The following is a 121,896-nucleotide window of genomic DNA, read 5'->3' as shown; positions in this document are numbered from 1 at the left end:
TTTTATGATAACTTTTCTCTCAGTAAGTCGAATTATTTACGCTTTGGACAAGTGTATTTATTGCTTTACTTTAATCTGTCACAGATTTGAGAAGAAATTTGACTTGGTGGTAATGGAAATGTACCTACAGTTTTGTTACTATGGCCTTGTGCATAAACTGGGGTCTCCACCGGTTGTTGGTATTTGGTCAGCAGTATGATGGGCAATCTAGTTCATCCTGCGTATATGCCAGAGCTTGAGACAACCTACACGGACCACATGACATTCTGGGAAAGACTTGACAATACTTATCAAATACTAGACGCGTTTTGGCTTGCTAGAAGATATACAGCGGCTCAAAATGAAGTAATGTGGGAACATTTCGGAAACGATGTTCCCAGCATCTTTGAATCGCAGTACAATATTAGTCTCTTGCTCGCAACAACTCACTTCTCCTCCTCTTATCCAAAGCCGATGCAACCCACTGTGGTCAAAATGACTGGACTCCACATTAAAGGAAAGCCTAAGCCGCTACCGCAGGTAAGTCTCTTTCTAGCAAACGTTAGTTTGGCGAAACATTCTTTACGATACATTGTGATACAATAAACTGACTGCCGTTGTAGGAGATACAGTCCTTCCTGAGTGGTGCGAAATATGGAGCCATATACTTCAGCCTTGGCTCGAATGTTAAGAGCAGAAATCTGCCAGAGTCTATACGACAAGCACTGATGGACGCCTTTTCTGAACTTCCGCAGAAGGTCCTTTGGAAGTTTGAGGATGACTCTCTACCAGGGAAGCCAAGCAACGTCATGATCGCCAAGTGGTTGCCACAAGAGGATGTTTTGTGTAATCAATCCATTTATTTAATTATTTATGTACGATCAAAAAAGCCCACACGTTGAGAGTAACTGGCATAAGAATACCAGAAGTGCCAAAACATGTACTATTTTTATAAATGTTTGTTTGTTTTTGATACAATCACTTTTATGACACAGTCGTAACCGATTTCGCGCCCCCCCTCCCCCCACCCCCACCCCACCGCCACCATCGGCCATCTTCAGATTCTTTAGTAGGAAAACATAATAAGCTTACATTAAGCCCTCAAAACAAGTAAAACTAGACTCCTGGAAATGGAAAAAAGAACACATTGACACCGGTGTGTCAGACCCACCATACTTGCTCCTGACACTGCGAGAGGGCTGTACAAGCAATGATCAAACGCACGGCACAGCGGATACACCAGGAACCGCGGTGTTGGCCGTCGAATGGCGCTAGCTGCGCAGCATTTGTGCACCGCCGCCGTCAGTGTCAGCCAGTTTGCCGTGGCATACGGAGCTCCATCGCAGTCTTTAACACTGGTAGCATGCCGCGACAGCGTGGACGTGAACCGTATGTGCAGTTGACGGACTTTGAGCGAGGGCGTATAGTGGGCATGCGGGAGGCCGGGTGGACGTACCGCCGAATTGCTCAACACGTGGGGCGTGAGGTCTCCACAGTACATCGATGTTGTCGCCAGTGGTCGGCGGAAGGTGCACGTGCCCGTCGACCTGGGACCGGACCGCAGCGACGCACGGATGCACGCCAAGACCGTAGGATCCTACGCAGTGCCGTAGGGGACCGCACCGCCACTTCCCAGCAAATTAGGGACACTGTTGCTCCTGGGGTATCGGCGAGGACCATTCGCAACCGTCTCCATGAAGCTGGGCTACGGTCCCGCACACCGTTAGGCCGTCTTCCGCTCACGCCCCAACATCGTGCAGCCCGCCCCTAGTGGTGTCGCGTCAGGCGTGAATGGAGGGACGAATGGAGACGTGTCGTCTTCAGCGATGAGAGTCGCTTCTGCCTTGGTGCCAATGATGGTCGTATGCGTGTTTGGCGCCGTGCAGGTGAGCGCCACAATCAGGACTGCATACGACCGAGGCACACAGGGCCAACACCCGGCATCATGGTGTGGGGAGCGATCTCCTACACTGTCCGTACACCACTGGTGATCGTCGAGGGGACACTGAATAGTGCACGGTACATCCAAACCGTCATCGAACCCATCGTTCTACCATTCCTAGACCGGCAAGGGAACTTGCTGTTCCAACAGGACAATGCACGTCCGCATGTATCCCGTGCCACCCAACGTGCTCTAGAAGGTGTAAGTCAACTATCCTGGCCAGCAAGATCTCCGGATCTGTCCCCCATTGAGCATGTTTGGGACTGGATGAAGCGTCGTCTCACGCGGTCTGCACGTCCAGCACGAACGCTGGTCCAACTGAGGCGCCAGGTGGAAATGGCATGGCAAGCCGTTCCACAGGACTACATCCAGCATCTCTACGATCGTCTCCATGGGAGAATAGCAGCCTGCATTGCTGCGAAACGTGGATATACACTGTACTAGTGCCGACATTGTGCATGCTCTGTTGCCTGTGTCTATGTGCCTGTGGTTCTGTCAGTGTGATCATGTGATGTATCTGACCCCAGGAATGTGTCAATAAAGTTTCCCCTTCCTGGGACAATGAATTCACGGTGTTCTTATTTCAATTTCCAGGAGTGTATTTCTAGTAGGTGTACTTGTGAACTAAGTAATGTGCTATTAAAGTACATGTGGGGTCACACCTAGGGGCGGATTTTGGTGAACCAACGTTCATGTGTTTCAAACCAAATATAATACCAAAAATCAGGGACTTACATTGAAACAACTAAGGATACTTCTCTTGCATTACTCTTTGCGCTAGATGCGCGTGTCCCCCGAGACAGTCGTTAGTTGTGAAAGCCATAAAATGTATCACATTCACAATAATGGTTCAATCATTTACTCATAAAATATAAAAACAGAATACAGGTCCTCAAAGCAATGAAGTGAGTTTTGAAGCAGAAAAAGATTTTTACGATAAATAGAAGAAAGGAGCAATTATTATGGTAAATATATCCGAAGACCGGTGCTTCTGTACTTTGGACAGCTGGATGTTTACGCCATTGCCCATCTGTTCAGATGAGACGACACGGACCAGACGGCAAGGGCGACAATCTGCTGCAACTCGTTGGTACAAAGATTGGGCCAAGAAAAGTACACTTAGTTATATCTTATATTACCATAAGATTTGGTATTACGTTTTATTTAACAGCGCATGAAATTTGTTCACCAAATGTAGCCCCTGGTATGATCCACATTCATTTCATTAGCACCTTAGTTACTTAGTTACACAGTTCACGGATCATTTTGCGCGATAAATCGCAATTATGTTAGAAAAAGAAGAAAGATATACAGGTATGAGTAACTCCTACTCACTACATTTTACACTGTACGGTAACAGAAATGCTGCTACGGAACGGAACGAGTTGTCCAGAAGAAACTTTCTTAGTTTGTTTTCAAATTTTACTTTGTTGTCTGTCAGATATTTCATATTACTGGGTAAGTGATCAAACAATTTTGTAGCAGCATTGTGCACCCCCATTTTGTACTAAAGACAACCATAGTGTGGAGTAATGAATGTCATTTTTCCTTGTGAATCGTAGAGAATTATTTAAAACAAACTTCGTGAGGGAATACACTTACAGAAACTCCCCCATGTACCCTTTTTAAGCTAATTGAGATTATGTGATCATATGATGGTTTGTGTATAGACGCATAGATTTATGTGGAAACCCCTCATGTCAACGTTAAACATTGGCTCCAGTAGCTGGCGGAAGTTTTCATGTGATGTAGGAATACATCATGTCCAGGAGAGGAGGGATTTTTATTCAAAACGTAAAGTTGGCAATATCACTCGTTATTCTATTGTTTCTGGTTTCTTCCCGCATTTTTACTCGATGTAAATTTCAGGCTTTGTACATCAGTTGCAAGTGAAATGGCGTCTGGTAGAGATGAAATCAATCTGAATAAAAGGAAGAAAGTCGAGAAAAGCGTTATATAGTAACGAGATCGAATAGAAGAAAGTAGAGTTAAAAACATTGAATAAGTGAACTATAAAGGTGAAACAGTTAAGCCTAAAGAACAAGGTTGTGATTGCAATTAAGTCGTTCACCAGTGAAACTACTATTATTGTTTGGTTAATCTGTTCCTATTATTCCTCTTACGAATGCACTGTCTGTTATTGCAGATGCAAGTGGAAATTCATGACTACTACAATTAGCTCAGACGTCAAGATGGAATTATATTCCAGTTCTTAAGATTCGACACTAAAAATGAGAAAGGTGGTTTCTTACAGAGCCTAATAATGGTATGTGTCATTGCAAGGAAACGTCCAAAATTGGTAGGTGACAACAGCTTACCTGTCAAAAACAAACCCAAAAGTCGTACGTACAAATACTGACTGGTGTGTTCAAGTCTGTAAGCGTGCATTTTTATCCGTGTACAGTGTTTCTGATAACAAATTGCAGAGAAGACGGGATCTACCAATCTCTGGCAAGTTCCCCAAGATACATGGGGACAACAGCGGTATGCAAATGTATATCCAACTGGCGTAACATTGTTGGTTGAGAACCACATAAACAGTTTTCCAGTTCACGAATCACACGACACAAATAGAGACTAAAAATACTTGGCTTTAAAGCTTAATGTGAAAGAAATGTGGACTGTTATCAGTCACAATACCCTGAAGTGAAAGTAACTTATTGGCATTACTGGAACATCTTTAATGTAAATATCAATTTGAAATTTGGTCAACCACAAGTTGATACATGTTGTGTCTGCGAAGAATTACGTGTGAAAATAAGAAGTCGTATCGTAATTAATAATGCAAAGCGTGTGGCCGCAGCCGAACTATTAATTCATAAATGGAGAGCTGAAAAGTTCCACAAGACAGATGATCGTATGCAGAACACGTGCAGAGATTCTCAGGATTTCGCAAGAATTTGCGTTGATTACATGCAAAATCTGATGCTTCCATTTATCCTCATTGAAGACACCATCTATTTGCATCAGCTTACTTACACTGTCTTCAACATACATGAATTAAAATTTGGGAAGGTCGTATTCTACACATAATATGAAACAACAACTAGAAAGAGCCTCAGTGCTCTTTATCTTATGTCGTATAAACGAATATGTCTGCCAAAAATGTCCGACATTCCCACATTTCCTCTGAAGGCTGCGTTGCCCAAAATAAAAATCATTGTATATGAAGATGGTATCTGTTCTTTCGGACATGTACGAAAGAAAGTTGGGAATGTGGGTCTCACGGGAGGGGCGCCAGAGATAAGTCCCTGCAGTAGCACCATCCTCTGTGTCCTCGGTGGCTCAGATGGATAGAGCGTCTGCCATGTTAGCAGGAGATCTCGGGTTCGAGTCCCGGTCGGGGCACACATTTTCAACTGTCCCCATTGACTTATATCAACGCCTGTATGCAGCAAGGGGTATTTACTTCATTGTAAAAATCATTGTGTAATCCGACGCATGTTGACACTGATAGCCAAAGGAAGATTTGATTCATTCCATTAATATTTCCCGCTCAGAGGGCACAGCTGCCTGCGTTGTGACAGGGACTCCAGTGTTGCGAAGAGAAACGTAGAAAAGACTGATAGAGTGTACCTGGCAGTTGGAGTATGCAGAATTAATCACCTCTTCTAGCTCTAAGAGAGCTTTCATGGTGGCCAGCACATTACAAGAAGAATGTGTTGTCTGTGGAATCACAAGGAAGAAAAATTTCCTTGAGAAAGAAAGCAACGTTTTTCAGTTTCAGACTTTATGGCGTTTTCCTACAGCAATCTTACTCCAGGAATTATGAAGATCCGAACGTTCATTGGTGGATTGCAGGAACATACCTCCAGACTTGCAGATGGAGAGCAAATTCCGGATTTTCCATCACAACCAACTTTCCCATCTGAAGTGCCAATGATTAGTAACACAAAGTGACAGATTAATAAAAATCAAACCTTACCTACCTCATTCCGAAGAAACCCAGCGATTCTACAATAATTTATACTCCCAAACCGCCTATATGGATAAAGAAAAGTGACTGATGTAATACTGTGGCGAAATATGTATTGTGAGTAATGGTTTTTACATGAAATTATTTAATTCAATTAAATTTATTTACATTTGTTTCAGAAACCCTTTGGGTCCGACAAATTTAACAATGTATGTCTCCATAGTGAACATTAAATGAAGATTCAAAACTTTTGGAAAATATCTACATCCTATGTAGTTAACATAGATTAAAACTAGCTCACATTGTGAGAATGATCTAGTTTTTTCTTTCCCCATAACAAATCACTCGTTTCGGCCCAAGGGGTTTTTCCAGTAAACGATTCACTGTGAAACAGTAATCAGAATGCCCAACTCTTTAAACAGACGTCTGCAAGGTAATCGGAGGTGAGCACCACATAGTATTCTTATAGCACTTTTTTGAACAGTTACCCCAGAACATTATTTAATATGACATTACTGAATAAAAGTATGCAAATTATGTCAACTTACTGATTTGCCTCTCCCCAAGAATTGCAATGATTCTAAAGTTAATTGTGTTCCAAAACGTGATTTTTCCCATTTAAATCTCATCAATATGAACACCTAAATTTGAAGTTTCCGCCCTATATACTGTTTCTTCACCATGTGTTACACTTATCATTGGTGTAGTACCGCTAGAAGCGCAGAACTGAATATGTTGTGTCTTTTTAAAACTGAGAGTGAGTCCATTCACAGAAAACCAGTCAACGATACTTTTAAGAAATTTGATTACAATTTCTTTTCTTTATGTATGTATGCTTGGATTGATTACAATACTAGTCTCATCTGCAAAACGAACTAATTCTTCTTGTTGTAGATTGGACAGGAGACCACTTACATATATGGGGAACAATAGTGGACCTAAGATTGAGTCTTGGGGAATCCTGTATGTGATTTCTTCCCAGTCAGAATTATGTCCCTGGACTGTAGTGGTTGAATGACTAAGTAGAACTTTCTGCATTTTCCACTGGTTAACTATACCTTCAATTTAATAAACTTTAGCCGGCTGGGGTGGCCGAGCGGTTCTAGGAGCTACAGTCTGGAACCGCGCGACCGCAGGACCGCTACGGTCGCAGGTTCGAATCCAGCCTCGGGCATGGATGTGTGTGATGTCCTTAGGTTTGTTAGGTTTAAGTAGTTCTAAGTTCTAGGGGACTGATGATCCCAGAAGTTAAGTCCCATAGTGCTCAGGGCCATTTTTTTAATAAACTTTAGACAAAGTTTAAGGGGAACACTACTGGCTAAAATGGTTTCGATAACATCTGATTTCTTCACTTAATTCAGAAGTAGAGCTAGCAACAGTATTTTTACTTATTTGATGGTCGTAATACAAACTTTTTACTCTGTACTACTGTAGCGTCTGAAGATCGACATTGTGGGTCGAAAATGGTTACGATTGTGTCCTAAATGTGCTTGTTTCAAAAATAAACAAAACTTCATAATAAGCCAATCACCGATTTACCTAAACGGAACGTCGTTTACATATTGTGCTGTGATTGCCAAAGGTCTTTGGATACTCATTGCAGTTCGTTCTAAAGACGGAAGACCCTGTAAAAATCATTTTAAAGTGTTTACATAGTTTAATCTTCAAGGAATGCTTTTCACTATGTGATGATAAAAAAATGATTTTTCCATTTCATCAGAACCAAAGTTCTTCATTTTCCGACTCAGTCGATACGCTAGTATATCTCATAGAAGTTCGATGTGGCTCACATCGAGGTTTCCGAGAAATATGTCCAGCAGAATGCACCAGAAATTCTGTGCGCTATTAGTAAATGGTCACCACTCTGCGAATAGTAGTATTATTAGACCAATACCAGAAAAGAACCGATTAAAAACTTTACATAAAATCTAAGGAATACGCTACTGGCTAAAATGGTTTCATTAACATCCGATTTCTTTACATCAACGGCCACAAGCAACAGCCCAAAGTCCAAAAGTGGAAAAAAAATCCAGAGACCGTCAGGCCATCAAAGAAGGATACTGTCACCTCAACGTACAGGGTAGGAATGCTTTGCTAGCTATTCGTCAGTTATACACACATGCTAACTGTCACACATCATTCTATAACATCTCCATCAATTGCTCCCATAGTCTCAGACTGTAAAACTTGGATCAGTCAAAGCAACACGTTCATGTCGTAGAGTCCATGGAGAGGCAACATGGCTACCATAGCGAAGCAAAATTGACAACCCTCCGTCATCTTTTGCGCAGACAAAAGAGAGGGATTGTAGTACATGATAGTACGTAAGGAAATTACGAAGTAACTTCCGCTAGTAGCGTTTAGCAGTTATAGCCAGAAACAATATTACACCGGAATATAGCGCACTAGCACTTTATATACATCGTCTCTACGCTGCAGAATGCCTGCACGAGACATTGCGATTAATACGTGGGGCGTTCGGTAAGTAATGCAACATATTCGGAATTAGTTGTGGGACATAGTGGAACATTTCCGATTAAGTCCCCATAGTTTATGAAGTTCCAATAGGTTGCGGCGCTGTACGTCTGTACGTCTGTAAAGGAGGTGCGCTCCAAGCATAGAGGTGTCATTAAGTTTCTTTTGGCGGAAAATCAGAGCACCGGAGATTTTTATAGGTAGTTGCGAAGTGTCTATGGAGACATATCAGTAAATAAATATACGGTGAGTTGTTTGGTGAGGTGACTATCATCACCGCAACAAGGTTGCGCAAACCTGTTCGGTCTCCCACGTGCAGGCCTCCACACATGGCTGTGAATCCTGCATCTACATCTACATCTACATTTATACTCCGCAAGCCACCCAACGGTGTGTGACGGAGGGCACTTTGCGTGCCACTGTCATTACCTCCCTTTCCTGTTCCAGTCGCGTATGGTTCGCGGGAAGAACGACTGTCCGAAAGCCTCCGTGCGCGCTCTAATCTCTCTAATTTTACATTCGTGATCTCCTCGGGAGGTATACGTAGGGGGAAGCAATATATTCGATACCTCATCCAGAAACGCACCCTCTCGAAACCTGGCGAGCAAGCTACACCGCGATGCAGAGCGCCTCTCTTGCAGAGTCTGCCACTTGAGTTTGTTAAGCATCTCCGTAACGCTATCACGGTTACCAAATAACCCTGTGACGAAACGCGCCGCACTTCTTTGGATCTTCTCTATCTCCTCCGTCAACCCGATCTGGTACGGATCCCACACTGATGAGCAATACTCAAGTACGGGTCGAACGAGTGTTTTGTAAGCCACCTCCTTTGTTGATGGACTGCATTTTCTAAGGACTCTCCCAATGAATCTCAACCTGGTACCCGCCTTACCAACAATTAATTTTATATGATCATTCCACTTCAAATCGTTCCGCACCCATACTCCCAGATATTTTACAGAAGTAACTGCTACCAGTGTTTGTTCCGCTATCATATAATCATACAATAAAGGATCCTTCTTTCTATGTATTCGCAATACATTACATTTGTCTATGTTAACGGTCAGTTGCCACTCCCTGTACCAAGTGCCTATCCACTGCAGATCTTCCTGCATTTCGCTACAATTTTCTAATGCTGCAACTTCTCTGTATACTACAGCATCATCCGCGAAAAGCCGCATGGGACTTCCGACACTATCTACTAGGTCATATACATATACATATATATATATATATATATATATATATATATATATATATATATATATATATACACTCCTGGAAATTGAAATAAGAACACCGTGAATTCATTGTCCCAGGAAGGGGAAACTTTATTGGCACATTCCTGGGGTCAGATGCATCACATGATCACACTGACAGAACCACAGGCACATAGACACAGGCAACAGAGCATGCACAATGTCGGCACTAGTACAGTGTATATCCACCTTTCGCAGCAATGCAGGCTGCTATTCTCCCATGGAGACGATCGTAGAGATGCTGGATGTAGTCCTGTGGAACGGCTTGCCATGCCATTTCCACCTGGCGCCTCAGTTGGACCAGCGTTCGTGCTGGACGTGCAGACCGCGTGAGACGACGCTTCATCCAGTCCCAAACATGCTCAATGGGGGAAAGATCCGGAGATCTTGCTGGCCAGGGTAGTTGACTTACACCTTCTAGAGCACGTTGGGTGGCACGGGATACATGCGGACGTGCATTGTCCTGTTGGAACAGCAAGTTCCCTTGCCGGTCTAGGAATGGTAGATCGATGGGTTCGATGACGGTTTGGATGTACCGTGCACTATTCAGTGTCCCCTCGACGATCACCAGTGGTGTACGGCCAGTGTAGGAGATCGCTCCCCACACCATGATGCCGGGTGTTGGCCCTGTGTGCCTCGGTCGTATGCAGTCCTGATTGTGGCGCTCACCTGCACGGCGCCAAACACGCATACGACCATCATTGGCACCAAGGCAGAAGCGACTCTCATCGCTGAAGACGACACGTCTCCATTCGTCCCTCCATTCACGCCTGTCGCGAGACCACTGGAGGCGGGCTGCACGATGTTGGGGCGTGAGCGGAAGACGGCCTAACGGTGTGCGGGACCGTAGCCCAGCTTCATGGAGACGGTTGCGAATGGTCCTCGCCGATACCCCAGGAGCAACAGTGTCCCTAATTTGCTGGGAAGTGGCGGTGCGGTCCCCTACGGCACTGCGTAGGATCCTACGGTCTTGGCGTGCATCCGTGCGTCGCTGCGGTCCGGTCCCAGGTCGACGGGCACGTGCACCTTCCGCCGACCACTGGCGACAACATCGATGTACTGTGGAGACCTCACGCCCCACGTGTTGAGCAGTTCGGCGGTACGTCCACCCGGCCTCCCGCATGCCCACTATACGCCCTCGCTTAAAGTCCGTCAACTGCACATACGGTTCACGTCCACGCTGTCGCGGCATGCTACCAGTGTTAAAGACTGCGATGGAGCTCCGTATGCCACGGCAAACTGGCTGACACTGACGGCGGCGGTGCACAAATGCTGCGCAGCTAGCGCCATTCGACGGCCAACACCGCGGTTCCTGGTGTGTCCGCTGTGCCGTGCGTGTGATCATTGCTTGTACAGCCCTCTCGCAGTGTCCGGAGCAAGCATGGTGGGTCTGACACACCGGTGTCAATGTGTTCTTTTTTCCATTTCCAGGAGTGTATATATTGTGAAAAGCAATGGTCCCATAACACTCCCCTGTGGCACGCCAGAGGTTACTTTAACGTCTGTAGACGTCTCTCCATTGATAATAACATGCTGTGTTCTGTTTGCTAAAAACTCTTCAATCCAGCCACACAGCTGGTCTGATATTCCGTAGGCTCTTACTTTGTTTATCAGGCGACAGTGCGGAACTGTATCGAACGCCTTCCGGAAGTCAAGAAAAATAGCATCTACCTGGGAGCCTGTATCTAATATTTTCTGGGTCTCACGAACAAATAAAGCGAGTTGGGTCTCACACGATCGCTGTTTCGGGAATCCATGTTGATTCCTACATAGTAGGTTCTGGGTTTCCAAAAACGACATGATACTCGAGCAAAAAACATGTTCTAAAATTCTACGACAGATCGACGTCAGAGATATAGGTCTATAGATTTGCGCATCTGCTCGACGACCCTTCTTGAAGACTGGGACTACCTGTGCTTTTTTCCAATCATTTGGAACCTTCCGTTCCTCTAGAGACTTGCGGCTGTTAGAAGGGGGGCAAGTTCTTTCGCGTACTCTGTGTAGAATCGAATTGGGATCCCGTCAGGTCCAGTGGACTTTCCTCTGTTGAGTGATTCCAGTTGCTTTTCTATTCCTTGGACACTTATTTCGATATCAGCCATTTTTTCGTTTGTGCGAGGATTTAGAGAAGGAACTGCAGTGCGGTCTTCCTCTGTGAAACAGCTTTGGAAAAAGGTGTTTAGTATTTCAGCTTTACGCGTGTCATCCTCTGTTTCAATGCCATCATCATCCCGGAGTGTCTGGATATGCTGTTTCGACCCACTTACTGATTTAACGTAAGACTAGAACTTCCTAGGATTTTCTGTCAAGTCGGTACATAGAATTTTACTTTCGAATTCACTGAACGCTTCACGCATAGCCCTCCTTACGCTAACCTTGACATCGTTTAGCTTCTGTTTGTCTGAGAGGTTTTGGCTGCGTTTAAACTTGGAGTGAAGATCTCTTTGCTTTCGCAGTAGTTTCCTAACTTTGTTGTTGTACCACGGTGGGTTTTTCCCGTCCCTTGCAGTTTTACTCGGCACGTACCTGTCTAAAACGCATTTTACGATTGCCTTGAACTTTTTCCATAAACACTCAACATTGTCAGTGTCGGAACAGAAATTTTCGTTTTGATCTGTTAGGTAGTCTGAAATCTGCCTTCTATTACTCTTGCTAAATAGATAAACCTTCCCCCCTTTTTTTATATTCCTACTAACTTCCATATTCAGGGATGCTGCAAGGGCCTTATGATCACTGATTCCCTGTTCTGTACGTACGGAGTCGAAAAGTTCGGGTCTGTTTGTTATCAGTAGGTCCAAGATGTTATCTCGACGAGTCGGTTCTCTGTTTAATTGCTCGAGGTAATTCTCGGATAGTGCACTCTGTATAATGTCACTCGATGCTCTGTCCCTACCACCCGTCCTAAACATCTGAGTGTCCCAGTCTATATCTGGTAAATTGAAATCTCCACCTAAGACTATAACATGCTGAGAAAATTTGTGTGAAATGTATTCCAAATTTTCTCTCAGTTGTTCTGCCACTAATGCTGCTGAGTCGGGAGGTCGGTAAAAGGAGCCAATTATTAACCTAGCTCGGTTGTTGAGTGTAACCTCCACCCATAATAATTCACAGGAACTATCCACTTCTACTTCACTACAGGATAAGCCACTACTAACAGCGACGAACACTCCACCACCGGTTGCATGCAATCTATCCTTTCTAAACACCGTCTGTACCTTTGTAATAATTTCGGTAGAATTTATCTCTGGCTTCAGCCAGCTTTCTGTACCTATAACGATTTCAGCTTCGGTGCTTTCTATCAGCGCTTGAAGTTCCGGTACTTCACCAACGCAGCTTCGACAGTTTACAATTACAATACCAATTGCTGCTTGGTCCCCGCATGTCCTGACTTTGCCCTGCACCCGTTGAGGCTGTTGCCCTTTCTGACTTGCCCAAGGCCATCTAACCTAAAAAACCGCCCAGCCCACGCCACACAACCCCTGCTACCCGTGTAGCCGCTTGTTGCGTGTAGTGGACTCTTGACCTATCCAGCGGAACCCGAAACCCCACCACCCCATGGCGCAAGTGGAATCTGCAGCCCACATGGTCGCAGAACCGTCTCAGCCTGTGATTCAGACCCTCCACTCGGCTCTGTACCAAAGGTCCGCCGTCAGTCCTGTCGACGATGCTGCAGATGGTGAGCTCTGCTTTCATCCTGCTAGCGAGACTGGCAGTCTTCACCAAATCAGATAGCCGCCAGAAGCCAGAGAGGATTTCGTCGGATCCATAGCGACACACATCATTGGTGCCAACATGAGCAACCACCTGCAGATGGGTGCACCCTGTACCCTTCATGGCATCTGGAAGTACCCTTTCCACATCTGGAATGACTCACCCCGGTATGCACACGGAGTGCACATTGGTTTTCTTCGCCTCTCTTGCTGCCATATCCCTAAGGGACCCCATTACGCACCTGACGTTGGAGCTCCCAACTACCAGTAAGCCCACCCTCTGCGACCGCCTGGATCTTGCAGACTGAGGGGCAACCTCTGGAACAGGACAAGCAGCCATGTCAGGCCGAAGATCAGTATCAGCCTGAGACAGAGCCTGAAACCGGTTCGTCAGACAAACTGGAGAGGCCTTCCGTTCAGCCCTCCGGAATGTCTTTCGCCCCCTGCCACACCCTGAGACGACCTCCCACTGTACCACAGGTGAGGGATCAGCCTCAATGCGGGCAGTATCCCGGGCAACCACAGTCGTAGTCCGATCGGGGGATGCGTGGGACGAGCTGGCCGTCCCCGACAAACCCCCATCCGGAACCCCACAGTGATGCCCATTGGCAACAGCCTGAAGCTGTGTGACCGAAGCCAACACTGCCTGAAGCTGGGAGCGAAGGGATGCCAACTCAGCCTGCATCCGAACACAGCAGTTGCAGTCCCTATCCATGCCAAAAACTGTTGTGCAAAGAACGTCTGAACTAATCTACAGAGAGCGCAAACAAATCGACACAAAATTTAAACGGTTATTAAAATACAAGGTTGCCTAGTAAATGCAGTAATGCTGCTACTTGCGCACTGCTGACGCACTGCTCGGCGGCGGAAGGAGACTACGCGATTTTACACTATTCAGGTACTAAAACGCGATGCTACAACTCTCAAATACTATAATACGCCCGAAATTTATGAATTAATCAATGCAAGTACAAAAAACACGCAAAGAAATTAAGAATTAAACTATGTAACAAATGAGTGAGCTAGGAGTATACGACTTGCTGCTGCAGCTGCTTATCCAACGGCGGCAGGGAGCACACTGACTGTGACCAACCGACACTGGCCGTTCAAAACAAAAACAGAAGACAAACCACTACGCGAATTTACACTATTCAGGTACTAAAACGCGATGCTACAACTCTCAAATACTATAATACGCCCGAAATTTATGAATTAGACAATGCAAGTACCAAAAACACGCAAAGAAATTAAGAATTAAACTATGTAACAAATGAGTGTGCTAGGAGTATGTGACTTGCTGCTGCAGCTGCTTATCCAACAGCGGCAGGGAGCACACTGATGTTGGAGCGTGCAGATACTTTCATTCGATGTGATCGACGGGTCAAAATCAAACACCTCGCTGCTACTGGACATTTCTGTGGTAGTGCTGACGCACTAGTCCACCAGTTGGAGTACTGTACTCAAAGGTGTGTGCCCACTACTGCCCTCGCTGCCTAACGAAAACCATAAAGAGCAATGGAGGACCATGTGTGCCGAATTGGTTGCAGGTTTAAAAGCTAATTGTGAAAAATCTTTGTCACAGGTGATGAAACATGGGTTCATCACTTCGAATCGGAAACAAAGTGGCAATCCTTAGAGTGGTGCCACGCCGCCTCTCCTCTGAAAGAAAAGTTCAAAGCCGCATTATTAGCAGATAAAATCGTGGCGACCGTCTTCTGGCAGTCTGAAGGGGTCGTGTTGTAACCGCGACCGTAACAGTCGTGGGGTTTCCGAGAATGAAAGCGCAGTGGGACCAAACGGGAGCTGCCTGCGAACAAACAAAACGAATGGGAAAGGATGGACAAGAACAATGACGGACGACTGAGCAAGACCTTACGAACAACAACATGCAAGAAGCAATGGGGTTACGAGCGAGAACCTCACGACTCCACAATGTCGACTCGTACATAGAAACAAAGAAAGGTAAACACACTGTCTGTAGTCGAGATATCGATAGACTCACGCGAATCTCAGACTGCCTCGCTGAGCGAGAGGTAGGCGCTTAAATACATGATAGGGTACGTCGCTATTGGCCGCTGAGACCACGTGTTCCACCGTGGCGCCTAGGGTATGTCGCTATTGGCCGCTGGGATCACGTGTTCCACTGTGGCGCCGTCACATTATATGCGCGCAGTCATGGATTTTGGCGCGCTGGCTTCAGAAACCTCTAGTGGTAATCAAGGTTCATGCTGTCTGGCGCAGATTCGAGACTCGCGGCGCTCTGTACCAGAGGTTATTGTGTTTTATGTCCTCCCTCATGATGCAACATTCAAATTTGAGGTGTATTGCGCTACCCTCTGGAAACTGAAGAAACGACTTCAACGTGTTCGTCGCCACAGAAGTCTCCGCAACCGAGAGGAGCTCACAGAACTTAATTGCACTGTTCTTCCTCATCGATCCCACGGCCCGAAACTCGCATTTTCTATTTCCATCTTTTTGGTACAATGGAGAATGAACTTTGCGGCAAACAGTAAGTAGGTGATGGGGAGGCTATTGATGCAGTAAGACGGTGGCTCCGACGTCGACCAGCAGAGTGGTACCATGCGGGCATACAGGCATACAGACCCTCCCACTATTGAACAGAGATTATGCTGAAAAACAGAATTTCGTAGCCAAACGAATGGTGAATAGTATAGTGTATTATAATCCTGATAAAACGAATCTGTTTTCAGAAAAAAATATTGAATTACTTATTGAAAGCACCTTGTAGAACAACGTGGCACCGCAGGGAACGCTAAATATCGTGCCACAGCCTCTCTGTGCACATATTGCGCCTTTTTTATGTAGTCAGTTTCTTCTGACTAGGAGCACAACCAAGACACTACCTTTGTGGATTAGTATCAGTACTCTAAACGTAACGGATGCCATCTGCAGCACATGAATAGGGTTTTCAGTAACTGAATTGTGTAGCAATCTTTGGAGTTATGAGTGCGCACCAGCTAATTTCTTAGATCTATCAGAGGGCTTATTGGCTTTGAAGCTCCTCTGACCTATCCCTTTCACAGTACAATCAGTAGCAGTGGACCTCGAAACCTGCAAATTCTCTGACAGAATATTCTAGCTTTTGAGCTCTTAGAATTATAAATCGTTCTGCTTAATTTATTTCTCCCTCTTCACACATTCTGACAGAAAACTTCGATATGATTATTTTTTCCAGTTGTGAAACCATATTGTTATTTAGAAAAATCTTGGTTATGTTGAAAAATGGCAACACTCCCATGCAGTCTCAGACACATAGAATTATTAAAAACTCTTCTGGTATTCTGTTACGTAGTACAGCCAACGTTTCTCGAATGATAGTCTAAATGCTATTCTCACTTGAGATATAACCTCGAAATTAAGATTAGCTACTCTCATAATTAGAAATTTTATCATGAATATTTTGAAGTGTTTCTGTGGCCAATAAAGGTAGTGTAATCATTATGTTCTATTGCCTTTGTCTTGCTACACTGAAAAATACTCTCTTAAAAGAAATGAAATGTCTGTCTTTGCTTCACACTCTTTGCTTTTAGATAAGCTAACTTTACACAACCATTATACACCTATTATGATCTTTATGCAACGCTTGTATTTCGAGTGTGCCTCATTCCTACACGTGCTCAATTTTGTCTCTTGCTTTCTTTCCTTCTTTTTGAATTTCTACGATGTGTAGTTTATCGAACGTCATGTAATCCAGTGATTGCATTTTCTTTTCTAGCTCACCCAAATATTCGACTGTTCATCACTCAGGGCGGTCTTCAGAGTTTCAACGAGGCATCCTATTACAGTGTGCCACTAGTCGGAATACCTTTCTTTGGTGATCAAGCATACAATGTGGCAAAAATGGTCAGCGCTGGAATTGGAGTCAAGCTGGACTTTCGAACCATCACCAAACAGTCTGTCCTCCAAGCCGTGCGGACCGTTCTGGAGGATCCCAGGTAGAGTATATTGATTTCGAAATAACCGTAGCAGGATACATAATTATAAAATGCTGCGAATCAGGAACTGTGTAAATCTGAAGAGGCTGAAAATATCAGCCAACCAGTTGAAAAACTAAGATTTATTAGCCTTTGACCTAGGTTTCGACATATCTAAGGCCCACTCTTTCTGAAGAAGGTATTTTTTAGAAATATCGAAATCTAGGTCAAGGGCTAATAAACCTTTGTTTTGTAACTGGTTGGCTGATATTTTCAACCTCTTCATATATAACTATATTCATTTCATCTACGTTTCTTGCTAGATTTGCGATCTGTGGCAGTATGCCCATGATATAAGTAAGAATAATCTGTTCTTCTATTTAGCTCTGTTATGAAATCAGAAGACCTAGAAAACTGATGGAATCAAGTAAGAAATTAGAAAAGCAAAATGTTCTCATCAGTTCCTATGTATAAGAATTAAAAGCTTATGACGTACGAAGCCTCTCCCCACTACCAAGATGCCTGTAATGCTTTTCTTTTGAAACGTTAGCAATGCAAGGAATAGGGAACGGTAAGGTGCTAGGGTACACAACTTTTATTTGATTCTCCAACGCATAAATAAAGGAAATACGGCACAGTTTGAAAGACAATCTTCAGTGTGAGCTGAAAGGAACAAAAAGATCATTATTTTCCAATTACACATTTAGAGTTTTTTCTAAATTAACGAATATTAGGAAAATTTCAATTATTAACAAAGACTGACCTTTTTCGTGACAAGTGCGCCGATCCATTAAGTTGATACATCATTCGGAGCCGGTTTGTCAAACCTGATAGAACGACTTTCTAACTAGCAACCCAATTCACAACAACATAAGACAGCAGAATTACAACAAGCAATATAAACGATCACACAAAAGAGGATATACGGAACTGATTAGCAATGAAAATGAAAATTCGTGTCAAAAATGATTACAGCCTAAACAGGGCTCGACGCGCAATTGGAAAAGTAAACTTTTATTAATAATAAATAAAGGGTAAGTGTCCTCAAAGATTCACGTAATATCAAAGTAAGATTTTCCACATAAACATTAGAAAAAGACCTATAAGCCTCTGCAGAAGTATATCTTCAGGCAGTTTATCTAAAATAACAAGACTGTCCTCACTACATAAAAATACCAGTGTAAAAATGTGTTGGAGGTGTCTAGAGCCGTTAGTTTTATTTTACTTGCCCAAAGCCCAGCCATGAGCATTGCAGGACAATGGGTCTGTAGCGAATCACTCAAAACTGGTTAAAGCTTAACGAAGGTCAAGCTCACCAGGTTCCATAAAATCGAGGTTTGTTGGTGAAATTCATACAATTTCTTCGATGAAAATAAATGTCCTTTACCATCAGCACGCAGCATGTCGATTTTGACATGTACGCCTCCAAAACTCGTGGCAGGGGTTTGATGCCCGCTCGGCTACAGACATCCGTACATCACACACGGGGAACAATTACAACTAATTGCCATTCTACGTCAACGTAGCCATCACCACATCTCACGTGGTGCATATTAGAGCTGTAAAACTACCGTAGACGATCATAAGCAAGCTTGGGCTATGATAGTTTCTCCAGTAGTTTTTGTCAGTTAAGGTCGTACCCTCTTCAATTGTATCTTAGGTGTGTTGCATACTTGTTGGTTGCTACCTCATAACTATTGCTTTCTTTACCTAGGCGATCAGTGTCTTACTACATTCCCCTAAAAACCGGAAGCAGTGAACTGTCGAGAAACTGAGGATATTTAAAAAGGCCGATTAACCTACGAAACATTTTTGTTGTATACAGTTATTCCCCTGTCTATTAATTAAAAGTAAACAGCATTTGTAGCAAAATTGGAATTGTCCGTTTTTAATTCAGATTTTATTAAAAAATTGTTGATCTGTAATGTGAAACAGAGGGATGTTGTAGAAAGAAATAAAGAAAATAATAAGATTTATCATGTAGCACTAGGAAACGCAATTTCCGCACCAAAAAGGTAAAATAAATTTAAAAAACGCAAAACAATATTTATTAAACATCGCTGCAGTAGTTCTTCAAACGTGTATAAAATATGTTTCTTTTATTCATCAACAACTTCGAATACATCAGTAACAACAGGAATCTCTTGCCTTTGATCATGATGAAGAACGTTCTGTTGAGTGCAAAATAACAATAATAATGACAAATATTTTTTATGTTTGTGCATGTAAACTGTATTGGCATAAAAAGTAATTGCTTTAGTTTTATTAAAGTAACTCGATCAAATAACTTTCGTCACTTATAAAATGCAATTATATACTATAAGGATATACACTGAGCTAACAAAAGTCATGGGATCCTCCTAATATTGTGTCGGGCGTCCTTATTTCCGGCATAGTGTAGCAGCTCGACTTGAGATGGACTCAACAAGTCGTTGGAAGTCGCATGCAGAAATATTGAGCTATGTTAGCCATCCATAATTGCGTAAATGTTACCAGTGCAGAATTTTGTGGTCGAACGGACCTCTCCATCATGTCCCGTTAATGTTCGATGGAATTCATTTCTGACGATCTGGGTGGACAAATCATTCGCTCGTATTGTCAAGAATGTTCTTCAAACCAATCGCGAACATTTGTGACCGGCGTCATGGCGCACTGTCATCCATAAAAAATCCATTGTTATTTGGGAATATGAAGTTAATGGATGGCTGAAAATTGACTCCAAGTAGTCGAACATAACCGTTTCCTGTCAATGGTCGGTTCTATTGGACCAAAGGACCCAGTCTATTCCATGTAAACGATGTCCTCACCATTATTGAGCTTGCACAGTGCGTTGTTGACAGCTTGAGTCAATGGCTTACTGGGGTCTTCGCCAAAGTCGAACCCTGCATTCAGTCCTTACCAACTGAAATCGTGATTCATCTGACCAGACCACGGTTCTTGAGTCGTCCAGGGTGCAGCGGGTATGGTAACGAGCCCGGGAGAGGCGCTGCAGGCGATGTGCTGTTAGCAAAGGCACTCGTGTTGGTCGCCTACTGCGATAGCCCTTCAAGGCCAAATTTCGCCGCTTTGTCCTAACGGTTATGTTCGTCGTACGTTCCACATTGATTTCTGCGATTATTTCAGGTAGTGTTGCTTGTCTGTTAGCACTAACAACTCCGCCAAACGCCTCTGACGTCGGTCGTCAAGTGAAGGCTGTTGGCCTCTGCGTTGCTAGCAATGACAGGTTCTGCCTGAAATTTGGTATTTTCGTCACACTCCTGACACTGTGGATCTCAAAATATTGATTTCCCCAACGATTTCCGAAACGGAATGTCTCATGCATCTAGCTACAACTATCACTGCTAAAATTACGCGGCATATGTAGTCTGTGTCGATGCTGCTGCACATGCGGTTGCTCGACAACTGATGCCGTCTTACTAGATGCGTCACTTATTTAGCTGCCAGTTATCATACCGCAACTTCCGGCGGCCAGTAACGAGCCGAGTACCTTATCTACTTCCGCTCCGGCATCAATAGAGCGCGCGACACTAAGTAAAACTAGTAGCGTCGTGCTGGAACGCCCAGTGCGCAGTGCAAAGTACCTTGAACACCGCACATAGTACATCAGCATATCGAAGATATATATCGTAGCAACTAGGAGCAAATGAATGTTTATATACATATAATCAAAGATGGGAGCACAGCTCCCCCCATTGCCATGGTTCCCCCTCTGAGATGTAAGTGTCTATTGGTGAACCAGTATCTGGATGACTTGGGATGGGTCATTTACCATGACCCAATAGGTTTCTTTTTTGCTGTCGTGTAATATCTATTATTATTTTTTTCTCAAGGAGAGGACAAGTAGTTTATTTCAGTTTCTATAGTAATGGATGGCTGCAAATTGACTCCAAGTAGTCGAACATAACCGTTTCGAGTCAATGGTCGGTTCTATTGGACCAAAGGGCCCAGTGTATTTCATGTAAACGATGCCCTCACCATTATTGAGGTTGCAGAGTGCGTTGTTGACAGCTTGAGTCAATGGCACATCACAAACAACTTTAATCTTGGCACAATTCAGTGCACCTGAGGAGGAGAAGGTGTTCGCGCTTTACAGTGTATAAAGCTGTTGATAATATATCTGTTACTACGAAGAGCGGAGTAGGTGCGCAAGTTATTCGCATGGTCCTTCAGTGTTTTGTGGATGCGTACTGAATTTTACATTTACTAATCCTGATGCTAGTGCACATGTTAATGGTTGGGTTACAGTGGCTCTAGTTCGTGGTGGTAAGGTGGAGACAGTATCAGGGCTGGAGACTTCTAACAACCGAGAAGTTATTGCTTATAGTACATTTCAGATATGTGAAGTGTATAACAGATATCGTGGTTCATCTCACTATATGTCTACAATGCCATTGGTTCTTAGGACAAGGAATCGTCGTAAAGTAAATGAATCAGAGTCTGTGTCCGTGTGGATTAAAAGTGCACTGAATAGTGCCAAGATTAAAGTTGTCGGTGATGTGACACATTACTATTGAAACTGAAATAAAGTACCTGTCCCGTCATATGGCCATGATCACGTCGGAAACCTTTTCAAGCGGATCACTGAGTACAAATGACAGCTTGGCCAATACACTGCCCTTTTATACCTTGTGTACGCGACACTTTCGCCATCTGGATATGTGAATATGTCTACGCCATGACTTTCATCACCTCAGTGTGAAATACGCAATGGAATAACGCTAAATGACTTGCGGTTCTAAGTATGTGCAAAACAAAGAACCAAACAAACAGAAAAGCACAGAGAAGTCGTCGCTTCCCAGTTTCTCTTTTACATATTCCATTACGTTTCTTTACCTACCAGTGATACCAATACTACCTGTAATCTTGTCATGTACTACGCCAGTTATGTAGTCTACCAAAACTGCCGAACCGTCATTTGGGTAGAGTGCTGTTGCATTCCCGCCGAGCTAAACGTACTGCCTCAGAACCGAGAGCCAGCAAACACTACCGAGCGTAAGGGCCAAGGCAGATTCACGCAGTCGCGTTCAGCGTTACGTTCACCTCTCCGCCTCTTCGCGTGGTGCCTATCGGGACGCGCAAAATCTGTCACCAAGTGCCGGAACAGCAAAATCTCTGGCGCACTCGTAGCTCATCTATAGGACCTACAAGCCGGTGCTCGTCTCACTTTACTAGGCGTTTTTTGCTGATAGGTAAACTTATTTTGAGTCAGTCAACTGTACATTGATTTCGACTGTCCGTTGCTTGCTTGCCATCCTGAGATTACTTGTGTTAACGTTTTTTGTATAAACTGCTGTACTTACTCTTCATCCTTGTACACAACAGGCACATCCCACATGATAGGTTTCATTCATTTATGAAATTTGAAGATTATCATTACTGTATTACAGATTATCACAAAACATTATCAAGGAGCACTTTACCAAATTCGTTAATAAACTGTATTGTTCGCAAAAGTTTCGTTATCGAGCATATTACTTAGCGAAGCCCTGTAAAAGGTACAACCAAGCGGCTGCCGACCTCTCAACGAGCCGCCGTGGTGTGGAATGCACATTCACCCACATCCAGAAGCTCTGACGTGTACGCAGTTCGACAATGCTACAAACCTGCTGGTTCCAGCCTGGTACGTTCCAAGTCACAGGAAAGAAATATGGCTGCTGTTGATTCTACGGGATAAAACAGCAGAAATCGAGGTGTGAGCTCTGAAAACGCTTCGTAACTCAAAGACGTTGGGAAAGCAATATACTGCGGCACCTTTCTCTTCAGCGTCTGGTCTATGTCGAAGTCAATAGAGACAGACCACCAGATGAAGTGGGGAAGAGGCGCCAGTCTACCTGAGGAACCACTGTGGTGCTCATCTCAGCTGATTCACGGAAACCACACAAAACCAAAAATCTAGAGGCTGAACAGGGATCTGAACCGCGAGGTTTGTGAATGCAAGACGGCTGGCTTCACCATTTCTTCACACCGTTCTTGAAATATGTAACTACAGGAATAGTGAATTGTCAATGATCACATTGGGATGCATGTTGCATTTTCTTATCGGTAACCTAGGGAATTAACAAGTATGTTAAACTTAATTTTTAGTGTTTGGGTGCAAAAATTGCTGCCTTATTATGAAAGAGAAGAGACGATAGCAATGGGTTACTTTTGATTCACCTCATTTTGATGTCGATGCAGATGGGCCAACACGTTGTCGTATAGTTTTTTTCATGCATCTGCATATACACCTTAGCCGCTCCAATGACGCCAATAGTTGTTAATGTTAGGGATTAGAGATAAATCTGAGAGAGCCAATTCAGGGTGTGGGAAAGAATCTGAAACCTCATTCATGCTGTTTGCCCACGACCAAAACCATTTATCAGCTATGTTGCTTTGATAACATCACTCAGTTCTTTCTATAGAGAAGCATACAATTTGCTTATAATGACTTCGCTGAAGAACTTATCAGCAGAACACCTTTCAAAACTTACAACATGAGCTTGATATGAGCTGAGGTGATCTTTGCCTTACCTATGCCAGAAACTGACGTTTGTAATGAGGTGGGTAATGAATACAAAACGTCTGGTATTGAACAAAGTGTGTTAGATTATGCTGCCAGTTGCGAACTTGTTGAAATTTCTGAAGGGGCGATAGTAGTTTGTATAATCACCATGAAAATTTATATGTGTAGGATTTAAAATCATAGAAGACCGAAAAAAATTTGGTTCATGGTTTCAGCTACACACGACCCACATTGCGACCTAAGTCATAAAATTGCACATTAGAATACAGCAATGTACAGCAGCTTGTAGGAATCAAAATTACAGATTCGAAATACAACCTACGCATGAAATTATAACATAGTTAAAAAGTATATAAGAAGAATTAATTATAGGATACGTAGCATAAGAATAGGCATAAAGACTCAAAACGTTAATTTTTTTTTATGGAAGCATCCATACAGAACGTATAGGCAAAATAACGTTACATCTGTTACATCTTCCATAGCCAATCGAGGAAAAGAAAGTTCATAAAACTGAAAAAGGTACATAAAACTTTCAATCCTTAATACAAAAATTACGATGGATCGTTTGTCTCCAACGCTAACAGTGTCAACAAACACGACCATTAAAATCCTTACTCGTATCCAGAAAATGATTCCGCTACGTCAGCAGTACGGAGAAGAGTAAGCACTGATGACCGAACAACGACAGAAAACATCAAAGAACAGTATAACGATATCGAAGTTGGTGGCAAGGAGTAAAAGATGAATTCTGCGAGGCACAGTATTTCTGCAGAGAATGCAAAGAGGAGATGTGCCAACATATTGTATCTGCTCCCTGATGTAGCTACGACGAGCTAGACCAGGCTCATACAAGAATTGCGCCCCGCGGCCGCAAGGCAGTGTAGTTCAGCGCCCCATCCGCGACCGTGTGTCGCTAGTGTCGACATAGGAGCGAGTGAGAGAGAGAGAGAGAGAGAGAGCTGCAGAGCCAGTGAGACCGCACAGCACTGCTATGCGCTGGACTGTCCCGCGTCAGATCTAACGTAAACAAAATATTATATTTTAGAATTAATTTTATGTAAGAGATATAGAGTCTCATTCTTACTATTAGTAGTTACAAGTAAGTATTTTTTGTTATACTTCGTGCTACAATTTTCTGTATCCCTTTTCAGAGTTTAGGAAACGGATCCTTAGCTTGCTGTTTTGTGCGTAATAATTTTAACTGACGAAGTTTGAAACTTATTAAAATCGAATTAAGGTCTTACAGTCAACATTGTTAAAGAAGACATTTAACATTTTACACGTTTTTCTTTTTCGAGGAAACAATTTTGTCTAGGCTTGGTACAATATTCCGTGAGACTGTTAACCTCAAAGAATTGGCCAAATTTTTATCGCCAAGGAATGAACGGTTCTTAGTTTTAACAAGTTACACCTAAGAAAGCGGTCCTTCAGGCGGATATGGCACTGTAGGTCAACCAGCTCTAGTTGAGTCACTTGTGAGACGTCCTCTGCCCGAAGGGAAAACGGGCGAACAAATACACTCCTGGAAATGGAAAAAAGAACACATTGACACCGGTGTGTCAGACCCACCATACTTGCTCCGGACACTGCGAGATGGCTGTACAAGCAATGATCACACGCACGGCACAGCGGACACACCAGGAACCGCGGTGTTGGCCGTCGAATGGCGCTAGCTGCGCAGCATGTGTGCACCGCCGCCGTCAGTGTCAGCCAGTTTGCCGTGGCATACGGAGCTCCATCGCAGTCTTTAACACTGGTAGCATGCCGCGACAGCGTGGACGTGAACCGTATGTGCAGTTGACGGACTTTGAGCGAGGGCGTATAGTGGGCATGCGGGAGGCCGGGTGGACGTACCGCCGAATTGCTCAACACGTGGGGCGTGAGGTCTCCACAGTACATCGATGTTGTCGCCAGTGGTCGGCGGAAGGTGCACGTGTCCGTCGACCTGGGACCAGACCGCAGCGACGCACGGATGCACGCCAAGACCGTAGGATCCTACGCAGTGCCGTAGGGGACCGCACCGCCACTTCCCAGCAAATTAGGGACACTGTTGCTCCTGGGGTATCGGCGAGGACTATTCGCAACCGTCTCCATGAAGCTGGGCTACGGTCCCGCACACCGTTAGGCCGTCTTCCGCTCACGCCCCAACATCGTGCAGCCCGCCTCCAGTGGTGTCACGACAGGCGTGAATGGAGGGACGAATGGAGACGTGTCGTCTTCAGCGATGAGAGTCGCTTCTGCCTTGGTGCCAGTGATGGTCGTATGCGTGTTTGGCGCCGTGCAGGTGAGCGCCACAATCAGGACTGCATACGACCGAGGCACACAGGGCCAACACCCGGCATCATGGTGTGGGGAGCGATCTCCTACACTGGCCGTACACCACTGGTGATCGTCGAGGGGACACTGAATAGTGCACGGTACATCCAAACCGTCATCGAACCCATCGTTCTACCATTCCTAGACCGGCAAGGGAACTTGCTGTTCCAACAGGACGATGCACGTCCGCATGTATCCCGTGCCACCCAACGTGCTCTAGAAGGTGTAAGTCAACTACCCTGGCCAGCAAGATCTCCGGATCTGTCCCCCAATGAGCATGTTTGGGACTGGATGAAGCGTCGTCTCACGCGGTCTGCACGTCCAGCACGAACGCTGGTCCAACTGAGGCGCCAGGTGGAAATGGCATGGCAAGCCGTTCCACAGGACTACATCCAGCATCTCTACGATCGTCTCCATGGGAGAATAGCAGCCTGCATTGCTGCGACAGGTGGATATACACTGTACTAGTGCCAACATTGTGCATGCTCTGTTGCCTGTGTCTATGTGCCTGTGGTTCTGTCAGTGTGATCATGTGATGTATCTGACCCCAGGAATGTGTCAATAAAGTTTCCCCTTCCTGGGACAATGAATTCACGGTGTTCTTATTTCAATTTCCAGGAGTGTATATCCGTCGGCTGGCGTACGGCCGGTCCGCACGGCCAGCTAAGCGGCACGGCTCGGCCACTGCAGCAACATACGAATTCGCCCGGGCGCTGGCCGCGGGCGGTCGCGGGCGCTGGCGCCCCAGGGGCAGAGTTTGGACGAGCCTGAGCTAGACTAATTGAACAGAACAATAAGACAAATCTTCAGAATGTCAGTGTGCTGTCGCTACGGACAGACCAAGAAAGGAGCGAGTCAATAGACAAGAGATGCCCCACTATTGACTAGCAAGGGGATCGCGGAAGTTACAATGCAGTTCCTGGATCCAACAAAACACTGCTTGCTGGGAGCAAATACAGCCAGCCGCGCTAAGTGGAGCAGTGGTTACTCCAATATCTCATCGTTCTAACGATGTGGAGACAGAATCGGACTTACTGACAAAAAAAGTGAAGCACCCAGAATGCGAGGAAGTAAAGGAATGAAACTTCACTAATCGAGAGGGTATGTGATTGCAGAATCGAATCATAAATGTAAGGAATTTGGCAGCGTGCGCCCACTTGTCAGTGTGATGTTCCACACCCTCGTGCTCCGATGAGTGCACTGATTGGGTTGATTAAAATGTCATAAAGCCGTTGTACCCTCTTCCGAGGCAGACTGGTCCACAACTGTTGTAAGTGGTAGTTGGCATCCGAGATACTGGCACTGGAACGAAGCTGACGTCCGGGCTGGTCACAAGTTCTATAGGGGACAGATCTGGGATCTAGGTGGTTACAGAAGTAACTCAGCATCACGAGGACGGTTCATGGAGATACGTGTCATGTCTGAAAAGGCACTGTCCAGTTGTAAATCGGCACCACGGTACTGTCAAATGCGAGCTAATATGCGAGGACACAGGATGTCCGCAGCATATAGTGCTGTCAGGGTTCCGTCAAACACTACCAGCCATGATCTGAAGTCATAACCAGTTATTCCCCACTCCATGACGCGACGAATAACTCCACTCCGTCTCTCTCTTCCCAGCTCGCCGCCATAATCAACGATGATAATATGGGATAGAGTTGAACCAGAATTCATCGCTGAACACAATGTGACACCAATCATCAGAGGTCAATGCTTCCAGATCACGAATCCACTCCATGTGCAGCCGTTTGTATTTCGGTTTTAGTGGCAGCCTGCTTATGGGACGGTAATTCCCTAGTCCAGTTACTGCTAGTCTCCAACCAATGGTGCATGGTGACTCAGAATGTTGCAGGAAGTCCATTAGTTTTTCTTGAAGACAGGCACAGATGTGCTTGGTTGACATTAAGGCGAACCTTCCTTGTGATGGTCAGGCGTGGTCGACCAGAAGCTTGGGGACGACTATGCCTGCCTTCACTTTCTCAAGAAGTCCAACATCGGACCACTGTCACATCCAATGCCACGTAGGTCACCAACAAACTTTACATATTCACATACTCCTTTACCTTTAACCCAATTGAATACAGACTCATTTACAGATATTTTTCTCTTGTTACGAGTATATAAAGACAATGCAGAAGAATGTTGTGGCGAACTCGATGTTCTCGATGGTTTTATAAACTGTCTGTTTAGAACGGCGACGAATTCTCCTGTAAGGCATCGTGGTGGCGTTCAATGCAGTTGCCTGTGCAGCAGCAGCAGCGCGAATGAGCCTCTGCGCGGCTCTCGCTCGCTTATATAGTATATGCAGTAGCTTGGACTTAGAATATTTTCACAGTGCCAGGGGTACGTTATCCCGGACGCGCACACTGGGTGTTCTAGATGTATTACAGGAGAATTCGTCGCCGTTCTAAACAGACAGTTTATAAAACCATCGAGAACATCGAGTTCGCCACAACATCTGGAGACAAGAAGAACCGCATACCAGTGAAGCGTGTTGCTGCTACTGCAGTTGTCGACGGACCTTGTGTTTTCTGTGGTTGTAGACTTAATTTTAGTATTGACGTTAATGATACCTTTGATCATGGTAATTGTTGGCTCACTGTAGCCATTGTACGTAGAGGTTCGGATGTTCCTAACGTACCTGGACTTGAAAGTTTTGTTGATAGAGACATTATAGCCTAACATACCTACCATATGGCAGAAATTGCTAATAAAGACTTCGGTAAATCTGCTTATATGTCTTCTTCTGCATTGTCTTTATATACTCGGCCGGTATGTAAATGATCAGAGTTGCAACTGTCTGACAGGTATAGCGGTGACAAAAGTTGTGTTGTTCGTGTTTATTGCTGTTACCGGGTCTGGTATGGTAAATAAGGGCCATGAAAAACGTCAGATATTGAGTGATCACTGTGAAGGACACGTGTATGCCACGTACTCATGTGACACAGCGTCATCAGCACCTAACATAGTTTGAAAGTGACCAATTTGTATGTCTCCATATGGCCGGATGGTCGAATCGAGCAGTATCGAGATTTACGAACAACCATGTCTACTGGGTGCTTAACTTTTTTTATCAAACAGTGTATTTATCTGGGTCGTAGTTCTGCCTTCGGCAGCCGCGACTTCATTTTTGAAGGAAAAAAAATAGAAAAATAAATAGAAACCGTCTCTCACTTGAGCATGGCCATTAGCCCTCTACAGAAAATACATACTCAGCACGGCGGGTGGAACCGCAGTTCGCTTCTCGTTCCTGAAGCCTCCGAATGCAGAGCGTCAAATGAAATGTCACTTCGCTTTCTGCACCTGGCCTTTGGCTCGCAACTGTTGCTCTTTCAGGCAGTTCTGGCTTTTTCCGTCAGTAGGGAATTGGGATCACGTTGCTTGCGGGCATAACTTTGGCCCCATACTGAGTTTTCGGTCAGCAGCTTAGTGTCTACCTTAGTTTCCCACGCTGCATAGTTCGCGGCAGAGACCTGCAAAGTTTGTGTCATCTACGACACAAATGTTAGAACAGTGAAATCGCAGACGACGGCAGTTCATAACTCAGAATTTAGTTTTTCGGTGATTTCTCTAAAACGCTGAAGGAGAATTCCGTCTGACAAACCGACTTGTATGAAGGTGTGCCAAGGTCGACACCATGAGCTGCACTTCAAGAGTATTTATTTGGTAAGCCAGTGTTCGGACATACAGCTCACTATCGGTTCAAATAGATACATTTGAAGTGCAGTTTACTGTGCACAATAAGATGTCCTGCATCAAATGCATACAAGCTGCGGGGCGCCCAACGTGCAAAATTTTAACTTTTGGTATAATTGTTGTAACTCATCTGTTTTACAATTCAGTCAGTTTGCATGTAACCTCATGTTGGTTTTTAATGTGATAAATGTCAGATGACTATTCCGTTTTGGCAAAGCAACTTTGGAAGATATATTCATCATTGGGGGTAGTGGCCGTTATTAAACATGAATAAGACATATTATTGTGACAGTGACGGCTAACTACCACCTACTACTGATTCAAAAGGAATATTGTAAATAACTTGTATTTATTGTAAATTATCTCACGATAGAAGTTAGGTCAAATTGAACAAATCATGAATGAAAACAAATTAAACAAATTGTACACAGTTCTTAGATATACTACACTGGTAAGATTGGCTCTCAGCTCTTAATGTTAAGTTAATGCGAAGTTAGATTTAATTATGCCCCTGGATAAGCAAATGGTAAATGCGATCTGACTGCATTCCTATAATCTCTTTTGTGTCTGAAATAATATGCACTTCGGACACCACCACCACGAAACAAACCAAACAACATGCAAAAAGACAAATAACCAATAACGAATCGTAAGCAAAACTGCATTGGTGCTCAGTGGATGGCAAGGAGACGATCCAGCAACTATTTCTGAACTTTACTGCCGCTGCTGCAAGTTTTACGATACCGTCTACCAGAGTGCTGGCTCCGTCGATACTGCTGGGGCGACGACTGCACCTGCGAATAAACTACTCAGAAACTGCTAATACCACAAGCCCTATATTTCCTCTAAGTGGTATACAACGCTTTCAAGACTGGCTCAGCAACCTTTAAGGTGCAGCCCAGTGTGTCTTGTACTAACGTGCAATACCAGTATGATATCTCTGTGCACTGGTTGCCTACGTTCAGTGGTGACTGCCAGCCTGCAAGGCGGAATCAACTGCAATTATACTAGTAGTCAATGCAATGCCTATCGTGGACGCTGATGTCCTACTGCGGCTGCAGACTCCAGATCACACACAGCACAGTCTTCAGAATCGAAGTCCCTATCTCAGAGCTACCGAACTTTGCGACTGTCCGCTTTCACGGCACAAGACGCTCTCCCACCTGTCGCTCTCTGCACGATGCTCTTGCGACAATCTTGCCGCCAAACTCTAATCAGCCAATCCCGACGCTGCAAAGGCCTCCCACACCTCCCTCGCGGAGTGATACAATTTCTCCACCTATCCAAAAATTTCTCTGTCCAAACAGCGGGCGTTGACCCTCAGCACTTTCTTATGAACTGCCCAACCAGAGCTCGGCCTATTTTCCGCTAAAACAGCGCGCGACCAGAAGGCGCCAGCGCGTACGTTGGAAGTTCTCTGTCTGCTCGACTTTTCCCTCTCTCTCTCACCTGGCACCCGGCGGCGTTCTTTTTGATGCTTGCAGGTCAGTGGCCGCATCCCCTGGGACCCCCGGCCCCTGCACAATGCTCTTCCTGCGCTCACCGGCCTTCGCCTCCCCGCCCCCACTGGCAAATCCACTTTGCTTACACCTACAGCATGCAACTAAATATTATCATTACCAAAGCCCGCATTATTTCAGACATGTGTCTAATCATCACGTATCTCTCTTTCTAATCCACCTAATAAGACTAGTTAACCATTATATGTGTTTATTTTCTCCAAATATGCAGAATAATCTGCGAAATGTATCTCACAAATGAAAGCCACCTTTCAACTTTGCCATACGGCTCACACATTGATTTGTTATATCAATGAAACAAGTGTGGGACAATTAGTGCACACAAATAGTGCCCTAGGCCCAGTATTCCTATTTATTTTACTACAAATCCATCACGTTATTCAGCTACCATAAGCACCTTCATTCAAAATTGCAGATGGCCTAATCGAGATGGTACGTATATCATGACCGACCAGAACGAAGTCCACTGAATCTGTCGTACAGGGGGTGGAGTAGGCTTACGTACACACCATCACCGGCCCGGTAGCTGAGTGGTCAGCGTGACAGACTGTCAATCCTAAGGGCCCGGGTTCGATTCCCGGCTGGGTCGGAGATTTTCTCCGCTCAGGGACTGGGTGTTGTGTTGTCCTAATCATTTCATCCCCATCGACGCGCACGTCACCGAAGTGGCGTCAAATCGAAAGACCTGCACCAGGCGAACGGTCTACCCGACGGGAGGCCCTAGCCACACGACATTTATCACCAAAGTGGCACATCACTCCCCAATTACTCCATCAAATGTAATTACTGAACACTCACCCTCTTCCCTCCCCCCCCCCGTACCCTAAAACAATGGAGACGTAGCCAGAACCTCTATTTGACGAACTTAGTTAAAAATTGATTACATGATCAGAAATAAAAAAAAAAATTAAAAAAGGGAAATAGCTAGATTGAAGTTAGAAATAGTAGGAATTAGTGAAGTTCGTTGGCAGGCGGAACAGGTGAATACAGGATTATAAATACAATATCAAATAGGGGTAATGCATGAGTAGATATAATAATGAATAAGAAAATAGGAAAGTGGGTAACCTACTATGAACAGCATAGTGAATGCATTACCGCAGCCAAGGTCTACAAAACCAACACCCACCACAGTAGAACAAGTATACAACTCAACTAGCAGATAAAATAAATCATTCAGATAGTTAAGGGAGATGAAAATTTAGTTGTGGTGGGCGTCTGGAATTCGATGATGGGAAGAGAAGGAAAAAAGCGTGGATGAATGTGGATTTCGGAGAAAAGAGAAGCAGGCATGTGAATATGGAGAGCTCCAATGTAAAACCAGTCGCCTGCAAAGAAAGGAAAGCTTGAAGGTGAAAGGATTATATAAAGGGTCTATAAATGGGAGATGAACTTGACGGCAATATTATAGAAACGTAAGAGAGCTGCAGACACCGGAAGGTTCCATATTGGTTATACAATGCTAAGACAGTGATTTAAGAACCAGATTTTAAATTGTAAGACATTTCCAGGTGCAGATATGGCTATAAACTGTAGATTAAAACGGAAGAAACTTCAAAACGGTAGTAAATTAAGGAGATGGGACCTGGGTAAGTTAAAAGAAACAGAGGTTGTTGAGAGTTTCAGAGGGAGCATTAGGTAACGGTTGACTAGAATAGGGGAAAGGATTACAGTAGAAGACGAATGGGTAGGCTTAAGAGATGAAATAGTGAAGGCAGCAGAGGATGAAATAGGTAAAAAGACAAGGCCTAGGAGAAATCCTTAGATAACACAGGAGATATTGAATCTAATTGATGAAAGGAAAAGATACAGAAATGAAATTATGTCTAACAAATATGACTGACCGGAAGTGCGAAATGGCTAAACAGGAGTTGCTAGACGACAAAAGTAAGGATTTAGGATGTGTAACTAAGGGAATTTTCTATAGGAAAATTAAAGAGGTCTCTGGAGAAAAGAGAAGCAGCCATATGAATATATGAATATGAAGACCTCAGATGGAAAACCAGTCCCCAGTCCCTAGCATAGAAGAGAAATCTGGAAGATGGGAGGATTATATAAAGGGTCTACACAAGTGAGATGAACTTGCAGGCGATATTATAGAAATGGAAGTGGACGTAGATGAAGGTGAGATGGTAGATACGATACTGCGAGAAGAATTTGACGTAACACTAAAAGACGTAAGTCGAAACAAGGCCCTGGGAATAGACGACATTCCGTCATAGCTGCTGATAGGCTTGGAGCAAAACTCTACCATCTGGTGTGCAAGAAGTTTGAGACAGACAAAATACCCTCGAACTTCAAGAAGAATGTAATAATTATGATTACAAAGAACTCACGTACTGACAAGTGTGAAAATTACCAAACTATCAGTTTAGTAAGTCATGGTTGCAAAATACGTACACGAATTCTGTACAGAAAAATAGGAAAGCTGTTAGAAGCTGACGTTGGGGAAGATCAGTCTGGATTTTGAAGAAATGTAAGAACTCACGAGGCAATACTGAGCTTACGACTTTCTTAGAAGATAGGTTAAGGAAAGCAAACCTACTTTTATAGCATTTGTAGACTTACAGAAAGCTTTTGACGATGTTGACTAGAATATTCTCTTTGAAATTGTGGAGGTAGAAGGGGTAAAATACAGGAAACGAAGGCTATTTACAACTTGTACAGAAACCAGACGGCAGTTATAAGAGACGAGGAGCATGAATGGGAAGCAGTGGTCGAGAAGAGAGTGATACACGGTTGTAATCTATCACCGATGTTATTCAATGTATGGGAGCAAGCCGAAAAGGAAACCAAAGGAAAATCTGTAGTAGGAGCTAAAATTCAGGGAGAAGAAACAAAAACTGAGGGTTGCCGACGACATTGTAATGCTGTCAGAGACAGCAATGGACTTGGAAGAGCAATGGAAAGGAATGGACAGTGTCTTGATTCGAGGATATAAGATGAGCATCAACAAAAGTAAAACGAGGATAATGGAATGCAGTCATATTAAATCAAATGATGTTGAGGGATTTAGATTAGGAAGCGAGACACTTAAGGCAATAGGTCAGTTTTGCTATTTGGGCAGTAAAGTAACTGATGATGGCCAAAGTAGAGAGTGTATAAAATGTAAATTGACAACAGGAAGAAAAGCGTTTCTGAAGAAGAGGGATTTGTTAACATGAAATATGGACTTAAGTGTTAGGAAGTCTTCCCTGAAGATATTTGTTAGGAGTGTAGCCATGTATGAAAGTGAAGCATGGTCGATAAAAAGTTTAGATATGGAGAGAATAAAAACAAACACCATCTGAACAGGACTTGAAGCCCCTATGATACTGACCGGCCGCCATGTTTTCCTCAGCCCTTAGGTGTCACCAGATGCAGATACGGAGGGGCATGTTGTTAGCACACCACTCTTCTGGCCGTTGCCAATTTTCATGACAGGTGCCGCCACTCCTCAATCAAGTAGCTCCTCAATTGGCCTCACAAGGATTGAGTGCACCCCACTTCCCCACAGCACTCGGCAGACCCGGACAGTGACTCAGACAAATGCGAGGTAAGCCTAACAGTGCTTAAGTTTGGAGATGTGATGGGAACTGGTGATACCACTGCAGCAAGCCATTGGCCCATCAGGAGAATACTGGCTTTTGAAATATGGTGCTGAAGAAGAGCACTGACAATTAGATTGGTAGATCTCGTAATTAACGAGGAGTATGGAATAGAATTGAAGAGATAAGAAATTTGTGGCACAACTTGACTAAAAGAAGGGACAGGACACATTCTGAGACATCAAGGCATCACAAGTTTAGTACTGGAAGGAAGTGTGGGGGGTAAAAGTCGTAGAGGGAGACCAAGAGATGACTACAATAAACAGATTCAGTAAGATGTGTGTTGGAATACTTATTTGGAGACGAAGCGGTTTGAACAGGTTATAGTAGCATGGAAATCTGCATCAAATCAGTCTTCAGGTTGAAGATTGTAATAACAAACAACATCAAAAATATAGTTATTTTAAAAAATCGTAGCTGTTTACTAGGTGTGTATTTTTTGTAACTTTTTTATTCTCGATTGGTCCTACTTCTGCATTATCTCTATCTGACTTTATGTTGGTGATCTTGTAATCACATATTCATACTTCATCTAACTTTAGCCTATTCATTCCCTTTTATAAATTATCTAATCCAGCTATCCAATTTAGGGATCTAACATTCCAGACTCATATCTGTAGAATGCCAGTTTTGTTTTTCCTGATGATGGTGGTGGTGATTAGTGTTTAACGTCCCGTCGACAACGAGGTCATTAGAGACGGAGCGCAAGCTCGGGTTAGGGAAGGATTGGGAAGGAAATCGGCCGTGCCCTTTCAAAGGAACCATCCCGGCATTTGCCTGAAACGATTTAGGGAAATCACGGAAAACCTAAATTAGGATGGCCGGAGACGGGATTGAACCGTCGTCCTCCCGAATGCGAGTCCAGTGTGCTAACCACTGCGCCACCTCGCTCGGTTTTTCCTGATGACTACATCCCCCTGAGTAGTTCTGGCCCGAAGATCCGAATCAGGAACTGTTTTACCTCTGGAATATTTCATCCAAGAGGATGCCATCATCATTAAGCCATGTTGTAGAGCTGTGTGCCATCTGGAAAGAAATTAAAGCTCTTGTTTTCATCTGTTTGGAGAACCAGTACAACAAGACCATGGTGACGAATGGTCACAAGGCCAGATCAGTCAGTCATCCAGACTATTGCCCCTGTAACTGCCGAAAAGGCGCTGCCCTCTGAGTGGATTGGGCTGGCATCTTCCTCGATACCATTCCTTTGTACTTGCACCTGCGGTATTGCTACTTCTATCACTGAAGCATGGAAGGAAGTTCCATGGTTCATGAAGAGGGTTAGTGTGGGTAATAAGCGGCTTGTAGCTGGGAAAATGTGAATCAAAAATCAGTGGAATAGCTAAATAATTTATTCAAACAAAATGATTTGTTTTTCGAATACTTGAAGATTTAACTTGCGCATGTTATGCTATTTGACTGGTGCAGATGACAGAGGGTAATTGGAAGATTTGAGAACGACAGTGTTCTGAGCACTCTCAAGAAAATACGTTACGTAGTGCCAGGATGTAACTTATATTCAAGTATAACGTATTGACCCTATGTCGCTGTTTGACCCCTTTTTCTGGTATTTAGATATCTAATACAAATAATTCACATATCATTTTACTGGACAGAATTAATGGTATGATAGCTGCTCTATGTGTAATTTACTTTCGCTGTTGCAGCTACCAGGAGAATATGAAGCGCTTTTCAGCCGTCTACCGGGAGCACCAGAGCACGTCCCTGGAGAGGGCGGTGTGATGGGTGGAGTACGTGATCCGCCACCAGGGGGCTCCACACCTGCGCAGCGCAGCCCTCGACCTGCACTGGTGGCAGCTGCTGCTGCTCGACGTCATAGCCTTCATACTGGCTGTGGCGGCCTTGGCGGCGTTTGTACTATATAAGTTGATTCGGTGCTTGTTGACTTTGCTCTCTCGACCCAGCAAACAAAAGGAACACCGAGACTGTTGTTGTAGCACATGTTAGTGGTCTTACATACACCAAGCTGTCTACAGATTGTCTAGCAGACTAAAACTGTACTGTGAAAAAAATAACGTATGTGAAACGGGAAAAACAGGTAAAGACGTTGGTTTAGTTAGAAATATGTGTGTAAGGCTCATATCCTAGTTTTTCGAACACAGATTTCTTAAAAACTTCCAGACATTGGTCTCTGGAAAGAAATCAAATGTTGAAAGTTTCATATCATCGCACACTCCGCTGCAGAGTGAAAATCTCATTCTGGAAATCAAATGTTGAATGTTATACTTCATGAAAAACTGCTTTGTTGATGAGGTTAACTTGTGAAAACCGAGATATACTTCTATAGTTCCTGTGAATGTATAGTACAATGTATCTGGTGTGTACATTATTTATTACACGATTTTTACCGTGTTTGAAGTTGATAGTGAATTGTTTATAACTCGAAAACGCGGCGTGCGAACTGGTGGTGGCTGCCATATCAGATGGTTTGGATATCGATATGTGTTATAGGGATTGTACAGTTACACCACCAACAGCGCGCAGATCACTGCGTTTACACAGTGAGGGGCGCTATAAGCCAGGCACACACCTCGACTAAAGATGCGGAGGCCCACATACCAAGAACTCCTCCACATCTGCCAAAGACAGGTCGCTACCGGACTACAACCACGTTGGTGGACAATTGTCAAGCCTATGACCAAGGATGCTTAACTTTTTCGACTACTTCAATCAAACCAGTCAGTCGCAGCAGACTCAGCAACAACAACAACCTCAACATAAACAGCTCCGTCCACAGCCACGACGTTTCTCCCAGACTCAATGATGGACTTTAGCGCAGATAGCGAGCCCTCAACCACAACCACAGCACCTTGAAAACGACTTTACAAACGACATGGGCCCCATCACACCTGCTCTTACAGATATTCGGAAACTGCAGACAAAGCTTCAGCAAAATCTTCAAAGTATACACACCCTTTTTGAATGTTTAATAAAAGCAGTCGTCTCGTTCTGAAATGGCCAGGAGACAACTCACCATTCACCTCTGTTTCTGCGTACGGAAAGCTGCACGAATGACGGAGCGTCAAGACTTCATTTCCAACTACAGAATAGATGTATTTGTTTCCGAGACGCATCTAACGGAAACCACGCCGTCGGGTGGGTAGAGCTGGCGGCAGCGGAGGAGGCACTACGGTATTTATCAAGATCACCTTCACACTCTCCATTGAATACTTACGGCCTATGAAACGATTGGAAGCGACAGATATCACAGTCCGCACGATCGTCGGGAAAATAACTCTTGTTATGACATACTTACCATCTAAAAAGGAACCCATTCTGGATAATCTCCGTCTACTGACTGCTGCACACATGTGAAAGAGTACTGCTTGGCGGAAATTTGAGCGTGATGAACATGGCATGGCATTCCCAAAGGCCGAATCCTGTACGATCTGTAACAAAGAGCTGACGGCATGCGGACCACAACGACCAATGAGGATAGCTCGTTTTTGCCATCACATGGCCGATGTTTTAGATATTCACAGTGTAAAAAAATCTCCGTCGTAACCTTTAGCTGAAGACCATTAATGATCTCTCCTGTCATCATCTGCCGGTTGTTGGAGTCATTGAACGTCGAGCATTTCCACACAAACTTCGCGTCATGAGAATAATCAACTGAGACCAGTTGAACAGTAACAAGGTTAGACCAGCCCAGAAAGTGTGACCAAGGAAGGTACTGACGACGCCATCCAACCACCCAGTAACAAAATCCGGTCAGCTGGCAAACAGGCATTCACTACTAGAGTGATGCTCGATCTGAACATTACACCATTTCCACCGTTGTTACAATAATTAAACATCCAAAGGAACTGGAAGCAATATAGGAATTTTGTTCACAGTCAGGAAATAAAGAACCTATCAAGAGAGCTCCGACAACGAGCTGTAGAATGGAGGCAGGAATGTTGGGATGATAAGACAGCACATGCCTCCTCAACACAAAAGAACAGTGACTGACTGTCGGACGCCTCTGATTATCCCTACCTGCCAAGCGTGCAATACAAGATCCGAGTGGACTTCCTTAAAACCACCAGCAAAAGCAGAGCTCTATGCAACTGTCTACGACCAGCAGAAGATGCCTCGCCCCCAACCGCCGGCCTGGCACGAACAACATCTCGGACAGGAAGGCGAACGACTAACGCAACTCCTCATTGAATGTAGATTACAACTGCTGCAAGACTGACTTACACTGGCGACCCCTCAGAAGGTCAAGAAAATTATCTGCGAAACCAACCTGACCGGGACTATATCGGCGATGTAGACCTAAGGTATTTGCCACTAAAGCTTACAAAGCTGCTTTCAAGGATGATTAATAGCTTTATTTTATTGGGATGCTTACCAGAGACCTGGAAGATAGATCAAGTCATCCCAGTCCCAAAGGCTGGGAAATATCTTTTAAAACGCGAAAATTATCGCCGGGTAATCTTACTATCAATGATAGGAAAGATTCATGGCAGAATTTTCCTCAATAGAATTACCGCCCGACTGGAGCGAAACAACCATATTCGCGCAGAACAGTTCAATTTCCAAGCAAAGTTGTCAAAGGAACTTCATCTTATCCGGATAACAGAATATCTCCAATCCAACTTCAATAGGTCCATCCATCACTGGGCGTCATTATAGACACTGAAAAGTCATGTGACAATGTATGATGCCTGAACCTCCAGGAGAAACTTTCAACAAACACTTCCATTCAAGAATGGAATTTTCACTCTGCTGCGGGGTGTGTGCTGGTAAGAAAGTTCTCGGGAAGGAATACGGAGGTGGAAGGAACAAGGACACTCATAGTGTACTATATCTTAGATAGCTGAGTATGCACTGTTGTTCTTAAATGTACACAGTTCTTTTCGTATGGCTGTAATGCTCCTTACATTAAGGAAACCACAGCTCAAGTGTGTCTACTACAGTAGGTGGTATCCACTCGTAACAAAACTTAATGCCCTATCTGTGTGAATACTGTCTCTAACTATAAATAAATGATATTCTGTATTTGTTAAGACGCAGAAATAAACTACGGAAGTCATATGCCATTAACAACAATTTTACAAAACTTGTAGTTTTTCTCTTCATTCAGAGAAATCCCTCTTTTAATACTTCATGCAGCTATTACGGAATGAGGGGAATATCAGACTGTATTTTGCTATAACTTCTAATGAAGTATGTAAAAAGGATGAGTCGATATGAAATAATGACACATTGCTGCAGAACCTAAAACAATAAACTTCCTTCAAACAGAAAAAGAGCTGAAGCACACAAATGCCAGAGCTCGTCGGAATAAGTGATCCATACATTTGTAACCCTTCTCATTTCGAGTATTCTGTCGTTGACCCCAATTTTCTTACAGCCTGTGCTTTCAGCATAATAAGTGGATACTAACAACATACAGAGTCCTCATTTATATGTACAGTATATAACATTCTGTATCAACTTTACAAGTTATTATCCTTACTGATACCTATAATACAGTTTCAAGTATTTATGGGTGCTATCGCTCAAATCCCATTCATTTCATTTTTAAATGTTTGTGATCCTTTCGGTATTTAATCTATTATTTCTTATATTTCATCATTTCATGGAACACCTATCCTTACTTTTTAACCTACATGTATGCCTCCACATATACCTATATAATCTGCTGTTCAGATTTCACACCATTCATAGTACATTTAAATATAGTATTGTGCGGCAGGCAGACACTTTCGTGAAAGTAAAAATTCCAGGTTCTGAATATGATAGAACAAAGATATTTCTTTTTTATGTTGTTATTACTTAAACAGTAGCTGTTCTGGCCACGGTTGGCAACTTTATTCATATTAACACGTGCAGTACTCTACAGAAGCTGACCATTCCTTACAAACATATACTGCAAATAAATGTATGTACAAATTCCGGCTTCAGTCATAAAAGTATCCGAATTTTAAATTGTGCACGATTACATTTCACAACATGTGGATCTATTTCTTGCATTTGTATCAACAAATACTTTGTCACATAAAGCACATGTAAAAATATTACGATAAAAATAGATTGTTACGAACAGAGTCGTAAGGACGCACATAAACTGACGCCAATGGCAGCAACTGTCCTCTTGTATGTTAGATAGAGGGGTAGTTAAATGTGCTGAAACCAGCTATAGCAACTAAAATACATAATCTAGATTGAGTTTTGTTCAGAAGACGCCATTGTGATGTTTTCCGTATCATTAACGCAGCCACAGACTAACTGCAGTACGAGAAGTACCAAAGCTCCATTCATTAACAGCATTATAAGAAGAGTATCATACTCATAAAACGATTCAAAGAGATACTCTCAATTGATTAATTTCTCTCTGTGTCTGTATTAAATTGTCTCTTTCATACAAATTCGATGAAAATCACAAGTTTGAAACAGAATAGTACAGACATTAAATCAAGCAGTGCTTTTATTTTCAATACAGATTTCGATACAGATTACAATTTTCATTCTTTTGGAAACAGCTAATCAGAAAACAGATAATCAGAAAAATAGCTGAATAGTATCCAAAAGTAAACAAATTAAATCTTAGTTAAACTTCTCATTCTTCCTCTTAGTTGCTTATGTGTAACTGCACTTATAGGGCTGCGTTAACGTTTTACAATTTATCAATTTCATCTTTTTTTAAGGGCAATATACGATTAGGTAAAACAATGAGAACGATCTTGTTTAATTCTGGCCACCAAAGCGACTAGATACGACCACTGTACTGTCGAGCAGCGTAGAAAATTTGTATTAAATTAGTTGACATTTTCAATGATGTCAGTCGTAATGGTTACGATGGTTTGTCCTTCCTCCCCCTCCCCAATCCCAAGGGTTCAACATTCGTTTGCTGGTTACGGGCTTGGTAACTCTGGGGTTCTTGAGCTGGGGACCGGTAAGCGTCGCCAGTCCTCTGTCACTGTAAGCACTGGGCATGCTTCGGCGACCATTGCGTGTCGCAGCTGTGGAACGTTGTGTACCACAGGGAATGGGGATTGAGACGCCCTGCTAAACCGGCAGTGCAGGACAGGTAGTTTAAGTTGTGGAAAGGGGCAAAAATAAGCAGCTGTCAGATACATTCGAACATACAACTTTATTTATTCGACCAAACATTACAAGAGCCAAGGAAATTTCTAAAAAAAAACACAACATTAATTTTTGGAACTTGCTAACCGGCTGAACGCGCCGTAGCAATCTCGTAGCAAGACCAATTTAATTTAAAAAGGCTGAAAGCCAATAACTTAAAGCTCAACCAAAATCAGAAATTTAAAAGGCAAAGTCTTATCTTAAAACAGTTCCTTAACTAGGGTGAAGGCCCAAAGAATCTGACACTTTTAGAGCAAACAACTTAAATTCAAATTTGGCTGTAGGCCCAACACTTACGACACAAAAACATAATTTTAAAAATGCCAAAGGCTTTACGTAAAACAGTTCTTAAATTAGGCTGAAGACCCAAACCATCTAACACCTTAAGAGCTGAACAACTTTATTCTAAAAATTGGCTAGAAGCCATACAAGTACGAACAACAAGAACAGACAAGAAAAGGCAGTACATCGAAGGGCGCTCAGAAGTTACGAGGGTCGGTCTGGAATTCAAACACTAAATGTTCTCTTAGGTGAGACAGGCAGTTGACCCAACCATTGTCGATCCGACGACAACCCAACTGACAGACAGTCAACGGACCCATCGACAACATAACCTCCATTTCACCCGACCAGCACGCAACAGGGAGTTCAATGGAACAACGTAGAAGGTATTGGTGCCCATAACCAATTATACATTGAACTGTCAAACTACACACCGTGTTGGACAGCGACAACACGTTGAGGAAAATGCGCTGCCTGAATTTACGCCAACGGCCAGGGCAGGCAACCGGAACGTTAACGGCCACAAGGTAGAAGATACCGCTGGTGCATTTCAATTCAAATAACCAACTACAGTTAAACTCCACTGGAAGGTGGCTAAAATTTGCCAACTTGAAAACACACGTTGTTGCTCGTGGGAATACCATCGATCACTCCAGAGATGGTATTACAGTACACTTATCGATACGCGGTGCTGCTGCCGCTCACGGGCAAGTAAGGCAGGAAGTTAGTGACGCCAGTAAATGGAATAAGAAAACGAGGCTGCAGTACCGTAGTAGAAGACGACAAACAATAAATGTAATAAACGCGAACCATAAACGGTTCAGGGATCTTGGCTTGACCACCCGGATTGGGAGGATGGCAAAAATCTTTATAAAAATCGCTAAATCTCAAGTTGTGCTGCGAGCTGATGAGATGTATGGCTGTTGAGGTGGAACAGTCGTTAGTGGGCAACCTCTGCGGAACCTGTCGCGCCTCAGTTGCATAAGGCTTACCTAGGCAAGAGGGTCTGTGTCGACATGGACTTTTATTTCCATAGCTGCTCGTGGGACCAGGATGGATCCTTCGAAATGATCTGTTCCTGCTCCCATCAGAAAGCGTGGGCCGCTGGTAGATAACAACGCATATCAAGCGAGAAGGCTTGTGTCGTCAGTCCTCTAGACTTGAGGATTACACAGTCTTTCAGTCTCTAGTAACAGAAAACATGATGGTGGCCATAGTGTGTTTCTTATGGTTAAACGAAAAGAAGACAGCGTTGGGAAGTTTCATCTTTCTACACACGAAGAGGTTTAGACGGCACCAAAAAATGGCTCTGAGCACTATGGGACTTAACATCTGTGGTCATCAGTCCCCTAGAACATACAACTACTTAAACCTAACTAACCTAAGTACATCACACACATCCATGCCCGAGGCAAGATTCGAACCTGCGACCGTTGCGGTCACGCGGTTCCAGACTGAATCGTCTAGAATCGCTTAGACGGCACCGCTAGTACGTTAAAATCCGTAAGCGCTTGCAAAACGGGACCCAGTTGGTAGAAACGAGTAATCCCCAACACGGGAAGAATATCCAGAAAGCTCAATGCCTCGGTAAGTACCCAGCTGAAAGTGGACAGCACAACACCTTAACTACAGCAAAGCTGTTGTGACTTGTAGGGGTCTGGTTGACATTTCCCGAGAAGAACTGAAAGCTGAGTGGTCCCAGGAAGGAATTGTGTAAAATATAATGAACAGGGTGGATGGCAATCTTGTGATATCAAACTAGTTTATACGGACTTTAAGCACCTCGAAACTTCTAGAATATGTTAAGGCAGGTTTCCTTCGCTCAGTGTATCGTCCTATTTCCGAAACACTAAGTGCTGTTTTAAGTGTGCTTTGGGCCCACCACCTTCAGATGTAAGGGAGAAGTCACCTGTGGCAAATGTGATAAAGCTGCCCATAAAGTAGTTGTTTGTTCATCTCCTCCTAAATGTGTATACTACTCTGGGGATCACTCTGTCTGGAGTAGGGACTGCAGTGTCTTCCTTGAAGAAAGGAAGATAAAGGAGATCGAAACAACTAAGTGTATTGTGAGGTCAAAAAGAGCTATAATGCCGTGCAACCATCGAAATTCGTTACTTCCTTTGAGTTCGTTCTTACACAGACAGTTTAGAAGACCAATGCTTCTACACAAGCGGAGGTTGCTAGTGTTAGCACTATGAAGTTATGCTGCTCCAGTTCTTTCAAAGCTTGTACCTCTTCACAGAACATCAGACAAGGCCGTAGTTGCCAAAGTTGAGGAGCCCTTCGTCCCCCACAGGTTCAACTGGTCCACCATCCTTCGCTACTACTATCACCTCTGCAGTTGTGACTACAAAACGTCCCCAGGCAAAAAAAAAAAAAAAAAAAACAACAAAAAAAAAAAAACCGAAGCCTAAGCAAAGAATCAGCTACCAATGTAGATGGGAAGCAAGCAGTCTGAAGATGTCGAGATCGCTAGCCATGACATCTCCCATGCCAAATACAGAGAGCTGATGGACCTTGATGTCGGCCTGGGGCACACATCTCGCCACAAAAATGAGCCTCCTCCCACTACAGCTCACCTACATCGCCGAAAGATAGGGTGAAATTACAACCCGAGTGATAGACCTCTCACGTATGACAGTGGAACATTAATGGATTCAGTTTCGGAAAACGTGTGGTAGAACGAAACCATTAGCACAGGGAAGCCCCATGCACTTGGCATCTGAGCCCCTGTGTTATGGGGCTATAAACTCTATCGCAAAGATGACCTCTCTGGGGAAAGAACCAATGGGGGGCTCACTTTGTTTGTCGATAATGTGCAACACTCCTTTGCTCTCCCCCCTAGCTACTGACCTGCAAGTGGTTGCAGCTGAGCTTCGTGTATGTCAGAATATCTCTGTAAGCTCACTATGTTTCCCTCTGCATGATGCAAATGACTCTGAGGCTCAAACAGATCTTGTAGAACAACTCCTCGACCATTCCTCCTAAATCAAGACTTCAATTCCTGTAGTCTATTACGGGGTTGAGTTATACTTTTCCTAGTGGTCAGGTCTTGGAGAGCCCCATGATGTCTCAGGAGCTCTGCATCCTGCATGTGGGCAGTCCCACTCACTTCTCTACTGCTGCTGGCTCGTCCTGAGCCACCGACATCTCTTTCTGCTCTCCCACTCTTGCAGGTAGTGGATCCACCTACTGGATGCAGGACTGGTTGAACAAAAGCCACCGAAATGCATGATGGGCAGGACTAACTGGATGCTGTTCAGCCAGTTGGCTGTGTTGGAACACCGTCACAGTGTCAAGGAATGGATGGACTGCACCATGCATGTGGTGCATCATGCTGCTGACTTACCATCCCAAGGTTTTCAGGTCATATTAGAGGGCAACCTGTCGCTGATGGACTGATGAGTGCCATTCATCAATCTAGGCGAGGTGTGCTGCTCTTCGACAGTTCAAATGCCGCCCAACAGCATAGCCTCACAGCTGTTAGTCACATGCCTTGACGTGTAATTAAGGAGAGACTCCATCAACCATATAGGGAGACATGCAGAGGATTTCAGGTAAACGCAGTCGTTTACCACTAGCAGCAGTGTTGAAACAGTAGTGTTTCCAAACAACGCCCAGAGACATCACTCAAATGATGACAAAGCATTTTGCAAAAACTACTGCCAATGTCGTCCAGAATCGGGCGTTCGACTGTAGAGAGGGGCAGTTCTGAGTTCTACAACTCCCCTTTCTCGACGTGGGAGGCTCATGACACTGCACCCAGTCATGTCCAAATCTGGTACTGCATGCTTCGCCATGTACCACCAGCACAAAAGAAAATCCTCCTAGAATGTTTTTATCTTATATGGCAGACAGGCAGCTTCCCCAACTCGTGGAGAGAAACAACTATGGTTCCTCTGCTCAAACCAGGTAGGAACTGTACATGTCACAGTAGTTAGTGGAGCATTACCGTAACGAGCTGTGTAGGAAAGACCCTGGCGCGCATGGTTAACCGTCGCCTGGTCTGGTTGTTAGAGACCAGGCAGCTCCTTAACCACTCTCAGTGGAGACTCCATCCACTGTGTATAATCTGACTCGACTAGAGGCAGCTATTTAGCAGGATTTCCTACGCAAACATCACTGTCTTGGTACGTTTTTCGATATCAGTAAGATGTACGACACTGCTTGGAGACATGATATTCTCGTGCAACCCCATCGAGATGGCCTTCGTGGCTACCCCTCCATTTTCATACAGTCCTCGTCTAAGCTCTTTTTTAGGTCTTGTGTTTGTGACATACTGGTAGATCATTTTGAACAGAAGAATGGTGCTCCTCAGGGCAGTGTTTTAAGTGTTACTCTCTTTTCCACAGGCATAAACAGTATAACATCTACACTAAGGAGTCCGTTACAGTGCTGCGTATTTGTGGGCGATTTTTCTGTTTTATGTTCCTCCTCCAGTTTTGCAATAGCAGCCCGTCAGTTGCATCTTACAGTGCGGAGGTTAGAGGAGTAGATTGCAAAGAAGAGTTTTCAGTTTTCTGCAGATAAGTGTGTGTATGTAAGGACATTTTAATCGCTCTTGTCGTACTTTTAATTTACCTGACTTGCATTATGAGGGACACCGTTCTACAGTTTAAAGACCCAATGAGGTTTCTGGCCTCATTTTTGAATCCAAATTACCATGGGTACCACACCTGAGAGACCTAAAAGCTAGAGTCCAGAAGCGCTGAATATCATAAAGTGCCTTAAACACGGGTCTTGGGGAGCAGACAGGGCATGTCTGATCCAGTTTTATAGGGTTTTTGTGCGTTCACGGCTAGCCTGTGGAGGCATAGTGTATGGGTCAGGCCTTCTTAACTGAAGATTACTGACGCTGTCTATCATGAGGGTATTCGACTGGCCACAGGTGCCTACAGGTCCAGCCCCATACCCAGTCTCTGTGCTGATACTGGGGAAACACCACTCGCCATCCGGTGGTAGCTCCTAATGCTGCGTCAGGCATGTAAATTTCTCGCAGCTCCGGCTTCACCTGCATACCATACTGTTGTAAGTTCGTCTCTGGAACGACTTTTGCCCAATTGTCCACTAGCCATAATGCCGTATGGGACCCGTGTGCAGAGTGTGCAGGAATCACTTGGTGTTTTCTTAGGGAGAAACTAAGTACGTTGTCGATTCAGCGCAACTAGTCTATGGAAGCGTTCTGGTATAGAATCCGTAAGCTAAATGGAAAGACATACAGTACGTACAAAAGCTAATATGGTGATGTTACCAGAGGCACAAAACAAAGCGGTGGATGTTTTTTACCTGGTATACTCGCTGAAATGTCACGGAGGGTACGGATAGAGAACGCAGAGAGAATGCGCTCAGGATCGCAACATTTATAGAGGCGTTAGATATGACCACAAAGCAGAGGATGGATCACCTGGTGTTCAAAACTGTTCAAATGTGTGTGAAATCTTATGGGACTTAACTGCTAAGATCATCAGTTCCTAAGCTTACACACTAGGTAACCTAAATCATCCTAAGGACAAACGCACACACCCATGCCAGAGGGTGGACTCGAACCTCGGCCGGGACCAGCCGCACAGTCCATGACTGCAGCGCCTCAGGCCGCTCGGGTAATTCCGCGCGGCTCACCTGGTGTTCGCTTCTGGAGTCAACTGTTGTTGTCGAGATGGGCACGCAAGGAAGCGGTGTAAGCAACCAGAGTGCTATCGTGTGACGTAGTGGACACAGAGTATTTGAATGTAGAGGTAGGAAGGGTGGAAAGTCCGGCAAGGGAAACAGCTGTTACACGCAAACGGGATCAACCGATGGAAGGCAGCCCCGATAGACTGTAACACAGCACAAAGTTAGTGCACAGACGAAATGTAGCTTGGTGGGCTTAGTGCGCGGCATGAAACAGATATTTTTGGTAGACATAGGAGAGAATGTGTCCGTTATCAGTCTGGACCTCATGGGAAAGAGGAGACTGGGGCCACCACGGTATCGGGTACGTGGTGTTGGCGATAATGGGATGGAATTATTGGGTACGGCAGTACTGGAGTTTTCAGTCGGGAAAACTAAGTTTAGCGAAGGCATGCAGGTGTCGCCATGCGTGGGCGAAGGTTATTCAGCAATTCTCGGGCTAGACTTTCTCGACAAACATCACGCTGATGTTCTGCAACACACAGTGGAATTCAGTGGGACTCTCTTTCTGCTGGGGCCGGCCGAAGTGGCCGTGCGGTTAAAGGCGCTGCAGTCTGGAACCGCAAGACCGCTACGGTCGCAGGTTCGAATCCTGCCTCGGGCATGGGTGTTTGTGATGTCCTTAGGTTAGTTAGGTTTAACTAATTCTAAGTTCTAGGGGACTAATGACCTCAGCAGTTGAGTCCCATAGTGCTCAGAGCCATTTGAACCATTTTTTTTCTTTCTGCTGGGGAAACAGTCGCAAATGAGACAATGGCTTAACGTTCACCGATCATGGAGGTGAGACCAACTAAACTGCGCAAATTTTCAGTAAAGATCGATCAGCAGGATAAAATATCAGCAGGTACGGGAAAGACAGTGTGGGTTTCAGTGGATACCGATTTGCCGAGGGAAACATTATATGTGGTTGAACCGCTCTTGTGCAAAGAAGAGTTGGATAGTTTGCGTCGTTTTATCCACAGGAGTTTAGCGCATGTGAGTGACAGTAATGGAGGACAGTTGAATCCGATTAGTGTGGATAACTTTGGCGGAGGGGAGGTGACTCTGTCAAAGGGTGCAATAATAGCCACTTTGGAAGTCTTGGAAGATGAGGACTTCGATAGGCCGAGCCTAGAGGAAAGCCACAATACACCGTCAATAAGGAAGTGTTACGAGGAAAAGTACATCATTTGAAAGGATCAAGTGGTTATGGAGAACTTATTTTTGAGGTGTAGGGATCTATTTTGTGCGAAAACAAGGTTGACAACAATCCCTCTGATGCAACATCACATAGCCACAGGGGATAATGCACCAATTTATAGGAAGCCGAACCGTATAGCAAAGCAGCTTCAGCCATCGGTAGAAGAATTCATTAAACAACAACTATGGGATGGGATCATAGAACCGAGTGATAGCCCCTGATCTGCAAATACTGTAATCGTGCCAAAAATGTTAGCGGACGGGACACGGAAAGACAGATTTTTCTGTGATTACAGATATCTAAACGCGCGAACCATTTCTGATGCTTATCCAGTTCCAAACACTACGGAAACTTAGGATAATCGGGATGAATGTCGGTTCTTTATAACTATGGACCTCAGGAGTAGATTCCATCAATTGGATGTGGTGCCTGAAGATAGGCCGAAAACAGCGTTTACCGTCCCAGCAGGATATTTTCATTAAAAACGCATGGCATCTGGACTAAAGACCGAACCGGCGACTTTTCAGCGGTCGTTAGATGGGTTACTGGGACGATTAAAACAAAAAACTTGTCTAGTCTATCTCTATGACATAATTATTTATTCAAAGGATTTACCGGCGCAGGTGAGACGTTAAGAGCATGTCTTTAGTAGAGTACAATCGGCACGTTTGACGTTAAGTGTGGGCAAGTGCCATTTTGCGCAAACTCAAGTAAACTGTCCGGGGCACGAGATTAATGACCGTCCTACAGATGCAGTTCAAAATTATCCGATACCGCAATCAACTAAGCAGGTACAGTCGCTTATTGGCCTCTGTAATTATTATAGACGGTTCGAGAAAGTCTTTGAGAAAATAGCCGGACCCTTGAACTAGGTACTGAAGAAGGGGACGAAATTCCGTTGGTCACAAGAATATATGGAGACATTTGAAAAATTGGAAGAAGCATTGGTTTCAGACCCAGTACATTGGTTTTTCCGGATTTCGAGAAAGACTTTATCCTTTCGTATGATACTTCAAATGAGGCAGTAGATTGTGTTTTGGGACGAATGGTAGATGACTACAGCTATAAGTCGATCCACACTGTCTTGCCAACGAACACAAGTAAGAAAGACAAGCAAGAAATAGACAAACTGCAGCCAACAGTGCGCTTACCTTATGTGAAAAATGTTACTGACCGAATACGCGGCCGGCCGGAGTGGCAGAACGGTTCTAGGCGCTGCAGTCTGGAACCGCGCGACCGCTACGGTCGCAGGTTCGAATCCTGCCTCGGGTATGGATGTGTGTGATGTCCTTAGCTTAGTTAAGTTTGAGTAGTTCTAAGTTCTAGGTGTCTGATGACCAAAGAAGTTAAGTCCCATAGTGCTCAGAGCCATTTGAACCATTTTTTGAACCGAATACGCAAACACGTTCGTAGGGTTGGGGTGCAGCCTGTCTTAGTAGTCGCAGGCTCCAGAACGTGCTAGGTTCCACTAAGGACAGGGTGGATGCATTACACACTGCAGGCATGTACAAGGTGTAATGCAATTGTGGAGAGGCATATGTAGGCGAGACTGGCAGGTCAATAGCAACGCGCATTCGGGAAGACGAGCGCTATATTCGTCTAGGACAACACAACAAATCTGCAGTGTCAGAACATCAGCAAGACTGCGGAAAAGAAATAAAATTTAGCGAAGCCTGTGTGTTAGCCAAGTAGCCGATCATGACGAAACGCAAAGTCAGAGAGGTCAAAAAAATGCAAATGGCTCTGAGCACTATGGGACTCAACTGCTGAGGTCATTAGTCCCCTAGAACTTAGAACTAGTTCTTGCGGTTCCAGGCTGCAGCGCCTTTAACCGCACGGCCACTTCGGCCGGCTCAGAGAGGTCATCGAAATACTTAAACAAACTAATAACATGAATAGGGAGGATGGACTCAGGCTTGCCGCATCTTGGCTGCCAGCAATCAGAGCCCAACAGATCGCGCTGTCGACTCGAAGCACGAACACCACCGGCAAGTAACTGCCGCCGCGCGGCCGCTGTCCAGTATTTAGTGAACAGCAGCCAACTTCTCTCTCATTCGACGGTGACAACCAATCATGGCACATAGCAAAAGAGCCAATAGATAACAGAGGCTACGTTCTCCCTTCACCGCAATAACCTATTAAAATAAGGTTCCCTCTCCTTCATCCTTAAGTGACCAATGAAACGAACTATCTTTTTAAAATTATGACGTAATGGCCTGCGCAGTGAACAGTAACAACAAAATATAAGGGACATTGCTTAGCTAGAACGCACCAGTAGACCCAGAAGAAGGCCTCTGCAACCGTGGCCGAAACGTTGGTTTTTCTCCAGCAGCAGTAGTTTTATACATTATGACGTGGTACCATACCCAGAAAACTTTTATGTCGACTGACTCTAGTCGCCGAAGCTTACGCAATTAAGTGGTAGATGGTCGGGAACATCCGGTAGCTTAAGCTTCAAGTTAGTTAAACAAGGCGGAGCGTAACTACTCAAGAACGGAGAAAGAAATGTTGGTATTACATATTTTCGGTTTTATCTGCATGATAGCAAGATCCTCACAGATCACGCCTCATTGAAATGGTTACTTGGTTTGAAAGATCCATCTAATAGATTAACTCGGTGGGCAGTTAAGCTCAGTGAATTCGAGTACGAGGTAATCGATAAGTCAGGGAGACCACACGAAAATGCAGATTCGTTAAGCCGCGGGGTAGCAACGTCATGTAGGCTAGGGAAGAACATTAACGAGTGGTAGCGGACACAGGAAACGGATAAGGAGTCGCGGGCATTTAAGTCACAGCCACATTTCATTATGCGCAAGGGTTTGTTGTGTAGAATGACGAGCTGTGGACCATGTGTGATGGTTCCAGACGGTATTCGGAAGGAAGTTTTGCAGAAAGCTCGCAATCATATGCTGTTAGGTCATGGTGGCCAACATGCGACAGATAGACCTGTAGTAGAGCAGTTTTTGTGGAGGAACAGGAAGTCTGACGTGGAGCTGTATGTTAGGGAATGTACGCCATGCATGCAGAGGTCCGACATTATGCATCAGAAAGTGCCGTTGCAAAGGTTAAAATGGTTCAAATGGCTCTGAGCGCTATGGGACTTTACATCTGAGGTCATCAGTCCCCTAGAACGTAGAACTACTTAAACCTAACTAACCTAAGGACATCACACACATCCATGCCCGAGGCTGGATTCGAACCTGCGACTGTAGCCATCGCGTGGTTCCAGACTGAAGCTCCTAGAACCGCTCTTCCACAGCGGCCGGCTGCAAAGGTTACCAGAGGCGTCCATTCTATTTCCCATATAGGGGTTGGGTGTACTCGGCCCATTTAATAAAACATCTGCAGGAAATAGGTACGTCCTCACAATCATCGATCGTTTATATCGATTTTTGGCAACGTTACCGATGCCAGGCCATCGGGCTATTACTGTAGCGCAGTTAGTAAAAAATTGGACATTAATGTTTAGGGTGCTTGAGGCCATAATTGCGGACCAAGATACGAATTTTGTCTCGTATTTAATGAAGAAGCTATGCCGAAGCAGCTATGCCGCGTGTTGCGTATAAGGAAGTTATGAACAAATCCGTTTCATCCGCAGATCAATGGGAGAGCGGAACGTGTGCACAAGACAATTGAAAACATGTTGAGCTATTACGTAGGTTCCAGGCACGACGATTGGGACACACATTTTCCATATGTACTGTGTGGCTGGTTCAAATGGCTCTGAGCACTATGGGATTTAACAGCTGTGGTCATCAGTCCCCTAGAACTTTGAACTACTTAAACCTAACTAACCTAAGGACATCACACACATCCATGCCTGAGGCAGGATTCGAGCCTGCGACCGTAGCAGTCGCGCGGTTCCGGACTGCGCGCCTAGAACCGCGAGACTACCGCGGACGGCTGCGGTACTTGTGGTGTAGAAGTAACTGAGCGCCACATTTCACTGGACTGTGTTTCAGTATCCGACCAGCGTGACACAGCGGACTTGCTCTCGGATTTGACCTCTATTTCAGGTAATGTTCAAATGAATTGGTTAGGGTTTTAAAGTTATGTGAATCGTCCAACATTTTTCCCAAAGTTTTTGGGCAGACTGCTTTTTTGTAAGTGGTCAGCCAGTGACATTTCTCTGTGACTTTTTTTAGCCGCTCTGTCGTCTTACTTGGTTTAATCTCCTGTATAGCTCCTTTTACTCTTTCTCCGTTGTCTTAAGGCGTGTGATAACATTTTAGTAATTTTATCCACATTCGTTTCTTTTAACGTGTGTAAGCGCGCTGATAACTTCACTGCTGAGCGCCCGTAAGCTCCAAACACATTCACACACTAAGGTTTGTTTCCAAATGTTGCCGTAAAGTGATCATAATCAAGTAGTTCTCGCAAGCATGCCACATCTGTCGGGTGGGTGCTTGTTACTAAGTAATAAATTATTAAAACTGTACTGTTTATACTGAATATAATCACTTGTGAAATGCTACTTACAAGGACTTCACTTCCAACATGGAAAAATAATAGCGATTATGAAGCAGAAAACACAGATATATGGGGGTACTAAACATGAAACTGTTTGTCTCCCATGCAGTGCTCTCAAAATTTATCAATCTGATCCTAAAAGTTTCTCTGTCTGCCCAGAAACCTCTAGCTAATCAAATCCTTTGTACAAAAGCAAATAATAATAACACTGGGGTGTTAGAACTGCATTATAACTTTTGCTCTCGAGCATATGTCTATTGTTTATCCGCTGTGGAAGAAGATATATTCAAAACTGATTCAAGATAATCGAGTTTGTCTCATACCGCAGAAACACTTTTCCTTCTAAAATTGTAATAATGTGAGTGAAATTAGACGGGTTTGTATACTTTTAATTAATTTTGTGTCTACCTTCAGTACTTGAATATTCTTTACCTCCAGATGCTTATTGAATTAGGGAAATGTAAAGTAAGTAAAAGCAGTTGAAGGAGTCGGTATGGGTATTAGGTGTTCCGTGTGTCAAGATTTCTAGGATCCAGTAAACACGCAAATTGCTTATTGAATAACTGATATAATCTCTAATTCTGAATATCATTTTTTTATGTTTTCCGTCGTTCCTTAATAGCTTCTGTATTCGTTAGAGATGTGATCAGATATGCAAGTAAATGAAAAGCTATGTGTAACAATAGTATCGAACCAGAACGCTGCAGCTCCGAGTGAAAATTAAAAAAAAAAAGGCTTTGTGCCACAACTATTTGCAGAAGAAAAACACTCACTACAACATCTGGAAAAACTAGAGATAGTAAATAGACGCAACCAACGCGCGTGTTCAGTTGAAAGTCTCAGAAAAAGCCGAAAGCTGGATGTCCTGGTATATGCAGACCAACTAAGTACAACCCCAGCACCGCATATATGGCTTAACAATATCACAGATCGTAAGTAGGCCAAATAGTAAAATAACCTGATAAAATTTGAGCTACGAAATGTTATTTCTCACCTCAGAACAGCAAAAGATCCGTAATGCAACAACATGTATGTAATTATTACATAACGCAGTTATTGTACTAAAAAAACATGTAAGCTTGACAAATAAAAAGAAGCGAAGCGCTTATGGCACAAAAAAAGCACCCTTTTATTTAGTTTCATAGACAGATCACATTTCCAAAAATACACTGACGGAAAAAAATCTCAGCCCCAAGAAGGAGCTGCGCGAAATAAACGAAAGTTGGCAGGCTTGTTTCTGCATCCGAAAAATTATGTCTTTTCAGACTTTCGCCGTAACAATCGGGAGCGTTTGCTATCTTTGAGGATAGACGTGATAAGTTGATGTTAGTCAAGAATGCCTTAAAGGCGACAAAGACGCCATCAATACATCACTGAGGCCATGTAATAGGCCTACGAGAAGCTAGACGTTCCTTCTGCGGTACTGCAGAAAGTATTGGCAGGAATGTAAGCACTATACATGTTTGACGGCACCGGCGGTCGCGGGAAAGTACGATTGTAAAAAAAAATATGATTCTGGTCCGCCAAAAAGTGAGGAACGTCGTGTTCCTCGTATCGCTCTTTTGTATCGTACTGCATCTGTAGCTGTAATTAGAGCAAGCAGTTGCAGCACAGTTACACAACGAACTGTTGCAAGTCGGTTGCTTCAAGGACAGCACCGAGACAGACGCCCTGCAGCGTGCATTCCACTGCCCCCAACCACTGCCGTTTGCAACTTCGTGGTATCAAGTAAGAGCTCACAGGAGGGCAGAATGGAGATTTGCCTGATGAAGGCTGGTTCTGCCTCGGTGCCAGTAATGGCCGCTGATTAGAAGCAGGCTAGTTAAGGGCCTGCAGTCAACCTCTTTGGTGGTAGACACAATTGGCCTGTACCTGGAGTTATGGTCTGGGGTGTGATTTTGGATGAGAGCAGGAGCACTCTTGTGGATATCTCACGGAATCTGACTGCCAATTTGTACGTCCGTGTGCTGATTCGACCTGTTGTGTTGAACAGCACTCCAGAGTGTCTTTTCCAACAGGATAACACTCGCCCACGTACTGCTGCTGTGGCTAATCCAACATGCTCTACAGAGTGTCGACATGTTACCTCGGGCCGATTGATCAACAGATCTCTCTCCAATCCAGCAAACATGGGACATCATCTGACGATAACTCCAGCGTCATCCACAAACAGCATTAACCGTTCCTGTATTGACCGACTTAGTGCAAGAGCCATGGAATTCCATCCCACAAGCTGACTTCCGTCACTTGTAAAAGACAATGCAAGCACGTTTTGCATGCTAGCATTCATCATTCTGACAGTTACGCCGGTTATCAATGAACCAGTATTTCACGTTGCCAATGGATTATCTCGCACTTACAATAACCTGTGATCTTGCAATGTTAATCACTTAAATATGTTACCTAGACAAATGTATTCCGGAAATTTCATTACTCCACATTAATTATGTTTTGGTGCTGTGATTTTCTTCCATCAGTGTACTATACCGCAATTGGTGAAAATAGATGATGATGAGAAGTTTACTTTCGATAAGTTCAGATGTAAGACATTCGTTTTCACGTGTAGTTTGAAAATTTTTTTTCAGACTTTTTCATGCTTTGAGGAATCCGAATACAAACTTCCTGTTTGTAGTGTTGTAAATTGAATGTTATCCATATTAAAAAGCATATAATTTAATAGCTTGAATAATAATACATCCATTTCTGTTACACATGAAACTAGTTTCAAGCTCAAGGAAGTGAAGTAAATAATATCAGAATGAAATTAGTATAGAACTATACAACAAACATTACAATTTTGGCTCCAGCGCAGAATGAAGAATGAATTTAATTTCAGTATTATATAATATATTTCACACTGCCCATGTCAAACTTTTCAGAAACGAACTTTCTGGAATTGAAAATGAGCACACTTTATTTTATAAAATCCATAGTGTGTCCTGGATTTTCTGAAAATCATTGCAAATTACTATATCACTCTTTTCATGTCTTCCTAAGTCATGGTAATCCATAAGACGACATGGCCTTTCCTTGTTTCATGCCAAATGGTATAGGACTACAATTACTATTACCCGTTTGCATCTGAGCTAAGAAAAGAACCCTGTCTTAATGAGAGGTGTGAATATCTACCTGAAGAGGAAAATACTAAAAACAGAAGGCAATTACAGAGAAAGAGCTCCATCTGTCATTAAATGGCGATTGCCTTCATTCATTTCTTTTGTCTGCAGTTGATCTGTATGAGGAACATTATCATACAGTGCTTGGTAAGCATTCCTTAATATGTTTGAAATACAGGAAATAATCACGCCTCTGCCAGTACTCTCATGTGCCACAAATACTGGCCAAACGACCTACCACAGTTCCAGGCACATGCTTTCCTGATGTCATGCCTGACTGCTTTCTTTACCAATCCTTTTCTAGCGCTCTCTAATGACTTCTTTACACACTGTGCGCTAAACCTCTCCTCATGCTGATGCTAGTTGGTGTTAAATTGGGTATTGTTTACTCAGTTTTTTAATCTTTAGGAACCTGCAGAACGTTGAGTATCAGTTCTTATCAACACAAAGAAATAATTTATAAATAAAAAAATAAAAAAAGTGGCAACAACGAAATCGACTTGCATTTTCGACGTAGTAGCTGTAGCCTGTCAGCTAGCAACTCGTCGTTTTAATCAAACGGCGTCTCAGAGGCACGACACGTGATATCCACTCAGTCCTTCTTTTGTTTGCTACGGCCCAGCGCTCGAGCACAGAACTGCACCACTTTGAAGAGAAGGAACGCCGCGACGGCCGCCACAGCCAGTATGAAGGCTATGACGTCGAGCAGCAGCAGCTGCCACCAGTGCAGGTCGAGGGCTGCGCTGCGCAGGTGGGGAGCCCCCTGGTGGCGGATCACGTACTCCACCCACCACACCGCCCTCTCCAGGGACGTGCTCTGGTGCTCGCGGTACACAGCAGACAAGCGCTTCATGTTCTCCTGGTAGCTGCAACACAAGGCCGTTTTCAACTGTAATGAGCGGGAATTGGGATCTGGAACTTCCTTTAATTATCTCATTATCGAAAGTAAGTTAAATACTAATGTTAGTTTCCTCTATGCTCCAGATTTACCTCACTCGGACTTTCATCTCGTCTCTGAAATCACTCTAAATTGCTGGTGCTTGTCTTCAGGCTACAACAGAGGGGTACTGTCTTTACGACGTTGAGCAACGTTAATACATCTATATCTACATTTATTCTCTCACTGCCTCGTTGTTATGCGTGGGAGATGGTATACTGTGTACCACTGCCATTAGCCCCTTTCCGCTAATGCTAACTGCTCCTCTCGCAAATGGTGGACAGGAAGAGATGTAGTTGGAAGGCCACCGTGTGAGCTCGCATGTGTTTGAATTTATCTTAATTATATTTTAGAGAGATACACATGTAGGTAAAGTGCTGTCTTGTAATGTTAATAGTAAACCACACGATGATACCCAAAACCCCTGCTGCTAGAGTCCGACGAGCGTCTCTTCTGCGCTAACCCAAATGAACCTTTGACGAAACGCGCTGCCATTCTTTGTGTATTCTCCATTTTCTTTGTAAGTCCTATCTGGAAGGGTACTAGAGTGAGCATTAATACTCAAGCAACGGTCGAAAAGTGCATTTTCTGATCTACCGCCTCCATGGGTCGACTACCTTCCCTGTGAAGTCTTCCAACGAAGCTCAGTCTGACATCTGACTTTCCTACTAATAATTTTCCGTGCTCGACCCACTTTAAACCGTTTCCTGCCTACAATATTTAATGAGCGTGACAGCTTACAGTTGTTGTTCAATAATCGTGTAATCACACAATAATTGCCCTTACTGCCTACTTATGTGTAATACGTTACATTTGTTTATGTTGAGGGTCAGCTGCCAGTTACGGAAGCAGGTGTCGTTTCTCTGCATGTCTTGTTGTATTTCGCTACAATTTTCAAGCGTTTCGACATCTCTATACAGTGCGTAACAAAAAGGTATGGCCGGACTTTCATTCCTAAAGGGTAAAGGAAGAAAATAAGTTACATGGACATGGATCTGGAAACGCATTATTTGCATGTTCTTCCCTAGGGGAAGAACATTTTGCCCGCAGAGACAATACAAAGTTGGCACCTCGCAACGAGACCACGGAAGAGTACAGTCGCTGCATGCCGCCACCACGGTTGAGAAACGCCGACGTAGGCACACCTCCTAGAACCCCTCCACGCCACCGCAACGGCTCGCCTGCTTACGGCTGACGGGAGTTACGCTCAGCGCAGTTCTCAGCATCGTCCTACACAGGCCACCAGTGTGTTAAACATCTTTAGGTAGAACTTTATGCGAACATTATGAGAGTCGATCTTCAAGTGAAGAGTCTTTTAAATTTGTCTGCAGCATGTTATACTTTAATAATCAGAGACAGTTGTAAATACTCAGAACATTTCTGTGACAATTGATTCTACAAAGTTAAATAAATCTTCATGTCTGCATAGTAATAAAGTGAACTAGTATTTTACATGTTATACGTCCACTCCACTTCCTTCTAGAGTAAATCAAAGAATCCTTCCTGTGCCCGCGAATGTACTTTCGCATGAACACCACACGTATCAGTACAGTACGAAAAACTTTCCTGAATGAAATGCTCAAAACGCCCTCCGTTATCAAGGATACATGCATCAGTCCGCCGTTGCACAGAATCCCTGATGCAATGATATATCCCTTGAAAACTGCGTATTGTTTTACAGCCTTCTACGATACCGGAACAAAATCTCTATACATTTTGTACCAGCGTACTGTAGACAAGGCTTCAAATACTCCCACAAATAAAAATGTAGTCGATCTAGGTGCCGGCCGGGGTGGCCGAGCGGTTCTAGGCGCTACATTCTGGAGCCGCGCGACGGCTACGGTCGCAGGTTCGAATACTGCCTCGGGCATGGATGTGTGTGATGTTCTTAGGTTAGTTAGGTTTAAGTAGATCTAAGTTCTAGGGGACTGATGACCTCAGAAGTTAAGTCCCATAGTGATCAGAGCCATTTGAACCATTTCTTTTCGATCTAGGTCCGAAGAGCATCGAGGTCAAGGAATTGGTCCACATCTATCCATCTGTCTCGGAATCTATTATATAGAAGTCTACGGACATTAACACTGAAATAAGGAGGAGCTCCATCAAGCATGAAGTACATCATTTGTCGCACTCGTAAAGGCACATGTTCCTGCAGATCAGGTAGAGTATTCTCTAAGGAAGCACGGTAAGTTTGTCCGTTGAGTCTGGGACGAAGAACACGAGGCCCTAAGAAACAGTCACCAACAACTTTACCCCAAACATTCACAGAAAATCTTTGTTTGTGACGTGATCGCACAATTTCTTGAGGATTCGCTACAGCCATTATGTGCTGATAGTGAAAATTTACAATCTGATCACGTAATGACGATGCCCCACCCATGAGCAGCACATTTGCACTTAAGTGAGAGTTGACACGTTATTGAATGAACCATTCGCAGAAGTGTATCTGCAAAGGAAGATCAGCCGCTAATAGTTACTGAACATAATGTAGAAGATACGGATACAGGAGGTTCTCATGTACCATTCTCCAGACAATCATGGACGCAGCTAATTCTCTTACTCGAGGGTTGTCGTCAACCGCACGAAGAAGTTTCTCATCCAGATGAGGTGTCCTTGTCCTTCAGGCCTTCCACAGTCACCAGCAGAAGGTTTAATCGTACTACGCTCTCTAAGACGACGATCAACTGTTTCAAACAACCTCCTGTCGTGACACCTAGAAATCTTTCCCGATACAAACAGTGAGCGTCATCCATTTGCTAATCTCTACAGCAAATGTGCGAACCTGACTAAAGTTCCTTTGCAGTGTACTGGAAATGAAGCCCGTAATGAACATTAAATGGTTGACGCTACGTGCTTGCACAGTACATGCTGAACACCGAAAAGCTGATGCTATGTGCTACGTGACTGATGTCAGTAGAGCAATGAAGTTAGTTTTATGTCAACACAAGCAATTACGTTAATCGGATGTTAACATAAGGAGTGAAGTTAGTCGCATGTCAGCATAAGCATTCGAAGTGAGTCACATGTCAATATTACCTTCTTTGAATTGGAACAACAAACACTGGCAGTGAACATAAGAATCGTAACTTTTACGCAAGAAAACATTTATGTAATGCTCGTACGTTGTGCTTCTATGTGTGTCCCGTGATTAATGTGATTATGAAGTAGAAGATGATCACTAACATGGAAACCAGGCGTCTCCGGGCCCATGTACTTGTAACACGTTTTATTCCTCAGCGTGTGATGACGGTTTCCTGTTTGGGCAGACCTTTTCGTTACAACATGTATACAACAGCACCATCAACGAACAACCACATGAAGCTTACGGCGCTATCCTCTAAATCTTTAGTAATATGTATTATGAACAGCAATGATCCTATAACACATCTTTTGAGTAAGCTTTAACGTCTGGAGATGTCTCTCCATTAAGAATGACATGGTATGTTTTGTTTGCTACGTACCCCGGCAATGCAACCACAAAGCTAGCTTAACATTAGATGCGCTCTCTTTTGTTTACTAAGCGGCGGCGAGGAAAGTGTCGCATGCCTTCTGGAAGTCAAGAAACACGGCATCAACCTGGGCGCCGACACCTTCTGCTTGGGTTTCAGATGATCGTTGTTTGCGGAATATATGATTATTCCTAAACAGGATATTTCTAGCTTTTGGAAGGGCATAATATGCGAACATATAACGCGTTTCAAAGTTCTACAACAGAATGAACTCGTTAATAAAGACCTGAGATGTTTCTGTCACATAATTTTTTCTTTTTCTTCCTCTCAGTTAACACAGTGATCGGACTTCTTTGAGGACAGGCTGCTGTTTGCAAGCCAGACTTACCTCGGATTTTCGATAATGTGCCGTATCGCTCGCAGTACAGAATCTGTGGTGAGTTCTCCAAACTCTATTTTCTCTCCTACACCTGCTGACGTCATCTTGGCGACGTTGTACCTCTGGTCACCAAACACTGGCATAGCGAGAAGTGGTACTCCGAAATACGCCGCTTCGCTGAAGCTCAGTAGTCCACCGTGTGTGAAGAAGAGCCTAATGTTGCGATGAGCTGCAACAGATTAAGATTTACCTCGTCAATGCTGCGACAACAGTACTGGCAACGGAAAACGTATTGCGTGTTGTTTCATACCGAGTATATCTCTCTGTGGCAGCCATTTGGATATCATGACGTTGTCAGGTTTCCCAGGGAGATTGTCCAGCTCGAATTTCCACAATACCCTTTGTGGGATTTGGGCGAAGGCCTTCATTAAATTATTCCTCATAGTCTCAGGAAGGTTACTGCTCTTGATGTTAGACCCTAAGCTGAAGAATATGAACCCCTCCTCCGCTCCGTCCAAGAATTGCTGAATGTCCTGCGGAGTGGAAATAGATATCAGAAATTTCTTTTCATGAAGAGCGTTTAAGCAAAGCGCAATGGCTAGAGTACTAGCTAAATATATCAAAACTGATACGGGTCTTTAGCATATTAGCCTGTAGGCCTACATCGCCCTTGTCTCCGTTCTTTGTCGTAGCGCTATCCCGTCATCTTGAGAATCTGTAACACAGTTCCCGTACATCACGTCAAGCAAATTAGAGGATGGTTCCTTAATGTTGGTCAAGTCCAAATCAGCATCTAAACCTTTGACGATAGCCTAGTTCTCTAATTTCACTAACATCATTGCCGCATTCACCTCTTACAGTCATTCCATTTGTAGACTGCAGCCATTATTCTCTCCTCAAGTAACTCATCAGATTTCCTCATGAGGCAGAGGCACATTATAAGAACACAGTTCCAGGTCGAAAAACTATCATCCGCTAATGTGTTAACGCGAACAGTTCCTTAGCTGTGCGAGCATTCTAGTTCCTCTGTCCACTGACATCGTACTGTCACTGAGTCACGGAGACAGATTTGACGTCGTAGAGTTGCATTAGATTGGCAACAAATGGGATACAGCTGAAATTTACAAACACAAGGATTTTTTGTTTTGTTTTGTTTTGTTTCTGCCGAACCAAGGTCACTAGAACTGACAGAAAGTGTCTGCCGAACAAAGGTCAATAGAACTGACAGAAGGTGTCTGCCGAACCTAGGTGAATAAAACTGACTGAAAGTGTCACGGCGCAACACGTGTCCTCGCTTTGGGCGTAGCTTGAAGCCAGTTCTTAGTTTCACTGGAGAAACAGACAGGTGTTTAGTAACTGTACTGCGAGAACTTGGCAACTCCATTTCCAGTAAAATTCACTTATTAAAAGAGTCTGAAGTATTTTGGAAGGGTGAACCGAACTCAACATGAAAAAAAAACTGGTGGATCGCAACAGATTAGTTGCATTTCGTTTGATTTCTTATTCCAGTTTACCTGTACTACACTGGAAATATCTGCAAAACATTGTAAATGTCGATAGCATGCGCCGTGAGTATTGTTTGGAAAGTAATTTGTCCCATTCACAGAATTACTGGCCTAGATTAGCCGATGTCCACCTGCTTACTGATTACAGTGGACGAGAGGCATAATGACGCTTCGCTGACCTGAAGAAATTTTTTCGAGTTTCATGTTAATCCATCTCCTTACTTCGAGAATATCCATAACAATACAAGCTCTTCACATCATTCTGATATGTCGTAGCATTTGACAGAATACGTCTAGGGAACATTCCACGAACACCTACGAAAATGGGGAAACACGTTCTCCATAACGTAATTTTAATATTTCTTACCACAGATACCTTAATCCGTGCACCGCATTTTACGGTTAACTTTAAACCGTCGTAGGATGTATGCTTTGAGCTAAGCGGTAATGAAGAAAACCTGACGGAAATTTAGTAACGAAAAGGAATTGAATCACTACTTTTAAGTACTAAGTTGGAGAACGGTCCTCTTGACAAACTACAGAAAAGTCACCCATCAGTCCTATGCCTCATCGCCGACATTAACGGTGAAAAAGCGGATTATGGAACGACACATGCACGTCCTGATGGAATGTTGCTTATGTTGGAATTTCTAGGGAGCTTGACGTTAGTTTCATACCTGAGATCTCACCCCGGCCAGTCTCCATGTCTGCAGCATTCCATGTCAAATTATCGGCTTCTATATTTTAAAAATCACTAATCTCTCCACTTTGAGACCCGGAGAGCGTCTCGTGTGAGGCAGGAGGAAGTGTCAATCTCTCAGTTGTTGCCAAAGGTCAACTGGATGATGTCGCTTGAAATTATCTACATGTTTTCGTGCTATATAGCTCTTGCAAATTTTTCAAAAATTGGAAATTTGTGGTGAGGTTTTATGGGACCAAACTGCTGAGATCATCGGTCCCAAAGCTTACACACTACTTAATCTAACTAACTTACGCTAAGGACGACACATTGTGGGGCGGAGGGTGGAAAAATTTCTACACCTGAAAGAGAATTTCACGAATCATAAACTTCCAGTTTTACGTAGATTGTTGTAGCCGCTTTGGCTGGCGTTCTACATTACGATTCACAAGGGAAGAGGGGGGAAGTTGCTATGGTGTGCGTACTTCACGTCCACTCTATACTACAATGCGGAAAGGGAGGGGTCACTGAGAGTTGTGTCCAAGTCACTCCACGCTTTAACGCAGCTACCAGGCTGCCATTATCTGGTTTGTCCTGTAGAACAAGCAAAAAAAAGTACCTCAGACTCTGTTCACTTAATAGCTAAGAGAGGGTGACAGTGAAATGGGGATATATACATTTTACCTTTCAACTATTTACTGAAACAAAGTTAACAGAACGGTTTTCTATTTCAATCTCATGGTTACTTTACTGTAATTAAATCGGTAAACAAATGGCTCAATACGCCATTAATCACGTTCTAAAGAAAAATTTCTGACCAGTCATGAAACCTTTACATCTCAAATTATTATTTCTGGGCCAGAACACTGAACCAATGCTTGGTACATTCCTGACACATTTGTATTTACTTACAGGCTGACTCATCGTCAACTATCTCATTCTTAGAGACGGTATGAGTATACTTAATTATTAGTTGTCATTCTTAGCTTCTCTGTACATTTGAGTAACTTGTGGTAATAGGGGTACAATTGCTGAGTGTTCAAAAAGCACAATGATTAGCAAGTGCTCCACCAACTGAGCTACCCAAACACGATACACGCCCCGTCACCACAGCATGACTTCTGCCAGTACCTCGTCTCCTACATTGCAAACATTACACGACCTCTCCCGCGAAACTTGCATAACTAGTACTCTTAAAAGAAAGGATATTGAGGGGACATGGCTTAGTCACAGCCTGGGGGATGTTCCCAGAATGAGATTTTTACTCTGCAGCGGAGTGTGCGCTGATATGGAACTTAATGCCGGATTAAAACTTTGTGTCAGACTGAGACTCGAATTCGGGAACTTTTCCTTTCGTGGGCAAGTGCTCTACCACCTGAGCAACCCAAGCGTGACTCACGTCCCGTCCTCACAGCTCTACTTCTGCCAGTGCTTCGTCTCCTATCTTCCAGACTTTACAGAAGCTCTCCTGCGAACCTTGCAGAACTAGCACTGCTGAAAGAAAGGATATTGCGGAGACATGTCTTCGCCACAGCCAGTGGGAAGTTTCCATAGTAAGTTTTTCACTCTGCAGCGGAGTGTGCGCTGATATGAAACTTCCTGGCAGATTAAAACTGTGTGCCGGACCGAGACTCGAACTCGGGACCATTGCCTTTCGTAGGGAAGTGCCCTACCAACTGCGCTACCCATCTGCGACTCACGCCGTGTACTCACAGCTCTTCTTCTGCCAAGGTTCTGCAAGGTTCGCAGGAGAGCTTCTGTAAAGTTTGGAAGGTAGGAAGCGAGATACTGACAGAAGCAGGGCTGTGAGGACTAAATACTGTGAGTGGTTTAATATTACTGCTGTATCATTGGATGCTACCGACTCATCATCCGAATGCTCGCTTTGAGTATTTTGATCTGTCTTGCCAATCGCTGTAATTACTGGCTTAGGAAAAGCAACCGCCTGGTGAGCGACAGTGTCCTCATACCTGGTTTTAGTGCCTCTGCCGACTAGTGTTTCCCTTAGTGCCATTATTGTAAACTGGAACAGCATTATTTTCAACACTGTTGTTTACCTGCACATTTTCGTTACGAACAAAATAACTATCATCAGGATGCCATTGTTGATTATGGTTTTTGTTCCTCCATTTCCTACCTTTCTTAGGATGGCGAACACCTACTGGTTCAACTGGCTCTGAGCACTATGGGACTTAACATCTGAGGTCATCAGTCCGCTAGAACTTAGAACTACTTAAACCTAAATAACCTAAGGACATCACAGACATCTATGCCCGAGGCAGGATTCGAACCTGCGACCGTAGCGGTTGCGCGGTTCCAGACTGAAGCGCCTAGAACCGTCGACCGCACCGGCCGGCGCGAACACCTATTGTTCGGATGTTTACATTGGCATTCTGCTCATTCTTAAAATTACAATTAGTGCTACTACTATTTCTATTATTACGAACCAGCTCCTCATTGGCAGCAACACGCTCTACACGTTCCAGATATTCAATGAAACTGTCAAGATTGTCTCTAGAGGCGGATGTGATTCTAGTTTGCCAATACCATGGCAATTTAGCTTCAAGGCCTAGTATTATGATTTCAGGTTTCAGCTTTTCCGTCAAATGTGACAGACGTGAAATCCAATGTCTGGCAAACTCTTTGATAGATTCCCTGTCTGCATTGAAGCGTTTCCCTCTCCAAAATTCTCTCAGTATTCATTAATGAAACCTGTCATAAATTCCACTAATATGCTACACTTCAACATGACACCAGATGACCAACACATGGCATCACCTGCCAAATGACTTCTAATAAATGAAATTTTCTCGCTTTCAGACCAAATCGATGGAAACACATCTTCAAAATCGTTCCAGAAGTCTAGCGGATGGATATTTTTGTCTGGATCGAACCGTAAGAATTGCCGACACCCGATAAAAGCGGCGTTTGCAGATACAACTTGTTGTGCACTACCATTACCAGAAGCTACTGAAGCTACTATAGTCTCTATTTTAGCAGTGTTAGTGCTAGTAGTTTCTACTTTCATTTCAACATTACCTACTCTTTGCACAACATGAGTAGTATCAGTCTTAACTGCTTCTCCCTCTGCTTGACATGTGTTCACTTTTACATTAACATCTTTAAATCTATATGAGCACAGTTTAGATCCCGCCTCTAACTTTACTACACTCCTGGAAATTGAAATAAGAACACCGTGAATTCATTGTCCCAGGAAGGGGAAACTTTATTGACACATTCCTGGGGTCAGATACATCACATGATCACACTGACAGAACCACAGGCACATAGACACAGGCAACAGAGCATGCACAATGTCGGCACTAGTACAGTGTATATCCACCTTTCGCAGCAATGCAGGCTGCTATTCTCCCATGGAGACGATCGTAGAGATGCTGGATTTAGTCCTGTGGAACGGCTTGCCATGCCATTTCCACCTGGCGCCTCAGTTGGACCAGCGTTCGTGCTGGACGTGCAGACCGCGTGAGACGACGCTTCATCCAGTCCCAAACATGCTCAATGGGGGACAGATCCGCAGATCTTGCTGGCCACGGTAGTTGACTTACACCTTCTAGAGCACGTTGGGTGGCACGGGATACATGCGGACGTGCATTGTCCTGTTGGAACAGCAAGTTCCCTTGCCGGTCTAGGAATGGTAGAACGATGGGTTCGATGACGGTTTGGATGTACCGTGCACTATTCAGTGTCCCCTCGACGATCACCAGTGGTGTACGGCCAGTGTAGGAGATCGCTCCCCACACCATGATGCCGGGTGTTGGCCCTGTGTGCCTCGGTCGTATGCAGTCCTGATTGTGGCGCTCACCTGCACGGCGCCAAACACGCATACGACCATCATTGGCACCAAGGCAGAAGCGACTCTCATCGCTGAAGACGACACGTCTCCATTCGTCCCTCCATTCACGCCTGTCGCGACACCACTGGATGCGGGCTGCACGATGTTGGGGCGTGAGCGGAAGACGGCCTAACGGTGTGCGGGACCGTAGCCCAGCTTCATGGAGACGGTTGCGAATGGTCCTCGCCGATACCCCAGGAGCAACAGTGTCCCTAATTTGCTGGGAAGTGGCGGTGCGGTCCCCTACGGCACTGCGTAGGATCCTACGGTCTTGGCGTGCATCCGTGCGTTGCTGCGGTCCGGTCCCAGGTCGACGGGCACGTGCACCTTCCGCCAACCACTGGCGACAACATCGATGTACTGTGGAGACCTCACGCCCCACGTGTTGAGCAATTCGGCGGTACGTCCACCCGGCCTCCCGCATGCCCACTATACGCCCTCGCTCAAAGTCCGTCAACTGCACATACGGTTCACGTCCACGCTGTCGCGGCATGCTACCAGTGTTAAAGACTGCGATGGAGCTCCGTATGCCACGGCAAACTGGCTGACACTGACTGCGGCGGTGCACAAATGCTGCGCAGCTAGCGCCATTCGACGGCCAACACCGCGGTTCCTGGTGTGTCCGCTGTGCCGTGCGTGTGATCATTGCTTGTACAGCCCTCTCGCAGTGTCCGGAGCAAGTATGGTGGGTCTGACACACCGGTGTCAATGTGTTCTTTTTTCCATTTCCAGGAGTGTATTAACTTCTGCTCCAGTTTCACATATTCCTTTTGGAAATCCTTGCGAATCTCGGCAACTTCGGACTTTACCGTTTTATGCAACTCAGCTAATTGCTGAACAACCTTTTCCTTAATGCCAGCATGGTTGGAATCAATCTCATAATTTAAACTGTTCAGATCTGCTTTGATCTCAGCTTTTAAATCCTCTTTCAACTTACTGCAGCCAGCCTTGAAGGAAGTTTCTAATTCTGCTTTAGTGGATTCTAATTTATTGTCCATTACCTCAAACCGTTTATTAGAATTAGTTTGGCTGGCCACAATCCTGTTATTTACCTGAGTTGGCTCTGAGCACTATGGGACTTAACTGCTGTGGTCATCAGTCCCCTAGAACTCAGAACTACTTAAACGTAACGAACCTAAGGACATCACACACATCCGTGCCCGAGGCAGGATTCGAACCGGCGACCGTAGCGATCGCGCGGTTCCGGACTGTAGCGCCTAGAACCGCTCGGCCACTCCGGCCGGCCATTTACCTGAGTTACATCAGATTTTAATTCACCTGTCATTTTAGCATTACTGACTGGTATTGCCCGCAATATTACATTTAAATCAATTACCCCAGTATCTTTGGGTTGCTCATTAGCTGGTTTCTTATCACACTCAGGAGACGGAAAACTAGGCTTAATACCAGATTAATCAAAACTAAATGAAACAGCTGATTGATCTGTTGTATCCAACTTCTCCTTTTTAAACACTACCACCTCTGATGACTATTTCATTTTTAAATCATCAGAGAAACTATCATCCAGCAAATTAACAATCTCTGATTTATGCTTTACTACGGGGGCTTCTATATTGAATCATTGCCTCTTTTCACATTATTGTCAGGAGACAACGGTTCGGATTTCACTTTAACATCACTATTTTCAAGCAGATTTACATTTGAACCGTTGTCTGGATTTGCACTTTCTTCATCGGACATTAGTTCTGATTTAATTTTTACCTCAGCTTCTTTTGGCGGTTCCATCGCCGACAGTCCTTTAGCGAAGGTTAGTTGAACATATTTTCACTTAACTTAGTTCCTTTTGCATGACGTATGACGATGCCGGCGCGGCACGTTGAGTAGCAGACGGCACCCCGACAGCTGCTGTGTGTGTGCATGGCTTGCAACAGCCATGGCTTGTGATGCTGGCGGCATGGCTAGATTCAGAGCCAGCTTCGTCAATCCAGATACGTTGTAATCCAAAGGCGTCATTAATGTGCACACGTAACACGGTTTATCACTGTTCTGTTGTTCAGCTGCGTGTCGCATTTCACTCCCGAATCCGGATAATTAAAATCACTTTCACTCAGTTTAACAGTATTTTTCCTGGCCGATGCACCATATGTGGGGCGGCGGGTGGAATAATTTCTGTTGTTGGTGTTCTCAACATAGGCTCTCTAACTGCAATGTTGGCAATCAGCAAGTGATTAGCAAAAATGTGATGCCTGTAATTAAAGTTCACTGTGCCCACTCTGAAGGAGAAATAAAGTTATTGATCATTGAAGTTCATTACGCTGAGGATTTAGGATGATATCTGGGAGTCACAGAAAATGCAGTTTACTATAACAATTTTCACTATATTCTGAAAACGATAAAGCGTAAAGTTCCAGACAAAAGTTCACCCAAGCAATGTTACTATCAGCTCTTCTACTATCAGAGCTGTTCAGAGTCTATTGCACGGATCCTATAATCCCTAGATAACGAAACTGTTCAACAATCGTTATCGATGTATATGTTCAAAGTGAATTCTCGCCAAAAATTTGAAGTTAATATTCATCAACCGCCACGCTAGTAATGATAGGAGGTCTGTCCTGCGGCGACGCATGAAAATACGACATACGCAAACTGAGAATAAAGCACTGAAGTCGTTTCGCAATTAACACTTTACCCCAATGCGAACTCATTGTTTCATGCATACCGAGTTACGTAATACGGGATCCAAGGCTGTTCCTTGCAACTGCACAGACGCGACGCGGCTTCCGACACGGAGTGCGCTGATACGAATCTAGAAGAGAACTGGGGCCTGAAGGCAGTTCGCAGCGCTCTTATTTATATGGCCGCGGTGCGGACCGCCGACAGCCGTCAAAATTTGCATTCCTGTCTATCCGCTGGGGCTAGTAGAGCACCACTTCAAGTTACTAAATAATTAATTGCTTCATTCGTTGAAGGCTGATGAAGCTCTCAATTTAATTGTGCAATCAGGATACGGGTAAGTATCTATAATAAAATTCTGATGTGGCTAGGTTAAACACTTTTGGCGAGAGAATTATTTTAGTTGGACTGCACGCAATAGATGAGCTCTGAACTTGCCCTTTGAAGAGACGCTACAGCTATAGTTTTATTACTACCTTTTGGAAACTTCTCACATCTTTGTTATTATAGCGTATCTCCATTCCACCTAAATCTAAACATCTTAGCTTTATCTAATCGCTTACTTAATCTAACCTGCTTCCGTACTTTTAGGACACAAAAGAAGAAAATCCTGAATTTCAACCAAAATATTACTTTGTAAGATCCAGCATGCTGTTTCCATTAGATTACAATGAAAAAGGAATCCGAATATAAATTTTGAAGTTTCTAGCTCCTTCCTGTTGCGCCGATGATTTTTACGTAAAACGTCCAAATTGCGAAAAACTGTTAAAGTTACTAAACTGAAACTTAACACATTATTATTTTAGCATCACTCCTGACATGCTATTAACTTTTCAGAATATTTACTGTACTTTTAAGGTATTGCGCAACACTCATAACGTCATAGCTAATTACAGCGGACTAGGCTGGCACACAGCTGAAAGCATATGAATTCTATATGGCATGAGTAGGCTGCTTCCCTAAAACACATCCATGCCCGAGGGAGGACTCTGACGGGGGAAGCCATGTGGAGCAAAGTTTACCTTTGGTAATGGTTTCCGCTCATTGGAGATGTGCAGGCCTGTTGTGTGCACGATACCGGGCACCATTGGCTGAGGATAGCCCAACACGAAGTCATTTCCCGTTATCATGAGACTCACGTTGCGCAGCATAACGCTCAGACTGGGCATATCCGCTCCGAAATGCTCCTGTATCAGCTGGTCTTGAAAAGGCACGATAACGTTATGGAAGGAGTGCAACAGCCTGAGAGTCAGTTGGGCATTGTCCATGCGCTGCCAGAAGTCCATGTGGTCTGTGTACGCCGAAGCTAGGACCGGCATGTAAGCCGGATTGATTGGATTGGCCAAGAAGCTACTCGTAGTCTCAGTCAGTCCGGCGGAGAGAAATCCCACTATCGGCGGTGAGCCCAGTTTGTGCACAAAACCGAAGTAACACCAGAGCATGAACGTTTCCAAGACCACCAAATCAAACTTCTCTTGCAACCTGAAAAACAGAGGAAAAATAAGTCAATAAAGAGAGGGCACAACAAAAGCAGACAGCCGCATCAAAAAAAAAAAATAAAATAAAATAAAATAAATAAATAAATAAATTACTCTCGTCTGCATTAGGGAAAAACATGCACTGTCATGCGAAACTGGAACGTAATTGAGGAATTTTCAGAAGCTGAAATCTGTGATCATATAATCGAGGAGTAAAAGAGGAAAGGTGAACTGAAAGCATAAAAATGTGATACAAAGGTATACTGAAACTCAAGCTGATGGATCTAGTACCAAACAGGGATGCAGGAAGAACAGACAAATAAAGAAGTCGTTAAAGGAAGGAACAGGCAAGAATGACATCTAGTGAGACATTGATGAATAGTTGCTTGCTACTGGAAGTGAAAGTTGTAAAAATAAAAACGAAAAAATTTAAAGCAGGTTATCGATTATACTGACTGTGGTAGATACACGAAGGCGGAAAGATTTCTAAGAGACACTAAGAGAGAAGGCGGAGAGAGAAGACTTAAAAATGAAGGCAGCAGTAAGAAAATGCAGAAGCAACAAACCAAGCCAATGGAACGAAGGTTTATGGCAGGGTTGTAGTTTATTAGAAAGAACTCCGCTGTTCCAAAACACGAGTCAAGGACCTTGTCGATCACATTAATTTCCAGTCAGAACAAGAACACTCCACTTTCAAAAGAAAACAATACAAAAAAGACAGAATAAACAGGCTCATTAAGGCGAATACGAGAAACGCATTCTGCAACAAAACAGATCTTCACGTGTGAAAGTGGTCCAAAACGGAATAAGTTATACTGATACTGTAAATTTTGATTATGGCTGTCAATGGTGCTTAATGTCAAATCTAAAAAGGAGCAACATGCTTCGTTTGAAAAATGATGTATTTTGAAATTTAAGTGAAAAGTGGTAAAAAGCATGAAATGCTCCAAAATTCATGCAAGATTTGAATTTTGCGCCACTTTTGAGGTAAAATGTTGCCAACGAAGGAAAAGAGAAAGTTTAGGATAATAAAAATCAGGAAACAACAATACATTTTTTAATTGAGTAACATTTTAAACTAATGAAGATTTGGCAGTTAGAAATCACAATTTTAGTACAAAATATGATTGGAATATTGATTTAACTTCATCAGTTGTGAAGAGATTAATTGAAAAATTTAGAGAGACTGAATCAATTATTGATCTTAAACACTCTGGCCGTCGTTCAACGAGTAGTTCGACACAAAACATCGAAGCAGTTTGAGAGAGTGCTGCTGCGAGTCCACAGACCTCAATATTGGGCATTTTATGAAACACTACATCGCATTCTCAGGAAAGATTTGCATCTTCATGCTTAAATTGTCTGCTTGACTCAAGAACTGAAGCCTGCTCACCACGCACAGCGATTAGAGTTCGCTGAATGGGTTATGGAACAACAAGTGGATAACGATTTTTCGAACAAAATCATCTTCAACGATGAGGCTCATTCTCAACTTGATGCCCTGCTTAGTAGACAAAATTTTCGCATTTAGGATTTATAAAATACACGAGTGATTTTTTAGAAGCAAATGTATCCAGAACGTGTCGCAGTTTGGTGTGTACTTTGGGCTGGAGACGTGATGGGACCATTCTTCTACGAAAATGCGGCTGGTCAAGTGAGAAGAGTTAATAGTGAACGCAATCGCGATGTGATAATTCAGTTTTATGCACCTAAATTGCTGGACATGAATGTGGGAGACATGCGGTTTCACAAAGGCGGTGCCACGTGCCGTACAGTCCGAGACACAATTCAATTACTGCTTGAGCCATTTTGTGGTTGTGTGATTGCCCGTTTTGATATAATCGTAATTGGCTGCCAAGATCATGCGATTTAACGCAGTTGGACTTTTCTGTTTCCAGTTTTTTGAAATAAGAAGTTTATTCCTACAAGCCCACGACCACCCACGCGTTGATGGAGAAAATTAGGGATATGTCAACGAAATTCAGTCAAATTAATGCAATACGATAGTGAAAAGTATCAACAAAAGTGTGCGTATGTGGCAGTAAAGCCGTCCATTCCATACACAGTTTTTATAATAAGACTATGTTTTCCATAAAAATTACTTCTTTCGTGGATTTAGGAACAATCTTAGAAGTGATGAAGGATGAACTCAGTGAAAAGGACACCTTTGATGAAAGGAAATGTTGACAGAAATGATTTACTATTGAAGCGGTACTGTCACTTCCGTTTCATGCAATCTGTCGTTTGGCATCTCCAGGCAATTCATGAATACATGGATGACATTAAGTCTCAATTTTTTATGGTTATGAAAAGCTAAGGGATTTCCGACGGACGAGCGGGATAATGAGTTTATTTACCTCCGATTAGCACCTTCTAATCCTCCTTCCGCACTGTATACCTTTCTCAATAAGTGACTGGATGACTCAGTCTGTTTTAAAAGTTCTCCGAGGGCCAGAGACTCAAAGTCCACCTGTAAGATCCAACCTTATAGCAGTTTGGTAGTCTGATGACTAATGAAGAACGCAGGGCGAGTAAGAGATGTTCCGTTGCTAGCAGGCACTCTGCCCAGTAGTTGCGTAGATAGGTAACGAGACAGGTTACTCCCTCCCCTGGCGAGAAAGGGTCCGCCGAAATCTGCGGACCCACCGACGCTTTTCTGGTGGTCGTTGTCCCGTAACTATTGAACGTTATGTTCTATGAGTCTATTGCTACGACGGTCGCTCCAAAAGAAATGCACACTATTTTTTTTAAATCCATCTCTTATTCTTCATGTTTGAAAGCTTTAGAGTGTGTAAATACTTCCTTTAGGAACAATATTTTCATTTCTTCACATAATTTCCATCCCTCTCAACTGCCTTACGCCATCTTGGAAGCAGTGCATGTATACCCGCACGGTAAAATTCTGGACCATCCTGTTGGAGCCACTGTTTGGAAGCGACCACAACGGAGTCATCATCTTCAAACCTTGTTCCACGAAGAGAGTCTTTCAGTTTGCCAAAGAGATGATAGTCACATGGAGCCAGGTCAGGACTGTAAGGCGGGTGTTTCACTGTTGTCCATTCGAGTTTTGTGATCGCTTACATGGTTTTTTGACCGACATGTGGCCGTGCATTGTCGTGCAACAGCAAAACATCGTGCTTTCGTCGATGTGGTCGAACACGACTCAGTCGAGCTTGAAGTTTCTTCAGTGTCGTTACATATGCATCAGAATTTATGGTGGTTCCATTTGGCATGATGTCCACAAGCAAGAGTCCTTCGAAATCGAAAAACACCGTAGCCATAACTTTTCCAGCAGAAGGTGTGGTTTTGAAATTTTTTTTCTTGGGTGAATTTGCATGATGCCACTCCATTGATTGCCTCTTTGTCTCTGGTGAAAAATGATGGAGCCATGTTTCATCACCTGTCACAATTCTTCCAAGAAATTCATCTCCACCATTCTCTTACTGTTCCAAAAGTTCGCTGCATACCGTTTTTCTTCTTTCTTTGTGAGCCACTGTCCAACATCCTGGGAACCCATCTGGCACAAACCTTGTTTAACGCCAACAATTTCAGTATTCTGTAGACACTTCCCTCCCCTATCCCAACGTAGCGTGACAATTCGTTCACTGTGATGCGTTTGTCAACACTCACCAATTCGTTAACTCTCTGCACACTGTCTGGAGTGTGTGCAGTCCTCAATATTGCCGTGCCTGCTTTCATCACGTAACCAGCTTGCTCACCGACTAACTGCACTGTGATCGACAGCAGCATCTCCATACACCTTTTTCAACCTCTTGTGGATGTTTCCCACTGTCTCGTTTTCACAGCACAGGAATTTTATGGCAGCACGTTGCTTCTGACGAACGTCAAGTATAGCAGCCACCTTGAAGGCATGCTGTGACGACGCCACTCGCGGTAACAGTGCGGAACGATTTGAAGTGGAATGATCATATAAAATTAATTGTTGGTAAGGCGGGTACCAGGTTGAGATTCATTGGGAGAGTGCTTAGAAAATGTAGTCCATCATCAAAGGAGGTGGCTTACAAAACACTCGTTCGACCTATACTTGAGTATTGCTCATCAGTGTGGGATCCGTACCAGATCGGTCTGACGGAGGAGATAGAGAAGATCCAAAGAAGAGCGGCGCGTTTCGTCACAGGGTTATTTGGTAACCGTGATAGCGTTACGGAGATGTTTAACAAACTCAAGTGGCAGACTCTGCAAGAGACGCGCTCTGCATCGCGGTGTAGCTTGCTCGCCAGGTTTAGAGAGGGTGCGTTTCTGGATGAGGTATCGAATATATTGCTTCCCCCTACTTATACCTCCCGAGGAGATCACGAATGTAAAATTAGAGAGATTAGAGCGCGCACGGAGGCTTTCAGACAGTCGTTCTTTCCGCGAACCATACGCGACTGGAACAGGAAAGGGAGGTAATCACAGTGGCACGTAAAGTGCCCTCCGCCACACACCGTTGGGTGGCTTGCGGAGTATAAATGTAGATGTAGAACTAAGTTTGAAAAAAGGCGGGAAGGATGTGTCTACACACTGTAAAACTTTCGCACATGCAGAATGAAAACTGTATTTTTACAAAAAATAGTGTGCATTTCTTTTGGGGTGACCCTCGTAAATGTTTAAAGCTAAACATCTAGTCGTTATCTCATCAAGCGTAACTTTCAGTCGGTTTTCACTTTAGTGTTACAGTTCAGTAGTTATTTATATGATTATATTTTCGACTGTATTTTATAAATTTTGGTCTGTAGGCCTATAAGTAGTCTTAGTGGGCTACCCTTTGTGTGTGAGGGAATGCTCTCAGGTATAGTTGAAGACCAGTGAGGTTAGCGCTTCAGGCTTTAGTTTATTTCTAAATTCAAATGCTTATTTGTTCAGGAAATTTGTGAAAACTTTTACATACAAATTCGTTTGATTTTAATGTAGTCATCGTGCCCTACCCTTGATCGTTTGTTGGTGAACACACAATATGGCGCAGTAGTCGCTCAAAGCTCATCCTGAGGTGTTTAAACGAATGTATCATTGCATTATGCAATTGCATTTAGTCATCAAATGGTTCAAATGGCTCTGAGCACTATGGGACTTAACTGCTGAGGTCATCAGTCCCCTAGAACTTTGAACTACTTAAACCTAACTAACCTAAGGACATCACACAACACCCAGTCATCACGAGGGAGAGAAAATCCCTGACCCCGCCGGGAATCGAACCCGGGAACCCGGGCGTGGTTTGCTCTGTCGATGAACGCGTTGTGTCCACATCATATTGGGATACAGTGCAGTGTAGCAAACAGTCTTATGAACGACAAAACATTCCACAGCAGTGTTATATTCACTGGCCATCTCGTTAAGTGATGCATAAGAAAGAAAGTATTGACACACATCCATGCCAGAGGCAGGATTCGAACCTGCGACCGTTGCGGGCGCACGGTTCGAGACTGAGGCACCTAGAAGCGCTCGGTCACACCGGCCGGCATTTAATCATCCCACAGCCGCCTTTCTGGGAATATTTTTCCCGAGCTAAGGGATTTCCATTTGATTCTACTACTAAATAAACGCTGAATCTGAGACGTGTCCTTTAGATGGCATCAAACAATCATTGCTATGCTTCGTATTGCAGTACATAAAATTACGAACCGAACGAGCATAGTCATGCGCAATGAATTTCTCCTCATTTGGCACTTGTAGAACTTATCATGTTTTTCAGCAGTTCCTTATCTGACCAGTGACTTAGCTGATCTCCCCCTACACGTACTCCAGTCAATTACATTGTAGTAACTGAGCACCTGTAGGTCATTAGTAGTTTTTATATGTATCATAGAATGAAAATTTCCGTGAGTTTTATTTGTTTCCGTTCTATCTACTGTGCATATAAGACGAGCTGCATCTGTGGTAGCATCCTGATATGGCTGAATGTGAATTAGCAATTATTTTAGGGGACCATGTAATCATTTCCCTTGTTGTTCATGTTACATTCGCTGAAGGCGTATTCACTGCCCTTTTTTTGTAAAGATCGATGTACATAGTATGTGTTTAAATACTCATTGTTTGTGTCAATGAACCGCGATGTTTCTTTAATCATATGCATAGATCCAAACCACTCCCCGCACCCGATGTAACGAATGCTAGAAAGGCAGATGCAATAAATTTTTTTGAGGTATATATGAAATTCCTCCACACACCATTTCGTTTTCTTGAGCTCGCGTGATACTGAAGGTTTCCCTTGCTCATAAAACTGATGTTAATGATATCAGTAGACAAATGAAACTCAGATGGATTCGAATCTTTTGCTTGTCCACTTGACTTACATAAGTGGATTGCTTCACAGATATTCTGGTGTAAATATAAATTAACTAGCGAAGACCACTGATATTACACTGCACACTTGGCAACTACCTTTTATTAAAAAGTCAGAGTTAACGCATTTTGTACACCCTGCTTCCACTACGTAATTAATCTGGAGACGAAATTTATTCGGAATTCGAATACGAAGAGACTGTAGCTTCACAGTTTATTAGCGACAAATGAAAATTTGTGGGGTAACCGAAACTCGAACCCTAATTTTGCGCTCTACGTGAGCGGTCACCTTAGCAACTTCTGATAACTGAGCACCCCTCCAGGACCGACCAAATCTCCGTATTTCACAGTGTGTCCACGTCCTGCACTCGCACAGTTGCTGTGATTCCTACAGAGTCGTGGCCTGTCTAGGCATGTCATGCCATTTGCAGTGTGTGAGTGTTTTTCGATGTCTATGCAATGTTTTTCAGACAGTGGCGCAGACACTGCAGATAGTAATCTGGAGAGGTATAAAAACTCTGAGAAGGTTGCCAGTATATGGTATGCAGAAATGATTTATACAAGACAGAAAGAAACAGCGAGAACCGAAAAAAATAGCAAACTGCAGCACCAAGCCAGGTTTTTAATTTCCACAAACTTCAGCTTTTTTTATTATGTTATGAAATTTACGAATAGTTAGAACTCTTATTTATTTACTCGCAGTCATTAAGGGGCACGCATTTCTGATCCCCAAAATTTTCAGACAAGGGTGAACATGTATGAGCATTAGCAATAACTTCTTCTTTCGCTTCTAAAAAGAAATCTAGAGACCTCATTCCCTAAGACGACGGATAATACAAAAACAAAAAGAAATTTTTCATTTGCTTTTAAAGTTTCCACCTATGTATAATTCTTTTAAAGGCTCGCGGTTTGCAGCTATCTCGGAATGTATCTAGTTTTTCTCGCACCGAATGGGAAAATCTCCTACATATAGAGCCACATATGCATTTTCTACAAAAATTATCCCTTAATGGCACTATTTGTATTGTGATAATAGTAAGAGGTTCTCCAGAAATCCGCGAGGAGAGGATTTTCTGGAAAATACTTCCATGAAGTAGGAACAGAACGACAGAACGTGTGTTAAGACATCAGGGAATAATTCACAACGTACGAGAGGGAGATACCAGTCTGCAGATATGACATAAGAGTATTTTTAACCTTTCAGTTAGTTTATAAAAATATCGACGCACCACGAAGAGGTTATGCAAAGTGGTCCCGAACTGATATGCGTACAGGCATCGAAGAAAATGCAGAATTGTAAACTTTGGCGGCCGATGGATGAAATTGTGACGCTGCGACGCAGTTTCATCGCGCAGATGGCAAGAATAACAAACAGGTGACATTGCATACCAGGACAGAGCCTTCGCGAATTTAATTCCGAATACTCAGACAGTAACTATGCCATGCAGATGGGTGCTCTAAGCACTATGGGACTTAAGATGTGAGGTCATCCATCCCTTAGACTCAGGACAACCTCAACCTAACTAACCTAAGGACATCACACACAACCTTGCCCGAGGGAGGATTCAAACCTGCGACCGTAGCAGCCGCTCGCAGTTCCGGACTGAAGCGCCTAGAACCACATGAGTTCCAAAAGAAATCCGTTGGAATTCTATTACTCGGTAAATAGTACAGTTCTCAAGGCTGTCAATTCAACTAAGTACCTGGGTGTTAAAATTACGAACAACTTCAGTTGGAAAGACCACACAGATAATACAGGGTTCTTACAAATGATTGAAGCGATTTCACAGCTCTACAATAACTTTATTATTTGAGATATTTTCACAATGCATTGCACACACATACAAAAACTCAAGAAGTTTTTTTAGGCACTCACAGATGTTCGATATGTGCCCCTTTAGTGATTCGGCAGACATCAAGCCGATAATCAAGTTCCTCCCACACTCGGCGCAGCATGTCCCCAACAATGAGTTCGAAAGCATCGTTGATGCGAGCTCGCAGTTCTGGCACGTTTCTTGGTAGAGGAGGTTTAAACACTGAATCTTTCACATAACCCCACAGAAAGAAATCGCATGGGGTTAAGTCGGGAGAGCGTGGAGGCCATGACATGAATTGCTGATCATGATCTCCACCACGACCGATCCATCGGTTTTCCAATCTCCTGTTTAAGAAATGCCGAACATCATGATGGAAGTGCGGTGGAGCACCATCCTGTTGAAAGATGAAGTCGGCGCTGTCGGTCTCCAGTTGTGGCATGAGCCAATTCTCCACCATGTCCAGATACACGTGTCCTGTACGTTTTTTTCGCAGAAGAAAAAGGGGCCGTAAACTTTAAACCGTGAGATTGCACAAAACACGTTAACTTTTGGTGAATTGCGAATTTGCTGCACGAATGCGTGAGGATTCTCTACCGCCCAGATTCGCACATTGTGTCTGTTCACTTCACCATTAAGAAAAAATGTTGCTTCATCACTGAAAACAAGTTTTGCACTGAACGCATCCTCTTCAATGAGCTGTTGCAACCGCGCCGAAAATTCAAAGCGTTTGACTTTGTCATCGGGTGTCAGGGCTTGTAGCAATTGTAAACGGTAAGGCTTCTGCTTTAGCCTTTTCCGTAAGATTTTCCAAACCGTCGGCTGTGGTACGTTTAGTTCCCTGTTTGCTTTATTCGTCGACTTCCGCGGGCTACGCGTGAAACTTTCCCGCACGCGTTCAAACGTTTCTTCGCTCACTGCAGGCCGACCCGTTGATTTTCCCTTACAGAGGCATCCAGAAGCTTTAAACTGCGCATACCATCGCCGAATGGAGTTAGCAGTTGGTGGATCTTGGTTGAACTTCGTCCTGAAGTGTCGTTGCACTGTTATGACTGACTGATGTGAGTGCATTTCAAGCACGACATACGCTTCCTCGGCTCCTGTCGCCATTTTGTCTCACTGCGCTCTCGAGCACTCTGGCGGCAGAAACCTGAAGTGCGGCTTCAGCCGAACAAAACTTTATGAGTTTTTCTACGTATCTGTAGTGTGTCGTGACCATATGTCAATGAATGGAGCTACAGTGAATTTATGAAATCGCTTCAATCATTTGTAATAGCCCCGTATTGTGGGGAAGGCGAGCCAAAGGTTGTGTTTCATTGGCAGGACACCCAGAAGATGCAACAAGTCCACTAAAGAAACAGCTTACACTACACTCGTTCGTCCTCTGTTAGAATATTGCTGTGCGGTGTGGGATCCTTACCAGGTGGGATTGACAGAGGACATCGAAAGGGTGCAAAAAAGCGCAGCTCGTTTTGTATTATCACGTAATAGGGGAGAGAGTGTGGCAGATATGATACGCGAGTTGGGATGGAAGTCATTAAAGCAAAGACGTTTTTCGTCGCGGCGAGATCTATTTACGAAATTTCAGTCACCAACTTTCTCTTCCGAATGCGAAAATATTTTGTTGAACCCAACCTACATAGGTAGGAATGATCATCAAAATAAAATAAGAGAAATCAGAGCTCGAACAGAAAGGTTTAGGTGTTCGTTTCTCCCGCGCGCTGTTCGGGAGTGGAATCGTAGAGAGATAGTATGATTGTGGCTCGATGAACCCTCTGCCAAGCACTTAAATGTGAATTGCAGAGCAGTAGTGTAGATGTAGATGTAGATATAGAACCGCTCGGCCACAGGGGCCGGCCACCGCAGACGGGTGCTTCAACAACATGCGTATATGTCAGCCTTTGAGAAAGGACGTGTAGTTGGGCTCATAGCGGCCGGTTGGAGTAACCAGCGACTCGCTCGACGTTTGAACAGGAGCGATGCCACTATTCGACGACGCTGGCAGGAATGGGTGAACCATGGCTGAACAAAGCGTCAAGAAGGAGGCAGTCAACCTATAGAGATGACACAACAGGAGGACCAAGAAATCGTCAGGGAGGCACTCAGGGGCCCAAATTCATCACTATCATCGATTCGACGTGTGGCTGGTCCTTCAGTGACCGTAAGGACCGTTAATAGGTGGTTTAAGAAAGGGGACTGAACTAACGGCGCCCCTTATTTTGGTTACCATTGATCTCAGAATACCAACAGACTTGTTTGCAGTGCTATCGGGCACATTTGGCCTGGCATCTCATTGCCTGGAGTCGAAATGTCGTCAGTGATGAGCCCCGCTTCGAATTTACTCCAATGAATAGCGAAGATGCGTCAGAAGTCGCCCCAGACAGCAATGAGATACCAACTAACTGTCGCTCGCCGTACGGCCGGACACCAGGAGTGATTGTCTGGGGTGTTATTTCTTTTCATAGGACGACTTCTTTGGTTGTCACCCTCGACACCCTTACAGCACAGAGGTGCGTCGACGATATTCTATGCGACGTTTCGTTGCCCTTCATGCAAGCCATCCTAGACTTACATTTCAGCAACATAACGCCCTCCCGCACAAGGCGAGAGTTTCTACTGCTAGTCTTCGTGTTTCTCAAACCCTACCTTGGCCACAAAGCTCGCCGGATCTCTTGCCAATTGAGAACATTTGGAACATTGTAAGCAAGGCCCTCCGACCATCTCGGGATTTTGAGGTGTGATGTTTCTCTACTTATTTTAATGGACTAACTTCATCATTTGCTATTTTTTGACTATTTTTAAAGCTTTGTGTGCAGAGTTATTTAAATGTTATTCTAACGTTAACTGTCTCCTGTGTGCTTTAAAATTTAATGTTGTGGAATTATTTTAAAAAATCCATGTAATTGAAAATTTTATGTTATCAGTTTGGAAGGTGCCCGTTTTCTTAATGGGCCCCTGGACATTGTGCTAATCACTTGTCTAAACATATTCAGGCATTCTAGTAATTGCTTGAAATTGACTGAATGTTGGGCAATTGACAGTTCTAATAAATTTTGAATTGATTCAAGAAGCTGTGATGTCTTTGAAGTGCACGTTATGAAAGTTTTGGTTCATTATATTTCATTGACATTTTGAACAAGCTACCACAAAATTTTCATGTTTATGCCTTGTGTGAAGTTGTCTTTTGGTTTTTGTAAATAAAGTTTGTTAAATTATATCAAGATGTTAGTGGCCCAGCACCTTATCACTCTCCCCACCCGCTCTCTATCGCGGTAAATTCCTAATTAAAAACATCTCAAGTTGTTTCTCTGCCAGGGTTATGCACATAAATGTTTGTCACGAGCTCTTCGTTTCGCAAACTGCTGAGAACAATGTAAAGTATGATCAATGGGAGTTTCTTCTTCTGACACTCACAGTTGACCTCATCTCTCAATCTCTCACGTTGGATTAATTTTTGACCATGTTCTACGTTGGGACGTATACCAGTAAGACGTTCTTAGTTGAACGAATACTGTTTACTTTTGGTTTCTCTTTCTTTTGATGGACAGCTTTAGAAAAGGTTTCCCTAACTTTTTCGTTGCCTTCCCCTTACTTTCGGTTTGATAAATACTTTCATACCTTCCTTACCCGTTTGATTTTTTGTACTTTTCTCCAGAGGATGAGGTCATAAGGTCATTGTTGTTGTCACTGATGCACATGATTTTTGAGTATTTTCCACATTCTCAACCCTGCTAACAAGCTTCAGCTGTGCCATAGCCCACACTAATAGGCGTTCCTTAAGAGCTATCATTTTAGCTGTCATTATCTTCTGATTGCCAACATATTCCTCGTCCAGCAGGCGGGATTATACCTGATACCTCGCCTCAATACTCATCTGACCCAGAGGCATGTGAATAGCTTCCCAGCTTCATTCTCAATGTCCCTGTGTATAGGGACAAGGCTTAAACTTCCTGGCAGATTAAAACTGTATGCCTGACCGAGACTCGAACTCGGGACCTTTGCCTTTCGCGGGCAAGTGCTCTACCATCTGAGCTACCCAAGCACGACTCACGCCCCGTCCTCACAGCTTTACTTCCGCAAGTACCTCGTCTCCTACCTTCCAAGCTTTACAGATGCTCTCATTCAGGGGCAAGGCTGGTTCGAGAACATTTTTCCGCAAGCGACTTATCATGTGGCGCCCCTCTTCACACCCCTTTTCCCTCTTACACTGTTAGTAATCACTAACTGTGGTACGCACTGTACACAAGTTTTGCTCTAACCGACCCTGGCGTTCCTCTCAGGTTGGTGCCCCAAGCTGCCGCTTCTAACTGTGATTGTCCTGTACAGAAACCTACAGCTGTGGCGGCTCCGGCACGCCTCTCAGTACGGCGCCCCAAACAGCGGCTTCTGTCACTTTGGCCTTAAACCAGCTCTGTGCCGAAGCCGCGCTCGGAGTTGCTTACCAGCTGCTTGACTGCGCCGACACCGACTGGAGCAGATGTTGCGGCATGATGCCCAGTGACATGCTGCTTCACACAGGTGCTGTCACCATACCCGTGGTGCGTCTTGCACTGCCGGCTGTTTCTGTCGACTGTGGACCACCGCATCGATTCACTGCAGTTCCTATAGAGTGAGTAATTGGTGAACCAGCTGGCGCTCTCGCGATTCCCAGGCCGTCAGCTCGCCTCAGGAGAAAACACGTAGACTTCGTATCGAATCAAACACTACAAGACTATGTAATACGTGAAATGTATTAGCATTTTCGAATATGGACAACCGTCAGACGTACTGGATGGTCCATTGGTCGTGACCGGGCCAAATATCTCACGAAATAAGCGTCAAACGAAAAAACTACAAGCAATGAAACTTGTCTAGCTTGAAGGGGGAAACCAGATGGCGCTATGGTTGACCCGCTAGATGGCGCTGCCACAGGTCAAACGGATATCAACTGCGTTATTTAAAATAGGAACCCCCATTTTTATTACATATTCGTCTATTTCGTAAAGAAATATGAATGTTTTAGTTGGACCACTCTTTTCGCTTTGTGGTAGATGGTGCTGTAGTAGTCACAAATGTATAAGTACGTGGTATCACGTAACATTCCGCCAGTGCGGACGGTATTTGGTTCATGATACATTACCCGTGTTAAAATGGACCGTTTACCAATTGCGGAAAAGGTCGATATCGTGTTGATGTATGGCTATTGTAATCAAAATGCCCAACGGGCTTGTGCTACGTATGTTTCTCGGTATCCTGGACGACATCATCCAAGTGTCCGGACCGTTCGCCGGATAGTTACGTTATTTAAAGAAACAGGAAGTGTTCAGCCACATGTGAAACGTCAACCACGACCTGAAACAAATGATGATGCTCAAGTAGGTGTTTTAGCTGCTGTCGCGGCTAATCCGCACATCAGTAGCAGACAAATTGCGCGAGAATCGGGAATCTCAAAAACGTCGGTGTTGATAATGCTACATCAACATCGACTGCACCCGCACCATATTTCTGTGCACCAGGAATTGCATGGCGACGACTTTGAACGTCGTGTACAGTTCTGCCACTGGGCACAAGAGAAATTACGGGACGATGACAGATTTTTTGCACGCGTTCTATTTAGCGACGAAGCATCATTCACCAACAGCGGTAACGTAAACCGGCATAATATGCACTATTGGGCAACGGAAAATCCACGATGGCTGCGACAAGTGGAACATCAGCGACCTTAGCGGGTTAATGTATGGTGCGGCATTATGTGAGGAAGAATAATTGGCCCCCATTTTATCGATGGCAATCTAAATGGCGCAATGTATGCTGATTTCTTTCGTAATGTTCTATCGATGTTACTACAAGATGTTTCAATGCATGACAGAATGGCGATGTACTTCCGACATGATGGATGCCCGGCACATAGCTCACGTGCGGTTGAAGCGGTATAGAATAGCATATTTCATGGCAGGTGGACTGGTCGTCGAAGGACCATACCATGGCCCGCACGTTGACTGGATCTGACGCCCCCGGATTTCTTTCTGTGGGGAGAGTTGAAGGATAGTTGCCATCGTGATCCACCGACAGCGCCTGACAACATGCGTCAGCGCATTGTCAATGCATGTGCGAACCTGACGGAAGGCGAACTACTCGCTGGTGAGAGGAATGTCGTTACACGTATTGCCAAACGCATTGAGGTTGACGGACATCATTTTGAGCATTTATTGCATTAATGTGGTATTTACAGGTAATCACGCTGTAACAGCATGCGTTCTCAGAAATGATAAGTTCACAAAGGTACATGTATCACATTGGAACAACCGAAATAAATTGTTCAAACGTACCTACGTTCTGTATCTTAATTTAGAAAACCTACCTGTTACCAACTGTTCGTGTAAAATTGTGAGCCATATGTTTGTGACTATTACAGCGCCATTTATCACAAAGCGAAAAAAGTGGTCCAACTAAAACATTCATATTTCTTTACGTACTGCACGAATATGTAATAAAAAATGGGGGTTCCTGTTTAGAAAAAACGCAGTTGATATCCGTTTGACCTATGGCAGCGCCATCTAGCGGGCCAACCATAGCGCCATCTGGTTTCCCACTTCAAGCTAGACAAGTTTCGTTCTTTGTAGTTTTTTTCGTTTGACGCTTATTTAGTGAGATATTTGGCCCGGCCACGATCAATGGACCACCCTGTATAATGGAATGTCGACATCACGCATGTCCGAAGCAACTTTGCATCGTAATTCGGGATAACACAGGCACTGCAATATGGTATCAAGACTATGTAGTTGTTACTAGCTACAGAGACTGGCGCTTCGATAACAATACGAAGTAGTATTTTAGTAGTAGGAGCCGAGCGGCCGTCTTGATTCCACACTTCATCACTATCAGTCGCTGTATGCTGACCACGTAACATTGTCGCCTGCTGGGCGAGACAACGCAACTTGCTGACCATCTCAGGTGGCCGTCCTCTTATCTAGGAACACTTCAAAGACGAAGACCGGCCAGCATCTGGGGGATCCTAATCGCCGCCTGGCAACACTGCAGCTGTAGTATCTGTAGTCCAGAATAAATATATTTATGAAACTAGTGATCCTATGACTGAACGCGAGACGTATACCTGCTTCGCATCCACTACCTTCCTGCAGTCATGCCTATGTTGGAGAGCTGAATGCCGTCTTGAGTTCTAGAAGAACGGCTCTTTCACTCGCCATCCACAGATACCAAATCACGCCACATACATACAACTAGAGAGATGTAATGGATGTTACTGACTTTATGGTACACCTTTCTTGAATTGCTTTTTCATCTGTGGCTTGGATGCAGTTCTGTTTCATGGTATTCCGTACACTGACGCTCCATTTTTGACACTTTAACACAACAAAAGAAACAGAAAATCATGCGTTCTCACGAGATGCTTAATGTTGCCACTTAGATCAACGACTCACTTGAGGCTATGTCACTCGTTGTACAAAGATTGAACAATAAGCCCTTAGGTTTTTAGAAGAGTTACAGTAATGCTTTAGTGCACCAAGCACCATTGTAGGAGTCAAGAATATAATGCATCCTGTTCTATACTATAAAAATATAATCGATTCTGTTCACATGTTAACGTACTAAAACAAAAATCGAGCCTTCGAGGCTCACAAAAAACGTTTACAGCTTGTATTTACATAATAAGTTACTGAATAAGAACAAAATCTAGTTGCAATGATCCACAATACAAAATGTAAAAACAACAAAGATAAATGAAATGACCATGCGCTATTTTAGGACGAAAAGAAGGCGTTTTGACGAGATCTTTTTGGGCTGCATCACTTAAACCTTTACCTACCATAGAGAATTATAAAAATTTACCTATGTCTTCTCTGTTAGAATGTTGCTGCACGTTTCCTCTGCCTGCGAGGTCCTTACGGTTAGAAGCAATTTTTCAGCACCCAGATGTCTGACTGTGCAGCGTCTGTTACACCATTTGCCATTGGGGATTCACGCTGTTCTTCTTTCAGTGCTCAACAGACCTCCTTGTGATAACCACATGTTTACTTTGGTGCATTATTTTATAACATTTGTCTGCTCTACAAACTGATAATGTTACGGAGAAGAAGACTATCAGATAAGGAGGTAAGGAGCAGTCTTCTGATTCTGAAAACCCACCTAGTGAATGGAAATCTTGAGTGATGATGATAATGAGGGAGGCTTCGCCGAAAATCAGAATTACGCGAAGGTGATGGTCATCAATAATCCTTCACGAAGATAGAGAAGAACAATTTCATGCAAATTCTTTTCAGTGTGACCAATTGTTTTCTGTTAATGTGAAAGAAACATAGGCTACAGCTCCACAAATTGGAATTTCTGGTAGGCGGAGCAGAAAGGACGTATCGAAAGAAGACCAGGGACCTACGAGTTATTCCATTAGGAACTGTGATAATGTTCTATGTTGTTCTTTCGTGTATCACTCATTGACAAAGTGTGTATGTGAACCAACACGGATGATCGAAAATTTTACGGGGAAGAAGTTTCTTGGTGCTCTAATACTGACTGGCCTTTAAAAGTCAAGAAATGAGACTATCAGTCAGTTTTGGAGTGTTGAGAACAGCCGACCACTCTTAAGGAAGTTACGCCTCGCAACCGCTTCCATGCTATTCTGTGGTTGTTGCGCATTTACAGTGCAGCAACCCGACGTGAACTTAGGTCAGGTGACAAATTGGAACCAGTCACAGAAGTTTTTGAGATGTGGAAGATTACCCTTGGAGATGCCTAAATTCCAGGATGGTGCGTGACCGCGGATGATTAGTTGCCCATATTTCTAGGTCGCTGCCCATTTCGACAATAAACCACATCAAAACCTTATAGATAGCGAATGAAGTTGTGGGAAATGTGATAGTGACAGTGCAACAAGCTACTGCTGGAAGATGAAAGTGTATTTGGGGAAGGAGGAAAAAACCAGAGCCGCGTGACTTGGAGAGAATGTTATGAAAAGCCTGGTGATTGAACTTGAAAAGTCTGGACGTAATACCACCTGAGATAATTTTTACATCTGTACATTTAGCTCATTATTTACTGTCAAAAGATCTGACACTGGTCAGTATTATCCAAAAAAACAAAAGTGAACTGCCTAGTGATTTTACTACACCTAAAGGACGTGAAGCATACCGTACATTATTTGGTTTTCAACGAGATGTGATGATAGCCCCTTATGTTCCTAAGAAAAACAGAGTTGTTACCGTCCTTAGCTCTCTTCATAACCAACCAACGGTGTCATCATCACAAGCAAAGAAGCCTAAACTTATAGTGTCATAGAATGCTATAAACGGGTGGAACTGACACTATGGACCAGGAAACGCATTGAAGAGAAAAACAAGGCTCCTGACCACTGGTAGTTTTCTTCAACATGATCGATGTAAGTGTAATGAATGCATTTTTGATAATGCTCGCTACCATTAAAAAATAGACGTCCGACTTTCATCAATTTGGGAAAGCAACTAGCAGGGGCAAAGAAGTCAATGAATTCATTAATAGCACCGGATTCAGGAAGTGACATGAAACCACTAGCTAAGAAAAGGAGAAATGTGCATATCGAATAGGGAAGAAAGATAGAAAGAGTCATATTACATCTTATAAGTGCATCAAACCTGTATGCTCGGAACACTCTGCTATTGACAGTAGACCCTGAGCAAATTTTCAGTAAGAATACAAGCTAACAGTAGGAATATATAAATTGCGTTTTTTTAAAATGTACACTTTAAATAAATAAAATTATTTGAAAGTATTAGTAACTCAAAAGTCGTTTCACCTCGTAACCATGCAAACAGTGTCAGTTTATGTCAATTTAAACAACATGGGCTTGAGAGGGCCACTGGTTAGACAATACTACACAGATTTTCTGGTAAGCAGACGGTTAAACCATATATTTTCGTAATATCCAAATAAAAATTCATAATGATTAGAATAAGAGACGTAAATATTACCAAAGATTCTACACAATAATATGATCTTTCCACAACGAAATTCAATATTTGGCATAAAATAAAATAATTTCTGAAAATACGTAAGATTTAGAGCACAAACACACATGGCATTACCGTTGTAACTTAAATGTTCTATGAGATAAAAAACAGACATTTCTCATATCTTGGCATTACTGATAAAAACTTTCAGGTTGAGTAGGAGTTGTCGATGACTAAAGTTCGACATCTATACCACACTTTTAAGGACACAATGGTCTCTCAAAATAATGTTTCCACATCTAAATTGTCTGTATTACTTATCACAACAAGTGTGATTCGCTTATTGGCACAACTGATATATCTTACACGTTAGTCGATGAGCTTAGTTTAATCTTTGTACGCTGCATTAAATTTATTGAACTACATTAAAATTTATTCTGTATCAGTTCAAAACACACACTGGCAGTATTGGTGATCAGTATTACAGCTTAAAGTGCTCTTATTATCGGCCAGAATAGTTTAATCCTTATAACAAAGTAAATGGTGTATCATAGTTCTGAATTTGGCAAAAACTCTTCTTAATTTAGCTAAAACTTGCATCAAAATCAGCCGAAAATTGTAGTGACCCCCATGGTAGGTTATTATCTTTATCCTGCAGGACAAATCGTCATCATTTTCTGCTGATAATGCTATTGATGCCGTCACACAGTGGAAACTACGTGACACATTGATGAAATAGGAGACTAAACAGTAATAATACACAGTCATATGGATAAGAAACGACGGTTTCTGTGTTTTCAGCTACTCACTTTCAAATTGAGCTAAACATTATAGTAAATCAGTGCCAGGGTATATGTTGTTTTACAAAACGTTTGTTATCTTCTGCTTTTGTACAGTGCAGACCATGCGACATATATCGCCATTTTATAGCAAAACTGTGACAGTTTATCTCATACACTGGGAAAAGATGGTCATCTGACAGGTTGACCGCCATTGTTATCCCCCCCTCACCCTACTTCCCCCCCCCCCCCCCCCCCCACAGACACTATTGTGGGACAGTGATGGCCGTCGGACAAGCAGACCAACTTCTGACAATCATCATGATTATCAGAACAGTTTGGAACTAGCTGGTCAGATTAGTTGACCTTTACCCGAAACACAAATGGGGCACTGACAGTTACTTGATACATGATGACTGACATTACCCCTGAATCAAACTAGGTGAATGATGGTCAGTTGACAAGGTGACTGCAATTGTTCCCAAAGACAATTGGGAAAATTATGCTCAGTTGATATGGTGGCTGTAATTATACCCAATGCAATTGTTGCACTTACACACAGTTAAAATGATGAATGTCTTTGCCCCGAACACCAACTGGGGCAATGATGGTCAGCTGACATACGGTGACAATCATACCCCAAACCCAGCTGGGGCAATGATAAGCAGTTGATATGTCCAAATGCAGTTGGTGCAGTGGTGATCAGTTGACAAAGTGTCTGGCTCACAGAGTGTGTCTGCCACGGGTGTCAGCCACTGGATCTTAAAATTTTAGCGTAACATCGAACGTTGACATTGTGTTTGTGTGGCAGTTGTTATTGTGGGGCAATGACGGCCAGTTTTCAGGGTGACTCACATTATGCAGTGTATTATAATCTCTTGTAACTTAATGATATGGTGATAATAGGCTTTTTGTCGTCAGCGAGGCACAATAGTACTTATATTCAGTTTGTGTCCTGGTTGACGACTTGCAGGTATCGGGGTGACATGAGATGGAATCGATTAGGAGGTATGTTTGATAGAAATTGGTAAAGAATTAATTCACAATCAGGTAAAATAATTTTTTATGTATCCCTTTCACAGGCAATGAGGTCTTGTTAATCTACTCGCAGGAGAGGTTCGTGTCTTGTAATTCTACTGTTAGTGAACGTATCTTACAAAGAATGAGCTAACTTCTCCTTACCACCGTCACTGAACGTAGTCGCTGGATTGCAGAACCATGTTCACTATTTTTACGTTTGCACCCAGATTTGAGAAGCATAGGGCCTTACATCCGGTGTACGTAAGTAAGAGCCGCGCGTGATTAGCCGAGCGGTCTAAGGCGCTGCAGTCATGGACTGTGCGGCTGATCCCTCGCAGAGGTTCGAGTCCTCCCTCGGGCATGGGTGTGTGTGTGTGTGTTTGTCCTCAGGATAATTTACGTTAAGTAGTGTGTAAGCTTAGCGACTAATGACCTTAGCAGTTAAGTCCCATAAGATTTCACACACACGTAAGTAAGAGACAGTAGCAGGAAGAAGCGTCATACATGAGTCATGAATCATATGACAGATGCGTTCAGATCAAGCAGCTAGCTGCAGGTAGTTTCGCCTGTGGTCGAAATGTCTTAGCATCTTATGGACTATGAAATTATCAAGCAGTTAAAACTGTATATTTGGGAAGCAAAACTGTATTTATTGCGACAGTCATTAATTGTTTCTAATTTGTTTAATTATTAGTGTGAATGAGAAATATTAAATGAGTATTATTATGTTAATTAACTTAGTAAATGTTAGTGTGAGAACTGTCTACTGAGAGAATGAATCATACCGAGGAGAAATTGGAAAGTACATCTAGCCAGTTTATAGGGACTGAGAAAACAAGATGCATTTTATGATACATTTGTTGTTTAAAGATAGAGTTATTTTGATATTTGTGGATTCTATAAATTTGTCCTTTTTATAAATTGTTTAAAATAGCTATTAAGTGGTAATTGGTCAAAAGTAAAAGACGTGATATTGCGCAGTTTAATACTAATATTGGATTGGTTACGATGAATATCAGCCTATCAGGGGACAATACGTCGACGTGTATTTTGTGAGGTTTGAGAATTGAGAATTGCTTTGTGAAGCCTAAGGGGATCGGATATCAGCCGTGATCTCAGCAGTGACCAAGTTCGGACACGTATAAAAGGTGCTCTGAGAAGATGTGAAAAGTTTACGGAATAATCGTTAAAATTTGAGCGTGAAGTGGTGCAAAGTGGACGCGAATGTGTGAAAAAGAAGAACCCGTCAAATTGTGATTTTAATACGTAGACTGTGACTTTTGACTAACCAAAAGCCGTGTGGCGTGCTATAGAAAGCATGACCACAAAATGAACATTCGAAGTGGTCAAATTGTGTAATATCTGAGCGAGCATTCTGACACAGACAATTCGTTTGTTAGTCATTTTGGTGACGGGTTTGGTTAGTTACCATAACATGGGTGTTACGAGTGAGTGTGATTGCATGTGAATGACGAAACTGTAACTTAAGATTAGTACGGGCTTGATGATGTTTCGTATGACATAAGTTACAATAAGTTATTACTTGCCAACTACCTTTCAATTAATCACTCAGCTAACCTGATACTGAAATTTGTTGCACCCGTTGATTCTACTACAGCTATTCCAGTAGAAGAACAGCATTCGATTTTAACTGGGAGGGCTTGTGGAATGGACTGCAGAAGAAGAAATTCGCCACGAGTAGAGTGGACACTTGGCCTAGGACGAAACAAAAAAACTACCGCGCCGTTTCTGAATTGGAATAAGTCAGTACAATTTTCCGTTTAGCCAGGCCTCCTACGATCTGGCTCCACTATCAGCACAAACAGGGGCGGCGTGAGAGAACCGCCACGACTCTTACAAGGTCTGAGCCATAGTCGAGGATCCCCTACAGTTGGGAAATAGTGGCCAAGCAGTGCCGAAGCCGGTTGAGGAGTATTATGTTCGGGATAAGCAGCTCATAACGAATGAAACTGGCGCTTTTTTTTTATTACTGTTTACTCACTTTAAATGTGCTATCGATGTAGCCCTTCATGGGACAACAGTAGAACTGGGGAGAGTTTAGTAGCGTGGCTAGATGCTCTGACAGTTTTTGAAGTAACTTCTCTAATCGGCCGATTAATTTTTGTATTTATGCATCAACTTCTCGAAGAGAGGACGGCAGCGGCCCTTGCGCACAGTTTTAGAAACGACGTGCCACGTCTCACCAGTGACTGGTCGTAGTGCCATACCGACCTTTCTGGACATGGTAACATGCTGGTCCCACGCAGTCTCATGTTCTTATTGCTGGTAAACCACTCAAGAAATCGTAAGCGCTTCGATTCGTTCCGGACATTCAATATCGGCGCTGCAGTTTTCATAAAAATTGGTGTAAGAAGTACTAGCAGCAATGTAAAATGCACAGACCGATATGGAAAGCCTTACATCATACACATTATGACCGAAAAATGCTACAAAAGCAATACTCCAGTGTATCCATTCTGTGCGATGTATTTATTAAAATTTTATCATTACGCTATCTTATGTTAAGTATTTTGAATACAGATAAAAGGTACGCCACAGATGTAGAATGGCATGAGTACATGATGCTTAATGAGTTTGTATAACGTTACTGAAATTCTCCAGGTGGAGATCGCAGTATAGCACAACGAGATGGTCGACCTAAATTTAAATAGAGAAAATAACCTTGTAATCAAGTGGTGAAATAATCTCGTTATGTTACGCTGAATGAACTTAAGTACGGTAGTTAAGACTGATTAATTCCACGTGTGGGACTGAGATGTAAGGAATCAAATTAAGTCAGCTGAAAAGCAATAAATTTACAGTCATATGCTCGCCCTGTAGCTTTACTCAAACATAGAAAAACCAGGATCAAGAAAATTAAATAAGTGCCATTCTCTGGCGTCTAATGTACACAATCTGATCAAAAGAGTTCGGACGAGTATAGCAAGAAATTTCTCAAACGAATTCTAAGGCTAATGATGAATATCAGTTCCGAAAGGAAGGCAAGTTTAATATTTTAATACTCTTTATGTGAGTAATATCTCTATAAAGATAAATGCGTGTCGGACTGGTGCTTCAGGTGTTCCAAATTCCATTTACGAAAGTGTAAATAAGACGACAAGTGAATCAATAGTTAAGCCTGTTAAAATGACTTCTATTACCTTTTCAAGAAATGAAAGTGACTCAGAGTCGGAAGATATCCGCTAGTAGTGCAGTAGAGAAAGTAATTAGTAAACGGAAAATGACAGTATATAAAACTCTGACGTTGTTGTAGCAGCAGAACTATTCTTTACTCGTAAATGTCACAGAGGAAGAAATGCTTAGTCTCACAATACTTACTCCAATAGTTTCTTTATTTGCGGTAACTCGAAATTGAGTTTACACAAAGTCTCAGTGACAGGCAGAAGTACTTCCATCCCTCCCATAGGTCCTGCTTGTCCAATTTCCATTACAAGTTTCGGTATATCTATGGTCGTCTTTGTGAAAGACAAATCAATCTGCGTGAAATTTTTCGGGGGGTCCTGAAAATGAAGGTACTGGTTATTGATTTCTAAGGTACAGGGAATTGTGAACTGCTGATACAGCCTGCATGTTTTATTTCAGAATATTTATCCACACACGTGGTTGCTCCAAACTGTAAACTAAAAGTTTTTTACCTCTATTAGAAAATATTCTCACGTCAGATCTTCTACGCCCCTACCACAAAACGCTTATATCCAAGTGTTAAGAAATCTTCGAGATCCACAGATCGACAATGCACTGGTGACACATAGTAGACTAAACATAAGGAGTCAACATTGAAACATGAAACGTGTGGCATGCTAGTAATACAACGCGAGGAAGCGTGCTGGCACAGTAAATACACTTTGATGACATTAAGTGATGCTCCCTTATATCTTCCCTTTACCTGTTCCCTTCTCCTCATATTTACCCCTTCCCGTACCTCGTCATATTCTTGCCGCACCCCTTCCCTCCTGATATTCCCATCCTCTCCATTCTCCCTAAACCGACCCCTCACCCTCCACCTCTCCCCTCCCCTTCCCTGTTACCCTCCTCTTCCTCTTCACTCACCTTCTTCACTACCTCTCTCATACTCTCTCTCCCTTCATACTCTTAGCACTTCTTTCTCCAAAACGGAAAAATTTTGATCGATGAAAAATGTTATCGTGCAAAAAGAATTTGCCACAAGAAGTACAGCACCTCCTAACGTATCATCGGCGATCTCTGCTAACTCATCTGTACAAGCACATTCTAAACATTCACCGTTACTTAGCACTTGAGCCCTCGTCTCTTGCTTCCCTTAAGCTGTTGATACTGATGAAGTTACTACAATGTATTCCCCTTGCATTACAATTTTCTCCATGAATATTAACCACTGGGTGCACATGTCCATTGCAGTGGATAGCTATTAAGTCGCTTCTTTGCCATTTTCAGTCAGTGCTAAGGTTGCACATGCAAACAGGGCACAGCACCAGTTCGAAGCTTCCACTGGAGTGAACTGCGTACATTTGAAGTCTCAGGACTGACTGAAAATGGTAACAGCTGTTCACTGCAGTGGACATACGTACCGTATGGTTAAGTTTACAATTTTACGTGAGCCAGAAAAATTGGAATTTGTGGTAAGGACTGTGGGACCAAACTGCTGAGGTCATCGGTCCCTAGGTTTACACACTACTTAATCTAACTTACACTAACTTACGCTAAGGACAACGCATACACCCATGCCCGAGGGAGAATTCGAACCTCCGAGGGGGCAGCCGTGCGAACCGTGACAAGTCGTCATGACCGCACGGCTACCCTGTGTGTAAGTGAGGCAATTATCCAAGAGCTTTTATTTTTAAAGTACGGGTGATCAGTTGTGAAAAGAACAGATTTGTGGCACGACTTACCTTCAGTGGATCTGTGGTGATGACAGTGACCTTGTGACCTCTCTCTGCAAGAGCTCTCATAATGGCGAGGAATGGTATCTGATGGCTGTGTGCTGGCGTCGGTACTATGCCCAGAATCCTTGCACAAAATGATCTCCCGGCGATCATTAAAAACAGACATAACGCCAACTCCTTTTTCATCTGAAAACGTAGTCACGATGAATTAAACACTCATCGAGAAGTGATACCCAGAATTTGAATACAATATGGACAGACCGACAGTAGAATTGGAACTAATGTAACCTGATTTATTAGCGACCCTTTAAATTTTACATCGAATTTTAGGGATGTCCTGCCCAAAGGAAGGGAATGACCCTAATCAGATAAGGTATAGAAGAAATAATAAACAACAGCAAATAGGAACTGCGACACAAAGACAGACCATATGGAAGGCACGTGGACGCAACAGAAAGATTTTTAAAACACCTGGCCGTTGCAGCCAAAGTCGGACTGCAGCGACGGCAAACTTCGATGTAGGTACAGATGAATATCGCAGCACATTGGATCAGCGCCCAAGAACGATTCTGCTCAGTCTGCTAACCTGCAGCCATATAGGGACTCACAAAACAGGCCCCACTCTCATTTCTTCTGCTGCTTATTCTTTTGCACATTTACCTCGAGTCCTTGATTGGGTAAAACATCGTTCCTCTGACGCATGGAGATGAACACGACATTGGTGTTTTGTATGCCACGTACCTGCACAATGTTGTGATTACGACCCGCCTTACTGCATGCAGTGTGATTAGATATTAGCATTATTCATAAATGTATTACTGGACTAGGCAAGATTCGAGCAATGCACTCAATGAAAAGAAAAAAAAAGCGACGCACGACGAAGAAATTATCCGAAATGAACGGAAATCGGTACTTTGTACAGACAAAGAAATGATAACAATTTTAAAATAATTGCGTGATTTTTCAAGAGAAAAAGCTTCACAAATTGAGCAAGTCGATAACGCTTTGGTCCAAGTTTGGTCCTTATGCACTAGGCACTGATTGGCAGAGTTCTCGGATGTTCTCCTGGGAGATATTGTGCCAGGTTCTGTCCAACTGACGCGTTAGATCGACAAAGTCACGAGCTGATCGGAGCGCCTGCCCGTAATACTCCAAACGTTCTGGATCGGGGTGATCTAGTGACCACGAAATTTGCGGGCGGGCATTTCCCTGCTGGTATGTAAACCCAGAATGGCTTGCCACGAAAGGCAACAAAACGGGGCATAGAGTATCGTGGACGTACGGCTGTACTGTATGGGTGCCACGGATGGGACAAAAGGACTGCTGTTATGAAAGGAAGTAGCACCCCAGACTAATACTTCTGGTTGTCAGGTCGTATGGCGGTCGATTATCGGGTTGGTATGCTGTCACTGTTTGGGGCGCTTCGATGGTCATTGGGCCTCATTTCGAAGCGAGACTCGTCGATGAAGACAATGCGACTCCAGTAAATGTTATCTGTACGTGTATGACACATCTACCGATTTCCGTCACATTCGGACAATTCTTTTCCTTTTTTTGTATTAGAGTATATTTGAAGATCATTAAATATTACTGAATCTTTATGTGGAATGATTAACAAACATCATCACGGTGCTGCTACGAGTACCTTCGATAGAACTGTCAATGTATAAGCTGGAAGGAATGAACCACCCCAGGAGACAACATTCAAAAATCTGTGGTTCAGCTGTACCCAACGAGCTCTAGAAAAACTAAGCGGCAGGGAGCGCTTACTCAGTCTGGAGCATTAACAACGACCCTGCTACTTTTCTTCTAAGAGTGACTTCCAAAGACACACACCGCGGAACACAACTGAGAAAGAACTTAAAGAAACGAGTGGTACTGAAGAACTGGACGCCAGTGATGTAATGTGTACCACGTGCTGCTTCGATGTAGATAGCAGTTTCTCAGTACTTATTTTGATGAATTCGGTAAACACACAGAGGTTTCGTAGTGGCTGCCTCTCCTAATATCAAATGGCTACCCAGTCTAATATGGTACAACCTTATACGCATATAGATGCAATTCTTCTTCTTCTTCTTCGTTTCACCCAACTTTGGGGTACGTTGAATCAATCACTTCTGTGTGTTATGTGCCTTTCTTTTCGCCCAGTACTGCTTCATTCTTTCTGATCTTGCTTTTCTTTCCTCATCAGAGATGACAATCGTTCTTTTCTTTCTATTTTGGAGCTGGAATCCCTCTTTTCTGTCTTTGCTTATCATTTTTGCGGTCCTGTCTGTGAGCATTTTTTCTGTGATGTGTAGTTCTCTTAAGTCTTTCTCTGTTTGGATAAACCAATTTGGTTTGGATTTTTTATTCCTGAAGTAGTCAAACATTCTTTTTGTAAGTCTATTTGGGTTCATTCTGAGAATGTGCCCATAAAACTCAATTCTTCTTTTCCTCATTGTATCCGAAAGTTTTTCTGTGGTTTTGTAGAGTGTTTCATTTTTGGTATGAATTAGTTTGTCGTTATGAAATTTGGGGCCTAAAATTTTTCTCAATATTTTTCTTTCTTTGATCTCTAGCCTTTCAATTGGGCCATGGTTAGTGATAGATAATGTCTCAGCTGCATATAGTGCTTCTGGTTTAATGACAGTGTTGTAATGTTTTATTTTTGAATTCCATGAGAGGGACTTTTTATTATAAGTATTTTTAGTAAGCTGAAAGGCTAGTTCAACTTTGTTTCTTCTTAATTCTATTGCTTTTTTCTCAAGGGCGTTCCAGCTAATCCATTCACCAAGATATTTGAATTCTTTAACAATTTCGATCTTTTGGTCTCTTACTTTAAGATATTTCATTGGCTTTTTTATATTTGTGATTATTTTGGTTTTTTCAAAAGAAATTTTAAGGGCTATTTTCTCTGCTTGTTTCTGTAATTCGAGGATCTGTTCTTTGGCTTCTTCCCATGTTTCAGCTAGTAGGGCCATATCATCTGCAAATGCTAGGCAATTAACCTTGATGCCTTTGTTTTTTGTTCCTAGTCGCTATTATTATTATTATTAATATATCAATTTTCTTGTAGATTGTGAGGATACAGCCCTATACAAGAAAGTGTTGGCAGCTCTGTCTCACTGATTGGTAGACACTGAGGCTATGAGACGTACTACGTATGCGGGAAGGAAGGAGGTGAACAGGTGATTTTGCATGATGGCTGGGAAATTCCGGCAGCGTGGTAACCGTTAGCACGAGGCATGGAAGGCGTGCCCGTCACGGCTGAACTGAGTGAAAAGTATAGGCGCTAAGTAAACCTAAACTCTGACTGAGCCTCGTTACAGAAAGCCCAGTACCATCGTTACAAAGAAAACAACAAGACGAGTGCGTGAGTGAAAACGCGCCCTAGAGCAAGCAAGCAGCTTTTAAGTTTTTCGATGTCAAAGGTTTTATCATCAAAATGAAATTTGAAATTAATATCACCACAACACCTTGTTCGATTTTCATAGACTAAGTGTCCATGGGTAGGACTCAAGGAGTTCTATCAAAATGAAATAACGGATTTTTTGTAAACATAATGTATTTTACATTACAAGTCAGAACAGGCAGTTCGTGCATAAAAACGTGAATTTTCATCATAACAATGAATACAACAATGAAAGTAACGGCAGCATACCAAGATGAGCTTACATACTATGTATGTGTATATGTATTTGGTTGTACTTGTTTTCATTTGTTAACAGCAAAATAGCTTCAAGTAGGATTTCACTAGCAAAATACCATATACTAGACAAACTAATTAACATAGCAGGAAGACAAGGACAGCAGTGAAAGGTCGAGAAAATTTGCACCGTAATTGATGTATCATACGTACGTATAGTGGAAAATTGGTAGTTTATAATTATGTACCGGAAGACGAAACAATATTGATTTGACCGACGAGAGTGCGAAAGCTTAAATAATCGGCTACCATTTTGAAATGAGTTATTCGTTATTTCGATAGTCATACGAGTCATATGGTTGTCATAGCAGTAACGTGAACACACGTGAATGAGCGGCTAATAGTTTGCGTGTCGGTAGCGTCCGCAAAACAATGTGGACGGTACAGAAATCTGAAACTTTTACGCATTTGTTAGCGAGCGATTTGAATTTACGGTTTTAATTAGTTCACCAAAATGCCATTTTAATTTAAAACATACGCTGAATGAACTTTGAACTACTTCGCAGCGCTTACTGGAATTTACACGTTAATCCATGTAAGATCCTGCTCTGGTTCTCTTTAAGCTAGCTAGTGGAAGTGAGCCTGAGAGGCCACAGACGGATGAAGAGATAGGCGACATTATGACGAGTGGTGTACTAAAAATGATGAGACAAATGAATGATAATATCAAAGGTTTTCTTAAAAAAAATTAGATCAAAAATTTGAAAGATGATAAAATGATTTGGGTAAGAAATTGGATAGTATCATCATTAAACTGGGCACTTTTAGAGACAAACTGATAATTGGCTTTAGAGATAAATCTGGGGGTATATATTTTATATTGGGTAACTTGACTTTCAGTCTAGACAAGGTAGAAGAGAAACTGTCATCAGAATAGATGGAGTTGGGACTGAATGAAAGGGGAGATAGACTCGAGTGTGATGCTTGTAATGTTGAGATGGGGAGAGGCTATGGTTAAAGTGAATGAAGAGATTATGGCTGGCAATGAGAATTACAATCTTTAGTAATGGATTAAGTGGTAAACTCAGCTGGCAATTTAAAGGAGTAGAAAAAAAGGTGTGGTTGTTACAAATAATATTGAAGTTAGCCAAACAGACAGCAGTATAAGTAAATTAGAACTAAGAAATACGTGTACAAGTGTGGGGTATCGTGTTATAAAAGCATCCAATGGTAAAACTTTCTTAAGTGAAAGCAAATACCATGCTGTTTGTGAAAGGGATGGATGACGTAGGTAAAAGCAATGCTTTTGGAAATGTAAGTTGAGCTCTAATGCAGGCACATAATGGATAAACTTCCACAGCTGTAATTAAATGCCATGCAATAAAGTTTCAGGGTGCATGAAAGAATTATATTGTGGAAAGTGTGAATGATGCGTCTAAAATTATGTTTGTGGAAAGATTGATGGTGGGTCCTGATCAGACCTGTGAAAGTCAAAGCTCAGATGAAATTGTTTATTACGCAGTGTTTGGGAAAATGTAAACAGCTAATGATAGTAGCTTAAACTAATCCAGTTCCATAATAAAATACTGAGTGTACTAGAACATAGGGGGCATCTAAAAAGGCAATGGAATTTTGAAATGTATAAAGGGGAACAACTGGGACGGAATTTGCAAAAGTGAAATTTTCCCTACTGGGATGTAATTTGGGGATGGACTCAAGAAACAAATAGAATCAAGAGACGAAATAATTGTAGGTAGGATGATGCTAGTGGGTATTTAATTAGGAGGATATTAAGCAATTAATCAAGGACTCGCAGAGAAGGAATTAATATATTTTCGGTTAGTTGATAAGGATAATAAGATCGAAATAAAACTTGTAGCGACAGTGTATTTGGCATCATTAATATGCAATAGTAGGTCAGGATCAGAATTCAGCTGTGGTGCTTGAGAGAATAAATGTATTAAATTTAATTTTAATAATCAACAGCCTCAGTTGCACCGTTTACCTAGATTTTACCTAGCTTTCAGTCGGGATAACAGTAACTACCGTTTGTCCATAGTGGACATCGTCAAGCTAAAACTACAAATCCATAAATTATGGTCAGGCTATAAAACTTACGTGGAACTGCCACGGCCCCACTTCGCGACCGCGATGCGGCAGCCACGAGTGCTGTACTGGAACTGACCGTAGCGCCATGAGGCCCACCTAGGCGGACACAATACCTTGGGCCTGCGTGTATACTGTGTGATAGCTACTTGTTAGGACAAGACGTGAACTTAGCTCCTGACCTTGAATTACTAGTAAAGTGAAATAGAAGGTATAGCTGAGGAAAAGGGCGTATATGTTAACCTGTGCAGAACGCACTTACATCTAATGTCTTAACATTTATGAAGTATTCATTGGTCATGATATGAGGAAGACGAGGGGGTAACGTCATCTTGTCACAATCTACTGGATACGAAGTTTTGGTTCGGACTAGCCGGATTAGTTTGAAGTGATCTTACTCAACGACGTTTAAAGGTGTCTTTGGAGCGTTTCTCTCCAAATCGCATTACAATTTAACCATTTCCCGTCATCCTCCCATAATTTAGACTAATTCTTTAAGTACATATTGACCTATGTCGGTCAATTATTTTACGTGTGTTGACCGGAGCGATGTTCTCTAAGTTTCACTTTAGCTTTGAGCATAATTTACCTATGTCGGTCAATAGCTTTTTAGTGTGTTGACTGGAGCGATGTTCGCCAAGTCACGCTTTAGTTTTGAGCATAATTGACCTATGTCGGTCAATAGTTTTTAAATGTGTTGACTGGAGCAATGTTCGCCAAGTCACACTTTAGATTTGAGCATATTTCCGCTGTCATTCCCTAAGTTTAATGGCAGTGGTCACCAGGCCAGAATTATGATGGCAGTGGTCCACACACAGTTTTTACAGTATGTGTGTGGATCACCTCTATGAAGTCAAATTGAGTACCCCATTGCCGCCACATTATCCCCTACTATAGTGTTTTCTGCAATTCAAAACCATAAATTCGTCAAGAAGCTCAATCAGGCACGTGCATTAGTTTTTAACTTGATTCTAGACCATTTCAGGTCAAATATACTAATCTTGAATAATGACCATCTATTTTATATGGCCCGTATTGCTGGATGTTACAGATTAGATCTAAACTTGTTCATAAGTTCAATCATGACCATTTGTGTGCTAAGTCAATAGGATGTTCATGCACTGTAACTATAGCTAAGTAAGTGCTTAACAATTACGTCTTAAAAATTTCTAGTCCTAGTCGTAATAATGACGATGTTGGCTTTATAATATCCTTTCCACCCCTAACTTCTTTTTAGGTGATTAAACTCCGCGCTTAAGCACAAAATTTTCCTAGATAGGCCATACCTTGTAAGCACATGATATCTTCCTCATATCATGACCAATAAATACTTCATAAATGTTAAGACAGTCGAACTAAGTACGTTCTGCGCAGGTTAACATATGCCCTTTTCCTCAGCTATACCTTCTATTTCACTTTACTAGTAATTCAAGGTCAGAAGTTAAGTTCGCGTCTTGTCCCAACAAGTAACTATCATACGGTTTATGTGCAGGCGCAAGTTATTGTGTCTTCCTAGGCGGGCCTCATTACGCTACTGTCAGTTCCAGTACAGCACTCGTGGCTGCCGCATCGTGGTCACGAAGTGGGGCCGAGGCAATTCCAGATAAGTTTTATAGCCTGACGATAATTTACGGATTTGTAGTTTTAGCTTGACGATGTCCACTATGGACAGACGGTAGTTACTGTTATTCTGAAGAAGGTTGGGTTATCCCGACTGAAACCTAGGTAGATTCTAGGTAAACGGTGCAATCGAGGCTGTTGATTATTAAAATTATAATTAATATTTATACAGTTGCTGACAGGGCCGCGAAATGTTAAAGATATTTAAGAATAAATGTATGTTGTGATGAGATGAATATTCGTGTGATAGCAATATTAAAAATCTGAATTAAGTGAAGTGGGTTCTAGACTAGTGAAGGTTAATGTTGTATGCATGCAGGTACAAACATGGTTGAATTGATTTTGTGGATAGAGGTGTACATAGAGGTATACGCTCTAGATATGGGGTTGATGTTATTTGGATGCAACTAGCAAGGACTGTGGACAACTTGTTTGTGGATGGAAATACAGGGACGTATATGTTCCAGTTATTGAGGTTACTTGTAGGGCTGTAGTTCATGTGATTGAAAGTAATTAAGAAGATGCAATAGTTTATATATCAGATGTTTTAAGTGATGGTGTTTCTGTTGTGTATATCATGTTTTAATGGTGGATGCAGTTGAAAGTACATTGAATGGTAATGATGTAAAACTGTATTGCTAACTATATGAATGAAAAGGCTGTGCAGGCACATTCATTTATTGATGATTATCAGTAGTTGACTTATGATAATGAAATAGTTGCTGGGAATAATGATTTTAAATTGTTGTGGATTAAAACAGTTGTGTATTATCATGAAACTTTTACAAGGTTAGTAAAGCAGATAATGCAAGTGAGATTGATGCTGTTGATAATAGTGCAATTGGTAATGATGAAAGTAATGTAAAAAATTTTCTAGTTAATTAATTATCAGTGAAAGAAAGTTGTAGACAGCAGTGACTTAAGCTATGATTGAATAAAAGTGATGAGTGGAGAGGTGCTAGAGAAGGAAGGTATAGGGTAAACTGATCAGAAACGTGTACCAATGTATATAGTAGATCAAGGGTTAATTTATACTTTACTTTTATTTTTTGGGACATTCTCTTGCAGATACAAGAGTATTTAGAGACAAGGTTTTGATGTAGCAGCTACAATGTGGGGCCATGCAAGCAGCTGCTGTTTACATTCAGTGTGGTGGTGATTTAAGTTTCTGTATATTAAGTGAAAAATGCTCTTCTGTTTAGTTTAACATTTTGGAGGGTCAGTTTTGCTGTGAGCATCTGTTGTGTATAGTCTGCCGCGGGGGGAGAGGGGGGTACGAATGTTACTGAATATTATTATTGTCAGTTAAGAATTTTAGATGGGTAAAGTGTATTTATGTTTATTTTGGGGATGGTAAATTATGAACTACAGTGGGCTAAGAGTGGCTAGCAGGGTATCACATCTGCAATAACCATTAATGAAATCTTCACAGGCACCCTGTCGCAACAGGCAGTGAAAGTCCCATGAGCTAAAGACTGAGCTCTCCTCTGCCATTGTCAAGTGGTAAATGACTGCCCTGACGCCACAGCTGGGCTGTTATATTGCCTCACTGCTGGCTATGACATCGCTGACACTAACTTCCTCGCCAGATATGTTAATGTTTTCGACCTGTGTCTAAGGTGCCTACTTCAAGCTCATGATGGCCGGATTCCTGGCTGTCCTGAACTGCAAACTGTCATCCCTATTGACGGCGGTTTCAGAAACATTCATTTCTATTGCTTCTTTTGTAATAACGCAATAGTTCTTTATAGCATTTACTGGATGATTGGTCCAAGTACGCAAAGGGAAGTGGAAGTATGTGAGATGTAATTTTGTCCACCTATGGCTCCAAGAATTGCTGAATGCATTTGTATTGTGATTTTGATTTGGTGACACAACAACCGTTTCTGGGTGGCAGGAGGTAAGACTGTTAACTGGTAACTTATCAGCTGACTGAGAAAACGTGGAATCAAATGACATAAAATTAAAATATAAAATGTTGTCATAGATTTATTTATGTACAAGTTATTTTGTTTTGTGGGGTTTTTATTCATTGAGGGTTAAATTAGTCTGTGTTGTTTTGCATTCAGTTCGTGGTAGTAAGGGTATGATAAATAAATAGGGAACTGAAGTCAACTTTTGGTTTTGTTTAACAATGGAAGAATTAGTTTGTTTTGCTAACCCATGTATTTGAAATTCTGATTTCGTGTCGGAGGGAGAAACTTTGTACCAGTTCAGTATAGTTGTATGGCTTGAGCTATTTGTACAGAACAGGTTGTTGCTACCAGAGTAAAAAGTATATACATAGCATACACTCCTTGCAAACACTATTGTCTGTTTGTTTTGTCAAGTAACGCTCTTAGATTTAGTCTTTGATCGTCTGATGTCTGGTGACAAAGTGGGTGGGTTTCATTTGACCAGTCATTGGTTTTCAGATGAATGTAAATGATAAATGACTCATTGGGTGATTTCTATTTCTTACTACCATCATGTAAACTGTCTGATGGAGAGATTGAGACAGCACCAGCGATCTGAGCTACATCTTTGTAAGAAGCCTGTGAAATACATTGGAAGACTAAACAGTGGTTTTGGCGCGCTACGAAAAATGTATAGAAAGTGTAAGAATACTAATGATGACCTAATAACTCATTATAAAAAGACAGTGAATAGGAAACCACAGAAGTTTGATTTTAATTTGTATTTGGCAGACAATTTTTACACGTGCAAACATGTACAAATACTGGAGGTTAGAAGCATTAATTTATCAGGATCGAATTTATTGTTTATGTTTTTATGTGCAGATGTGTACTTACTTTTTGATATACACAGTGACACAGATGTTTGTATATGTTTACTATAATAATGAGGATAAGAAATGCTGTCACATAATGTAACTGACAAGCCTCTAGAACTTTTGTGAATAAATGTAGTGGGGGTATCACACCAGTGCTACTTGCGGCACCTTTCACTATGTATGTGGAGTTGGAGGTGGGGGTATTATGAGGTGTAGCGCTATACAAGTGAACACAAACTTCAAAAAGCAGACACAGCTGCACATGGACATTCTGTTGTGAAGATAGGAACAAACACAGTTGTGCGAACATGTGTGTTTTCACAGGTAACGAAGCATTCCAGCTAAGGTAAGCTGTGGCCTGAGGCGGTTGCACACTTGTCATAGTGTTGCCAATAGATAAAGACGCCCTCGAGTTACAGTGACAGGCGGACACTGTGGCTATGAGAAATATCGTATGTGCAGGAACAGAGGAGGTAAGCTGGTGATCTGGCATGGCGGCTGGGAAAACCCAATGCATGGCAGCCAGTGACGTTGTGTGGGAGATGTACCCACAATGACTGAACATAATGATCAGTATAGGCGCTAAATAGACCTTAATTCAGTAAAAATTGACCCAGAATCGTAACATCGATACAAGGAGAAAAATGAGACAAGTGCATCGGTGAAAACGCGCCATCGATCAAGCAAGTAGCTTTTAATTACCCAGTGTCAGAGGTTTTATAATTAAAATGAAATTTCAAAATTAGTATCTCCACAAAGTATTGTGTGATTCTCATAATCTAAGTGCCCATTGACAGGGCTTATGAAGCTTTATGATAACACAATAGCAGATTTTTTGTAATGATTATGTATTTTAAATTACAGGCCAGAATACGCACCTGTGCATAAAAACGTGAATTTTCACCAAAGTATTTAATAAAACGATGAAAGTAGTGGAAGCATACTTAGGTATGTATGTGTAAATTATTTTATTTCGTTTATAAACAACAAAGCAGCTTAAAGTAGCATCTCGCTAAATAAATACCATGTACTGGACAAACTAATTAACAATTTTCTTCTTTTCCAAAGCCATGTTAAATTTTGGAAACAATATTTCCGATATTTGAGTGTTCCTTTCGCTATGCAGATTTCAGCATTAGGCCATTTTCAAGCTTTACAACGTCAAAAATCGTCCGACTTTCGTGAAATACAAGTCATCATCGAAACATACGTGTAACTACTAAATCAGGCACTTGTGTTTTTTTCTTAGTCGGCAGCGAATACTGGGAAACATTTCAGTGAGCTTATGATCCCAAAATAATTGGCGTTAGGTGAACAGCACAGCGCTTTGAAACTTTTACGCGTTTATTTGCGAGGTATATGAACTTATGATTGTAACTGGTTCGCCATTACTGGGTTTGTATTCAAAACATACGCTGAATGAACTCTGAATTGTTTCGGAGATCTTACCGGAACTAAAGCGTTATTTCGCATGAGACATTGCTTCGGCTTTCTTTAAGCTCTCACTTTGTCGTTACTTTGATTCAGTGGTAAACAGTCGTTATTTTGATTTAGTATTGAACTGTATTACTTTCGTTCAGTGTTAAAAAGTCAGAAGCAAATTCAATTTTATTAACTTCAAAAGTGCTGTGAGTTGTGAATATTAATTATTATTCTTCACATAATCCTGATTGCGCATTATTTAAAACTTTGTGACAAATGCGTTTCGTTCGCCCCTAGATAGGAATGTAACCAAACTGAAAAAAAAAATCCATGCGTTCTGACACACAGGAAAAGTGTTTTTGAGTATTTGAATTTGTAATTTGCGCAATTGCACGTCGGGGCTCAACAGAAAATTTTTTTTTGTAGTTTTTTTGTTTATTTATTAATTCATACTGACAAGAGCGTCCCTGTCTATTGGCCATTTACGCTCTTTTTTAGTTTAGTGTAAATAGGCGCTGGAGTTTATGAATAATTATTTTTTAATCGCACTTTATTATATAAGTCACAAAATTATTGGTTCGGATTTCTGTCACAATTAGCCCTTTTAAAAGAAAATAGCAAAGCTCTAATGTCACAATAACAGGTTCAATTTGGCTGCAGGCCAAGTCTACAAAAAAAAAAAAAAAATCTAACATTAGGCAATAAGGATAAAACGGCTGACTGTGATAAGCATTCTCATACGGGTATCAACGCCAAAAGCTTTGTAAACATAAGTACTACCTTTCTGACATGGAACCTGGTCGTCAGGCATTGGCTGCAGAGACTATGTTCCAAACATACACTTATGGTGACAATCCAAGTGGCTGCCTCTCACAACCCTAGAGTCAGCCATCTGCATGAACTGGCAACGCTGTACGAAGAGAAGGTATCTACAGGAAGTGTTGCCTTCCACTTGAACTGTTGTGTTACTGTGTCTTTCATGGTCCAGGTGCAGTCCGGCTTAAGCAGCCAACGAGAGTGGACGTGCTGTGTCTTTCCACTTGCAGCATGAGCACACTTTACTTCCTTAGGCGGACACTAATGTGACGCTGTAGCGTAAAAAGATCACGGTGGATCACTGCCGAAAATCAACATTAAAATTTACTTTTAGAAACGGCTCTGCTAGACCAAAAGCACTCGCTGTCGAGCGCTCTTTAGAGAAAGAGGCCAAGATCCCAGTTGCTGTCATTATCGGCAACCACTTTTCGATCGTAAGTAACACGATCTGTGTGAACCTTATTGACGACACTAGATGTGGCAGGGTTTTTTGGGACGTGATAGAAGGATTCTGCTTCTGCAAGCAGGCGAAAACGCTGCAAATGTCGAGGTTGAACATATCAGACTGGGTCTATGGACTAGCTACCACATATTCAAACCACCCTTCGAACTGCCGGCGGCAGACGTCGTGGCGGCGCTCAACCCCTATGGTACAGTACAAGAACAAGAGCCAGAAAAATGGACCCAATTCAAGAGGTATCCAATCCTCATTCGAGTACGCCAGGTATGTATTGAACACTGACGACATGTACCATCATACCTCCAAATAAGACGCTGCTGGGACATAGTTTTTTTATGATGGCCAGTCTGAAAAGTGTTCCAGATGCAACAAGGAAGATCACCGACATTCTTCGTGCCTCCAACATTGGATCACGCAACTTCTGCGGCAGGATGTGGCACCTCCATCGACGCTGACAATCCTTCCAGTAGCTCACGCAGTGTCACTCACGACTTCTCCGTCTGTCTATACACAATAGACCGATGTTGCAGTACTGGAACCACCTTCCACAGACTGACAGCTGGTCAATCAGTCAACCTGGCCAGTGGCAGAACTCTGGACAACGTCACTGATACCACCGAACTCTTCAGACAGTGCCAACATCAGGACGGCAGTCGATACACTTATCGCAGCAACAAAAGCCTTTGTGCTGGTGAGGTATGAGTCAACGCCATCGTCTGACACACACGAAAACAGCGTTCACCTAAACACTGAAAGTGATGCTGCAGGAACATGACTGATACGGCAGCTCCCACTTGCTGCAGGAAGAAGAACTGATCCTGTAGGACGCCGTTCACGAGGCTGACACCGTTGCCATTGACTCCACCTCTGTAGAATGAATAAACGGTGATGAACGGTGGTCAGCAGGAAGGTTTCAGTGTGCAGGCTGAAAAGCCACTCGGTGTTCCAAGAACTCATGTCCCCAGACTGCACAGTGCCGCCTACCTTAGTCAAAGGACTTCTCATACTGGTACAAAAGCAAGTGGGTGGGCAATTGGTCAACGGCTATTGGCCACTTGCAATATTGAATGCCAATTAAAAGAACTTCGGCAGGATTTGGGCAGGCCACATAAAGATGACTTTGCCAGTGATCTTCACCCCAGAACAGATGTCGCAGGAGGGAGATGCCAACATACAAATGGCCACTGGCGACTTCAGAGACTTAATGGTGATCGTCTAGGCGTGCCACCTGAGAGCGGCGGTTGTTTCCGTCGATTTCAACTGGATCCTCGGTAGAGAGCAAAATAATTTCCTTCTATAGGTGATGGACCAAATGGGAATCCCCTGATGCTCATCGACATCCTGTGATGACTCCAGGCAACAGCCAGAAAGCAGGTCCAGGTAAACAGAAGGACAGTGGGCGCAATACCCATTAAGAGGTCTCTATGATAGGAATGCCTCTTTCTACCTACTTCTGTAGCACTCGAGCCACTCCTCGGGGGTCTCAAGCACAGGCTATATGGCATTACCCTGTTGGACAAATGGTTCAAATGGCTCTGAGCACTATGGGACTTAACATCTGTGGTCATCAGTCCCCTAGAACTTAGAACTACTTAAACGTAACTAACCTAAGGACATCACACACATCCATGCCCGAGGCAGGACTCGAACCTGCGACCGTAGTGGTCACGCGGTTCCGAACTGAAGCGCCTAGAACCGCACGACCACACAGGCTGGCCTGTTGGACATTATATTCCGCTATAAAGTGTATGCCGACCTGCTGCTGCTGGTTCATTTCACCAATGAAGTCCGCAGCATACTAAATTGCATCGATAATGTGGACAGGCTGTGGGCAGTCTTCTGAACATCAATAAGTCGGCAGCGCCGGATATCGGATACGATCTCGGGCCGAGCTCTGTCGCCCTCATTCCACCAGTTACTGAACTGAGGCATTTGGGAGTGACGTTTGCAAAGAATATCCGCGGAACAGACGCAGCAAACTATCGACGATTACTACAGATGGCACACGTGATGGTGCGCCAAAAACCTGCTCCAGGACTTGAACATCTGCAACGTGTACAATACCTGAACCTCTGGGTGTTGTCAAATCTCAGTCATGTGGCATACGCCCTCCCATTACCAGCTGTGATAGATCGTGGACTTCAGGCAGCCTTTGGTGTGCACAGGACACGTATTTAAAGTACGTTGTGATACTTTCACCCTCTCTCCTTTCTATGGAGGACTAGGACTGGATAAAGCTAGGGCACTGGCACTGTCTTTAAATGAGCAATATGTGGAAACGATGGACCAGTCAACACACCTCCCTAAACATTCATCTATTGGAGATCGTCTATTGTTCCCGTCGTTGCCTTTGTGGCACGTGTCGCCATACAGCTCTCTCATGTATCGGCATTCATTCTGGAATACAGCTATGTGACCTCGAATCTCCCCTCAACGCGCCCATCAGAGGTTATAGATTTTTACACGGCCATTTTGCGGAAAGTTCTGCGTAATGTCGGAGAAACCATGTACCCAACTGTTAGATAACTGGCCACGAGTGTGGAAAAGGATACATGACGATTTTCTGCCAATGACCGGGCTCCCGACTTGGTATCAAGTCACCAGCAAAAAATATGTGACGCGACACCAGCTCCATGCTATCGGACTGACGGGCTTCTCACTTTTCCTTTACTGTCGCCTCGTGGACACCGATGAACATCGCTTCATGTGCATGTCGTCGTCTTAGAGTGTTAACTCTGTGTCACACCTGACGTGACTGAACCTCGGACCCTCCTGTGCCTACATGGTTCGAAAGAATGGCCACTGACTATATGTTCGGCGGAGGGGAGAAAGTGGAGCTTGATTACTAGTGGTACCTGCAAAAAACTCACAACGCCCTCGAACGCACATCGAGGTACTGTACGCATGTTGCAAATTATTCAAGCAATGTTTTTGTAGTCCCCCCTCCAGTTGGGTAGCTGCAGGCTCAATGTAACGTTCTGTGCAGTATCACACTGAAGACAGAATGATTTGAGTTGTAAGCAGTGAAGAAGGAAAGAGATTGGCTGACTCATGGAAAGCTGTATTCACTGAGTCATTAGCAACGAAGCTTGAGTCTGTTGTAGGATTTTTAAACGGCATTGTTGGAGACAGAAAACGCCAATAGCAATGGACAGGAAAACTCCAGCTGCGCCATCTCTTCAAGAAAGTGTCTTTCAGCTGAAGCAGCACAAGTAATGTACAAAGTTATTTTAGTTTATCCTTTGAATCACACATTTCTGTAACATTCTGTTTTATAGAATTCTCATTTGTACACAGTTACTAATTATAATCATGTAATAAAAATAAATAAATATAATTATAGATCCGTGGAGCCTATCGCCTTGGTAGAAATTTTGGAAGCAAATAGGGGCAACGCCTGAATAGGGATAGTTCTTTTTTATGGAAGGGTAAAAGAGGTAGTGCCAAATAAGAATAGATTGGAATTTCGTTGATTTTTATTTTTTGTGATTAAACTTAGTAAACGCAATGTCAAGAATTTGAGCATACTCACTCCTCTATCTTTTAAACACCTTTTGTCTGTCTGCTAAAATTATCTGTCTGGTAGAAGCTAAAATATAATTAATTTCACTCTCTAAAGCCGCCATTGACAGCAAAACTACCAAAAAGTTAATTCTCGTCTCCGTATTGTTGTCACATAGAATTAGTTGCGCCAGCAGATAAGCAGTCCAGTTATCAGATTTGCAAAGCGGGCTGCCGTCGTGCCTTCCAAGACACATAGCGTCAACGAATGACACGCTCGTATTCATTTTTGCTACATTACAAAATGGTTCAAATGGCTCTAAGCACTATGGGACTTAACATCTGAGGAAATCAGTCCCGCCGTCCGAGGTGGCCGAGCGGTTCTAGGCGCTACAGTCTGGAACCGCACGACCGCTACGGTCGCAGGTTCGAATCCTGCCTCGGGCATGGATGTCTGTGATGTCCTTAGGTTAGTTGGGTTTCAGTAGTTCTAAGTTAGTGGACTGATGACCTTAGAAGTCAAGTCCCATAGTGCTCAGAGCCATTTGAAACATTTGTAATCAGTCCCCTAGACTTAGAACTACTTAAACCTAACTAACCTAAGGACATCACACACACCCATGCCTGAGGCAGGATTCGAACCTGCGACCGTAGCAGCAGCGCGGTTCCGGGCTGAAGCGCCTAGAACCGCTTGCCACAGCGGCCGGTGGTACATTACAAACGAAGCCCATGCTGTGCACCCATACTATGAGTTACATACTGGGAGAGGTGCTCTGTCCATTGATGTGTGTCGTTTCTCTATATGTCTTTTTTTCTTTTATTGAATTTCGATTGCCCCCGAAGGGGTCGGGGTGGCAGCAGATAGTACGCTGCTCTTCAGCCTACAGAATTTGTTTTAAAAAGAGGAAGATAATAAACAATAAAAGAAGGCGATAAAACAGTGACTTAATTTGTAAAACGGCGGACAGTATGGTGTCCGTTTGCAACACTTCGGAAAAGACGCACAACACTTAACACTCACTGCAAACACTGCACTAAAAAGTCGGCACGAAGATGACTCACCACAGCGAAGGACAGATGGGGGAGGGGGGGACCTAAACAGATGAGGGGGAGAAAGGAAGGGAGGGAGGAGAGGGAAAACGAAGGGGAAGGGGGAATCTATATGTCGTAATTTCTGTGTTTCGTCTTCTGAAGCGCCAGAGGTACTTATGAGTAACCTTGTATGTTCTACCCCTCCCCGTATTGGCAGATGAAACGGAAATGCTGTTTTCGTGTTGTTACGTCTGACTGCAACATTAGTTAAAGTAACCCTATCTTAATGTCTGAAAAAAATTGATAGTCAATTGGTTAAGTATCCCACCGCTGCTAGTGCTGCCACCTTCCGTATGTGAGTGATTATTGCTCTTTGACACGGAACACAGGCAGTGGTCACATTAACCGTGTGCAAGCAGCACACCCTACTGTTGCAGGGAAAATAAGGGATCCAGGGCAAAATGCTCCAGTCGGAGAACATGTAAGTTGAATATGTTCCTCTTTGAAAGAATAATAGAAAAGTGGGGTACCAGCTGTCTCAATCATTATTCCACGTTCCACAGGAAAAATTATGCAATGTGAAATTTTTTGCGCTGAAAGAGAATAGCAGAGAGACAGTGGCGGTGGAAGGGAGAGGAGACAGTACCAGCGAGAGAAAATGAGGGAGGAGAAAGTTATGGTGGAAGAGAGGCAGTGGCAGCAGAAGAGAGAGAGATACGAACGGAATTAGAAGCAGTGGTGGAAAGAGAGAGGAGACAGTAGCAATAAAAAATTGCAGACGACTTGAAACCATACAATGGCTTGGGAAGGGGAGTGTCTGGATCCCTCTGAGACCGACGAACTATACAGGGTGAGTCACCTAACGTTACCGCTGGATATATTTCGTAAACCACATCAAATACTGACGAACCGATTCCACAGACCGAACGTGAGGAGAGGGGCTAGTGTAATTGTTTAATACAAACCACACAAAAATGCACGGCAGTATGTTTTTTAACACAAACCTACGTTTTTTCAAATGGAACCCCGTTAGTTTTGTTAGCACATATGAACATATAAACAAATACGTAATAGTGCCGTTTGTTGCATTGTAAAATGTTAATTACATCCGGAGATATTGTAATCTAAAGTTGACGCTTGAGTACCACTCCTCCGCTGTTCGATCGTGTGTATCGGAGAGCACCGAATTACGTAGGGATCCAAAGAGAACGGTGATGGACCTTAGGTACAGAAGAGACTGGAACAGCACATTACGTCCACATGCTAACACCTTTTTATTGGTCTTTTTCACTGACGCGCATGTACATTACCATGAGGGGTGATGTACACGTACACACGTGGTTTCCGTTTTCAATTACGGTGTGGAATAGAGTGTGTCCCGACATGTCAGGCCAATAGATGTTCAATGTGGTGGCCATCGTTTGCTGCACACGATTGTAATCTCTGGCGTAATGAATGTCGTACACGCCGCAGTACATCTGGTGTAATGTCGCCGCAGGCTGCCACAATACGTTGTTTCATATCCTCTGGGGTTGTAGGCACATCACGGTACACAGTCCAGAGGTGTAAGATCAGGAGAACGGGCTGGCCAATTTATGCGTCCTCCACGTCCTATGAAACGCCCGTCGAACATCCTGTCAAGGGTCAGCCTAGTGTTAATTGCGGAATGTGCAGGTGCACCATCATGCTGATACCACATACGTCGACGCGTTTCCAGTGGGACATTTTCGAGCAACGTTGGCAGATCATTCTGTAGAAACGCGATGTATGTTGCAGTGCTCTCCGATACACACGATCGAACAGCGGAGGAGTGGTACTCAAGCATCAACTTTAGATTACAATATCTCCGGATCTAATTAACATTTTACACTGCAACAAACGGCACTGATTACGTATTTGTTTATAGTCTGGGAGACGAGTCTTTGGTATTGACAGCTCGGTAGCGTCTTTCCGTTGCCTAGCGACCGCAGGCAGGCAGCCAATGACGGCCTAACTTTGAGCGGGTAGCAAGGGCCACGTTGCCGCTCCGAAACCCGGTCGCGCGCGCTTATGAAACTTACCAGTGTCTCGCGTGCAGGCGGTGCGGTCGTTCGTCGTTTGTCTGAAGTTGAATTCGCAGTTCCTTTAGTTTTTGTTGTTTTTAGTGTTTCTCTGTTTATGTTTCGTTGTAAACAATGTCTAGTGCGGCGGGTAGTACCAGCCCAGCACAAGAAATGAAACGGAGGAAGAAAAGTGTGCTACACACCCAGGCCCGTGAATTCGTGTGCTCTGTGAGGGATTACTTTGAGAAAGAAGAGGACAAAGGTTGGCCCTTAATTCCTGTTGTTCAGGTTGTGAAGAGAACTGCAGCAGCATTGAAAATAAGTAAGAACACTGTTGTAAAGACAGGGAAAGAACAGTATAGTGTAGATTGTGACGAGAGTGGCACAACAAAGCTGCACACACCAGGAAAGAAGCGACCGAGAAATAAGCAGGTGACAGCTTTGGACGATTTTCAGAAAGACGCTATTCGTCGTCATATATACAGCTATTATAAGAGAAGGGAACAACCCACTCTATCTAAATTACAGGTGTCGCTTCAGAAAGACGATCTTTTTAAAGGGAGCAAATTTTCATTGCGTACAGTGTTGAAAGACATAGGCTTCAGCTATTCACTGTTTAACGGACGCAAAATATTAATGGAAAAGACAGATGAAGTTGCATGGCGGTGCAGATTTCTGCGCAGGATCATGGGTGTGGAATTCGAAAGTATAGTGTGGTTAGATGAAACTTGGGTCAATGCCAGCCATTCTTTACGTAGAGGCTGGAATGATGGAACGCCCGAGGGGACAACGGCAGTGCCTGTTGGCAAAGGAGGGCGTATTATTGTCTTACATGCAGGAACATCGAAAGGTTTTGTGCCAAACTGCTTGAAAATGTTTCGGTCAAAAAAGACTGGAGATTACCATGAATAAATGAACAGTGTAGTATTTCAAGAATGGTTCGAGACATCGCTTATGACGAATCTGACAAGTCCATCAGTGATTGTTATGGACAATGCGCCTTATCATTCCGTTGTTCACGATAAGGCACCAACCTTGGCAACAAAAAAAGGCGATATCATTCAGCGGTTGAAACGGCGAAAAGTAGATTTCAGAGAAGATGTAAGGAAGGCGGAGCTGCTCGAAATTGTGGCACAAAAGAAACCCCAATTTCCAACAGATGTAATTGACGAGATTGCTAAAAGGCACGGGCATGAAATCGTTCGGCTTGCTCCATACCACTGTCACTTCAATGCAATTGAAGGAGTGTGAGCGCAGATAAAAAATTACATTGCTGAAAACAATAAAAAATTCACGATCTCTGAAGTGGAAACTCTCCTTCCAGCAGCTATCAATAAAGTGACAAGCGAGACGTGGGCTAAAATTGTAAACAGCACTGCAAGTGCCATCAGAGAGGCGGCCAAAACCGAAGGGGTTGTGGAAGAACGCATCGAAAATTTAATTATAAATCTGGGAGGGAGCAGTGATAGTTCGAGTAGTGCTGAGGAAGACAGTGTCAAATCAGATTCTGACAGTGATGTGAGTGGTGTTTTTCCATTACAGTAACTACAACGTATTCAAGAATGTAAGGAGGGAGTTTGCTATCGATCTACAACCAGATCATCATATTGTCAGTACTTTCTTCAGATTATAACTCTTAATACAGTGACCAGTTATTCTGTAGCTTGTAGTAGAACAAATTAATAATGCTAATACTTAACAATGGAAACCAAAACCGCTAATGTTCAACAACTTGCGAAAATAGTTTTCATTTCAGTTGTGAAATTTAACAAATAACTTTATTATGTTTCAGCATCTTAGATACTTGTGCTAAATAGCTCTCATCCGTTTTCGAGTTAATATATTTCAAGCATCAACTTTAAATAAATTCACGCGTACCAATACGACTTGTATTTTGTCTCGCTTTTATTTCTGCTGCTAGAGAATGCGTGTACCAGACAGGGCGCCGCGTGCTGTGAGCCACGTTCGGCAACAGCCCCGTCTGCCCGCCGGAACTGTCAGTACCAATCACTCGTCTCACGGACTATATATGTTCATATGTGCTAACAAAACTAACGGGGTTCCATTTAAAAAAACGTAGGTTTGTGTTAAAAAACATACTTCCGTGCATTTTTGTATGGTTTGTATTAAACAATTACACTAGCCCCTCTCCTCACGTTCGGTCTGTGGAATCGGTTCGTCAGTATTTGATGTGGTTTACGAAATATATCCAGCGGTAACGTTAGGTGACTCACCCTGTATAACGAAGGTATAGAGGTGGGCGCATTTCTGACCGACATTCTACACACATGGGTATAGACGCGAAAATAAGTTGGAGCACCCAGTATGTTTGAGCTGCCAAGGTATGGTCGAGACAGTAGCAGTGGGTAAGAATGAAAAAAGGAGACAGTGTAAGTGAGAAAGGGGAGAATGTCAGTGGGATTACTGTAAATCAATGGCAAAAAAGGAGACAATGGGAGAGAGACATACATAGACAGTGGCTGTGAGTAGGAGGTGTTTATTAAGCACGAAGAACGGCTGTATAAATGGATTTAGAATTTTCTGTGTGAAAAGAGTGCGAACATGTTCGTACTCCAAAATTTTGAGTGAGAAAGATGGAATCAGGATTGAGGCAGCTGGTTTCCCACATTTTAGGCAGAGTATTTTAAAGAGAAACATATTAAATTGTTTTGTGCTCTGGCAGGAACATTTTTCCGGTGGTAATTTATAGTTCGTTGATGAAGACAAGGCGTGATATACGATATCCTCGCTCTGCAGGGCTATAAGCAACTGAGACATGTCAGAAAGAACAGACAGTACGCATTCGTATAACTGCTTCGCCTCGATGAGAAATGAATCCACAACCTACAGTGCAGATGCTCATTTACGTTCGACTTCCGGAAGGAATCTAAAATTATCGAGCACGGAGGACGTGGACGGTGACCGCGGGTAGTTGCCGCCAGGTGGGAATGTGAAGCGGCCGGGGTGTGTGCCGAGACAGCCCACGCACTCGTGATGAATACCGCGTTCGGGTGGCGGAGTGGTTACGGCAGCTTTTACGTAAACAGGAGATTCCAGCCACGAGGCCCGGTCTCGCGCACATTTTCACTCGTCATCACTGATTCCGCATGAAGTCCTGACGTAGCTGACATCATTAATTGCTTCCCTTTCCTTTCCTTTCTCCCCCTTCCCCCATCAATTTACTATAACTTTTAGTACAACTTTTTAACAATTAACCGGTTATAAATCTCAGCACCAACGAAATTTGCGTTAACATAATTATATTAAGTGAACTAAACATAATCATTCAGTTACTACGAGTAAATTGTATTAAAATTATTGACTAAAGCAAGAAAGGAAGATTAGCGTTCAACATCCAGTCCGGGTCATTAGGACACAAGGTTGTATAGGGCAGGATGGCGCAGGACATCCTCCGTGCTTTATCGAAAGGAACCATTCCGGCAGTCGCTTTCGGAAATTTAGGGAAAGAACGGGAAAACCTAGATGGCCAGACAGAGATTAGAACCAGTGGCCTGTTGAACACGAGTCTTAAGACTGCGCTTCTTTGCTCTGTCGATGAACGCGTTGTGTCTATGAGCGATCCACATCATATTGGGATACAGCAGTGCAGTGTAGCACACAGTCTCATGAACGACAAAACATTCCACAGTAGTGTTCTATTCGCTGGCCATCTCGTTAAGTGATTCGTAAGAAAGAAAAATATATAACGACAATATGCGTATATCAATTATCCTGGGTGCACCTAAAATCAGCACGAAGAAAACATGGTTAAAACTCTTCAGGTTACACCTGAGGTACTTACAATGTAACGGATCTATGAAAGCAAAGCTAACACTTTGCCATGTTAGAAATATATGGTGCAATTTCCACAGATAGGCTGAGAATTTGTTTTCTCCTCGGAACGTACCTTAGTTGCGTTAGCAGTCGGTGGAGACAATGTCTTTAGCCGTGCGAAGTGAGCTGCTGCTACTTCGTTTTCGCAGGTTACTTATATGTCACAGGTTATCTCGTCGGTAGAGGTCTTCCAATTAGTAGCTTCTCGTAGATAGCTTCAGCAAACAGCATGACAACGGACTTCCAGCTGCGATGCGTCAGACTGCTGTGAAGGACACCTTATCTCGCTGAATATTTTTCATGGCTGAAGCTGCTAATCATGCTGACATGCCAAATCTACGTAGGAAATAGTTTGTGACTTCTGAAATTTTCCCGGCGTATTTCTTCTTCTAATAATTTCCGGGTATGCAGCCGGATCCCGTCGACATTCTGCTACGATATTTCGGCCCAGAGACGTCCGGCCATCATCAGGTGAGTACACAACTACTGAAGAGCCCAGGTGCAGTCACGGTACTTTTTAATCTTTGGGATATAGAGTGAAAGTATTCATACATATGAGCCGGGAATGGTACACTGAACCATTGTACGAATTTTAGATAGTAGAATGGCGATCGAAATACTTGACTAGATGAGCCTTTATTTTCACCACCGAGGGCAGCACGTACAACTCGGCTATGCTGCGCATGTCAACACCTGACGCATGCGCTGTAGGATGCCAGTACATTTCGCATGCGCGAGATTCGGCATAAATACCGCGACTGCACCTGGGCTCTTCAGTAGTTGTGTACTCACCTGATGATGGCCGGACGTCTCTGGGCCGAAATATCGTGGCAGAATGTCGGCGGGATCCGGCTGCATACCCGGAAATTATTAGAAGAGGAAATAGTTTGTTTGATAAAGGGAATCGTATTATTTGTACAAATTTTAATCTTTGGTATATAGAGTGAAAGTATTCAGACATATGAGTCGGGAATGGTACACTGAACCATTGTACGAATTTTAGATAGTAGAATGGCGATCGAAGTACTTGATTAATTTTTAATACATTGGCTCTGCGAGTAACAGAGGTCACGAGCGGTCATTTGGTGTGACAAGAATACTGCAGGCTTTGATGTTCTGATTCGATTTGATTTGATTTTCACAGGGAGACAAAACAACACTTGTCTTAGCTCCATGTCGGTCCCACCGAAACTAAGTTTATACTGTGGTTTCTCTCCCTATGGTAATATTGAAGAGTTCTAGGAGATCCTTTATTGGTTCTTTGTTAGACATAATTTCTTGATGAATTAATGACCCAAATATTATATATATTTTTGTCTTCAGAGCTTCGTATTGGAATATTAGGTCTTCTTTCTCTATACCCATCGTGTGCAGGTATTTCCTGAAGTCCTACCATGAGTTTAATCCATCTTCTATTTAAGCTAAGGATTGCAGGGCTTCTCTTAAAACACGGCTTCGGCGTCCTTAGGTTGCAATGTGTTTGGTTTTTGGATCTTAGTCCAATATGCTGCATGCTACCTCCTGATCCAGCTACATAATTTTGATTTTACCATCGCCTTCTACTCGATGAAATCGAGTCGTCGTTCCTGTCCTGGTCAGCCTACCATCTTGATCATTGTCACTAATTTCTGAGTAAACAAGGACACAGAGCAGTTTTAACTTGTTACGTTCCCCTAGCCTCACAATGGCTTCATGACATTCTGCAACGATCGTTGCAAAGGCTGATAGGGATTTCAGAGATGTTTTTGCCATCAGAATGAATGTAGATGCCGCGATCCTTGTACCATCTACATCCTTGCACATTGTGGTAACAAATATTTCCGCCAGGGATACCGTGACCAGTTCTCGAAGATAGACTGTGCTCGTTAGTCAAGGGTGTGCCCCATACACCCTGGCCCCAGCACCTTTGTCTTTTTGCGACCCGTCGGTAATCCAGACCGTGGATCCTGAACGGTATCGTGGTTCAATCTTCCACTGATCCCTGCTTGCGACTGTTACATTGAAAGCTTTACTAAAGCACCTGGAAGTTGTTGTTTAGTCAGCCGGCATTTCCAAGACCATTCCTGCACATTTATGTGAGGGGTTCACGATAGATTTGCCTCCTGGGTTTGCACTAGTCATATCACTACCCCATCTATTCGTAGAACTTTGTTGAAGAGCTTAAGGGTCCAGTATGTATCTAACAGTCATAGGGGAATGGAATTCAGATGTAGGGGAAGACGTAGGGGAAGAAGTAGGGGAAGACGTAGAAGAATGGTTTACAGGAGAATATGGGCGAAGTAATGGGAATGAGAGAGGGGAACGACCAATTGAATTATGCAATAAATTTCAGCTACTAATAGCGAATACTCTGTTCAAGAATCATAAGATGAGAACATTTGCATGTAAAAGGCCGGGAAC

General features: G+C 43.2%; 2 protein-coding genes across 2 annotated transcripts; one reads left to right on the top strand and one right to left on the bottom strand.

Moving 5' to 3' along the window:
• Positions 1-316: 316 nt before the first annotated feature.
• LOC126475256 (UDP-glucosyltransferase 2-like) lies at positions 317-36,694 on the top strand. Its single transcript, XM_050102969.1, has 4 exons — positions 317-519; positions 603-825; positions 17,018-17,237; positions 36,505-36,694. Exons 1-4 carry the CDS (start codon positions 349-351, stop codon positions 36,578-36,580), a joined length of 690 nt encoding a protein of 229 aa, XP_049958926.1. The 5' UTR covers positions 317-348; the 3' UTR covers positions 36,581-36,694.
• Positions 36,695-56,460: 19,766 nt separating this feature from the next.
• Positions 56,461-119,612, bottom strand: LOC126474087 (UDP-glucosyltransferase 2-like). The gene is made up of 7 exons (XM_050101500.1): positions 119,570-119,612; positions 96,269-96,448; positions 94,719-94,900; positions 71,109-71,568; positions 61,726-61,948; positions 61,425-61,644; positions 56,461-57,516 (listed from the first exon to the last, which is right to left on the bottom strand). The coding sequence occupies exons 2-7, from the start codon at positions 96,446-96,448 to the stop codon at positions 57,243-57,245; spliced, it is 1,539 nt and encodes a 512-aa protein (XP_049957457.1). The 5' UTR covers positions 119,570-119,612; the 3' UTR covers positions 56,461-57,242.
• Positions 119,613-121,896: the final 2,284 nt, after the last annotated feature.

Source organism: Schistocerca serialis, chromosome 4, assembly GCF_023864345.2.
Source record: "Schistocerca serialis cubense isolate TAMUIC-IGC-003099 chromosome 4, iqSchSeri2.2, whole genome shotgun sequence".
In the NCBI taxonomy this organism is placed as follows: Eukaryota; Metazoa; Arthropoda; class Insecta; order Orthoptera; family Acrididae; genus Schistocerca; species Schistocerca serialis.
The sequence above is the reverse complement of the archived record's forward strand: the minus strand, read 5'-3'. Positions and strand labels throughout refer to the sequence as shown.

Bases quoted from the DNA above. Each gene is read 5' to 3' on its own strand.
- LOC126474087 (XM_050101500.1), bottom strand. From the start codon at position 96,448: ATGAAAAAGGAGTTGGCGTTATGTCTGTTTTTAATGATCGCCGGGAGA. The intron at 94,901-96,268 runs GTAAGTCGTGCC...CTTCATTTTCAG, and splicing joins TCACCACAGATCCACTGAAG to GACCCCCCGAAAAATTTCAC. The intron at 57,517-61,424 runs GTAAGTCTGGCT...CTTGTGTTGCAG, and splicing joins CACATTATCGAAAATCCGAG to CTACCAGGAGAACATGAAGC.
- LOC126475256 (XM_050102969.1), top strand. From the start codon at position 349: ATGTGGGAACATTTCGGAAACGATGTTCCCAGCATCTTTGAATCGCAG. The intron at 826-17,017 runs GTAATCAATCCA...TTTCTTTTCTAG, and splicing joins GCCACAAGAGGATGTTTTGT to CTCACCCAAATATTCGACTG. The intron at 17,238-36,504 runs GTAGAGTATATT...TCGCTGTTGCAG, and splicing joins ACCGTTCTGGAGGATCCCAG to CTACCAGGAGAATATGAAGC.